Genomic DNA, 143,291 nt, shown 5'->3' with positions numbered 1-143,291 from the left:
TTTTTTTAAAGTCTTTTGTTATGGTTGGATGGTAGAGAACAAGGATGTATGTAATAGTGGTTTTATTATTTTATCATTATCTTCATTTTATATTTCTTATGTAGTTTTCTTTTTAATATTTGTATTGGAATTAGGAATTCGATCACTTTCATATGATCAGGGAACAATGATAGTTTGATAGCAATCAGGATTTGTTAATTTGTTTCTGGGAACTTTGTCCTACTTAATTTGTGATTGATTAGCTAAAACGCATGATAATTTAATTGTTTTATCATTTCCATTTCTCTATCAATATCTTTATTGAGTGGAGATTCAACATAGCAAGTGCCCATGGATTTGAATATTTAATTATTTATTTATTTGGCATTGAATTAGAAATTTGATCATAAGTTTTTAATATGAGAAAACAAGGGATCTGTTAGACTTCTTTTGCTTGTGCTCCGAAATCAATAGGTGGTACATGAAGATTAAATTAATTAGTTATTAGAGCCATTGCCTCAATCTCATCAAATTTTTATTGCGAGGGTCTTTTTACACGAACAGTTTCTCTACTTCCAACCATTTTACATATATAGTAATCCAAATATACATCTTTACTTTTAGTTTTTTTTTTTTTTTTTCCTGCAACTGTTCCTCATCGTTTTTGTAACTCTGGCAAAGATCATTGGAAGCTGTTTGGCTTGTTGTTGGCTGTAGTTTATGGGCTTCTATTGAGCTTCTTCTCACCTAATTTTTTCCCCCAAAAAAAAAAAAAAAAGAAAAAGGGGTTCAAGTAAGGACGAGGTTTTTTATTGATCAAATCTTCTATGGCATGTATACTAGAATTGTAAACATTAAATAAGATTTATGAATAAATTCTATTGTATTTAAATTGATTAAATCTCTATGTCTCATCAATGTAATTAATAACTCAATTTTTTGTATATTGAACATGTATTTAGTTCTGGTCAGTCAACAAATATCAGATAGTTTGGGGGTAAGAAATTTAACAATTCAAAACTAACCTATTTATCTATGCCTAGTTCTTTTTTTAAAAAATAATAATAATAATAATATTAAAAAGACCTATGTCCGACAATTACCTATAAAACAAGTTTCGATTGCTCTATTGTTATATAGCAAGTATTTTATTATAGCAGAATATTGAACATTCAAATTCAAATAATGTTTAAACTTGTAAAGGTAAGCATTTTTAATTTTTAAATGGGAATATTTTAGAAACTTCGTAAAAAAAAAAAAAAAATTTCTGTCCATAGAGAAAATATTGCAGTGTAAAAAGAATGCCCCATTTTATTTTTATTATCGTTATTTGGCGAAAATATCTTCAATTTTTTGCAGATTAGATATTTCTTCTGAAGGCCTAACGTCCTTTAGGCTTGGACTTTACTGGGCCAGCGGGCTTGGCGTGTTTGTTTGGGGTTCACAGGGTCCAGCCGAGGGCTAGGTACTCCGGGCCTGCTGATATGAGGGCCTCTGTCCACGGTCCAGGGGGTCAATAAAAGTTGACTTCGTGTTTTTTGGGTCAAGGTGTGTGCTGAGAATCGAAAAATAGACCAGGAAAGGAAATCTATGGTGTTGGTTGTTTTGAGTGAAGCAGGGCTGATCGCCATTATGATTTGGAGAAACCTCTGGCTCCTGAGCATCTCAGTGAACTAGAAGAAACATTGTAGATATTTCTAAAAGCTGATTGTTTGATTCATAATTACTCTCTTTTTTTATTTTTTATTTTTTATTTTATTATTATTACTTTAAGTTCTGGCAATGGATTCTTAATTACTCTCAATTTGGTGCCCCAGAGACTATTTGGAAGAGCATTCCCGCAGATGAAATACTTTCCCAACTGAGCTAATGGTGAACAACTCCGTCCTTATGCCCCAATAGAATAGTACCTACACTTATTAAAAGTTAATTAATTTGTGCCATATTATATTTTAATCTTCACAATTTTTATTTTTTTTAAAAAAATAAATTGCTTTCTTCTGTTTTATGTCTGATAATAACCCTCTAATCATTTTTGGTCTTTTTCAGGTATTTTAATAAGTTTACCTCAAAAACTTTTTATGTTCACTGATATCATATACTCCTTTTGTCATCAAATTAAAAATGTATAGAAAGTTGGATAACATCTGTAAAAATATATTTTCAGAAAAATGTCAAGAATTTGTGAGAAAGATTATAATCGATCGATAGTAACAATAAAGAGAATCATGCACACAGGAAGCACAGTATATAAATGATATGGTTTTTAATATTAGATTGTGATGATCACATGATGATTAATGAAATCACATAAGAGGGTTCGAAAAGTTCTATGCAATATTTTCAATCTTTGCGTCCAATATGTTATGACTTTCGCTTTATGATGACTAAACTTGTATAGGATAAAAAATTAACAGTTTCATAGGTCAGATTCCAACTACACTTGAAAATTTCATACAACTGCAATAATTTAACAGTTTCAGCAGTCAAATTTCAGCTTCACTTGCAAGCCTCACACAACTAGAATATTTGGATCTTTCATGTAATAGAATAATATATTACTCTTCAAGGTACGTTTTTCTTTTTAAACTATTTAAAAATAAATAAAGTTTGCAAAAGCATAATTGTTGAATACTAATTGTTGTAGCTTTGTCAATATAGCACAATTCAACAAGTTTGAAGTAATTATTTTTAATTTCTAGCAGCAACTGCTATAAATGTTTGCTCTATTTTCATTTAATATAATACGTACTTGTAGATTTTGTCAGAAGCATTAGAGTTTATAATTAGCCAAAATATAATAGGACTCAGCACATACTTATATAGCACAAGGAAAGCTCTACAAGCAGAGAATTTAGAAATTAACTGTCACAAGCATATAGCTAAATACTCTGTTTAACATAGTCGGTTGTTAAGTTATACATGTTTAATTAATATAATTGGTTGTTAAGTTATACATGTTTGTGTTGTTAGCTTGTAAAGCCAAATATAAATGTGGGTGTGGCACTGTTAAGTAAACATCCAAAAGTTAAAACATGTATACAAAGGATTTCTGTTTGTTGCTCTCTTGTTTACCATTTTCTCTTCAACTACCTATGATATTCAGCAAGCGTTTTGGTAGGAAATAATGGACCTTTTTATTTTATTTTATTATTTTTTTTTTGGGGGTAGCAAATAGGTCATTACAAATTAACGGATCATAAGATCAGGATAATGGATATGCAGCAGATGAAAAAAATAGTGAAAGCCTTTGAGAAATTTGAAAAGTGCTCTAGCAGTGACGGTGGAATTACTGGAAATTGAATTCCCAACAGTTTCTGTAACTTAACTTGTTGGTCAAGTCATAAGTCAAGTCCCACCGATAACTCACGCTGTTAGACCAACTTCTGTAACTTGTTGTCAAGTTTGATTAGATACCCTTAAAAAAAATTTAAAAAAAAAAAAAAAAGCAATCAAATTAGAGAAGTCTAATACACTTTTTGACATCAAATTTAAATGGCATGAAAATTTATCAAAGACTTGATAAAATCACCAATACAAATTTATCATGATCGACGGAGAGACGGGAGAGTCAAGCACTAGCCCAGAGGACGGGATAATAAAGCTACCAATTGTGAATTGTATTCAAGATTTGACAATTTTATCATTCTCATTTGAGAGAATTCGGATCATCTATTTGTAGAATAGAATCAGCTTCTTTTTTTTTTTTTTTTTCCTATAAATATTTAAATAGGAAGGACGGGATAATAAAGCTACCAATTGTGAATTGTATTCAAGATTTGACAATTTTTATCATTTTCATTTGATAGAATTCGGATCATCTATTTGTAGAATAGAATCAGCTTTTTTTTTTTTTCCCTATAAATATTTAAATAGGAATAGTATCAATTGAATGCTTTTATTTTTTTTATATATTCTTTTAATTTCTTTAAATATTGTTATTATAATTCTGACAAATAGCTAATTTTTTTTTTCCATTCTTTTTTTTTTTTTATGGTGAAATTAATCAGACTTCATTAAGAAATAAAAGAGAACTTATCTCGCCTTAAAAGAATATAAGCCTCCTGTTACATATATATATATATATATATATATTTGGTAAATGTATTGTGTTGGTTATTTCCTATGGAGTAAGATTTCATATTGTACTGATAATTTGATTGCCTTAAACATTTTTTCTGTCTGCTTGGAATAGCCGACATAATAATCAGCACTAGTGATAACTGATAACCCCCAGTGATTGAATCAGTCCTCGAACTAAAAAAAACCTCATTTCCCAATTTAACATATATGTCCAAATTAGAAAAAAGAAAATTAGCATTTCTTTAATTATGTAATTAATATTAACTTATTTGTGAAGAAATCGGTGAACGTAAACAAAGTGGTTTGTGAAATAATTACAACACCAATATTCTTTATTAGTGAAGAAATATTTGGCGATCCATCACAATCAGTAGGAATTATAGATAGTCTTCCTCCATATAAAGCGAAAAACTTTCCATTATCTTATAAATAGTAGATAATCAACCACTCTTTTCCACATGCACTCGTCACCTACCTTCCCCTTCTTCACGCCAAGCCAAAAAGCCTCGTTTTTTTCTTGACTTTTTAGTCCAATAACGTTCCTACAAATAAAGCAAATATAACCAAAAAAAAAGAAAAAGGACGTCACCCATCTGGTAGACTAGGTCCAATTACTAGTTGTCACTGTCTAAGTGCAAGCAATTGTGATGATCATATTATCAGTGATAGATAATTCTTGGCTTTCATGTAATACGGTGCCCAACACACAGTAGGGAATGTAGCCCATGTTACCATTCTTGTATATACATGTATAATGCTTTCTCAGAAGATGTTGAAAAGCATCACCTACAAAAATCACTACTCTCTCATATTTTACTTGATCATCAGCTCTTGTTGTTGCTGTGAAGTCCAGCTGCACCACCACTGCACCGACAGTGTGAAGACTGCTCAGCCACCATTGTTGACAATGGTTGCTGCAATTAACACCGAAAAATAATTTACTCAACAATTGTGGGCACCTATCAGAAGAAGTTGAAAATGGTAGCCATGCAACCGACTTAGTAAGGTTATAAATAGGCCCGTTGCATGCATATTCAAGCCAAGTAGAGCAAACTCAATATCATCCCAAGTGAGGAGTATTGAGACTAAACTCCGAGAGAGAGAGTGTTTAAGTTCCAGAGAGAGCTTGAGAGAAGAGTGAGCAATTCCAGAGAGAATTTGACAGTGTAGAGAGAGGTTCCATATGAGAATCCTCCACGAGAGAAGTTTTTATTTTGTATTCTATTTCAAGAGAGTAATAGAATTCTTTTTATTTTTCTTCTCATATTTCTTCTCTAAAGTGGTCAGAGAACCACAACAGTTGCACCTATGTTTCATGTTCTTCCAATATCTCAGCCGTTTCCTCTTCACCAATGAGATGCCTCTTTGACCAGCGCATTGCTTTGCTCCAATTCACACAAGAGTTTGCATTTCAGAAATCCAACTTCAGCAATTATTATTATGCCTATTCTATGTATAAAAATAATTCCTATGATGATGGCATTTATGACTCTTATCTGAAGATGGAGCTTTGGAAGGCGGAAAATGATTGCTGTTCGTGGGATGGTGTTACGTGTGACTCAGAAACAGGATAAGTTGTAGGCTTGGACTTATCCAACAGCTGGCTTGAAGGACCTTTGCATCCTAACAGCAGCCTGTTTATGTTGCATCAACTTCGAGAGATCAACCTTTCCTTCAACAACTTCAGTTTCGACGGGATTCCATCCGAGTCCGACTGGCTTATGAGGTTAACACATCTCAATCTCTCTTTCTCTTTATTTTCTGAGAATATTCCATCTGAAATCTCATTCCTCACCAATTTGGTCTCCCTTGATCTCTCTTCTTGTGAGAGATATGATGCGGCGAGTTTATTGCTTCACCTGCACCAAGTTAATCTTTCATCATCTATACCTGAATCCTTGGTAAATTTATCTTCCTTGACATCTCTTGGTCTTGATGGATGCAATTTACAAGGCAAGTTTCCAAAGAGCATATTTCAGCTTCCAAAGTTACAAAGCATTAATGTGGCTTGTAATAATGTTCTCACTGAACCTGCAAAGAAACAAATTTAGTGGGAACATACCCGAGCAGATATTTGCATATGGAAGAATGAAGAATATGATGAAAGTACTGGAACTTAGTCACAACCAGTTACAAGGAAAAGTTCCACAGTCTCTTATCAATTGTGGTAAGTTACAAGCTCTAAATCTTGGGCACAACCAGTTAAGTGACACATTCCCTTTTTGGTTACAAACTTTGCTAGAGCTGCAAGTTCTTGTGCTGCGGTCCAATAAATTTTTCGTTCCTATATGGCATCCTCAAACATTTTTTGGCTTTGTAAAGTTGGGCATTATAGATCTTTCTTTCAATGATTTCAATGGAAATTTACCATCAGAATACTTTAGAAATTGGGGTGGCATGATGAAAGATCTTGATGGAAATAAGTTGGACATTATATGTAGTGCTGCGTTAAAGGAAAAGTCCAATTATTCTATGACGTATATGTTGGAATCATATATACAGCAGAAACCTGATCGATATTTAATAAAGCATATGATAAATTATGTCATTATCCATTAATTTTACTAACCTTTATGCGCAGGACCTTCCAAACTATTCTCTAGTGATAGATCTGCGGGTGGGTGCACCTGATCACAAAAGAAACAAAAAGGTTAATCTGAAAAAACCCTGAAACTCACAATTTCTGTTTTTCTATCAAAGTGTTTTTAATTTTCTACTAAGATTCTCAATCGCTAGAAAATAATACATAAAACCTATTTTTTGGAGGCTAATAAGCAGTGTATTTATACACTGCTAACCCTAATCCTCCTAGGGTTTCATAACACCTTGGGCCCACTTAATGGGCTTTTTCTTATATCTTAATAATCAATTAAATGGACTCTATCATTTAATGAGCTAGTTTGGATATCCCACGATCCATTATTAATGAAGGCTCCTGATCATGGATTAGCTTGCTTCAAAAGCATAAATCCAACAATCTCTCACTTGCTCTGAGCAAGCTTGAGACTTTGATCGCATCCAGTGCTACTCTACTAAAAACCTAGATGTGAACTCCAAGATTAATAATGTTTATATTAAATGTATTTTTCCTTTGTAAAATATCAATAATTAATTGATAATAATTTCTGTTAATTAATTAATTATTTATTTTCCTGATTTATCCAATGACTTTCACTATCCGAGTACCGAAACATGTCAAAAGGATATTTCATACAAATTCTATTTTGTATATTTCATAAATACTTAGTAATCAAAGAACCATAATTCCCAAATCATCAAGATATTGGCCATTCAAAATAGACCTCACTTATTGATAATTCAAAGTATCATAGTCACTCAATTACCTATTTATAATATACTTAGGAGTAAGAAAAATAGCATATCCAATATTGCCTGAAATTTAATTCCTTTTACCAAAATTTATCCTTAATTAAATCTCTTTCGATCCTCTCAGAATGACTATAATTCATTCCAATATTTTATAATAATCAAGACAAATTATTTCATAAAATATTGCAGTCTAAACAAAATGCCCAGCTTTATTTAACAACTGGGAGGCAATTCATTAATTATGAGAACCTATGATCATGTCTTCTATAGACTTATCCATATGATCACATACTGCATAATTAATCTAAACCTTATACATAAAATATTGTGTGCAAAAAATAACTTAATATTATTGAATCAGAAAATGAAACCACAACTTGTCTTGCTCCAAGAGCACAAATGTAATTAACTCCCACTTACTTTAAAGTAAGCATGGGACCCTCTTAAGACCCATACAATTTACATGCTTTTCAAACACACATTCAGGAAGAGTCTTAGTAAAAGGATCTGCTAGGTTCTCCTCAAATGCTATTTTAGTAACCATTGTATCTCCTCTTTCAATGAAATCACGGATCAAGTGGTACTTTCTTAATATATGTTTCTGCTTTTTGTGAGACCTGAGTTCTCTGGATTGTGCTATGGCCCCATTATTATCACAGTAAAGGGTAATGGGCCGATCTGCACATGGTATCACATGAAGATCCAAAAGGAATTTCTTAAGCCATACAGTTTCCTTTGCAGCTTCAGATGCAGCCACATATTCAGCTTCAGTTGTGGAGTCAGTAACACAAGTTTGTTTAACACTTCTCCAACAAATGGCTCCTCCATTTAGAGTAAACACATATCCTAATATTGACTTACTAGAATCAATATCCCCTTGAAAATCAGAATCCGTATAACCAAGGGTTTCAAGACTCTCACTAGAATACACCAACATATAATCCTTTGTTCTCTTTAGATACTTAAGTATATGCGTCACTGCAGTTCAGTGTTCTACTCTGAGATCTTATTGGTACCGGCTTACTACTCCCACTGCATAGTAGATATCTGGCCTGGTACATAGCATGGCATTCATGAGACTATCAACAGCCAAAGCATAAGGTTGCTTACTCATGAGTTCTTTCTCTTCGAGAGTTTTTGGTGATTGCTCCTTAGAAAGATGAATTCCATGTCTAAAGGGTAGAAGTCCCCTTTTGGAATTTTCCATGCCAAACCTGGCCACTATTTTATCAATGTAGGAAGCTTGGGATAGAGTTAACACCTTATTCTTTCGGTCTCATAAAAGTTTGATTCTTAGAATATAGTTAGCTTCACCCAAATCCTTCATATCAAACTGCTCTTTCAAGTAACTCTTTACGTCTGACAACACTTTCACACTGTTTCCAATTAACAGAATGTCATCTACGTAAAGAGCAAGAAAGATTACCACTATACCTTAAATCTTTTTATACACACATGGTTCATCTGGGCTTTTTTCAAAACCATATGATTTGATAACTTAATCAAACCTGATGTTCCATAACCTGAATGCTTGCTTAAGTCCATATATTAACTTATGCAACTTGCAAACCATGTACTCTTGACCTTTTTCTATGAACCGTTCTAGTTGCTGCATATAGATGTTCTCCTCCAGCTCTCCATTTAGAAAAGTTGTTTTGATATCCATTTGCCAAATCTCATAATCGAGAGCTGCTGCTACAGTTAAGAAAATCCGAATAGATTTAAGCATGGCTACTGGAGAAAAGATTTCATAATAATCTATACCCTTTTCTGGGTATAACATTTTGCCACCAATCTAGCTTTGAAGGTTTCAACATTCCCAACTGGTCCTCTCTTTCTCTTGTAAATCCATTTACACCCAATTTGTTTTACCCTTTAGGTGCTTCTACAAGAGACCAGACTGAGTTAGAATCCATAGATTCCATCTCACGGTCCATGGCCTTTCTCCACTCTTGCATGTGGTAGGGTCATCATCAAGATTATCCAGAATGACTTGATAAGTCTCTCCTAACAAGGCATACCTTGCAGGTTTACGTATCATTCTCCCACTACGAGTTTGCTGCACTGGTTGTTGTACATGTATAGGGGGATCACCAACCTCTTCATTATGATCTTGTTCTTGAGTTTCTTGAATTTGGTCCTGAGCTGTTTCCTGTGTTTGTTCACCTTCGGGTACAATTTGTATACTTTCCCCTCTTTGAACATCAATAGCAAATAGGGGTGGAAGACAAGGAGTTTCTGGTGGATCTCTAACTGAGTCAATCTCTTCCAGAACCACTTTACTCTTAGGATTAAAATTTTTCATATAATCCTCTTCTAAGAAAGTGGCATGAGTACTTACTATCATTTTCTTTTCTTTTGGATTATAAAATATTCCACCTCTCGTTTCCTTAGGGTAGCCAGTAAACATACATAATTCCGTATGAGATTCCCATTTTTGAGATTTCTGTGCTAAGACATGTACCGGGGCACCCCAAATCCGAATATGGTTTAAACTGGGTTTGTGCCCTTTCCATAATTCTGTGGATGTCTTTGAAACATATTTAGATAGAACTAAGTTGAGTATGTATGCAGCTGTTTCTAAGGCATATTGTCAGGACCCGTCCAAAGTTCCCCACCGGAACCCTAGACAAGCCCTGATCCCAGGGAAAACCCTACCGGACCCTTCTGTGGAAGATCCGGCAGAACCTCCCCTAAGGGATGGACTTACCACAAAATTTCCTGCACTGAAAACACACTTCTATAATTGTTCCCTTATTCCTCCCACAGTACGACGAACTGGTTCCACAAATTTCAGCACTCCAAAAAAAAAAAAAAATAAAATAAAAATACAGTAATCCAGTGCAATACAAATACATAAGTGTCCCATACAGTATACAGAGCTTTATGAAGTACTACAAAATATAGAATACAGCAAAAGTGAAAGAAATATTACAACTGCAGTAAAAAAAGAACAAGGTACTGCGCGAACAAATACAGCGAGGAAGATCAAGTCCGCTCCGAGTGAACACCGACAACCTGGTACCTAGAGGAACGGAATTTAAGAGTGTGAGATGCTAATCATCTCAGTGAGCGACCCTACTACTCTACACTATCATACCACGGTAATAGGTATATAAATAATAATTAGTTGGAAATAATAATGTCTCTCAAAACCCTTACAATTCTCTCAGTTGGAAAGGTTCCCCTTTTAAAACATTTTCACAAAACCCTTTATTCATATTTCCCGAAAACCAAGACATCAATTAAATACCAGAAGCGGTAACAATTATATTTTTCATTAACATTTTATTTTTAAAACACAGTTCTGAAAATCATTTGATGCACCCACTATATACCAGTGGCGCCAACAGTACCCAGCGTCCCAAGGTACCGCCAGACATGAGGTTATAGAAAGAAACCGGCATACGGTCGCGTGGCGTCCCACTGCGCCGCTGCTAACCTGGTGTCCCGGCCAAAGGGGGGTGGCCGCCCTCTCCGATGGCATCCACAGGACACCCTCATAATATCAACCGCGCGCTACTCACACCCACCTGCGCGCTAATCATATCCGTGTGCACAATATCCATATCACATATACCATATCACATAATCAGAACACTAGTACGTGCACGGTGCATCTAAAAATCATAAAATCCACAATTTAAATTATAAAACAAATTTCACATTTTTCATAAACATAGCGGGCATAATCCATCCGCTTGAACCGGGAAATTCTCCACAATTTCCTTATAATTAATACCATAAATTCCATGATTTTCAAATCCACCAACTCCCAAATCCATCAATTCAAATATCCACATTTTTTCCAAGCATAAATAATTTCTCGAAATATCATAATCAAATCCCATAATATTTTATGGGCATATTTCATAAAAATTGAAATCACCAACATAACCAAATATTTTCCTTGAAATATTTGAAAATCAAATCGTACCCAATTTACCATTAAAACCACACCAATTTCAAAATCCTCAAATCCATAAAATAATTTCACATGGCATACTTTTATAAAATGCACATTTTCTTAAATCCAATAAATTCATAAATAATTCTACAATAAATCCAATAAATATTTGGCACATAGAAATTAAATTCCAAATATTTAATTCACACATAATATATTCATCAATTGAATTCCCCAAATTAATTTGAAGGTGGGTCACTCACCTTGTGCACGTATCTCAATCAAGATCCTCCGCAGGATCGACTCCGCTACTTGCACGTGCACCTAAAACATCCACAGTACCAAAACCACAAATATTAATATTTTATTCGGGTAATCCCCAAATGGGTACCCGGGGAGCGAACACCAAACGATAACTAAAATTTACGAATGATATACCGAATCGAAGCTCGAGTGATGCTAATCACAGATCCGGTCTTAATTTCCGATGATCGTACCCGACGGGGTCGGAATTTTATCGGGAAGCTTTTCGGGTTTCGGCTCCGCAATTCTCCCAAACCGTCGCGAATTGGTGGAAACGGAAGTCGGATTTGGGTTCAGGAGGTCGAACACTGCGGACTGGAGCTGGCCGGAATTTTCAGGGTACTCGCCGGAACAGTACTTTCCGGCGGCCGCCACGTCACCGGCAACCGTCGCCGGAACAGTAATTTCCGACGGTGGCCGTTTGCTGTGAAATTTTGCAGATTTGTAGATCGTGAGGAGAGCAATCCAACGGGACCGACGGTGAGCAAAACGGAGGTCGGACGGCGGAGAAATCACCGTTTGAAGATTTTCGACCCCTCGCCGGAAAACGCTCCGATCCCGGCGCGTCGGTGGTCCGATGGCCGTGATTTTTGGTGGGTAGGCCGGACTTGAGGAGAGGATCAAGGCTGTCAGGCGCATGTACTGTTTATCGGCCGGAATAGTGCCGATTCGCGGTGGCCGGCGGTGGAGGGGAAAAATCGCCGCCAAACTTCGGACGTCCGATCCGGGCGCGTCCGGCGGCCGTTCGCCGTGAAATTTGGAGGTTTTGCCGGAAATGAGGTGGGCAATCTGGCTGGCCGGTGCGTGTACAGTAACTAGGCCGGAAAAACGTGAAAATGGCCGGCGGCCGGCGGGTCCTCTTTCTCTCTTTCTCTCTCCTCTCTCTCTTTCTCTCTCTTCTCTCTCTTTCTCTCTCTTCCCCGAGAGTTTTTCAAAATTAAAACCCTGTGTGACACTGTTCATGCCACGTGGACCACTCAGAAGCTGACACGTGGCATTTCACTGTTCACGACCCAAAAACATTAAAATAATACGGTATCCAGTAAACTTCAAACGTCCATAACTTTTTAACCGGATGTCCGATTTAAGCGTGCCGCTAGTCTATGAACTCGTATCGACGAGTACTTTACAACCATACAAGAGTCAACTCACAATTACATCACAAGAAAAAGTCAACTCTCGGCACCTTTTAGACAGTTTACACTTCAACTTGTTTTGCCCATAACTTTCAAACCGTAGCTCCGTTTTCGACGTGCTACTAGTCTACGAACTCAGGGCGTCATGCACTTCGCCACGGTACCCTGGTCAACTCGAAATTCCCACCGAGTCAAAAAGTCAACTTTGATCCCTTCGGTCAACGGTCAACCTCGGTCAACGTGCACAGATTCCGGTGCGATTCGGGACGGGGTGTTACAGCCTTCCCCCCTTACAAAAATTTCGTCCTCGAAATTTCCGCACGTCACTGGAACAGATACGGGTACTGCTCACGCATCTGTGCTTCGGGTTCCCACGTTGCTTCCTCGACCAAGTGGTTCCGCCATAAGACCTTAACTAGAGGAATAGTCTTGTTGCGTAGCGTGCGTTCCTCGCGATCCAAAATCTGTACTGGCTGCTCCACATACGAAAGATCTTCCCTTATCTCTATATCCGGACTCTCGAGTACGTGCGAAGGGTCTGCAATATACTTCCGTAGCATCGACACATGAAACACGTTGTGTACTCGAGCTAGCTCTTCCGGTAACGCCAACCTATACGCCACCGGGCCAATCCTCTCCGTAACCTCGTAAGGCCCAATATAACGAGGACCCAACTTACCTCGTCGTCCAAAACGTACTACTCCTTTCCATGGAGATAGTTTTAGGAATACCCAATCTCCTACCTCGAATTCCAAATCCTTTCTACGCACATCGGCGTAACTCTTCTGTCTATCTTGGGCAACCTTCAATCGATCCCTAACGATCTTCACCTTGTCCAAGGTCATCCTTAAATACTCAGATCCGACCGCATTAGTTGTTGCAAGGAGCCTCTCTTCTCCTACCTCACTCCAACCCAAAGGTGTCCGACACTGCCTCCCATATAAAGCTTCATACGGGGACATTCCAGTACTCGCTTGATAACTGTTGTTGTAGACAAACTCTATCAGTGGCAGTTGTTCATCCCAGCTACCGCTAAATTGCATAATGCAAGACCTTAGCATGTCTTCTAATGTCTGGATTGTGCGCTCTGCTTGTCCATCAGATTGTGGGTGAAAAGCGGTGCTGTAGTTAAGTCTTGCTCCTAGTGCATCAGCCAACTTCCGCCATAGTCGTGAAGTAAAGCGCGGATCTCGATCGGAGACGATGGCTAACGGTACTCCATGAAGACTTACAATGCGTTGCACGAACAACTGGGCTAACTTCTCGGGCGAAAAACGTTCTCGTACCGGTAGGAAGTGTGCCGACTTGGTGAGACGATCAATGATTACCCAAATGTCGTCGTACCTTCTAGGTGTGGAAGGAAGCTTGAATACGAAGTCCATGTTGAGTTCTTCCCACTTCCACACGGGAATCGGTAAAGGTTGGAGTAGTCCCGAAGGCTTCTGTCTTTCTGCTTTCACTTGTTGACAAATCAAACACTTTGATACAAAGTCTGCCACTTCTCTCTTCATACCAATCCACCAATAATACTTAACAAGCGTCCGATACATCTTGGTACTCCCAGGATGCATCGCATACATCGAGCTATGCGCCTCCTCCAAAATCTCCTTCTTGAGTCCTGGGATATCCGGAACGCAAAGTCGTCCTTTATACACGAGGGCTCCATCCCTCCTTATGGAAAATTCCGGATCAAGACCTTCTTGTACCTTGCCCTTAATTGTCCTCAACTTAGGATCTTCCATTTGGGTCTTTACTATACGATCCACCAACACCGGTCGTACCTGGAAGCTAGCCATGAGAACTCCTGAAGGATGCATATGCATTAACACCCCCATCTTCTTCAACTCCACCATAAGAGGTAGTTGGATGACTTGGATGTGAGCAAGGGATCCAGTAGCCTTCCTACTCAAAGCATCTGCCACTACATTCGCCTTACCCGGGTGATAGTCAATCACACAGTCATAATCCTTTAACAACTCCATCCATCGCCTTTGCCTCATATTTAACTCCTTCTGAGTGAAAATATACTTGAGGCTCTTGTGGTCGGTATAGATTTGGCACGTGGCCCCATACAAGTAGTGCCTCCACTTCTTTAGAGCAAAGACTACCGCCGCCAATTCTAAGTCGTGCGTAGGGTAATTCTGTTCGTGCTGCTTCAATTTCCGAGATGCATACGCTACCACCCTTTGATTCTGCATTAGCACGCAACCCAACCCTTGATGGGATGCATCACAATAAACTTCAAAACCTTCATTCCCATCAGGTAAAGTTAAAACAGGTGCGGATGTCAACTTTTGCTTCAACTCCTGAAAACTCTGTTCACACCTGTCCGTCCAACTAAATTCAACATTCTTTCGGGTCAATCTATGAAGCGGCCCGGCAATCCTTGAAAACCCTTCAATAAAACGACGGTAGTAACCCGCTAATCCAAGAAAACTTCGTACCTCCCTCACAGTGGTAGGGCGCTCCCAACTCAACACTGCCTTTACCTTATCAGGGTCCACATAGATACCTTCTGCCGACACGATATGTCCGAGAAAACCCACTTGATTCAACCAGAATTCACACTTGTCGAATTTAGCATATAGCTGATGCTGCCTTAGAGTTTGGAGCACTCTCTTCAAATGCCTCACGTGCTCTTCTTGGCTCCTTGAATAGATCAGAATGTCATCGATAAATACAATGACAAAATGATCCAAGTACGGACGAAACACCCTATTCATCAAGTCCATGAAAGCTGCTGGGGCATTGGTGAGTCCGAACGACATCACTAGGAATTCATAATGTCCGTACCTCGTCCTAAAGGCAGTCTTAGGAATGTCCGACTCTCGGATCCTTAACTGATGGTATCCCGACCTCAGGTCGATCTTGGAGAACACCTTGGCACCTTGGAGTTGGTCGAATAGATCATCTATCCTTGGCAACGGATAGCGATTAGGAATGGTGACCTTATTAAGTTGTCGGTAGTCTATACACAGCCTTAGACTACCATCCTTTTTCTTTACAAACAAAACTGGGGCTCCCCACGGCGATATACTTGGTCTAATAAACCCCTTATCTACCAAATCTTGCAACTGGACCTTTAGCTCCCTTAACTCCGCTGGAGCCATCCGATACGGTGGTAGAGAAATAGGCACGGTGCCTGGAATCAATTCAATGGGAAAGTCAACTTCCCTTTCCGGAGGCAATCCTGGTAACTCCTTAGGAAACACGTCCGGGAAATCCCTCACAACGGGCATGTCTTCCAACCTGACCCCACTTACTCGGGTATCTATCACATGAGCCAAATACCCCTGGCAACCTTTATTCAGTAGCTTCTTGGCGGTAAGGGTAGATATCAACCTCGGTAAGGGCCTTCCAACTCCTCCACGGAATACTACTTCTGGCAACCCTGGCCTCCTGAATGTAACTTCCTTGCTGAAACAGTCTACAGATGCATGGTTCCTTGCCAACCAATCCATGCCCAAAATTACATCAAGTCCGGACAGATCCAACAGGATCAAGTCCGCCTCCATCACTTGATCTTCGATGTAGAAGAAACATTCCTTGATTAACTGGCTAGGCCACAAGGATTCTCCTGCAGGAGTGGCTATCTCTACTAGACATTCTAAAGAAGTAGGGGTCATACCGACCCGAGTGACGAATTCCTTGGAGATAAATGAATGTGTTGCTCCCGGGTCTATAAGTACTAATGCATCATTACCAAGTATATTCAACGTACCTGCCACGACGTCCGGTGTAGCTAGGGCCTCCTGCTGCGTCATCGCAAACACTCGACCCTGCCCTGTCTGCTGGGGCCTCCGTCCTCTACCCCTGCTCGGTCCAACAGGCTGTGGGACTGATCCCGATGAACCTCCTACTGCATAACTCCCTCGGGAACTCTGACCCTGCGATCCACTGGCCTGATGTGATGGTGGGCTCGCCCCTAACACTCCCGCCTCTCCATAAGGGCAATTTCTCTTAATATGTCCCGCCTGTCCACATTGAAAGCACACACCCTCAAACTGGCAAATCCCATGGTGTGCTCTATTGCAACGTCTGCAGAATGGCTTGGGGCTAAACCCAGAGTGCTGATATGAGCTCGTGCCGCCGCTGATGGAATGGCGCGCTGGTTGGGGCATACGATAGCCGCCTCTCCTCTGAAATCTGCTTCGAGGGCTGAACCCAGCACTGTCTGAGCCTGAACTATGACTCTTCTTAGATGCCCCCTGTCGAGGTACCCCGCTATACGAACCTTCGAACGGTCTGCGCCTCGAGGGTCTGTGTATCTCCGCCTGTCTCTCTAGCTCGAGCGCTGCATCCCTGGCGGACTGATAGGTGGGGTGTACTGACCCAGAAAGGGTGTAGCCGATGCTCTCGTTCAACCCGTCTATGAACCTCACCTTCTTCGCGTGATCGTCGGGAATCAAGTGCATGCAGAACTCTGACAGCTCCCGGAACCTCCTCTCGTACTCTGTCACCGTCATGTTTCCCTGGCGCAGTCCCTCGAACTCTCTCCTTCTCGCCTCACGGTAGGCAGGAGGACAGAACTCAGTAGAGAAGGCAATCTTGAACTGGTCCCACGTATGCCTTCTGCGGGTCTTCTCCATTTGCCACCACTTCCGGGCGTCTCCCTCTAACATGAACCCAGAAATCCTCACCATATCCTCATCGGGGCACTGCATCCCCTCTTCCAAGATTTTCTCCATGCTGGATAGCCACTTCAAGGCTGCAGCTGGACCTTGGCTTCCGTCGAACTCCACGGCTCCTAAACGTCGAGCCTGATCCACGGATCGGTTACTAGAGCTTGAACCTCCTAAGGCTCTAGTTAGCTGAGAGACCAGATCTCTAAGGCTTGATCGACTCCCGGAACTCTCAGCCGAGCGTTCCCGAGTTCTACGTGTGTCCCGCCGACTCATCGTAGTCGATTACTGAAGAAACAAACAAGAGTTTAGAAACAGAGACACTTAAGCACGATTACAAAAGGAAGGAATTTACGGATGGGCTGTACAGCAATGCACAGTCCCTAAGGATTACAAGAACCTATGCTCTGATACCAACTGTCAGGACCCGTCCAAAGTTCCCCACCGGAACCCTAGACAAGCCCTGATCCCAGGGAAAACCCTACCGGACCCTTCTGTGGAAGATCCGGCAGAACCTCCCCTAAGGGATGAACTTACCACAAAATTTCCTGCACTGAAAACACACTTCTATAATTGTTCCCTTATTCCTCCCACAGTACGACGAACTGGTTCCACAAATTTCAGCACTCCAAAAAAAAAAAAAATAAAATAAAAATACAGTAATCCAGTGCAATACAAATACATAAGTGTCCCATACAGTATACAGAGCTTTATGAAGTACTACAAAATATAGAATACAGCAAAAGTGAAAGAAATATTACAACTGCAGTAAAAAAAGAACAAGGTACTGCGCGAACAAATACAGCGAGGAAGATCAAGTCCGCTCCGAGTGAACACCGACAACCTGGTACCTAGAGGAACGGAATTTAAGAGTGTGAGATGCTAATCATCTCAGTGAGCGACCCTACTACTCTACACTATCATACCACGGTAATAGGTATATAAATAATAATTAGTTGGAAATAATAATGTCTCTCAAAACCCTTACAATTCTCTCAGTTGGAAAGGTTCCCCTTTTAAAACATTTTCACAAAACCCTTTATTCATATTTCCCGAAAACCAAGACATCAATTAAATACCAGAAGCGGTAACAATTATATTTTTCATTAACATTTTATTTTTAAAACACAGTTCTGAAAATCATTTGATGCACCCACTATATACCAGTGGCGCCAACAGTACCCAGCGTCCCAAGGTACCGCCAGACATGAGGTTATAGAAAGAAACCGGCATACGGTCGCGTGGCGTCCCACTGCGCCGCTGCTAACCTGGTGTCCCGGCCAAAGGGGGGTGGCCGCCCTCTCCGATGGCATCCACAGGACACCCTCATAATATCAACCGCGCGCTACTCACACCCACCTGCGCGCTAATCATATCCGTGTGCACAATATCCATATCACATATACCATATCACATAATCAGAACACTAGTACGTGCACGGTGCATCTAAAAATCATAAAATCCACAATTTAAATTATAAAACAAATTTCACATTTTTCATAAACATAGCGGGCATAATCCATCCGCTTGAACCGGGAAATTCTCCACAATTTCCTTATAATTAATACCATAAATTCCATGATTTTCAAATCCACCAACTCCCAAATCCATCAATTCAAATATCCACATTTTTTCCAAGCATAAATAATTTCTCGAAATATCATAATCAAATCCCATAATATTTTATGGGCATATTTCATAAAAATTGAAATCACCAACATAACCAAATATTTTCCTTGAAATATTTGAAAATCAAATCGTACCCAATTTACCATTAAAACCACACCAATTTCAAAATCCTCAAATCCATAAAATAATTTCACATGGCATACTTTTATAAAATGCACATTTTCTTAAATCCAATAAATTCATAAATAATTCTACAATAAATCCAATAAATATTTGGCACATAGAAATTAAATTCCAAATATTTAATTCACACATAATATATTCATCAATTGAATTCCCCAAATTAATTTGAAGGTGGGTCATTCACCTTGTGCACGTATCTCAATCAAGATCCTCCGCAGGATCGACTCCGCTACTTGCACGTGCACCTAAAACATCCACAGTACCAAAACCACAAATATTAATATTTTATTCGGGTAATCCCCAAATGGGTACCCGGGGAGCGAACACCAAACGATAACTAAAATTTACGAATGATATACCGAATCGAAGCTCGAGTGATGCTAATCACAGATCCGGTCTTAATTTCCGATGATCGTACCCGACGGGGTCGGAATTTTATCGGGAAGCTTTTCGGGTTTCGGCTCCGCAATTCTCCCAAACCGTCGCGAATTGGTGGAAACGGAAGTCGGATTTGGGTTCAGGAGGTCGAACACTGCGGACTGGAGCTGGCCGGAATTTTCAGGGTACTCGCCGGAACAGTACTTTCCGGCGGCCGCCACGTCACCGGCAACCGTCGCCGGAACAGTAATTTCCGACGGTGGCCGTTTGCTGTGAAATTTTGCAGATTTGTAGATCGTGAGGAGAGCAATCCAACGGGACCGACGGTGAGCAAAACGGAGGTCGGACGGCGGAGAAATCACCGTTTGAAGATTTTCGACCCCTCGCCGGAAAACGCTCCGATCCCGGCGCGTCGGTGGTCCGATGGCCGTGATTTTTGGTGGGTAGGCCGGACTTGAGGAGAGGATCAAGGCTGTCAGGCGCATGTACTGTTTATCGGCCGGAATAGTGCCGATTCGCGGTGGCCGGCGGTGGAGGGGAAAAATCGCCGCCAAACTTCGGACGTCCGATCCGGGCGCGTCCGGCGGCCGTTCGCCGTGAAATTTGGAGGTTTTGCCGGAAATGAGGTGGGCAATCTGGCTGGCCGGTGCGTGTACAGTAACTAGGCCGGAAAAACGTGAAAATGGCCGGCGGCCGGCGGGTCCTCTTTCTCTCTTTCTCTCTCCTCTCTCTCTTTCTCTCTCTTCTCTCTCTTTCTCTCTCTTCCCCGAGAGTTTTTCAAAATTAAAACCCTGTGTGACACTGTTCATGCCACGTGGACCACTCAGAAGCTGACACGTGGCATTTCACTGTTCACGACCCAAAAACATTAAAATAATACGGTATCCAGTAAACTTCAAACGTCCATAACTTTTTAACCGGATGTCCGATTTAAGCGTGCCGCTAGTCTATGAACTCGTATCGACGAGTACTTTACAACCATACAAGAGTCAACTCACAATTACATCACAAGAAAAAGTCAACTCTCGGCACCTTTTAGACAGTTTACACTTCAACTTGTTTTGCCCATAACTTTCAAACCGTAGCTCCGTTTTCGACGTGCTACTAGTCTACGAACTCAGGGCGTCATGCACTTCGCCACGGTACCCTGGTCAACTCGAAATTCCCACCGAGTCAAAAAGTCAACTTTGATCCCTTCGGTCAACGGTCAACCTCGGTCAACGTGCACAGATTCCGGTGCGATTCGGGACGGGGTGTTACACATATCCCCAGAACGATTCAGGTAATGATGAATAAATAAGCATTGACCTCACCATATATAAAAGGGTTCTATTTCTCCTTTCAGAGATTCCATTTTGCTGGGGCATTCTAGGAAATGATAATTGAGAAACTATCCCCTCTTTAGCCAAGTAAGACTTGAACTCTCCAGACAAATATTTACCACCTCGGTCAAACCGAAGCTGCTTGATATGGACACCCAATTGCTTTTCTGCCTCGGCCTTATACTCTCGAAATTGATCAAAAGCTTCAGACTTATGGCACATTAGGTAAACATAACCATATCTTGAGTAGTCATCAGTAAATGTGATGAAATACTCATACCCGCCTCTGGCTTGAACGCTCCTTGGTCCACATACATCAGTATGTACCAATTCTAATTGTATGGTGGCACGATTTTCTTTAGCCTGGAAAGGCCTCTTTGTCATTTTACCTTTTAAACATGATTCACATACTGGTATAGGTTGAAAGATTAAGGAATTTAAAATTTCACTTTTAACCAAATCATGAATTCTGCTAGAATTAATATGACCCAATCGCAAATGCCATAGATAGGTTTCATTTGAAACCTTCCTTTTCTTAGATAAGGGAAGTTACTCTTCATCAGTATTTTCAATGGCATTTATACTATAAGATAAAAGAGTGAAAAAATATAGATCATTCATCAATAATCCAGAACAAATAAAAGTATTATTACTCTTTATTGAAACTGAGGAATTAAACTGCACTGTTAAACCATGTTCAACTAAACAACTAACAGAAACCAAATTCCTCTTAAAATCCGAAACAAATAGACAGTCAGATAAGCATAAAGTTTTATTATTAAAACATAACTCCACCAGTCCTACTGCCATTACGGAGACATATTCCCCATTTCCCAACTTCAAACTTCTTTGTCCTTTATTGAATGGACTGCTTTGTTTAAACTACTGCAAAGAGTAACAAACATGGTTAGTGACTCCTGAATCAATGATCCACTTATCATTGTAATTCTCCACTAGACAAGCCTCAACAACATTTAGACTACCCATACCTGATTTAGGACAATCCTTTTTCCAGTGACCTTTTTGTCCGCACTTGAAGCATTTGCTTTTCGGCTTCTTCATTGCAGCTGGTTTGGTAGTTGGACCTATTCCCTTCTGCTTCTTGTTCTTCTTTCCACCCTTAGGTTTCCCTTTAGGCTTTGAAAAACTTTCAGCATGATAAGCACTTTCTTGCTTCCCGTGAGACTTTTCAGCACTCTCAAGCTCGTGCATCAGTTCAACAGGAGTAAGCTTCAGTTTGTTCATATTATAGTTCATTTTGAACTGACTAAAGTTATTTGGTAGAGATTCCAAGATCATGCCTATCTTCATCTCTTGTTCCAACTTAGCCCCTATCACTTTCGCAGTACTGATATGTGCTATCATCTTTAGACAATGGTCCCACATAGTTCCTCCAGTCATACGAGTATTCATTAATGCCCCTATAGCTGCTTGTCTAGCAGTACTACTACTTTTAGCAAACATCCCATTTAAAGTCAGAATTATTTCTAATACACACTCTAAATTATTAAGTTGCTTCTGCAGATGCTCTGCAACGCTGGCAAGAATATAACAGCAAGCTGTTGTATTTGCCCGTTGCCAATCTGCAAATTGCTTCTTAGTTTCCTCTGAAGCATTAGTAGTGGGCTCCTGGGGTATCGGAATTGTTATAATGAATTTGATTCTCTCAAAATCAAGGACAATGTAGAGATTGGTTTTCCATAGCTTGTAGTTATTTTCATCCAATGGTTTTTGATTCAAAATTGTAGCAAGAGGATTAAAGGATGCCATTTTTTGAAAACTAAAATGCACACATATTAACACGTAATCAACACAACAAACATACAAATATGTAGATCCCTCAAACTGCTTATTATTAATATTTATTGTAACAATAATTTAATTTCCATTACAAATACTTACGTTGGGCAAGACATTTGTAATAAATTAAACTTCGAATATGGTATATTTTAATGTCCTACTAAGTTAGCTCCCAAGAAAGGTGAAGTGGGTCTCAGACTACTTAAAAACCTACCTCCTTAGACAGAGCCTTCTTAGATAACACCAACACACACCACTCAAAATTGATTTAAAAAATTAAAACTTTTTGAACCCGATATGTATAATATACTATCATGTCAACTCCCAGGAAAGATGAGGTGGGTCAAAGACTCCTTAAAAACCTACCTCCTTAGACAGAGCCTTCTCAAATAACACAAACACACATCATTCAAAATTAATTTTAGAAAACCATTGTTTTAATAATCTTTGGGCTTTTAATAACACTGACAGAGCCTCGTTGGGAGGATTATTAATGTCACTAAAATTGAATGTAATAACCATTAAATTAATTTCAAAATTATCTTTAATATCTAAGCATTGTCGACGTTGGGCCGTACAACCTTATTAAAATTTTGAAATTATTTTAGATCCAATCCAATAAAATCCGGTCATGCTTATCCATTGGGGCATCACATAACCATTTTATTATTGGACCTTTAATGAAGCCCGCAGGTTTCTAATTAATTGAATTAATTTTTAACCTTCACCCATTCAATATGTTTCATTAATTAATTAGGGTTTTCCATAATAATATTATCTAGATAAAACAAATATTATTATGCACATGTCTATATCAAATGATGCAATTATATGGCACTACCTATTCTAAATGGCATGTTAAACATATATCACATGTTATATCCATATAATTTAAACAATTATAAACATAGAATAATTAATAGGCCATAATCCATGATTTCCTAGAAAAGAAAATTACAAACCCAATAGGGCTAAGAAGCCCAACTTGATATCTGGCCCGTTATTCTTCTTTTCTTCTGATCTTGCAAGTCTATGGGATGTGGGCTAAGTTTGAATTGGTTTCTAAGGTTTTTAGCCCAAAAACACAAAACCCTAAAATGTCCTCTATTGATCCCGAGCACCAAAACCGCCACCATCTGCCACACAAAACTCGGATCCTTACAAAATTTTACAGGGAGGTAGACAACCATATGAAGAACCATCCCACCAAAAATCATCAAAATTCGACCATGCACGCACACCCACGCATCTGATGAATTAAGGCGCATGAATCCCACTCTCAAACACTTTGGATGGCACGTCTGGGTGCGTGACAGTGTTTTCGACGACCGTTCACCTCCATCAATCCTCCTTCATGTTCTTCAACTGCTTATGGTGTTGGTTTGTCAAGGCGCAGCTCCAATCCTCACGAAAAATATTGAACAGCAATGAGTATGCAGTTTTTTTGGGGTACTTTTACATATTTTTCCAATAAATTCAAATTTACATATAAAAATTCAAATAAAATTGTAGGAAAAATAAATAAATAAATAAATCAAGGAGGAAACCCTAATCTTATGATTAGCCTCCTTGTTACATCCCAAAAAAAATATATAAGCAAAAGTCTACCATGGATTAAGGTCAAAACCAAATCATTCATTCATAATACAAAAAATTATAAATAACATGAATAATAGAATACTAGGTGCCATATATCTAATATACATCACGTATACATGAAAATAAAACTTGTAAAAAAAATTGGATTCGATTTATCACATACCGATTCAATCACGACTCTGATACCAATTGTTGGAATCATATATACAGCGAAAGCCTGATCGAGATTGAATAAAGCATGTGATAAATTATGTCATTATCCATTAATTTTACTAACCTTTATGCGCAGGACCTTCCAAACTATTCTCTAGTGACAGATCTACAAGTGGGCGCACCTGATCACAAAAGAAACAAAAAGGTTAATTTGAAAAAATCCTGAAACTCATAGTTTCTGTTTTTCTCTTAAGATGTTTTTAATTCTCTACTCTCAATCTCTAGAAAACAAGAAGGCTAACCCTAATCCTCCTAGGGTTCATAACACCTTGGACCCACTTAATGGGCTCTTTCTTATATCGTAATAATTAGTTAAATGGGCTCTATCATTTAATGAGCTAGTTTGGGGATCCCACGATCCATTATTAATCAAGGTTCCTGATCATGGATTAGCTTGCTCCAAGAGCATAAATCCAACAGTATAAGTACGCAATGAGCATGATAAATAAAGAAATAGAAATGGAATTCACAGATACCTTGGTGATCTTCATGTCCATTGACCTCTCAAACAACAGATTTGGTGGAGAAATTCCAAGTCGCATAGGAGATCTTCGGTCTCTAATTATGCTCAATTTGTCCAGCAACAATTTCACTGGCAACATCCCATTGTCTCTTGGATACTTGAATCAGCTTGAATCTTTGGATAATTCAAAAAACAAACTCTCGGGTAGAATCCCTTTGCAGTTAACAAATCTCACATTTCTTGAGTGTTTATACCTCTCTTGAAATCAACTCATAGGCCTAATACCACAAGGCAAACAGTTTGATACATTTTCGAATTCATCTTTTGAGGAAAATCCAGGATTATGTGGTCCTCCATTGTCAAAGAAATGTGAAGACATGGACTCGGGAATTCCTTTCCCAAGCGAAAAAGTTGAATCAGAAGAAGAAGGTTTAACTTGGAAAGTAGTGGCAATAATGGGATATAGATGTGGACTAGTGATTGGACTGATCATCGGATATGCAACTCTGTCAAGGAGGTCTAACTGGTTTTGGAGAAGTTTTGTGGCACAAATCATCTACGCCCGCATTGGTGAACCTAGATGGATATGAATGGACCAGAAGATTATTGCTCAAGGTATTTTTCTTTTTTTTCTTTTTACTAAATCTCATTACAAACTTTCTTCTCCTTATTATTATTTTTTCCTTTATGTTGAAGACTAGGGATTTGAAGTCTAGAGTTCTACCACAATATAAATTGTGATTTTTATCATTAGGCTGCCCATGGGGACAAATCATCATGAACTTGCATAGCAAAAGTAGAGCAGTTAGAAACTGTTGGAAGAATAGTTATATGTTTGTATTGGTTGGCTTCCAATTAAAGCTACATAAAACGTGGCGTGTGTAGGGATGTCAATTTGCCCCGCCCATCCCCAAAACCACGGTGCACCGCCCCTAACGGGGCGGTTTTTCTCCGAAAATTCGGGGATGCGGGACGGGTTCGGGGCAAATACCTAAAAACCGAGTCGGGGACGGGGAATAATAAACCCGCCCCGATATATATATATACATTTATTTATTATTTTTTTTATAAAATTTTATTTATGTAAAATCATTTTCTTCTTTTTTTTATTTATTTTTCTAAATATATATTTTATTATAATTGTAAATTTGTTCCTTGATGTATTTTATTATATTTTTATTGCATTGTAGTCATTTTTTTTATATTTTAATCATAAAATAATTTTTTTATATAAATTTTTTAAAAAAAATATCAATTAAAAAACAAAATGAGGAAAATTGTCCCGCCCTGTCCCCACCCCGCAAAATCCCCGATCCCGCCCCGCACCTAAAGAAACGGAGAAAATCGCGGGGATGGGATGTAAAATTTTCCACGGGGACGGAGACGGGATTTTAAAAACCGGTCCCGCCCCGTCCCGTTGACATCCCTAGGCGTGTGTGGCACTGTCAAGTAAATATTTTCAAGTAATGCACAGTATACCGAAAGTCCCCAAAGCAATAACCCAATGGCAAAGTCCACCATTTCCAAGGTAAAGAGTCTGAGTTTGAATTCCCCCACCTGCAATACAAAAAACAAAAATGATAAATAAATAAATAAATGAAAATCTCTTTCTTTTGTCGCTTGTTTATCATGTTCTCTTGCAAACTGAGCAGTTATCCTTTTTCTTCAACTACCATAGTTTTCCACAGGTATTTTATTCGGAATTAGGAGATTTTCCTTTTTTTTTTTTCTTTAATAAATAATTACTAACAAATTACCCTGACAAATTCATAACTTTTTCATGATGGAAATTTATGTTGGGCAGCGACACTCCAGAAAGGATATGCAGCAGATGAAAATGTAGTGAAAGCCTTTCAGAAATTTGGAAAACTGTCCAAGCAGTGAAGGTGGACTTACTGGGAATGGAATTTCCAAAAGTGTCTCGATCTAATTCCCACTAGACACTACTTATATACTGTTAGGCCAATCTTGTTTTCATGAATTAATAAAATCTTTTTTCGGTCAATTTCGTTTCTTTATGTCCCAAAATTATATAATATGGATTATTCAAGTTATATTATGTACATTTAGAATGTGCGGTCAAGTTACTGAAGTTACAAACATCTAATTTTGACATCAAATCAAAATGGCATCAAAAGGCCTTTAAGAAACAGGGCACCCTGAAGTTGGAACCAAACAACTGAAGGGGAATAAAATAAAAGTATTTTTTTTGGTTAATTAGCAAGCAAACAAAATAAACAAGAATCAGAAAAGTTATAAATGGACAAACAATCCTCCATTACGGTATCTTCATCATAGACAAGCTTAAGGATACTTTATTGAGCTGAGTTTCTTAGCTTCAGTAAATATCAAATTATGGAGGTCTTTATTTGCAAATTTCAACTTCTCACTTTCAGGAACATGCAGCGTTAGCCTTCACAACAATGAATAGGCCAATTTTGATGATGCTTTGGACATAACCTTATTACTATTTATTTACAACGTCTATGAATCACAGAGTCAAAAATAGAAATAATACCTATAAAAGCATCTCTAACAAATTTCCTGAAATTTAGTGAGGTAAATTAAACATGAAAATTAACCAAGTTTCTTTAACAAAACTATACCTCACTACTAGATGCTCCAGTTCAGTATTTATATATGGAGAAATAATACTTTAACAAATCACCAACCCCTCCAAGTTAACTTTTTTTTTTTTTTTTTTTTTTTGGGGGCCAGAACCTCATCATCTGTTGCTCTTATTTCTTTGTATCAAAATCTCTGAATGCATAACTCCAACTAAAACGAAATTTTACACTCGAATAAATTCCAGGTCTGTGCTTATCAAGTGGTTATTATACCATAATGATAATAATAATATATAAAACGATGGACTGCTTATGATACCAGATGGACTCTCTTAAAATTATTCTTATATAGTTTCATAATATATAAAAAGTTTTCATAACTGCCTCGAATAACATTTGTTTTTTTTTTTTTTTTAAGCATCCATAATAAATAAATAAAAATTTTAAAAAAATTTTAATTTTTTTTTTTAAGTTTTTTTTTTTAGTATTTAATATGTAAACCTCTCTAAATCAATATTTTAAAGTGGAAAAAATGAGTGAAGTCATCTATACGAGACAAAAAACACTGCTTTTTTCTGATGGAAATCAATCAGTCACACTCTCTTTCACGGTCAAGAGGCACCGCATTCCTTCATTTGGTACACGGCAATCCAAAAACCTCCTCTTTTCTGTTCACAAGTCACAATCTCTGTTTTCCATCGCTCCATTTTTTCCAACATAACAAGTCCTCTCTGCATGTACATACTTCATAACTAATAAGGCTCAAAATATATATATTAAGCCACAACCCAAGCTTTCATCACTCCACCACTAGCTACAATGTCCAATTCACTTTGTATTTTTTAAGTACTAAATGAAGAGCATCAATTTCCAAAATCCGTACTCTTACTCTCAAATTTTACCTTGCTCTTTCGAATATCGCTGTTTTGACGACTATGTCTCATTGGATTCGAATGTGTCTACCACTTCCTCCTTCACCAAGATGCCTTCCTGACCAGAGCACTGTTTTTTAGCAATTCAAACAAGAGTTAGCATTTCAAAAACCCAACTTCAATTATTATTATTATTATACCGATAAATACTATGATGATGATATCTATGACTCTTATCCGAAGATGAAGTTTTGGAATATTAATATTGCAGAAAAGGATTGGTGTTTTCTGGGATGGTGTTACATGCAAGTTGGAAACCAGGACAAGTTGTAAGTCTGGACTTGTCCAACAGCTGGCTTCGAGTGCCTTTGCGTTCTAACAGCAGCCTGTTTAAGTTGCATCAAATTCAAAAGATCAATCTTTCCTTTAACAACAAGAACAGCAAATTTAAGCAAACTAGTATTGTGATGAAACTAAAAGAAATTTAATCAAACTAGTATTACGACGAAACTAGGCTTTTTATATCTCAAAAGGTTAAGACTTCACAAAACTCATCAAGAACATGACACGTTTAAGCAGACTTTACCTACACCAAGTTAATTTTCATCATCCTTACCTGAATCCCTGGCCAAATAATCTTCCTCGACATATCTGTCTCTTAGTGGATGTGATTAACATGGCAAGTTCCCAGAGAATATCTTTCAGCTTCCTAAGTTACAGAGCATTGGTGTGCAAAGTAACTATCTTCTCACTGGATTCCTTCCTCAATTTCCAGCCTAATTCTACTTCTTTCATGGAGTTGTGTCTTGACGTAACAAATTTTTCAGGGAAATTACCATAATCAATTTGTAACCTTTCTCAGCTCAGTTATATATCTTGACCTCTCCATAAACCATTTCAGCCTTAATGAAGTCCTCTGCGCCCCTTTCACCAGGAAACCTCATACGACTTAGAAATTTTATCTCTCTCACATACCAACTTGAGCCGTTAAATTCCAACTAATAATATAAGCAAGCCCAAGGCCCTTTCCATTCATGTAATTAATATGGTCTATCAATAACAAGAAGAAGAAAAAATACTGAACTACCAAAGCTTCAATACTTAGGTATTGGCTCTGCAAGGAAACAACTTTAGTGGGAGCATACCCCCAAGAGATATGTACTGCACATGGAAGGTTGCAGAGTATGATGAGAATACTGGATCTCAGTTACAACCAATTACATGGAAAGGTTCCGCAATCTTTGCTCAACTGCTGTAAGTTGCAAGTTGTAATTCTTGGAAACATTCCCTTTTAGGGTACAAAGTAATTTGACAGAGCTGCAAGTTGAAATCAAATAAATTTTTTGGTCCTATATGGCATCCTGATCAGAAATTTGTTGGTTTTGATAGAATTAAGTCGGACATGATCATAGAAAGGTATTCTTAAATTTGTTCATAAGTTCTGTTATCAAAATTTTTAATAATATATATATATAGATTTTTTTTCTATTGTTCATGTTCAGGGGTAATTTTGTGCTTTTTTTATTTCTTTTTTTTTTTTTTTCTTGATGTACTATTCAAAATTTAAAATGGGGTTAACATTTCTCTGTATAGTTAATTTCATAAATGAAATGGTATGATACATGGTTTGTTCTCGTAGAGTTTCACTTTTTGGTCCTCCATTATATTTTTAGTTCTAGTTTGCTAGGAAAAGTTTTGGAGATCACAAGGCTTGCCAAATAATAACCAAAAAATATCTTAATTTCTTTTTGGCAAAACAAAATGGAATTTTAGAAATTATAATTGAAACTCATCACAAAAATTATATAGCAAAATGGAGAGCTCAGAAAGCAGAGGATTTCGGAACTGTCACAAATATATAGTTGTCTCTTAATTTAGTGAACCATTCAGTTGATGTTAACTACTCATAGTAATGAAAACATGTGGCTTTGCGGAAACTAATGGATTTATTATTTTTTTACCTAAAAAAGAAAAGGAAAAAAAAAAAAAAAAAAAAAAGGGCCTCCCGGTTAGTACTTGGATCAGCATACCTCTAACTCGTCATTAGAGCCCCTTCCACCAGAAGGTAATTGGCAATGTGGCGTGCACCACGAGACATAAATGAGACTTGTCACACTTGAATCCACAACTTCGGACTCGCAAAGTGATGGATGATGACTTCCTTCCATTTGCTTCACCACCTTGGGTGTGGATTTATTATTATTGTTATTTGTTTACAAATAGGTTTTATCATATTATGATAATCACTTTCTTAAATTAACATATGGTCACTCATCTCATGATAGATTCATGTTGGACTAAGAAACATAGAGAAAGGTTATACAGCAGATGAAACGGTAGTGAAAGCCTTTGAGAAAACTTGAAAAGTATCCAAGCATTGAAGATGTACTAACTAGCAATGGATTTCCCTCTTGTTATACTGTTATGCCTCTTTTGTTTTCCTGTACTAATAAATCTTTTTCACTCAACTTAGTTGCTTCCTGTGACAAATATATTCATATATATATATATATATATATATATTTATGTGTGTATAGTAATACCAATAATTCTTAATTCAAGTTGTATTAGATTAGATTCATTTAGAATTTGTGGTCAAGTTACTGAAGTCATACACACCTTTTGTCAACACATTACAGTGCAGTGCATAAGAAAAAGTGAGATCCAAGACATGAAATATAATTATTTTTTTATTTAAAAAAAAAAAAAAAAAACAGGGTATTCTTAACCCAAGAAAAAGAAAAATCCAAAAAAAAAAAAAAAAAAGAGTCTGTTTGGTTAGCAACCCAAAAACATGTGCAAAAAGTTAGATATGTACAAACAATTATGCTTTAAACCACTATTAATCATCTTCACCACCGATGAGGATTCTTTCATAATTAACATGAGGGTTTACATAAAGATCAAATAATGAAAGCATTCATATCCCTTTTTCACATATTGGAGAAATTTCCAGCCCCACATCTCCTTTCTCTGAAAAAGAAACGTGAACCTATGACATTCCTTAGCCTTACTTTTCTAAACCTTGAATACAATCTTAGCCTTAATTTTCTTATCAAAAAAAACACCCGTCTTACTTTTACCATCCTAAAATTCCCTGTAACCTTTTTTTCCCTACTTAAAGCTAATCAATAATGACCTAGGTCAATTTTTATCCTTCAAAGATGACTCTATTCTAACTTTAGTTCCAACATATTCCTATGAGATTAGTCTAATGACAATATTCATACTCCTTCATATGTCAAGTTTTTTAGTTTGAATACAACAATAAAAAATAAAAATAAAAATAAAAAATCTATCAATAACAACCAGTCCTATAGAGAAAACAATAAATAAATTAAAGAAACTCTAAATCCTTATATTACTGAGGTTCCGGTCCTATAGAGAAAACAATAAATAAAAGAAACTCTAAATCCTTCTATTAGTGAGGTTAAACTTGAAATGATTAAAATTATCCACACACACCATAAAGGAGGTTCTATTTTTTTGTCTTTGTTTCTTTGTTTTTGTCTTACCGTAATGAGATTCTATTTTTTGGGTCTCCTTTATTTACTTTTAGATTTGTATTGCTTTGCTTTCCTGTTGTTTCTTTTTCTTTTTTCTTTTTTTAATTTTTTTGCCATAAAAAATTGAAATGCATGATAAAAACAGCTGTGGTGACAGAACAACTACGTGCTGCTGTCACGAAAGCCGTTTTCTCAAAAACCAACAGCCTCTTAGTTGTGTCATTACCGGCTTGGAAGCATTCACTGTGCCTCCTTGCGAGCAGAATTTTGTGATTCAGCCATGACCCTCATTGTATTCCCTTTAATATTTATGACCCAAGAATTTGGGATAATCTTAACATAAAATCTAGAGACTTCTTAGTAGTACATGGTCCTATGTATATAAGAGATCTTTCATTAAAAAAGGGTCCTAAATACGAATTTCTAGATGTTTCTCATCAAATTGTTGCCCTCATTGTTTATCACATGGTGAGAAATGTGATAGACCATGGCTATTGTACTCCAAGGATCTTGGAGTTTTCTGTTTTTGCTGCAAGTTATTGGAAAAAGGTCCACAAACAGGAAGTCGATTCCTAAATGAAGGATTTAGTGATTAGCAACATCTTAGTGCCAGGCTAAAGGAACGTGAAATCAACAGTGAATATGTAAACTACATTTATGTTCTAGATTGGAGAAAATTAAAAGAATTGATTAAGTGTTCATGAACAAATTAGAAAAGAGAGACAACATTGGAACGAAGTATTGCAAAGAATAATTTATATATGTAGTGCAACATCTAGCTAAAAACAAGAGACAACATTGGAACGAAGTACTGCAAAGAATAATTTATATATGTGGTGCAACATCTAGCTAGAAACAATTTGGCATATCGTGGAATGAATGACAGGCCTTTTGAGGACAGCAATGGGAACTTTTGGGACTAATTGAAATGAAAGCAGAGTGGAATCCCGTAATGAAGGAACATTTGCGACGTATTTAAAATAATGGATTCATTATCATTATCTTGGGCTAATTACTTCTTTGGCTTCTGAAATCAAAAATAAAATTATTAAGAAAATCAAAGAAGCAAAATATTTTTCCATGGTACTTGATTTTACTCGTAATGCAAGTCACCAAGAATAAATGTCTTTGCTATTAAGATGTGTAGATATTTATGATTATCCAATTAAAATGGAAGAATACTCTGTAGAATTTTAGAACCAGATGATACAATAGGACAAGGACAAGGATATGATAACTGGTGTAAAAGCATCTCCAATGCTATTCATTTTTTCATTACAATGCCAAAAAGTAGCATAGTTCTCTTTGTGTGCTCCAATGAAACATTGCATAAAATGCTAATTGCATTTTTTATCCAAATTTGACATTAAAAATGCAATTGAGAGCGTTAACTACTATACTTGATTTAACCACAAAATTAACTAAAGCCAGAAGTACAAAATCGGACTATTTCAACTCACGATTTAAAATATTGAATATTTAGGTAGCTTATCAAACTTATAAGCAAGAAGTGGATCCCAGTTCAAAAGAAATAGCTTTTCTCGTATTGGACTCCACTATAATAAAATCTATGGATCCATACCATTAAATAATCGAATTTTTAATTTGTTTTGATTGTTAAAATAAAGAAATGAGATCCACTCCAAAAAAATTTTAATAAATAAAATAAAATATATCTTTATCGATGCTATTTTTTATTATATAGCATTGGAAAGGTACGCCAAAATTTAGCATTGGCATTTACCATTGAAGTAGGTATGCCACTGCCAAAATTTGGAAATATCAAGGTAAAATACACCCTTTTGGCAAATTATAACATATGAGCATCTTTTTGATTCTCTAAGGTCAAATAACAAATTTAACCAACGTCATTTTTTGTGTTAAATTTGAAAATTTCAAATTTTATCATTCATCTGCTTTTATAAAGTATGTGGGTCCTGTATCATTTAATGAATTTGTTAATATTATTTTTGTTTTTAATTGGAAAAAAGTAATTAAAAGTAGGTAATTTAAAATTTGGTATATTATTTTTGAACATTTACCATTGGAACTTAAATGCAAAATTTGACATCTGTATTGATATTTATTATTACAAAACTCATATCAATGCCAAATAATAGAAATGACAATGTTAAAATGATATTTATCATTGAAAATGGTAAACTTCTAAGGTATTAAAAAAAAAAAGAACTACTAAATATAATCCTGAAGAATTCTATAAACTATATGGATGTCATAGTCTAGATTTAGCAGGTTGTGATATGGCAAACAGCAAACTGTTGTGCTAAAACCAAAAGTTTTTTTTTTTTTTTTTTTTTGAAGTTATAGAAGGTCTTTATAATTAATTTTCTAATTCTAAAATTTTGAAAGAACACGTTAAAACAGATGTGAAGCCAAATCAGCCACACTAAAGGAAAGTCACGTTATCGTTGTACCTTTTTCTTGTATGGTATATAAAAAAAAAAAGAAAATTGATATGTTTTTTTCACTAAAAAAAATTGAAATGTTATATTTTTGTTATATAATGATTTTATAATCAATGATTAGTAAAATTATTTTATTAATATTTGTTATATATTTGTGTTCCAAATGAAAGAGAATTATAAAATAAAAATAATAATAAAATGGCATTCTTTTTAATTTTGTAGAGCGCCCTCTAAATCTAAGGACCAGTCAACGAACAAAAGTACCAAATGCCGATGATGTCATAGTCCATCATACATATGAATTAAAAAAAAACATGATAATAACAAATCGCTGCCATACCCAAAAACATTTCCATTTGGATGGTCCCTCTCATCTGGATGTAAGGATCCAATAAATCAATTATATGACAGAAACAAAAGGATATTTTTGCCAAAAAGAAAAAACAAAAGGGCATAATGATAATAAAAGATATATTAGAAAAGTTAGTCCACGTTCCATCCAAAGAATAAATAAAATATAGAGAAATGTAATCGGGATTCTTTTTTCAGTACTACTTTTAGAATTTCTTTTTTTTTTTTTAATGAATTACTAATATTAGAAATTTTATATATTATTATAGTAGGCATTGGAATGGACCAAATTTCCTAACATAAAAAATTGCGCATTAAAGAAGTCTGGTATTACACAACTTAGAAGTCTATCCCATGGAACAGCCCCAGTAATAAAAAAAATTATTATTTTTTAGAACAATAAATTTGCATGATGTAAAATTTGGATCTGATCCCTATGACACTAATAAGAGACTTTTAAAAAAATGAAAAAAAAAAAAAAAAACTATTATAGATTTTATCGCTATTTAATTTTCGTCACCAAAATTCTGTCGCAAAATCACTGGGTCCTTCTACTAGCTCTATATCCATTAGGAAAGCTTCTTGGTCATAAACCGTCGCCATTTGAAGAACAAAAAATTTGAGATAAATTTTGGTTCTGCTGGTGGAATTTTGTGGCTAAACTTTCTGTTTTTTTTTGGTGTGTGCGTATGTGTAGTGTATTCTTCTAATGATGCAAGAAAATTGAATTTTTTTTGAAAAAAAAGAAAAATTTAGAATTAGTATTGCAATAGTTGTACATTTATTATTGTTAGTCCATTCTTGCGACCATACACATATGTGTATAACATTTCGACCATTTCACCAGCTTAAAAAGTACATAAATCATACATATATATACATATAATATGGAATATGTTATGGTACAGACAGTTCATATAAACACTCCATCTATATATACACTCTACGTATTGATTTTTGAAATTTTTTTGAACTTGAAAACATGAATTAATTTTTATTTTATTTTTAATCAAGATTTTGAACGAAACTTCATATATGGATGAATAGGGATACTGTTCGTAGGGACAATGCAAACTAAAAGTTATAAGATCCATAACCAGCGTTTAAGTGAAGCAGCAGGAAAATGTATCTAAAAAGATTTCCTTTGTGTTTTGGGGAATTTGACTATGTTTTTGTAAATGAAGCAACATATTCACTTACCTAACTAACTCTCAAAAAAATAAAATAAACTTAATAATTAATAAGTCATTCACCATCCATATTTTAGGACACAAAAGAACCAGGACCAGCAAAAAGTATCAAGTATTGTCTCAAAAAATAAAAATAAATATCATTAAACGTGGCACAAATAAAGAAATATAGAGTATTTTCCAAATTATTGCCTAATTTGATTTTATTTCATTATTTAATCATTTCTGGATCATAACACTCTAATTATCTTTTTATTTAAGACCCACGATAATTCTCGTCAATTTTATTTTTTTAAAGGTTAAGAATAATTATTAACAGATATATCATCGGAAATATGAGATTCTTATGCCTTTTTTTTTTTTTTTTTTTTGAGATTCTTATACTTTGAAAATACATTTTGGGATGTTATATATTTATATTTCTAGAAGCTGGGATCCGGATCCTATGTACCATTATATTGTGAGATTCTGTAACTCTTTATTGAGTGGAAGCTTATGTTAAACGTTTAAAGAATTAAAATATTTATTTTCATACTTTTAATTTAAAATAAATAAATAAATAAGCTAGCTCAACTATTTTTTGGGTGGAAAAAAGCTAGCTTTATTTAGTATTTCTTTAGGAACCCAACAAAATGAGGAATACCCTTTGTTTTTTTCAAAAATACAAACAATTAATCGTCCATTAAAGGACCCACCTGTCCATTTATCTGAGGGTCCTTTCTCGTAAGCTTTATCCATCATCAAAGCATCTACTTTTTATGTTATTTACGTTAGTCTAGCTGTCATGAATTTTACCCCAAAAAATAAAAAAAATAAAAACTAGTCTAGCTCTTCATGACGAGAAAATCTTGCATAAGACGGTGGTACCAGATTCATTGGTACCATCCCAAATCATTGTATGTCATGTATAAAATTTTTGGCACATTATTATACCATCTCAATTAATTTTTAAAATTTTTTTTTTAAAAGTAAATATTTTCACGTGCCCCTTTTTTCTTTTCTTGGCTTCTCCTCCCACCGCCGCGCCGCCCCCCCCCCCCCCCCCCCCCCCCCCCCCCCTTCTCGTCTCTCTCCTTTCTTGGATTAGGATTTTTGGCTTCTAATTTCTGGCTCTTTCATCTCCATTATGAACAAGAGCTTGAAGATGAACATCTAATCCCAAAATGCTAAACATGCTGTCATTATATTTTTCTTCTTTTCTTCTTATAAAACACAGTTCATAACCATTAAAAACCCAAACTCGACTTATGATACTTCTCCTACAAATTTCGAACGCGGCTCCACATCTATTGTCAATGGCTTGTTCATCACACAGCATTGAAATCTATCAAGTGATTGTTTGTAATGTTTAGATCAGCGATTATGATCACTGAAGTATTTGGTCCAATGACAATGGCATAGAAATAGAGGGTTAGTTTTTCTAACTTAAATTTAAAGAAAATGGAGAAGTCACGAACCATGGATAGCCCTATCATGGAAGAATACATAGCCCTAGAAAGAAGAAAAGGGGCACATGTAACAGGATTTCTTTTTCAAAATGCAAAAATTGAAAAAAAAAAATTTATTGGAATGGTAAATTGATGTGGCAAATTTTTTACCCATGACATATGATGACTTGAATGACTTGGGAGTGGTACCAGCCGATCTGGTGCACAGTGAAAAATAGCACTCTCTCTTCGTCAACATCACCAAAAGCAAAACAAGTAGAACCACATATCTTCATTTTCCACCTAAGTCTAATTATATATTTAGTCTAATTAACACATTAACTTGGATATTACATTTGGCGAGATTAAAATTGTTTTTTATTAAGACTAAACCTAAATTTGAACCACTGCACTCCCAAATAAAAAAATAAAAATAATAATAATAATAATAACAATTATTGGACATTGATCAACCTCATGATGCACCTCTTACTCTATACATAAAAGTGAACCAAATATATTTCATTTTTTGCTTTTTGTTTTTCTAAAACAAAAAAAAAGAGAATTTACCAAATGGGCCCTGATTATCCTTTTTTTTTTTTTCCTTTTAACTTTATTTAATTAAAATTTTGTAATTTCTATTTTATTCTTTATAAAGTATAAGTATAAAAGTAAATATTGCAAGTCCCAAATACTAATATAAAATTGTAATTTCAATTACACATCTTAATCATGTTTCAGTAAATAAAAGCAAAAAAATCACAAGATATGCCTCTCTAATTAAGAATATTATACTTATAATAATATGGCTCAAAAGAAATTTAACAACACTAAACTCATTATAAGTAGAAGAAAGAGAATTTCATCCAAATTAAGATTTAAATTTTGAACCTTAAAATGTATTTTTTTAAAGTTCTACGACCGGTCAAATATAAAAATTCCAAATAAATTTTTAATTTAAAATTCATCAAATCAATGAAAAAATTTTGTTAAAATAAGCACCAATCTCACACCATAACAGATGCACCATCAATTTAACAATGCATCTATTATTATACAAAATCAGCACGCACTATACTAGAGCTGATCGATACAAACAATGTTATTTAAACTTTAAATTTAAAATTCACCAAATCAATAAAAAAACAATCTTATTTAAACATCACAAACTAAAAGGAAAAGGAAACCGAAAGCAGCCGATTACAACAATTCTGCTGCTTCAATCACAGAGTGCTTATTATGGTCAAAAGTCAAAACACATAAACCTAATAATACAATTATATATAAAACCCCACAGTTTTAATTAAACAAATGAAAAACTGACACGTTTACATAATTAGATTCGAATCTCGTCCAAAGCGGCCTTGAGATTCATCCTGCAGCGTTGCTGAAGATCCACGTACTCTCTATAATTAATGGCTCTGTATATCGGAGCTCCGCCTTCTCTTTCGATCAGCTCCGGCGACGGGGAAACAAGCGTATCAAAAGAAGGTCCATGCAATGAGGCTATGGATATCCTTTCTTCTTCTTTGTTCACTCTTGCTTGATGCATCACACTCTTGTACTTTCCGTTTGTCAGAATCTAATTCACCCAAATTTGAAAAAAAAAAAAAAATTGCTTTATATAATAATATTGTAATATTCCTCTACATAGGGTGAGAGCCAAATTGTAGCATGGGGAATGACCCCCCTTCCCCATAAAAGTTTGTCTTTTATTCTTTTTCCTTTTGGTTATGAATCATAGTTTGGAGAGACAATATAATATTCCCTATATCATCTATGATTCATTTGTTTCTTTGGGCCCCATTTTATGCTTTTTGAAACTTTTATTCATGCTAATAAGTCACTTCTTAATTTTATTTTTTCTAAAATATTACTTTACTTTTAATAGTTTGTAATTTATAATCTCTTATCCTAATCTAAGCAAACTACATTTCTAACACTCTATTCAATCTAAAATAAAAATAAACATATCAAACACACAAGAAAATTATGTAACTATTGCAATGTTGTTTTTTTTTTTTTTTTAAAAAAAAGTAAATAGCAAACATATGTATGAACTCTTTGTATTTTACTTACAAATATTGAATATTTATAACTATTATTAATTTTTTTATAAAATTCCAATTGTGTATATTTTATTTTATTACAGTTTTCATAAAAGTATATTTTGGAGATTAGAAATAATGAAGGGTCTATTTCGATAAATACAATATATTTTTTTAATGATTTACTCAATAAATAAATTTTTTTTGAAATGTGTATAATTTTTTTTGGCTAAATCGATATATGATTGAGTTGAAATATTTCCTAATTATTGTATATATTTTATTTTAATAAATTTAAACAATACCTTTTTTTTTTTTTAAAGAATTCACTACTGAATATTTTACTTTTTTTTTTTTTTCACTATTGCCCCACTACGAGCATCCATATCATTGGCCACCTAGGTTTGCTAAGTAGTGTATAGATATTGCGAGGAAAGTCGTCCATAGTTATTAAATTATAAAAATTATACAAATTGATATAAAAGTTATTCAAATTGAATAACTATAAATATATTTTTTTTAATTTCTTGTAATATTTTTTTATAATACATATCAAATATATACCATAATTTACGCATCTGACGTTAGGCATCCAAAGTTAGATAATATATTAGCTGATAATATACGCCATAGAAAAAATGCTAAATATGTATACCTGCATCTGGTCAGCAAGGATGACGAAGAAAGCTTTGGGAACAGAAGTAACAGAGACCCATTTGCCATTATGTTCTACTTGAAGACCACTGACGTCATTATCTGCAAGAATGGTTATAAGGCACTGATCTGTATGATGTGAGAGACCCATTGCGAGTTCAGGTTGTGGGCATGGTGGATAGTAGTTGGTCAGCAAGAACTGTACCCCTCGATCCAAATTCAAAGCCTTGTGAATATAGTTTTCGTCTAATCCCAAGCTCTCTGATATGGCTTTTATCAGCTCTGCTGCTACTTCTCTGGTTTTCTTGCTGTACTCCATCGCAACCTCGCTTAAAAAAGAGAAAAAATTGAAAAAAAATAAAATATATTTAATGAAAATGTAAGAAGAAAAAGAAAGAAAAAAAAAATGTGAATGCTAAAAAACACAACAGATCTCACATCAGACAGCATACTACCAGTAGAAACGTCTTAATTTATTTTTTTAACAAAATTAATATATATAGAGTACCTGAAGCCTTCGGGCTTATTGAGAGTGTGAAAATCAGGATGAACTCTCATCTTGATGAAATCTCTCCAGAGACGGACTTTCTCGGATCCGACATTGTAACTGGTGCCGTACTTCATCTGAGCTCGGTCTGCACCGTGGTTGGTTTCAATGTTGCTCTTCTCTTCCTCGGTGAGGTTGAAAAATTTGAAATAAGCATCAACCATGGCTTGCATCAGGCTCTCCGGCACTCCATGATTGATCACCTAATTAAATATGATCAACCATTCATATATATATATATATATATATATCAACATTTTTGCAACAGCAAGTCATGAATATGTAAAACAGTTCAAATTTAAGCAAAAGATGGTTCATATATGGTGATAGTTACCGTGAAGCAGCCCCATTCCTGACAAACTTTGCGGAGGTCTTGGATAATTTTGGAGCGGTGGCCAGGAGAAGAAGAGGTGAGGAGGGAGAAATCAATAGTGGGAACTGTGTATTGAGGGTCATTAGGATCGGCCGGTTGGTATGGATCTTCAGTGAAAGAGTAATCGGAAGGGAGGGAAGTGAGAGTAGCAGATTCGGCGAGGGTTTTTGCACTGGTTATTATGGGTGGCTGTGTTGCCGCTCGGTCTGAGACTACCGGCTGGACTAGCACAGAAGATGTCGGTGCCATGGATTATGAATGACCAAAAGATAGTAGGAGTGAGTACAAAAGGCTTTTCGATGAGATCTTAACGTTATGAAAATGTTTGACATATATGTATATCTACACAAAAGTAAGACTCATATTAATCATCAAGTCAATGGTTTTAATACAAGCACTTTTACTGTTAGACATTTAAAATTAATAATAGACTAAAATTCTATTTGATAAAATAAATATTATAAAAATTAATATAATCATAAATAAATTTTTTAATTTTATTTTTTAAAATAATCTAATAATTAAAAAATGATTTGAAAAAAATTAGTCTGATGAAGAACTGTGTGAACGGTTGAATCGATGGCTTCATTTCAACTGCATCTAATTTGATAAAAACTTGATTATATATATATATAGTAGATTTATATCTTAATAATAAAACTATAAAAGAAATTTTAACAACTAATCAGTTTGTTCAATAGATAAAATTTAAAAATATATTTATAATTTATCAAATTCTTATAATATTTATTTTTTTAAATAAAATTTTAATATATTATAAAATTCATTTAAAACTATTAACTTGATTTTTAAATCATTTTCTTAAAAATGATTAAAAAAACTAAAAAAGAAGATGCATTGGATAGGAAATGGATCATATATGTATATGTATTTATAGAAGAGTATTGATTGTCACGTGAAGGAACTGAATCCTAGGCCTTTATCTTTGTTTTTTTTTTGGTAATGGATTTGACTCCTAGGCTCTAATGATTATCACCGACAGCACATAACGTTGACAACTTTGTCACTATGAATTCATGTACATGTATAATAATGATTTGGTTTTCATTTAATTATTTTAGTACTACTGCAACAAGCAATGTAAATATATATATATTTACCAAAAAAAAGAAAAAAAGCAATATATATATATATATGTATTTAATATCATTTTGTAAAGTATGTGCATGATGCAGGTGCAAAAAGTCTATAATTGATAGAATATTTTGTTATACCAAAATATATTATATAAACATGAGAGATCCATGGGTGTACATGTCTATATATATATATATATATATATCTTTATTTATGTGTGTGTGTGGAATGATATGCAAGCAAATCAAATAAAAAATGTTACGCACGCACAACATTACATGGATTTTTGATGTTTTAACAATGCAAAAGAAAGATATGGGTTTTTTTTTTCAGCTTTAAAAAAAAAAAGAAAAAAAAAAGAAAAGAAAGATATGGTTTCAGTTGTATGGCTTATCTTCTTTCCAAAACTCTTAAAAGATACAAAAGCTCTACCAAGATAAAAGTATTGTCCAAGACTTTTAGAAGCCAAGGGAAAGTTTCAATATTTGAATCTATTTGCAGTAAAACTTAGTGCCATTTAGAATAGGTGATTAATTTATTCATAAGATTACGGGTACAACTTATTTTTAATATTTTGGATAGTGATTAATTTGACTTAATCTTTTGTTTACTAATTTATTCATAAGAATATTATATAAATTTATCAGTTATAAAATTTCACAACAAAATATTAGTAAACAATTAAAGCAGTGCACTTTAATTAATTTGGTGTTGGATATATACTACATTACTACTATATAACAAGTATAATTGAAAACCACAATACAAAAACACATAATATATATATGGAAGAAATATAATTCTTCAGAATAGTTTTTTTTTTCTTTTTTTCTTTAATGTGAAATAGATATTCAATGAATATTCACCGTACACATATGACCAAAAAGAAAAATCAAAAGCAAAAGATTCCTAAATGATAGTGGAGGACCGACACTGTTGGTCCATGTGGGTCAATAGCATGTTTGAATTGGGAGAAAGAGAAAAAAAAAAAAAAAGTTATTTTTATTTTAGCTAGCTTAATTTTCCACTAAAATTGAGAAGAGGAGGGAAAAAAAATTAAGAAAATGAGTTTAACGAAACTTATATTCCAAAACTACCCTAATTAATATTTGATTGAGATATTGTGTGTAGAGGATATATCTGTAAATTAAATAAACTGCATTAATTATTCCTTTATCATTTATGTTTCTTTTTCATCAATAATTATTCAAATAACAATTATTATAAGAACTATCATACCCTTTGTTTACCTTTTTTTTCCTCATTAAGTTTGTCCTTTCTTTATTTTTGACCATTGACGACCCGAAGCTTTAGCAAAGCTAGTTTAGCATTTCAACCCCTAATCTTTGTACGTATCATGAATACCCCCCACACTTTGTGAACATTGGCACCAGCAGGATAAACCTTTTAACTCTATTGGGTTTTACCGTTAAATGACGTGTAGTGCACACACATTTCTTCGCTTTTATGAGACCTCAAATCTACCTTTCGGGGAAAAAAAAATTTAACTTCACTTACATCCTTCAAAATTTATCCTTATTTTAAATCATACTTAGAAGTTTGAAACAATTTAAGAATACCTCTCACCATTAGTAATTTTCATCAAATTTAATTGAAGAAAGGTTAAAAAGTAATTAAACATTATTAAAAAGGGAAAAATTATATATAAAATAAAAAATAACATGTTTTAATTAATTAACAAAAACTTATTTTATAAAATAAATGAAAAAAAAAAAAACGTTGGGACCGTTCCACTTCTTCTTCTTCTTCTTCTTCTTCTCACCAATATAAATATAAAAATATATATAATAAATAACAGAACACATTTTACAAAAATAATTAAAATTTTTCTTTTCTATTTTAGAGATACTTTTACTCTCTAAATTATGCCCAAATTATTATTTTTATTTTAAAAAAATTAGATTAGCATTTTTATAATAATCTATGGAATTTTCTTTCTTTACATATTCAAAAAATTTTATTGGTTTTTATTTATTTATTTTTTGGAATATTTATTATATGTAAAAAAAATTATTTTTATTTTTGAAAAATTACATTTGCATTATTTTACTAACTTATTGAAAAATAATAATATTTATTTTTATTATTTTTTACTTTGAAGTTTTTACAATTTACAGTTTGTTTCCGTTTAATATTTAACATAAAGACCAACGATACAAATCTATCTCAATGGGCTTTATTTGGGTGAATTCATCTAATGGCTAAAGCTTTGCAATTTGCCCCTTTAAAAACCAACCTCAATGGGCTTAACCAAATCTACCAAATACGGGCTTTAAAATAAACCCATCATATTTGAAAATTAACCATGGAAAGCCAGATCCTTCAGTAAAACACCATTTTCCATTAATATAATATTATATATAATTAAATTTAAATAAGGTCTATTTAATTTTATTAAATTAAAATCTACTTTTTGATAACCATTTAATTCTTATGTAAATGAATTCTTATGTAAATGAAGATGTGAACTTTAATTTAATAAAATAAAATGTACTTAGAAACTGATTGGTATTATACGATCCATTGTCCACAATCACTAATTAAAAACGTCTTAATTCTCACTCTTTTTACTTCTTTCTTCCTCTAATTGTCCATAGACACTCCTGTAGTTTTGTCAAGCCCCAAAAAAGTTTGCTGAAATCTGCTGGCCTAGGCCTATCTTGCTCCTGCACATCCCAGTGACCCTTATCAATCTCAAATTCCCACCAATATTGGTTTCTCTATTCTCACCTCTCCTAATAAAAGCCATATCAGCTGTGCATCGTACCCGACCTGTCTTATAAGGACAATGACCGGTTTATGCAGGTCAAACACGCTTCCCGATTCTTGCTCAGAGCTTCAACGCTCTTTGAAAAGTTCATTCAAAACACATTTCCAGGGCTGTTTCTCTTTTCTGACTTTCCTGTTCCATAGGGGACCCTTCAATTTTTTTTTTTTTTGAAAATGGAGCACTGAGAGTTTCACTGAAATGGCTTTTTGGGACATGCCAATGTAATAGCCGAACATACCAAGACTCCATCATAATTTCTAAATTCGCAGGCGTGATAGTCGATCAGGTTTTTTTGTTTTGTTTTTTTTGTTTTTTCCTGTTAAGGTACTATCCTGAATGATGGCTTTTTGCAGGTGATGGGCCTCTTTGTCTATCTACAAACTCTTTGCAGCTTGCATTAATGGAAAATGGGTCTCTGTTACTTCTATTTCTCCACTCCTAAAGCTTTCTTGCAGTGACCGAATGCAGGTATATAATATTCATTTATACATAGATCTCGAATCTTTGGATTCTCTTCATATATACATATTTATAGATATATATATATATATATATATTTAATTGATATAAAATATTATTTGTTGAAATTTTGATGATTGTGACCGATGGTAAATACAAAAGCGTGATGCATGAAGCTAAAGTGAACAAATAAATAAAAGGGTGACAATATATATATATATATATATATGTAAATGTTGTTCGCTGGTGATAAGTCCAGACCAAACTTTTGAAAAATATATATGAACTAGTCACATAAAATGACATATGTTATTTACGAAAATGATAATAACCAAAATAAAGACTATTCGTTATAAAATAAAACCATTGGAAAATGAGGGTCATTTTTTTTTCTTGGGTCGTAATCAGGATCATTTTGTTAAAACCAAAGATCTTTCGATATATTTATTTTACTATTGTTCAATAATCCAATACTCGAAAAGTCAAAATAAGATATTCAACCAAAAAAAAAAATATAATAATAAATAAAGTCAAATTATGAAATTTTTTTTTTTTTTTTGATAAATTCATTGGCTAAAACCAAAACCCATGCACCATATCTTCTGCTCCAATAAGGAAGAATGCCATGGCATGCCTTCCAAAAGGGAAAAAAAAAAAAAAAAAAAAAACTTACATTTTTCTAGAAAAAAAAGTATAATACTAATAAAAAATTTTATTTCCATGTTATAACCATGTATGTATATAATACTTTTCAAATAAGATGCATATGAACATGTCAGTTAGACAAATAATTGCAAAAGAGGTAGGAAAAAACTTATTTGTGACCATTATTATTATTATTTTTTGATAAAATATTTGTAACCATTAGAAAGTGATATAATAATTTTTTTATAATTGAATTCTCAACAATTATTTTATAGCGATTATATATTTTACTTTAATATCACGTAAGTCTGAAAAAAGTTCAATTTATGTTATGGATGTGATTAATTAATTATTGGCACGGTGCAATTGTTACCTGCATGTAAGAGAGACCATTATTGTTTTCCTTAGCTACGAAGCAAATTTTAAGTGGTCCCAAGACTATCTAATCTCCTCTTACAAAGCTTTATTACATCGTATGGATCCCATATAATTTTGTAAAAAGAGATTATAGTTTAAGGACTATTTAATTTTTCTCACCATATATTATTATACAAACTATTTAAAGAAAAGAAAAACTACCTTCCAAGAATTTTAAAGTTAAATGCCAAATATTTTTATAATAAAAAAATGCAAATAAAATATCTCTTCTTATGCTTAAAACAATGTGGATAAATAAAATACATAAATATGATATGTCATGATATGTATTGTAACAGGGATTATGGGATAAAAAATAAATCCATGACAATTATTTTTTAACTTAGATACGAAGCAAATTTTAAGTGGCCACTTAGTTTCAGATCTAGCGCCGCCCAATTAAGTAATGAATTCAGGTACATCTAAAATTCAATTTTAGAGACAGGAATTGAAGCTGGATCCGAAAAGCATGAATTCAATATAAAACCATTAAACAAATGTCTCATACATTAAAAAAAGGTTTTCACGACCAAAACGCAGAATGAAATAATTAAAGCAGGTGAACAAACACAATATTTGCTGCTTTAATTATTATAACCAATAAAATAACACAAAAATCATGACCCACACCCACTTTTCAGACAACAAAAACGCCAGCATTATAACAATTAGATTAGAATTTGGTCCAAAGCACACTTAAGGTCCATCCTGCTGCGATGCTGAAGTTCCACATATTCTCTATACTTGATGGATCTATACAACGGTGCTTTCCCTTCTCTCTCGACCAGCACCGGCGATGGAGTTACAAGGGTTTCAAATGAAGGTCCATGCAGTGAGGCTAACGATATTCTTTTTGCTTCTTTGTTTACTCTTCCTCTATGCATAGCGCTCTTATATTTTCCATTCGTCACAATCTGATAATAATAATTTCCATGTCCACAAAATAATAGCAAAATTATATTAAAGAAATACAAAAATGTCTTAAGAGATAAAAAATATTAATTTGCTTTTTAATATTTATAACCACTACTACTCATCAAGAATAAAACTTATAAGAGATTATTGTATTTAATTTTTTAAAGTACAAACTTAATGTGAAAAAATTAAAAAATATATTATTTGTTATCATCTGTAAATCATTAATGAAATCGATATATCATTTAACAATTTAAATAGCTATTTAAAATGAGATTTATTTTTTTCGAATTACAATTTTAAAATAAAAATTCATTGCATAATTAAATTCAACCAAGAAAGTAATGAGTAATACCTATGTAAGCAATGATCCATGATTACCACCACTGTTAACAAATAATAAGATTAAAAAGGATTACTTTTTAAGTATGATTAAATTTCTACAAGACTATATGAGTTTCATTGACGATGGGCAAATAATATTTTTTATAATTAGTAATTTACCTGCATCTGGTCAGCAAGGATAACGAGAAAAGTTTTAGGAGTGGAGGTGACAGTGACCCACTTGTGATTGTGAAGGACTTGAAGGCCACTAACATCATTGTCGGTGAGAATGGTAATGAGGCACTGATCCGTATGATGAGAAAGACCCATTGCGAGTTCGGGTTGTGGGCATGGTGGATAGTAGTTTGCTAGCAAGAACTGAACGCCACTATCCAAATCCAATGCCTTGTATATGTAGTTTGGATCTAATCCTAAGCTCTCTGATATTGCTTCTACCAGTTCAGTTGCTATTTCTCTTGTTTTTTTGCTATATTTCATTGCAACCTCACTGCATGCATATATAGCCATACAAGTAGCATAAACCAAAAAATTAGAGTTTCAGCTTAATTAGATGGTAATGAAAGTGGAAAAGAGTACGCATGGATATCTATATATATGTATTTATATACCTGTAGCCATCGTTTTCATTGAGAGTGGGGAAATCGGGATGCAGTCTGAGCTTGATGAAATCTCTCCAGAGTCGAACTTTTTCCGACCTGGCGTTATAACTGGTTCCGTACCTGATCTGGGTTGGATCGGCTTCATACTTCTTAGCAATGTTGTGTTTTTCCTCCTCTGTTAAATTGAAAAATCTATCAGCAGCTTCGATCATAGCCTGCTTCAGGCTCTCTGTCACTCCATGGTTCGTCACCTGATTAAGCAATATCAGTAAGATTTTCATATTTGTATATAAGTTTCATTATGTGTAGTCGGTCTCTACTTGGTGTTGCCTGGCTTTTCCTGGAGTCTGCATCCCATTAGCGGGATATAGAAGTCCATTGTAAGTTGGACAACCACGCTTAGTAAAATAAAATTATTAGTCTCGCTCACAAAAATTTTTAGCGTATGAAAATACAATAAGCACCTTTAATTAATACTTTAACACGTTTAACTCTTTGTTTTTTTCCTTTTAATGAATAACACCGTGCCATTTATGTTGGAACATTTTTCCAACATATCATAATATTGGAAAAAGCATGACATGTATGCTAATTCAAAAACCTCATGTTGTATGTATGTACCAAGAAGCAGCCCCAGTCGCGGCAAATATTGGCAAGTTCATGTAGCATTTTTGAGCGCTGATCAGGAGAATCAGAGGTGAGGAGGGAGAAATCAATGGTGGGGAGTTGAAATTCAGGATCATTTGGATCTGCCAGCTCATAAGAATCTTCAGAGAAATAGTATGCAGAAGGAATTGCAGAGGTGAGGCTAGCTGATTCAGCTAGCATTTTGGCGCTAATTATTTTTGGTGGCTCAGCAGGGATTGAGTTTGAGGGCGGGATAACCAAAGATACTGTTGGGACCTCCATGGATAAAAGACAGAAGATCAACAAGGGAGAGAGGGATAGAGAAAATTTTTTTTGCTAAACTGAGAATCTAGTAAATCTCTCAGGCGTGTCTAGAGATTGTGTGGACATGACATGTTACAGAAAGAGGTTGTTATTCATAGATCTGATTTCCTACGTGATTTAATTCCTTCTCTGAAGTATTTAAAGTAAAAAGGTAAAGAAATGGAACTTTCTGCATTTTAGGAGTGAACAATATTAATGTTGACCAAAGATGACCAATTATATATCTATGAGAAATTATATATAATCTATGAGGAGGGGGGAAAAATAAAAAAAGGTCTTTCCACTTCGAAAGGTTCTATTAATTTGTTTTATGTTAACTTCATTTAAAATAATTAATATTATTCCAAACTTTATATTTATTAGTTAAATTAATTAGCAAGTAATATGTACTCAACCTTTTATATGCGTTTTCTTTTTATTCTAAAAACTCATTGCAAAGAGTATACAGATCAGTTATTGACTTTTTTATTTTATTTTATTTTATGTTATATATATATATATATATATATATATATATATATCCGGGTGCCATAGTTTACTTGGTACATGCATGATCCATACATTTTCCCAAAAAAAAAAAAAAAAAAAATTATAGACGTGCTTCGGCCACCAACTCTTTATAAAAAGGATAATAGTTATACTCTTTATTATTATTAATAATTATTATTCTTTATTATTAATAATAATTATTATTATCATTTGAATGGAATGATGATAGTATATTTTTTTATTTTTTCATTAAAAGGGATGTGGTATTTTTTTTTCTTTTTTTCTTTTTTTGGTTACCCAAATTGAAGATTGAACTTTGAACTAGAAAATGTTTTTTCAACAGTACAATAATTAAACCAAGCTTATGAGTAGAATAATGATGGTATATATGGTTGGCTACTTATGGAATTTTAAACTCATCATAATCAACTAAAAGGCATATGTCTATTCAAAAAACTAGATGGTATATGTGCAAACACTAGAAAATAAAATATATATGTGAAATAACTAAAATAGAGAGTATATGTGCAATGATTAAGAAATGAAGGATATATGGAAAAAAAAACTCAATCAGTGTGTGATTTACCTTTACATATAAACACTTTTTCTTTTTCTTTTTTTTCTTTTTTCCTTTCTGCGTGAGGGTCAATGTGTCCTACATATTTCATTAATCAATGTCACCTTTGTATTTCGTGAAAATGTCAAATTGATTATATCATATTACAATATATTATATTCGAAAAGATTTTTTGTTATGATTAATTTATTATTGTCATGTGAGTACATTTTGTAAGTTTGATTTAAACATTGTCAAATGCATTGTTTTCAATGTCGAAGAGATTTGTTGAGCTGAAATTGAAATTGTGAGTTCTAGCCTCTAGGTGATGCTTTAATTTTTTGAATTGTGGGTGTAGCATTGACGTGCTCTCCAAAATACAGGGCTTTCATATAATTAAATATAAACTAATTAAATATAAACCTATAGAATCAATATATATTACAAATTATGTACAAGTTGTCAAGATTTGCTTTTACTTTTTTAATCGTTATATTACCTACCCTATAAAATATAAATATTCCTGGGTAGTGATCGGTCAGAGAATCAAACTTGAGATTTTTTTATTTGGGCGTGATCAACATTTTGCTGGGATCAACTTGATATTCGGACTCTAATTTAATTAATCATTATTATTACAAACGTTTTATTTTTGCAAGAAAGCTAAAAAAATTATTCAACCAAAAAAGGAAGTGTATACGTATCATTCAGAATCAAATCTATATATATATATATAAAAGCAATATTCCTTTCCAGTAGATATTTAATATCATTATTATTAAAAATTTTAGATCAATCATGCATGTCTATAGTAAATACTTATAATGATTTTCAACATCGGTATTTTTTTATTTTTTTTTATTTTTTTTGGGTACATTAATATCAATTTATATATATATGAATGTGTGTTCAAAATTCCAACCATCATAAGTACATCTTTCTCCAAAAAAATTTTATCTTTCCCATCTTATATTGGTCAACAAATGTTTGTGTCATAGCCAGGCACCAAATGCCATTTAGTTCAAACAAACATGATTTCTCTTTTGTTTTTTTTTTTTTTTTTTTTGGTTTTTTTTTTCCATTTTTTAGTTTTATTTTAATAGTCTTATTCATCTCTCATATAATACAAAAATCAATATTCAATATGAAGCCTAATCTTCAAAGCTTTCATATATTAAGTATTGTTTTTCATGTAAGTTGAGATGGGTAAGAATATTAAAACAAAAAATAAAAAATAATAATAAAAAAAGAAATTGAAAAGGAAAAATAAAAGAGAAATTATGGTTTTTTTTTATTTTTTGGCCTTTTAAATGGCATTCGGTGCCTAATATAAAATGGACATTAGGTTAAAATGAACTACTTTCTCCAATATATATTATATTATATTTACGGGCAACTTTGTTTCCTTTATCATTGTTGACAGATAAATAATCATCATTACAGCACCAGTATCACGTTCAATTGTCATTAATTAGAAGTATCTTTTTCAGTAGTTTAGTAACATCACAAATTGATTTGTACAATGAATATAACTATTTTAGTTTATTTTGTACATTTGTATATTCAGAAATTTTCAGTTAAGGATTTCTCATACAAAAAACCGTTAGAATTTCCCTTCTTATTTTTTATAATTCTTTTCAATTTCTAAAAGTTGAGATTTATAAATATATTTAAAATTTATATAAATTCTAATTGAATTCATTTTACCTTTTAAAAAAAATTTAAGTGTCTTATTAGATTTACATAAATTTCAAATTATTGTGAAGCAATATAAGGTTTAATAATGAAGGTTCAAATAGAAAAATTTAGGATGTTTTGATAGAAAACTAACGAATATATACTTTTTTTTAAAAATTTTTTGGCGGGAATTAATTTTCAATATATACTTGTGACTTGTATATATTATGATATCAAAATAAGTATTTTGAATTGCTTTTTCTTCATTCCCATTGTCAATCAATCACTTTTAGCTCTATTGATGAAGACAACCATGAATATCTAATCTTCACCAACATGGATTAATCAATCAAAATCTTATAATATTACTGTCCGACTGAGAAAGTATATGATGTAATCCAATGAATCATTTTTGTCTCCATCATTCATGCCATGATTTTAATCATGACATACCTTGTTAATCTCGTCATTTCAAGGAGAGCTAATTAATTAAGTATAACAATACCTGCAGATTTTTATGGATCATGGATATTTCTATGCCCAAATGGAAGTCATAAACTCATAATAAGACCGAAGGGTTACTAGGATTGTGAATGCTAGAGCTTAGAAGTGAAAAAATTTAGGAAAGAAAAAATGACGTTCAGGAAGTTATCAAATGTATAGTTTTTTCTTCATATCAATATATTAGCCTGGCTCATATTTATGAAACAAAAGCAATAAACTGTATATATATATATATATGTTCATAGATTCCATAATTCCTTGCCAGCTGCTGGTCATTGATCTTGTCAAAGATAATATATATTATAAATAATACTATTGTTTATCAACCCACTGCTGAATTATTAACCTACTTCTGAGTTCCTTTTCGCACCTGAGCAATGTGAAAACAATATTCTTTACCTGTATCAAGGATCTTAAGTACTATCCCTTTCGACGAAATTCAGATTTAATTAATATTTGTTATGTGTCTGCTGTTTCATTATATATGTATATATATATATATATATATATATATTGTTGGTATTGAGTTTGATTGAATTGGAGAGAAGAGCCATTTGTCTATTCGTTTAATAATTTAATAATTCACAACCGTGTACGCAGGGTCATGCATGATGATGAAATTACAACCACCATTGTTTGACTAATTAATCAACCATGTTCATGGTGGTTGATCAAATATTGCTAGCCAGATATAAAATGGAAACAAAATATAGAGACAAAAAGATAATACATAAACGTCAAACAAAAATGAAGATAGAAAATCTCTATCAATAAAAAGTTTGGAATCCACTAAGATAGAGCTTGGCGGGGGAACCCATACAGGTCGAGTGAGCCTTATGGTTTGGTTGCTTAGCTTTCAGTTGCCTTAAAGATTTCAGGCTCATAAATGAGATATTTGCATTAGATAGCTATTTAGTAGGGGTACATTGATTAGCCCACGAAAGAGATGTTTTGGGGCTGTTCGAGGTTGAGAGGAAAGAAAGCAATTGGAGGTGAAGCAACTCCACTCTCATCTAAGCCCACAAGCACTTTTGCAATAAGAAAGTATGTTTTTCATTCACCATCCACTTTAGTCGATAGAGACAACTACTATCGGATTTAATTGAGCCAGCCTTATGAGACGCCTTAGTGCAACTTAGGTAGTACTTCAGCTGTAAGTAAAAAAATGAGATAGAAAATTTCTATAGATAAATTGATATATTTACCAAAAAATCCTAGATTTTTTTTTTTGTTTTTCATAATTATCTATACTTGTTCTTTTTTATTGTTTACAATAATTTCTCATTGCATTACTTTTCTTGTTTTTATCATTGACAATAATTTTAAAATTTTGCCCCTCCATACTCTTCTTCTTTTTTATTAATTATTGTTTACTTTTAATAATCATAAGTGTAAATGCGAATAACTTACTAATTGAATTAATTTTATTTTAACATATACTTAATTTTTTAACATTTATTAATATAGATCTAACTTGAATTTAATTATCTTTGTAATTTTTATATTATTATATCATGGTGTAATATTATCTATTAAATTGACAATCAATATCGGTTGAGATTAAAAAATAAGTACAATCAAGAATGAAAAAAAAAATAATAATAATACCTAGAGGAGCCCTTACGAAAAAATAAAGATATTATTTATCAATTTAAAGAGTTAAGCCAATCATAGGATTCATAACTTATAAGTGGACAATATTGGGAGAGAAAAAAAAAAAAAACAGTAAATCATATATAATTTGAATCATGACAAGAAAAGATGATGACCGATTTAAGGAATGAATTAATGAGCATGGACATGATTTTAGGTGAATCAAAAATCAACAATTGCAATTTTTTTAATATTAAAAAACTGACTAGCAATTTCTATAAAAGAGCTTTTATAAATGATAAAACAACGTTTTTATATAGTGGAATATATAAACTTTTTGCTGAGAGCATGCACTGAAATTCTAAAATAGACTCATAAAGGAAAAAAAAAAAAAAAAAAAAAAAAACTAAACACTGAAAATAAGAAATAGGTGAGGTAAAAAAAAAGGGCAATTAAACTGTTGAAAACCTCACTATAGGGATCAGAATGCAATATTCGATTCCTTCGGGGCTTAAACTGCAAAAAGAGTACCGAAGAAGTTTTTTTGAAAATAACCGCCGACTCCGTTGCGCGAAAATAAAGCTTCCTGTAATCCCTTCCCGCTTCCAAAATCCGAACATCTTTTTTTCTTCGACCTCATAAATTTCCGAGTACATTTACGTAAATTCAAATAATTCCGATGGCAGATTCCAACATCTTCAGTGTCCGGATAGTCTCCATCGACTACTACATGGCGCCGCCGATCCCGGGCCTCGATGTCTCTTACAGTGGCTTCCATGGTACGAAGCTTAGACTTCCCCAATCGATGCCATTTTGACGGTCTTTTTGAACTCGCTTCTGACTGAATTTCTTTATTGTTTGAATTATTATTATTATTTTTTCGGTCTCTGCAGTCACATAGAGGGTTTAGGGTTTAGTCTTCATGATTGGAATTTGGTAGTTCATTTTCTTCAAAAAAATGCGTGAATGCTAAACTGGCTTAATTTTCTGAGAAATTAAACATGGTGTGTCGGTGTTTATATATGAATTTTTTTTTCTTAAAATTCTTCTTTTTTTTTTTTGAAATGTTATATAGGTGGAATGGTGAATGAGGTTCCGGTTATAAGGGTATACGGGTCGACTCCAGCGGGTCAGAAAACTTGCTTGCACATTCACCAAGTAAGTTTATTTCTAGTTGTTTAGTATTTTGTCGAGAAATTCGAACAATTATATAGAATTTTCAAGAATAAGATTATTTTAAGTAGTTTGTTGTGTGGTTCTGTTTCTATGGCAGGTCTTACCATATTTGTATGTGCCATGTTCCGATATTCCAATTCAACCTAACCAAGAAGGTACACAGAATTTTATAAAAAGCAATTTGCAGAAAAAGAAAAGAAATTTTTTTTGAGATAGATGTTTGAGTTAGGAGGATTTGGGGGGACTTTTACTTGGTTAAAATTGTAAATTTATTTGTTTTTACTGTTGTGTCACTACATTTCTCTAACGGATATAGTATGTGACTTAACTGTAATGTTGTTAATTGGCCAAGGTATGTAAATGATTGAAACCCATTGTAATATCCTTGTGTTAGCTCCTTTCATCAATGTTATTTCAGTCTTTTAGGTGCAAATTTCTTTTCTTGAAAAATTTTGGTTGATGGATGAAATACTTTGTTGGCTTTATTTTGTTCTTTATTCCATAGGTGGTTCATACACACATGACATATCTCTAGCTATGGAGAAAGCTTTGAAGGTATGCTTCATTGTGGATGATTAGGTTCTTTACATAGATTCGGTGTTTAATCACTTAGTTATTAGTATGAATTGTACTCGAGCTATGTGTGTTTAGCACTATGGTTAAAACCTTACAGCTTAAGAGTAATTTGAAGCGGCAACATGTCCATGGCTGCAGCCTTGTCCGAGCAAAGAAATTTTACGGTTACCATTCATCAGAGGAGCTGTTTGTGAAGATTTACTTGTATCCTAATATTCTCTCTTTGTGAAGATATACTTGTATCCTAACATTCTCTCTCTCTCTCTCTCTCTCTCTCTCTCTCTCTCTCTCTCTCCTGTGACTTGAGGAATATGTTGCTGGACACCTTGACAAGAATTTAAGCTATTACCCACATGATGTCACTCGTGCTGCCAATCTTCTTCTGGTTTGGTTCTCAAACATCTCATTCTTTTTCTTTAATAATTTTTTGTTGAGTTTTTATTTTATTTTTATTTATTTTTTTAACTTTTCATATATGTTATATATATTTGAAGTTTTCTTTGTTAATAAATGAATATCACAAAGCAATACTTGCTTTTCAGGGTGGAGCAGTTCTTGATAAATGTCTACAGCCTCATGAATCGCACATTCCTTTCATTCTCCAATTTATGGTAAATAGTCATTCTATTATGTTTTTATTTTGTGCATGTGTGTGTTATTTTGGATGAATTTTCAATTAATGTAACTTACTTGATTTGCGTCAATATGATCTGAGCTCCTCCTGTTGGTAGATTGACTACAACTTGTATGGGATGAGTCACCTGCATCTGTCTAAGATGAAGTTCCGTCATCCAGTACCAGATGCTTTTTCCCCAAGGAAATTCTTTAATGGACAATCTTGCACGGCTGCTGATTTCCAGGTCAATCCCATCTCTTGTTTATAGTGGATTCTTTGATGGGCCTTATCACTATTTTTGCTTTTTATCATTGTTTTTGTAATGCATTAAATGCATCTTTGATATTTTCTTTTTTGATTTTTGTATTAGGCAGATTTAAGTGATGGTTCATCTTCTGGTTTACCAGTTTGGATATCTTCCACCATTCCTGCTAATTGGTTGTGGCCTTCTCCAAGTGAATTTGATGCATCATCAAATTTTGGTGTTAACTGTGCCACACGTCAAAGTGTTTGTCAGCTTGAAGGGGATGCTACTGTGGATGGTTTGTTTAGCTTCCAAGTTATGGCACAGATTTGGTGCATCTTTGCTATAATTCTGTAATTTTTTCTTTAAAAGTAATTACTATTTATGGTTTTGCAGAGATTCTTAACCAGCAGTTTAAAATGTATACATCCCTATCTCAAACCCATTCAGATGTTAAAATGGTTCAGTCACTTGTACCAATTTGGGAGGTTTGCTGTCAATACATTCATTTGCTATTGTACAATTATTAGTTTTTAACTTTCACTTCTTTTGACTGATTGTTCTTTTTTATATCTTTTGTGAGCTATTAGGAGGAGTATGAAAGGTCAGGAATGCATGAGATGGCAATATCTTCTGATCCTAGCAAACCACCACCAGGAGATGTCTTAAAAACTTTCTCGCTTGGTTTAGAATTTGAGAATAAACTTATTGAGTTACAAAGTGAACCAGAAAGTTCATTGTATTTAACTCCATCAGAGAAAGATTTGAAGTATATGCAGAGTGTGTCATCTTCAGTGGATCAAAGAAATATGCTTGGACTTCGAAGAGATAGTCCTAAATGCAAAGATAGTGAGCATTCAGAGTGTTCTAAAGAACGAGAAGTAATTCAGTGTTTGTCACCAGACTCACGGCATGCTTCTAAATGTGAAGAGGATGGTACGGTACCTACTAAAGAGATGGATGCATGTGCCAAACTATCACTGGATGCATCTCAAATGATTGAGACATTAGAAATGAAGGTTCTGTGATTATAAATTTATATTTCTTTCATTATTTATAAATTTGTCCTCCCCTTTTGACTTCGATTACCTGTAGTTAGTTGATGTTTGTTTGATTTAAATTTGTCAATTGTTTCGGTTGTATGTTGAAAACTTTGTTCTTTATGGTGTTTGTGAACATGTAATTTTTTATTGATGGCTCATGTGTGAAGAATTTGAAATTTTGCTAGGGTTGTAAGAGTGAGCACAATGCTGCCTTCTGTTGTTTGTACTCTTATGCTATTTGGTTAGAATAGGTTCTCCAAATATACTCATGCCTATGGTCCACTTGCTTTTCAGGATGCAAAAGAAACCCTGGGTCTTCTAAGGTGGCTTGCCTCTTCTGAGGCTGCTGATGATATAAATTCTGATGATGAGCTTGTTCGTGAAACCATTCTAAGTCCTTTGTTGCCTGCAACAACCATTGAAAAAGTGTTGGAGAAAGCTAATATGGACCTTGAGAGTGAGTCCCAAAAGGAATGTCAGGACATACTTGATTCAATTGATGATTTAATTAACTTTGAGGACTTGAAGGAAGAATCATATCCCTCTAACCAAAATCATTCTCCTAACGCCTCATCTGAGAAAATGATTCCCCAAGTAGATGGTGCTGGAGATGACATACCCTTAACTCCTTGTGCTGGAACAACTGGAAATTCTTCTGAAATGGAATTGGAGACTAAATTTGGTAGGACTTCTGGACACCGATTGTCAAAGGATGCTGGAACAAGCTTTAATCATAAGCGCAAAAGGAAAAAAGTATTATGGGGTTCTTTACCTTTGTCTGCCCAAGAGTTGATGAATGACAGAGAAGCTGTCAGTTTTTGTGGTGACACTAAGGACGTTGTTAGTAGAAGTTCCTTCTCTGAAAAGGCAGTGGGAAAGGATGAAGATGCTTCAATGAAAGATGCAAATACTGATGTTTGTGATATAAAGGACACTACTACATTGATTGGTTGCTCTGTGAGAGACTTAATGAGGAGAAAGCGGTTCTACAAAGTTGAGGCAGTTGAATGTGGCTCTCAGGGGGTTAATAATGATATTTTGGAGGGGGAACAAAAAGAAGATGTAAATATTTGCCCAAGACACTTAGATTTTAAGAGGCTTCATGTTGGTGAGCTTGATGGGAGGACAAATGAGTCTTTTGACAACAGTCTATCATTATCTGACAAGCAGTTTGTCGTTAAAACTGATTTGGGCTGTGCACCATGTGGTAAATTTGAATGTTTGTCTAGCAGTGGCAACTCATTAGATGCTAGTGCGTTAGGCAATGGAAAATTTAATTCTTTTATGAGCAATAATGATGATGGCATAAGAGACATCACCCAGTCTTGGCTTTCTACTTCAAGCTGTTTGCAAAGTGCTATGGAGTTTGAAATGTCTTGTAAAGATGGTGATATAAAAAGCAGTCTTGAAGGCCAACCTTCTAGAGGATGGATACATGAATTGTCTACGGAGAAACCTGCAGGCATCAATGCCACTGCTGAAATGATTGTTTTTAATGATGGACAAAGCCAGGGAGGGGAAGCATCCATGGTCTGCAAATCTGATACAGAAGATAAGAACTTAATTATGTTGGCCTTCTGCAAGGAACCCCCTATAGCAGATTGGACAGATAGAACATCTGAAATATCTGTTGGTCATACAAGCTCAGGTTTTTACAATTTTGTCTTTGATTTTTGGTTTTGGCAATGATTTTGTCTTTCAGTGTCTGCGTCTGCAAATAATTGCTGACTGAACAAATTTTTCTTTATTCAAGGGAGAAGTTTGCATGATTTTCTCCCATATTTTGTGGGAAGTGCCCAAGAAGAGAAAGAAATCCAGAACAAGTGCATGAGAGCTAGCAATTCTAGTTCTCATCAAGAAGCTGTTCTTGGTGTCCCTACTCACTATCAGAATGATGGCTCTCACTTGTATTTGTTGACACCTGCAATTTCACCTCCTTCTGCAGGGAATGTAAAGAGATGGCTGTCAAGTGATGGCAAAGGTATTAGCCAGAATTTCTAGTGTTTAACCTTTTGCTCTCAGGAATTTCTAATCGCTATGCTTGGCATGTGGGCTTCTAGGTACCTCTGCAGAAGGCAATGTAGCATTATCAGAACCTTCATCTCAGAAAGGTTAAACATTTAAATGCTTTCCTCTGGCAGGATAAAATTTGCATTTGAAAAAATTAGAAACTTCTTATCGAGGAATTGTAAATCATTGCAGGATCCTTTAGCAGTGTTGCTCACTCACAAAGTCCATTGCTTGATGATGGTGAGAAGTCATCGCCTGAATATGATTCTACAGTTCATGTGCAGCATAATATGGTGCAAGGTTCACAAGATAACTGCGAAAAAGTTGATGAAGATAACTGCGAAAAAGTTGATGCAGTAATCAACCCTTTCTATAATGAAGTGACTGAAACACTGCAGGGAGAAGGAAATGATGCAAAAGCTAAAGCATCTTCTTATTTCTCAGAAGACATATCTCAGATTTCAGGGCCAGATGGGAGATCAAAACCTACTCCTCTTAGTCAAATTGGATTTCGGGACCCTGCAAGTATTGGTGGTGGGCAGCAGCTGACATCGTTAAGTATAGAGGTATATGAAATTTTAAATAAGTTATGATATTGTTTCTTAGTGCTTTTGATATTTTCTGTTTGATGCAGGAACTTATGTTCTTAATTTATTATTTAAAAATTTAGTGCATTGAAATGTAACTCCACTGGTGATCTTGTTATCCTTTTATGCTCTACTTTCTGAAATTATTATTATTATGATTATATATGGGAATTCTTTTGCATCTACTTCTTTTATGAGAAGGTGGCTAGTATTATTTGTGCTTCAAATTTATTGGGAAAAAAATTATGTGCATGAGTTTTCGTGTCCAATTTGATGTCACTTGTTCCTTGAATACTTATCTTTTAATTGTTTAAGTTTCAAGGTTTTTGAAAAATTAACTGTCTCAAATAGTTGGGTGCATTTTGGATTTGATCTGAACTTGAATGCAACATTGGGCAATAGGTTCAAGCAGAGTCAAGAGGAGGTCTCCAACCTGATCCTCGAATTGATGCCGTCAATATTATAGCTCTTGCGATTCAGAATGATTCTGATTCTATTGTAGAAGTTTATGTGCTTCTGCGTAGTAAATCTGAAAGTTGTCAAAGGTAGGATTATTATCATGTAATGCACTTTCTTTTTCTGATTGTAATGGATGTAATGCCACAACCTATCAGAACTAAATCTTATAATTAATGGATAACAAGGAGAACCTTGAAAAATATTTTAAATTATAATTATTAGCAGCTTTAGCTTGCTTTGAATCATTTGTGGAGAGTGGAGATTATAATGCTACTTTTGATCTTTATCTTTTTCTATTGCAGGAGTCTTGATGGAATTTCTGGCTCTAACATGTTGATTTTTTACGAAGAGAAGTGCTTATTCGATCACTTCAGGAAAATCATATGTTCAGTTGACCCAGATATTTTAATGGGTTGGGATATTCAAGGTGGTTCTCTTGGGTTTTTGGCAGAAAGGGCTTCGCATCTTGGCTTAGGTTTACTTAATAATATATCCCGGACACCATCTGAAACCAAGATGGCTGCTGGAGATTCAGAAATACCTGAAAAGGGCTTGTTAGATAATATATTTCCTGAGTCAGTTATTGCTGATTCTGTTATGATAGAAGATACAATAATCGAGGATGAATGGGGGCGAACCCATGCCAGTGGTATCCATGTTGGTGGTAGAATTGTCCTTAACATCTGGCGACTGATGCGTGGTGAAATTAAGCTCAATATTTACACCATTGAAGCTGTTGCTCATGCTGTGTTAAGACGAAAAATTCCTTATATTCATCATAAAGTACTGACAAGATGGTTTTCTAGTGGTCCCGGACAAGCAAGATATCGATGCATTGAGTACTTGAAAGAGAGAGCGAAATTGAACCTTGAGATAATGAATCAACTTGATATGGTATGACAGACTACTGATTGTAGCATTGTCTGTTCATATAGGTTTGCATGCTTCATTAAGTAGTATTGTGTTTCATGCAATATCTGAAAGATTGATTTTTGGTTGCAAGCGTATATTGGCTGAATGATGTCCTTATAACCTGTACTTTGGTTGCTATAAGCCAATAATCACTTCTACCATTACTTTTTCCTCTTCTTTTATTTATTTATTTGTTTTTTCCTTCGGTCAATTAATATAGTGTACATGAACTCTCAATTTCTCTATCTCTGTCTGTCATATGAATTATATCGTCCGTATGCCTCTGCAGATAAACCGAACATCAGAACTTGCACGTGTGTTTGGCATCGACTTTTTTTCAGTTCTTTCCCGAGGTTCACAATACCGTGTTGAGTCTATGTACCTGAGATTGGCACATACTCAGAACTATCTTGCTATTTCCCCTGGGAATCAACAGGTCTATACTGAATCACTCATTTTCCTAAATGATATGTGATGGTGTGTGCTATCATATTGTTGCTTTTCCAGCTTGTATAATTTCCTTTCTGTGTTATATCAAAATTGCTAGAATACATGGCTTTTGCACAACATTGGAGAATTATAACTCTTAAGCTTATTCAATTTTTGTTTATTTGGCATCTTTTGATTCAAAATCTCTTCTGAGTTTTTAGTTTTAATACTTGGCCATTTAGTATTTGGCTGCTTGAGAATATTTAGTCTGATTGTATCTATGTTTATATTTTAGATCTTTCTTTGTGCTTCTGGCTTTTGAATATGCATAATATGCTTCATTGATGTTGACTGGTAGTCTCAGAATATATATCAACTTTATCTTGGTAGTGTCATTGTCGACCAATTTAGTGCCTATGTACAATGCATATTTCATTTAATATATATCGTATTCCTTTTCCTTATATTAATTTCCATCTGTTAGGAGCATTGAGAAGGCAGTTTTATATGTTTTATTTGAATGCCACTTGGCCATTACACTCAATTTATTCATTTAATATCTTGTTCATTCTGCATTTTCACTTTTGTCCTTAACAAATTGTTCAGAATTTCTGGTCAGTATAAAAATTAAAGATCTTTAATGCCTAAAGAACATTGCCTGCTTATAGTTATCTTTGACTTGTCAAGTATGAATGTGTTTACTTAATTAATGCACTAATAAATCTTGTGAATGGTTAGATAACAACTCAAACTTATATTACGTAGGTTGCTTCTCAACCTGCAATGGAGTGCTTGCCTCTTGTGATGGAACCAGAGTCTGGTTTCTATGCAGATCCTGTAGTTGTTTTGGATTTTCAGTCTCTTTATCCATCAATGATAATTGCATATAACCTTTGCTATTCTACATGCCTTGGGAAAGTTATACCTTCAAAGCCAAATACACTTGGGATTAGTTCATTTTCACCAGATCCACGTGTTCTGCTGGACTTAAAAGATCAAATATTGCTTACTCCAAATGGCGTTATGTATGTACCATCAAAGGTAATTCTTCCAAATTGTCTTTCTTTAAATATTTCTTCATCCACCCACCTTATTATATTTTAAACATCTAATGGATAGAATATTCCAAGTATTGGCCTCCTTAAAAGAGGGCATCACCTAGCATTTTAAGCATGTAATTTGTCAAAGGCTTTGAAGACAGCACGTTTGGTTGATCTGAACAAACATGCTGGTACTGGCTAAATAATCTACTGTATTAGTTGATTTGGATTTTTAAACTTGTTCAAAGAAATTGTAGTTTAAATCTCACACATTTAGTGAATAATGACCGAGTAACTATTAATATATTTCAATAGTTGCATTTTTCTTATTCTGTTTTCTTTGGGCATTGAAGAATCTAGCACATAATTAGGGGGAAAAGGATCAGGCTTCCTTTCTGTTAGTTTCTTTTCTTTATTGGGAATTTTGCATTAGGGTGTGCAGCTACTACCATGTTCTACAGAGGTGGAAGTAAATCCTGTTGCATAGATCATTGAGTGTCTAGAAGAACTCACATAGAGGAATTAAATCCTGTACAAGTAGATCAAGCAGAGGATGCTCATTTCCCCTTCCCCAAGGCCCAATAAATGAATGAACTATATGAACGAACCCAATAAATTTTCTATACCTCAAAAATCTTAAATCAATTCAATGCCACAACCTCCTTGTTCAACATATTTCTTATGTGAGAATATGCATGCATAACACAATAGGGATAGAGAGAGACAGAGGCAGAGACAAATCTAATACTGTTCATGATGTCATACAGGTTCGTAAAGGTGTACTTCCCCGCTTGTTGGAGGAAATATTATCCACTAGAATAATGGTGAAACAAGCAATGAAAAAGCTGTCTCCTTCGCAGCAAGTTCTTCTTAAGGTATGCCTATTCTAGAATTGCACTTGCTCTGGTTCTTTTGTAATGTTGTTGGTACATGCAGTGTCGAGGTAGGTTCGTGTATGGTTCTATCTGAATTACTGCTTTTAGAATGCAGTAGCATCATTTAAAATGTTGTGATTTTTGTGTGGACAGTGTCATCCAACTATATAAAGGCTTCATCATTAAATTTTACTATGTGTAATATTTTGTTTCAGATATTCAATGCCAGACAGCTTGCTTTGAAGTTGATAGCAAATGTAACATATGGCTATACAGCCGCTGGATTTAGTGGCCGCATGCCTTGTGCAGAGCTGGCAGACAGTATTGTTCAGTGTGGTCGTAGTACATTGGAAAAGGCTATTTCATATGTAAATGCACAGGAAAGATGGAAGGCTAAAGTTATTTATGGTGACACTGACAGGTATGCATTTTTATTTCTGGTAATAAAGTAATAAATAGGGTAAACTATAGTTGTCAACATTAAGTGGTCATTATTGTTTTCCCTTTTCATTTGTTTGTCATTCTTCATGTTTTCTGTTCAAATGTTAATTATAGGTTGTCGTGTTAGTGCATATGAAATTGAAAATCAGTTTACTTCAAAGTTGAGCTCTTGTCTGTTGTGATTGATATCACCTTTTTCTCATTCTCCCCATGTGTTTGAGATTTGATGGATAAAATGGCTTCATTTTATGCAGCATGTTTGTCCTCCTAAAGGGACGTAATGTTGAAGATTCATTCCGAATTGGGCATGAGATTGCATCAGAAATCACTGCAATGAATCCAAATCCAGTTGTTTTGAAAATGGAGAAAGTTTATCACCCATGCTTCCTCCTTACTAAGAAGCGATATGTTGGTTACAGTTATGAAAAGCCTAAACAAAGTAAACCTGTTTTTGATGCAAAAGGTATTGAGACAGTTCGTAGAGATACATGTGGTGCTGTTGCCAAAACAATGGAGCAGTCATTAAGACTTTTTTTTGAACATCAGGACATTTCTGAGGTACAAGTACATGCACCAATGCTTCTTCTTTGTGCATTGCATATGATAATTCACTGAAACATGTTTTTTTTCATTAATGAAACTGGAAAAAAAAAAAAAAAAAAAAAAAAAGAAAGAAAGAAGAAGAAGAAGAAGAAAAGTCATACTCATATTGCATTGTTCTGGCGTCTCTTTTTCATGGATAATTTTTATGATCTGGGTGATCGCCTTCGTCTATTGTTTTCAGGTTAAGGCATATTTGCAGCGCCAGTGGAAGCGGATCCTATCGGGAAGGATTTCTCTTCAGGATTTTGTTTTTGCAAAGGAGGTTCGCCTGGGCACCTACAGTACAAGGGCTACTTCATCACTCCCACCAGCTGCAATTGTGGCCACTAAAGCGATGAGAATTGATCCAAGGGCAGAACCACGTTATGCGGAACGAGTGCCTTATGTTGTAATCCATGGAGAACCTGGGGCTCGCCTGGTTGATATGGTTGTGGATCCACTGGAACTCTTGGCTATTGGTTCACCCTATAGATTAAATGATATATATTACATTAACAAGCAGATAATCCCAGCTTTACAGCGGGTGTTTGGGCTTGTTGGAGCTGACTTGAACAAGTGGTTTTTGGAGATGCCCCGCCCAATACGGGAGGCCTTTGCGAAGCGACCCTTTAATGCTACAAATCCACACCGAACCCGAATTGATTTTTATTATCTCTCAAAACATTGTATCTTATGTGGTGAGTTGGTCCAGGCATCATCCCACCTTTGCATTGAATGTTCCCGAAACAGAGCTGCTGCTGCAACAGCTATTGTTGGAAGAACTTCAAAACTGGAAAGAGAGATGCAACACCTTGCTGCTGTAAGTACCGTGACCAATCTTCATCAATTATCATTTTCGTTATGTTTGCTTTAGCACATCATTGCCTTATTTGTTTTCTCTTTGTTTTTCTTCACCAGACTTCTCATGGCTAACAGTCCAATTAAACGAGTCTCTATCTTTCTCTATCTCATATGACTTTTGTGCTTTGTTATGATATTGGTCTGAAAATTATAAGATGGCATGCAGATATGTAGACATTGTGGAGGAGGGGACTGGATTCTGGAAAGTGGTGTGAAATGCACTTCCCTTGCATGCTCAGTGTTTTACGAGAGGTGCAAGGTTCAGAAAGAATTACGAGGTCTTGCTTCTGTTGCTACGGAAAGTGGTTTCTACCCAAAATGCATGGTCGAATGGTTTTAAACTTGCTTTACACTTGCACATGAGATGACGGATGCTTCATGCTTTTGGCTGCTGGACTGCACTGCACATACACAGCTCCTCGGTCATGTATATACATATATATGTATATATATATATATATATATGTATATATATATATATATATATATATATTTTTTTTTTTTATCATCAAATATCTAAAAAAAGAATTTTTTTTTTTTTTTTTTTTGGTTGGCGCCCAACCAACAATGTTGTATATAAATTTATAATATTATCTTTATCTGAATTTTATGTAATTATATGTATGTCTCTCATAACTCTGAAAATTCAAAAGTTAATATAAATTTCCAATCATATTTGGAATATTGCTGATTGTCGAACTGTAATTTTCACATATTGTAGTTCAAATGGTAGTGTGAATGCTATATCTAATTCAACCTTTTTTCAGCAAAAAATAAAAAAATAAAAAAAATAAATCAACCTTTTTTGATCATATCATGTATTATATTTATGTGTTTAACATGCCATATCTTAGGCCGGTTTCGTGACTTACCATCTCACGGGCCTAAATCAAAAGTACCAACTCCAAAGTGTACAAGGTAAACAAAAGGGGCCCACAAAATTTGTCCAAGAACGAAGGCCCGCTATCACCATGTCGATTGACCATTTTCTACTCAGATGCCCCGAAGGGTTTAAGCTGTGTCCTGTAGCTCCCTCCCTCCATCATCTTTATGGAGGTTTTAGCTCCGCCATAGTCTCTCTCTCTCTCACTTTCCATTCTAATGGCGCAAACCCCATTTTCTCTCCTCCTCCTCAGACGTCTCTCTCTCCCAGCCTCCTCAAACCCTAAATCTTTTCCTTCTGTCTTTCACCTCCTCACCACCACGACCACTAAACGATTCTACTCCACTTCCCCAACACCAACTTCTTTTTCTTCTTCTTCCTCAGACACAAAACCCCAATCGTCCCTCTCTGCCCGCTTGAGCTTCGTCTTCGATCAAATCGATGCCATAGAGAAAGAACGCTCACAGAAGGACGAAACGCTCCAGCGAATCCGAGCTTGGCGCGAATCCAAGAAGGCCCAGCAGCAGCCGGACTCAGGGTTAGGTTTTGCCACTGATGCTACTGCTAAGGATTTGGATTCCAATTACACCACTTCGGCTTCGGCCATGGCTGATGCTAAGTCGAAACCGGTTGCCGAGTCTGATAGGAGGATGTTTGGGGTGAAGAATGAGGTGGAATTGGTGCATCCATGGCCGGAGTGGATCGAATTGATGGAAAGGTTAGTGCAGCAGAACTACTTCGATCACCGGAGGAAGGACGAGGACAAAATGGTCCAAGAATTGGGCTTTGATGCTGCCGTAGGTGCTACTACGGTTTCTGATGCCAGTGGTTTGGATTTTAAGGATTTTAAAACTGTTCAGACTGCCTGCCTCAATTTCGGAAAGGACCGTTTCGATATTATGAGGTTTGTGCTTTAAGTTTTTGCAATGATGGGGGTGGTGGTGATGTCATATTGATAGCTAGTGTTTTCTGTGGATGGTTCGCATGTAATTTATTTATGGTTTTTCTTTTTAAAAAAATGTTCGGAAATTTATGTTCAATAGTTGTCCTTAGTTAGATGGGTTGAATTATTGATTTTCCATTTCAGAGATGTGGGTAACATTGTTGCAAGTATTACCAATTTGTCTGAGTGCTGAGAGAATAATTTCAGGTCCTTATCGAGACAGGATATTCAAATCTTGGTGGGTTTTGGATGTGCAAGTGCTGACAAGAAGGTGGTTTTCTCTGCAAAATTGTTAAGGAAGCATGTTCACCTTGATGAAGGAGATGTGAGTTCTTGCTTCTTAATTGGTTACTGGTACTCATTACTTCAATTTGAATGGCCATAGATGGCTATTGATTATGAGTCCATTTTTTTTATTTTTATTTTATTTTATTTTTAATGGTGACTATTCATTCATGTGTCAGGTTTGTAGTACCTGCAGTTTGAGGAATTCCTGTGAGAGAGCATATTTGATAACTAACAAAGAGGATGAGGCACGAACTATAGATATTATGCGTGTTTTATTAGCTTACGGTTTTGATCCGAGTGATGAATCAGTCAATAAGTCTGTTCTGAAACAAAAATCTGTGAAGACTGTAGTCCGCAAGTTGCTTCATGAAGTTGTCAAGTTGAGTTCTGTACCAATAGATCCAAATCTTCCACCTCCTGTAATTAAAAAGCCTCCTCCGAAAGTGAAGCAGCCTCCTCCCCCTCCGAAGAAACGAGTTGGACGTGATGATATTGAGATGAAGAAGGGGGATTGGCTATGCCCTAAGTATGTTCTTCCTTTCTATCAGCTTTGTTTGATTATGGGATTTATCTTTCTTTTGTGATTATAATGAGCTGGAAAATTGCAGGGAATGCGTATGAGTTTTGTCTTACATTTTCTTTAGAAAACTATTTGTTTACTTAAATTCACTCCTTTAGCTTTCAGTATTATGGAATGACACTTTTGTACATCGTTCCCCTTTCTCTTTCTTCTGGTCTTCCAGAAATCTTCTTGTCTAGAAACCTATATAACCTGCTTGATACCAGTCTGATGACTTTTTTACCTCTTTGCTTTCATTGACATAATATGTACTCTTGGCTGACCAAGAGCTACCTTATTTAATTTTATTTCAGCTACTAATATTTTTCCTTTAATTTTCTTTGAATTTGGTTATCAGGTGTGACTTCATGAATTTTGCAAAGAACACTGTGTGCCTGCAATGTGATGCCAAACGTCCAAAGAGACAGCTGCTTCCAGGGGAATGGGAATGCCCCCAGTAAGATTCCACTCCCATGTTACTTTCTAGAATTCCCCCTTTTCTTGCTTATTTTCCTCTTTCGTTTTTTTTTTTTTCCTTTTTTTTTTAAAGTCCAAAGTACCCATTTTGAACTCTCTCTCTCTGTCTATATATATATATATATAGACATATTAATTATTCTCTATTGTTGGCTTCATTCTGGCAGGTGCAACTTCTTAAACTATAGGAGAAATACAGAATGTTTTCATTGTGAATGCAAGCGCCCACCTGATGAATTCATGGAAAACAAAATACAAGAAAAGCGACATGCTCCTATGATGAGGTTGGAGAGGGTGGCTAACCAGACAGATTTTTCTAATGCATGGAATTTTGACTTTGATGACAATGAATCAGACGGGGCAGATGTTGCTGCTTTTGAGTATGCAGATTCCTCAAAGGGAGAAAGTTCTCCTTTAGATAACCATGCTCAAGGAAATCTTGGGAGACCCGGATACGAATATAGTAAAGGTAGCAGGGTGCAGAGCGTTCATGATGAAGAATTTTCTGATACTGAATCTGGTAGACCTGGTACGGGATTTGATGATTTTGATGATGAAGAAGATGATATTGACAGCTATGAGCTAGACACTAGCAATAGAAATTCAGCATATAAGGTTTCTTCAATTGATTTTTCTGACTTAGAAGATGCTGAAAGCCATGACACTAATTTGCTTGCTCATCATAGAACAAAAACCCCATTTTACAGTAAGCAATCTAAGTCGACGCGTCAAAGGGCAGCATTCTCTGGCTCTGATGATGATGAACTTGATTTTGATTCTAACAAGGAACTTCCAGCGCACCCCAAATGGAAGTCCAGTCATGTTGCTGACCAAGGACCAAGAGGTAGAAATAGAGGTCGCACTGGTCCTTCTAAAGGATTAAGTTTTGGTTCTGATGATGAAGTTGGACTCTACTCTGATGTGGATGGTGATTCAGATGAGGATTTCAGATCCAAGAGAGGTAAGACTAATAAATTGGGTTCAGGGAGAAGGGATTTTGGCAGGAGAGGAACTTCTGATGTTGAAGATGATTTGTTTTCTGGTTCAGAATCAGAGAATGATGATAGGCATTCTCATAGAAATAAAATTAGAGGGAACAAAGCAGAATTCAGTAAAAGAGGTAACAATTCAAAAGGTCTTGGAAATCATAGCTTCACCAGGGAGACCAAATCCCGACCAAATGGGATGAAGGGTGGTGGAAGGAACTCTTTTGATGAAGATTATGATGGATTCTCACAAGGGCACCGTGGCAATAAGGGAGACAATTCTAAAGGTTTTGGCAATCGTAGCTTCCGCAGGGAGACAAATTCAAGACCAAATGGAATGAAGGGTGGTAGAAGGAACTCATTTGATGATGATGATTCTGATGGATTCTCACAGGGGCACCGTGGCAATAGAGGATTTAGAGGAGACCGTGATGCGCCGAGAATAATCAACAAAGGTGGTAATATGCAGAAGTTTAAGGGGCCTAGAAGAGAAGGATTTCAAGGTGCTAGGCACAAGGATTATGACAGAGACATGGATAGAGATTTTGGTGAGTTTAGAAACAGTAGACGCATTATTGAGAGATAGATCCGAGCCACTGTAATTTCACTATTTATTGATTCTTTTATACTACAAATGATGGCGAAAGATCCATAAAAATGAATACTGTCTATCGAGGTCAGAAAAGGAAGCCCCGGATAAACACAATGTACCAAGTTTGTAAAGAGATAAAGTTGTTCTCTGCTCAGTTTTTACCTTTTGGAAAAATGTTATAACTAGTTTTCTTGTTAATATATGGAACTAGGAAAAAAAAAAAAAAGAAGAGAAATTACGGCTGGTATATTTCCATATTATATGTCGCTCGGCTAAAAAACTTTTAAACTTTTTGAGGAGTAATAAACTGTATGAATATATACATATTGTACCGAATTAAATTAAATGACCCAATTTTTTTCATAGAACGCATGCCGCGGTGTACATCTCTTCGTTGCAAACTTGCGTAGTAAAGTATTTTATATTGCTAAAAGAAAATGTGGATGCTTCCTGTTTTGAGTTTTATAATAAAAATGGTATCTTGACAATTAGAATGGAATTCTACTTTTGTTGAAACCTGAATCATTCAATATAAATGTTTTCTGTTTTCTTGATGTGTATTGTTTTATATAATCTTTTATCTTATAAATAAACAATAAAAATGACAAAGTAGATAGTTTTAATAGCTGTGTATTTTTAGAAGCACCAATATCTCAATCTATGAACTGAATTCGAACTTTATCAACCAAAAAAAGAAAAAAAAAATTCAAAAAAATAATAATAAGTGTTTTAATATATTTATATTTTCTCGTAAATCACAAATTCCGAACACAATAACTGTGAAAAGGAAACGAGCCATGTTAAAATTTGAAGAAATATCATTTTAGTAGCAGTTATCACATGCATTTCAAAGGGAAACCGCTATAAATTTCAAGTATTTACAAAAAGCGCATCAGACCAAAGGACCTAACTGAAATTTGAGAAAATACAGGGTCCGTTTTAAAATTTTCTTCTCATCCAATATTTTCAAATCGAATCCGGTGGAATCACCCGTATGGAACCCAAAGAAGAACCATGAACATAAACCGTAAAGACCCCCAGTCGGGAACACGTGTACGGTGATTAAGATGAAAGAATACAAAATCCACCATCTTCCCTCCTTGACCTCATCTTCCACACACACGCTCTGCGTAAAACAAAACCACAAAAGATCTCTCATTGGTTCTCAGGCCCCCACCTCCTTTATATTCAAGTTTCGCGGCAACGCCTCTCAGTCCTCCCCCACTCTTTCTCTGAAACCACTTCGCTTTCTCTCTCTTTCTTTTTCTTTCTCTCTCTCTCACAGACTTTGAACCATTTTCTGTCTCTCCCTCTCTCTCTCTTTCTCTGTCTCTCTCTGTTTCTCTCTCTAATGGTTCAATTTCGATTCCGATAACCCTACGGCCGGTAAGCTTCTCCGATCTATGATTTTAGGGTTTTGAAGTTCAAAGTGTTTTTGATTCTGCGATTTGCTTTTTTTCTTTTATAAATTTTAAATTTTTTGTTTTGGAGGAATTTTTTTTTTTTTTTTTGGGTAAAAATTGTTTCTTGGACAGGTATTTTGTCTTTTTTAACTGATTGCATTTGGTTTTTTTGTGATGGATTTTTGAGTTTGGGGCTTTTATTTTGGGTTGGCGATCCTTTGCGATTCGCTACGATCGCAAATGTGACAGTGATTGTAGTTTGGTTTCCTATATGTGCCAAAACACTTTGTCAAATTTGAATTCTGGTTTCCGTTTCGGTTTGGCTAAGACTTGCTTTCATTTATTCCTTTTTAAACTGGAAGATGCGAAGGGCTTAATTTTTTAATTTACCTATGAGATTTCCTTTTAGAAAATAATAGAAAAGTAAGTACTGCAACTTGTAAACTGAGACCAATCTGTTGGAGAGAGAAAAGGTTCTGTATGATGTCACCATGTGCTTTGTTGACCTGTAGCCATGAGCTTTATTGTTCAGTCTTTGAGGCGATAGATAATTAGACATTGCTGCTATAGATTTTTCTGCTATATGAGTGGCGTTTAGATGATTGTATAAGTTATGAAACTTTGTCATTTCATGAAGTTTTAATTTCCGGACATGCGTGTAGAACATGTTATGTTGTCAATTGTTTTACACTTATGGTGTGATTGCTGTAGCTGTAGTTGGCATTATTGTACTGGTGTTTAGTCAGAGTTTAAAATCTGATGTGTTTCGGATAGGTATAGCGTTTTCAATGGCTCCAACAAGAAAATCTAGAAGTGTGAACAGGCGTTTTTCAAATTTAAATGAAGTATCTCAAGAAAAAGATGCGGGAAACTCTAGTAAAAACAAGCAACGGGTAAGTCATGGTTTATTTGAATATTTTTTTATTAATTTATTTTTTGCAAATACATATTTGAAGCCTGATTTCTTGCTTGCTGCAACTCGTTGGATAGAAGAGGAAATTGTCTGATAAGTTGGGATCTCAGTGGAGCAAGGAAGAGCTTGAGCGGTTTTATGAAGGTTACAGGAAGTATGGGAAAGACTGGAAGAAGGTTCATTATTATTATTAGCTCTTTTTCTGATTCAGTTTTTCTTTTCTGAATTCCGCTCATAATCATTTAGGTGTGCTATTATTTGATTATCAGCTTTCAGTCAATGTAGGGCAGAGTTGTAAAAGTTTTTTCAGCAGATATGCTTGCAGTTTTCTTTGCCCCATTTCCCTCAATCATGAAAGTGTGATACCTTTTAGTTTCATGTTTTCATGAATCAAATTTATGTTCTGTGTGTTTTCTTCTTAAGTTTTATATTTTATTTTTCTGTGGATTTCCAGGTTGCTGCTACAGTGCGTAACAGAAGTACTGAAATGGTGGAGGCTCTTTATAATATGAACCGGGTATGTATGGTCCATCTATGCTTGCTGAATAACTATAATAAAATAAAAACCTATTGTAGGGTGGACTTATAGCAGTTTTAATATATAAGTATTGTTAATCTAAATATTCTTTTGATTGTCAGGCATACTTATCATTGCCAGAGGGAACAGCTTCTGTGGTTGGCCTGATAGCAATGATGACCGATCACTATAATGTTCTGGTGAGATTGGATATAGATTTGAGATTGTGTCTGAATCTTGTTGTTCTTGTTTTCATTTTGCTTTTGTAGCAATGGAATATCATTTTAAATAGTTCAGACTTTATTTCTATGCGTTTAAATTCTTCATGGAATATAGTCTTACTTAATGTCGTGATATAAACTAACAGGAAGAGACCGAAAGTGAACGAGAGAGCAATGATGCGTCGGGTGTTTCTCGGAAGTCTCAAAAACGCAAGCGTGGGAAGGATCATCTTATCACCTCCAAAGATCCTTTCCAGTCTCATTCAGTTGCTTCAGCTGATGGTTGCCTATCTTTGTTGAAAAAGAAACACTTTGATGGTAAAATACCTTGATTTTGGTGTAGCTTATTATGGGACTCTTGCTGCTGTTTCATCAATATTGCGTTATTATTTTGTTATGTTACTCTTGTAATAAAATCATCTTAAGCTTGAGTTCTGCTGCATGATTTCAAAATCATATCAGGTAACCAGCCTCGTGCTGTGGGGAAGAGGACACCTCGTTTTCCTGTTTCATATTCACATAGGAAGGATTATATGGAAAATTATATTTCGCCAATTAAAAGGGGCCGAAAATTGGAGAATGAAAACGATGATGAAGTTGCACATGTGGCAGCATTGGCTTTGGCTGAGGCTTCACAAAGAGGTGGTTCCCCCCAAGTCTCCCAGACACCATACAGACGAACAGAACCTATTAAATCCTCTCCGGTTCAGAGCTGGGAAAGAATGGTATTTAACTTTTCCTTATGTTCATCCACTACTTTTGTTGCGTTTCCTGATTCAGAAATGAAAGGATCTATTTGATATTTTTTTCTTTTTTTTTGGTCTAGCGCCCACAAAGAGAGACAGCTCGTGTCAAGGTTCATGGTAGCTCCATGGATGAAGACTGGCTTGAAGGTAGTATAGGAAGCAGGGGAGCTGAAAATGGAGATTATGCCAAAGATTCCAGCTCCTTGTTGGATATGGAAGGTGTAGGTACAGTTGAAGTTCACCGAAAGGGAAAGAAGTTTTATAGAAAGAAAGAGAAGGTTGAAGACATGGAAAATGATCAGTTTGATGATGGTGGAGAAGCATGTAGTGGCACTGATGAAGGACTAAACATCAATGCTGTAAAGGGACAAGTTGAAGTAGAAGTTTCAAATTCAAATGCTGAGCGATTTTCTCCACGTGGTCAAAAGAAGAGGAGCAAAGAACTTTTCTTTGGAGGTACTTTTATCATTAATGCTCACTAGTTTTTAAGTTGATTATGCTATTGAGTTTTTTTTATTAGGTTCCATTTTCAGTTGTTTCTTGCAAAATGACTTCGTACATTAGAAAATGCTTTTATTGACACTGACATGTTTTCATCCAAGTTTGCTGTTTTTTGACTTGGACAAGTGGATACATTTTTTTTTCCCCCTCTACTTTTTGGTAAGCAAACCATTAATGTGTGACTTTTAGTGGTCAGAGAGCAATTGATTGGTTGGGAGTTTCAAGAGACCTCTTGATAAACTTTTTGGAATTGCTAGAGAAAGATTGATTAATTATTTTTAAAAAAACAGGAATGTTTAGTAACCTGCAAACTGACCTCCAATGGATGTAACTGGTCATTGGAGAATGATGAATGGTGGCAGTGGAACACATGAGGTCATTCTGGAAAGTGACAGGCTTCTCCAAAAGTATAACATGTTGGGTGTAATTTTTCAGTGACCAAAAAATGTTTTCCACTGGCTGAATTTCCAATTCACTTCAGATAAAAAATAATAAATAAATAAATAAAACCCTCCACGAATCAATAAAAGGAAAGATTTAAAAAAGGGCAAACTGCACTATAAGTGTTGGTGGTAAATGATATCTCTCAATATATTCCCTTTTCAATCTCTTGTACCTTTAGCATCATGCGCCATTTCGCTTTACCATGCAGATATTGATTTGCTGTCAGTTATTTGGATTGTGCTTTGCTTCAGTTATTAAGAGATTAGCTAGCTTCTTTGGCCCTCATGTAACAAAATGCATTCATTTTGCAACTTATTCTTCATGCAGATGAAAGCTCTGCCTTGGATGCTTTGCAAACATTGGCTGATATGTCTCTAATGATGCCAATATCCACTATGGAATCTGGTAAGCATGTCTGGTTGACCATGCCCTTTACTTGGGATAGAGAGGGACAGTGTGTCTCTCTCCCTCCCTCCTTCCTTCTTCCTAATGTTACTCTCCATGGTTGTTGCAGTTTGAATTCAGACTACATGATCATTTTTATGAATTTAACATTTTTAGAAGATGCTGAAGAAAAATGAATCAGATGAATTCTTAAAATTAAATGTTTGCTTCAGCATTGGATTAATGGTCAATTTTTTTTTTTAATTTTTTAGTAAAATTTTGTTGCATTCAGAATCATCTGTCCAGTTGAAGGAAGAAAGAACAACTCTTGATATAGAAGATAAATGTAGTGTACCTGAAGCCACATCTACAAGCCAAGTTAGAAACAGAAATAAACTTGCAGGTTCAAAACAGAAAGTACCTCATGCAATTTCCGGCGTTGAGAATACTACTTCCAAAAAATCTAAACTTGGAAGGGACTCAACAAGTGATATTAATACGATCTCTGAGGCAGAACAACAGCCTCAGTCTACCACCAAAGCATGGAAAAGGAAGCGCAAGTCCTTGGTACCTGAGGTAAACATATTCATGCCTTATCTGGTATAAAAATTCTTTATCTTCCAGATCTCTTTCTCTTTATCTGATGAAATTGATGATCGATTATGGGTTGATTTGATGGTGAAAGCCAATTCTTCCTCAATCCAAGCTTGGAACAGACTCAACAACTAATATCAATACCATCTTTGAAGCAGAGCAACAGCCTCAGTCTACAGCCAAAGCATGGAAAAGGAAGCGGAAGTCCTTGGTATGAAATATAATTATAAACACGTTCCTTCTTTTAGTTTGTATAAAAAATAATTTATTTTCTAACTCTTGTTCTCTTTCTATCTCATTGATTGATGTTCTATTTGTGAATTGATTTTATGACAAAAACCAATTCCTTTTTATAATACAGGTATCAAGTTCTGAAGCCCATTTGGATTCTCACACGAGTGAACCTTCAAAGACAGAGGTACATGGGTCATTTTGGTTACAATTACTCCTTTTTGTTTGGTCTTTTTGAAAAAATGTTTTGTACATCATATCCTAGAACTGATGATCTGTGATAATTTTTTCAGTCTGTGCATATAGTTTTGTTAGTTCTCTCTCTCTCTGAGGGGATGGGGCTATGCCACAATATGGGAAGCACAGAAACCTTTGCAATATAATTCTGTTACAAATATATTACTGTTTCTGAATAATTAGTATATGAACCATGGTTCCATGGATTTGCAAACCAAGTGATCTGATCACAAATTGTTAAGGGACAGCTTACTTGGTGGATTGCAATTATATTTTTTTGAAAAAAAAGAAAAAAGAATAAAGAATATTAATGTTTTTACAGCTCACTTTCTGGATTGCAATTATAACCACCCCCCCCCCCCCCAAAAAAAAAAAAAAAAAAAAAAAAAAAAGTTAATGTTTTCGCAGTCAGTAAAAGAAAAAAAGAAGAATATCAATCTTGCTAACCTTTATATATCAAGGAACATTTCACTTTTAGGTCACAAATTTTACGGGGCAGCTCACTTTGTGGATTGCAATTACCAAATAATAAACAAATAAACCCTCTATCTTGCTCACCTTTATATTCAATTTTGGATTTGCGGATATTTGGAATTACCAGTTGTGTTGATGACCGTTGTTATTTATACCAATCATATCTAGTAGAAGCTAATCACTAAAAGGTTTTCCATGGAATAATCAATGAGAAATCTTATCCACTATTTATTTCATTTTCTACTGAAACATTCAAGTCTTAAGTTTGAAATACCTACTTAATTAGAAATTTATCCAGTTTTCACAGACACACATTATGGTATAGAAATATGTGAAAGTTCTCTATATATTTTGGTAGTATAGGTTAAAATTTATCTTGCTAGAAAAGTTTCCATATGCATATTCATAAATTTGTGTATGCTGACAGAAGTCAAAATGAGTCTGCTATAATGCATTTATGCTTTTCAGTTGGACTAAAACAAGTGAAGGAAATTGATGATTGAATATTTCTTCACTTCCATCCATGTGCTGTAGGTATTTTGTGAAGAAGAGAATAAACCAGTTGTTAAAGGGAAACGTACTGGACAAAACACCACTCCATCAAAACAATGGAAATCAGTCAAATCACCAGAAGGATCTTTGAGTAGTGATTATAGAAGAACTGGAAGTGATCAAGTCGTATCAACTTCTCAAGTTCCTTCGGCGAGCCAAGTTAACTTACCAACTAAAAGAAGAAGTAGGCGTAAAATGGATCTACCCCGAGCATTGTCCCCCAAAGAAATGATTTTTGCAGATTTATTAAAAGAGCAGCTTAATAAATGCTCCAATTCAGTAAAGGTAAATCGCAACTGTTTTCTTCTTGAAGTCCTATTTTATCTAAGTTTAGAATTGAATGATGTAATTATTATTTAATTTGTAGGAAAAGCTGTCTCGTTGCCTGTTGTCTAATATGGTACGTAGATGGTGCACTTTTGAGTGGTTTTATAGTGCAATAGATTACCCTTGGTTCGCTAAGAGGGAATTTGAGGAGTACCTAAATCATGTTGGATTGGGACACATCCCAAGGCTAACACGTGTTGAGTGGGGTGTCATAAGAAGGTACATCTTTCATCTACAGTTTTATGCTTCTAGAATCTGATGCTATAAAAACTTGTTTGAGAATATTGGAAATGTCAACAAAATATGTGACATCACAGTTGTTAATGCAGTTCCCTTGGCAAACCTCGGAGGTTTTCTGAACATTTTCTTCGTGAAGAAAGGGAGAAACTTAAACAATATCGGGACTCTGTTAGAAAACATTACTCTGAACTTCGTATGGGCATTAGGGAAGGACTCCCCACAGATTTGGCAAGACCTTTATCGGTTGGACAACGAGTAATTGCACTTCATCCCAAAACCAGAGAAGTTCATGATGGGAGTGTGCTTACAGTTGACCATGACAAGTGCAGGGTTCAGTTTGATCGTCCTGAGATAGGAGTTGAATTGATCATGGTAGCCCCTTTTTTTTTTTTTTTTTTTTTTTTTTTTAACTTGTCCTCGTGTTGAATTTTGCATATGTTAGTGTTTCTTCTAGATTGTCCTCATGTTGCATTTTGTATTTATGTTAATGTCTTATGTATGGAACATTTTGTTTCTATATCAGGGGCAAATTATGATGTGAGGAGAGGAAGGAAGAGAGAGGGGGGGGGAGATAATTTTGTTCTGCTGAGAGATAGTAAAAGTTAAACTTTTAGAAAACTTTAGTAATTTCTTAGTTTTGCAGTGACTCTCAATTTTGCAAAACTCATTCACCTATGACACCTATAGTTAAGCCAAATACTTAAGATGATTCCACAGGACATTGAGATCTTGAACTTTTCCTTCAAATGGTGAAGCAGCATTTACTGTACATAATGCTATGCTAGGCCATATAAATAATTTTAATAGTCTTTTGGTGATGCTTTAAGTGAGTTGCTTTACTATCAGAAGATGTAAATAGAGCTAATTTGACTGGTGCCGGAGGTGAATTTGCTTCAAGTGAATTCTTCTTTCATCCAACCAAATAGTCTTGCTGCGCTCATTGAATCATAATGTTAATGTCAGAACTATTTGTCTCTTTTGGAATAATTAGAGAAAATTTCCATGACAGGATGTTGATTGCATGCCTTTAAATCCATTGGAAAATATGCCAGAGGCTCTTAGGAGACAGAACATTTCGGCTGAAAATTTCTCTCTGGCATCGAAGGAGCTACAAATGAATGGAAATCTGAATTTTGGAGGGTCTATGATGTTTGCTTCAGGTGGACATCTGGAGAAAGCACCTAGCCCTATGAATGCCTTTGTAAAGCATGGAAAGGTCAGCATCCCTACTAAGTAAAAAACTCATTTCATTTTTGTTAACTCAATACTTTGCTCAGCTTATCAAAATCCCCATTTTCTTTTCCTCTTCTTCTTCGTTTTTATTATTATTATTATTTTTTTATGGAAAGAAAATTTTCTTGTTCTTGTTCTTGTTCTTCTTTATTATTATTATTATTATTATTCATGGAAAGAAAAAGTTAATTCTTTTTTGGTATTGTTATTATTATTAATTTTTTTTCTTTATGGAAAGAAAATGTTCTTTGTATTTTATGAATATTTGATTGCAAACTTCCAAGGTAGATGATATTATGAATGCATGGAAATAATGTTTGGAAAACTAGATTCGGTGGTAGAACAGTGAAATTTGAGAAATGGGTACTTTGATATGTTTTGGAATTCATACAAGACCTACTTTTTCACTAAAACATAGCACAAGGTTGCTTGAACACCTTATGACTAAAACTCTTATACTGTCTCATGTAGGAATCTCAACTCCATTTTTATTACATTTTTTTCATAGGCATTTTGAGCCAATGAATTTTGCATTTTTCTCTCTAAGAGGTATGGTAGATATAAACATATTATAAACTGAGGTTCCTTTTGTATCAAATAACATTTCTTTTTAGTTCTATTTTAACCCTTTTTTATTTATTTATTTATTTTAGATCTATTCTTGATTTTTCTCTCATGATGATTTAGATAGTTCATCTAAATTGAGTTGTTTTTTAGAGGTTAAAAGAACTAAATTGGGAACCTACATGCATTTTTAAGTTGGCCTTGCATAGGTTGGAAAACTAAAAATGAATTTTGAAAAGAATAATTGCAATGTTGAAGTGTCTTTTCTTTGCATGATTAACATTCTTTACAATCATATCAGAAACGCTGATGTAACTGCATCTTATGATGATGTTTTTAGTAATGTTGTTTTTAGGGTTTCTTACTGCCATAGAGTATTTACAAAAGGATGCTAGTGATACTAAATTGCTATTAAAAAAATGCCATATAGGGGGATTCAACCCATGACATTTCACAACTGAAAGCAGCTGCTGATTTTGGTATTGCACAACAAGCAGCCCGCAGTCAAGGTCAGCCTTGTATACTGGCAAATAATCAAGCGAGGGAAGCTGATATTCGAGCTCTTTCTGAGCTGGCTCGTGCTCTTGATAAAAAGGTTATTAAATTTAGTATCCATGCGTTAAAATTTATTTTCATCAAAATGGAGATTGGACTTTCTGGTGCTTTATTTTTTTATGCATTTGGTGGGACACAGTAATATTGGGTTGTATGTGCTCATCCTTTCTGACGCCTGGATCTGTAATGTTAGTTTTTTCTTACTAATCACTGTTTATGAATTTCTGCATTATCCTGCTCTATGATCTTTAAGTAATGTACTCACCCTATGACTGTGTGTCAAGATGATAGTCTAAAGTTCTTTTATTCTGACTAATAGGAAGCATTGTTGATGGAGCTTAACAACACAAATAATGACATACTGGAAAGCCAGAATAATGGAGACAGCTTTCTAAAGAATTCTGAACCTTTTAAAAAGGATTACGCCACGGTACTTGTACAGCTAAAGGAAGCCAGTGGCCAGGCATGTGGCTTCCGTGATTTTCATATCATGCTTTACATCTGCTTTTAGTTACATTTTCCGCTGACCTTGGAACAAAGTTTGACTGATTGCTCTCATTTGCAGGTTTCTTCAGCTTTGCTTCATTTGAGGCAACGTAATACGTATCCAGGAAATCCCTTGCTTCCTTGGTTGAAGCATCCTGCCTACTCCACTATCCATGGTGGCCTCCCAAGTCCTTTTGATGGTTTTTCTCTTTCTCAAGACTCAGCATCTGGTGTAGAAATTGTCAGAGTATCAAGACTCGAAGCGCATAGATATGTAGATGTAGCCATTCAGGTATAGAGGCCCTTTATGCTTTGCTGTCCTGTATGTTTGACAGGCTGTGGATTTCTTTAGTATATTAGTTGTCATACACCAAAAGAGTTCGTATAGAATTAGGTATACTAAAATTTTGGGCCTGTAGGATAGAGTAATGGTAGGGCCACCTTTTTTTCTTTTTCGTTGAAAGACTATGGCAACCAAATTTGTGATACAAAATGATGTGGCAGCTTGTTAATGGTTGACAAATTAATATAGCGCGAAATTTTGGAAAGTGAACCCAATAAGATAATGCCGCATCATTTGATATTTAAAATTTGGTACTCAAATTTGATTACTCTAGATTTATTCTTTTATCATATAGAGAATCTATCATATTACAGGGTGCACTGCTAGTTCCTTCAGGGGAGTTTTAGTAGTTGCACAATAATTCAAAAACAAATTGTCCATCATAGTTGTGCAATTGTCTGAAAATATAAGCAGTTTATCCTCTTTTCTTTTCTTTCCTTTTTATTTTATTTGTTTGTTTTGGCAATGGATCTGATAAATTCTAAGCGATATGACTACAGGCATTTTTAACAAGAAAGGAAGGAGAAGATCCTTTTCTAAGGATTCGAGAGGCCCTAGATTCTATTGACAGCAAGCCACTGGCTCCCGACTCCAGAGTATTAGTGAGTAGGTCTCAAGAGCAGGCCAATGGCAATATGGCTCATCAAAATCAATTAAGTTCCTGTACAGCGGAGACCACACTTACTAGTGATTCACCAAGGTCAAATTTTCATACTGATTCTGATAAAAACGAGGCAGTGATCCCTTCAGAGCTTATTACTTCAATTCTTGCTACTGTGTTCATGATGAAGGTAACTTGTGGATTGCATCTCGGTACAAGTGAAATTGAGAAGCTTGTCTTTTACATATTTATGATTATGTGATAAATATGTGAATGCTTGGGATGGTTGATTCTAGGTTTTCTCTTAGGTCTGTATGTGCAGATCGTTGTTTTTCAAGCTTTCTTTAATACTTCTATACTAAAATTTACTTTTTTGGTATAGTAGTCAAAGAAGACCACGTCTATCTTTTTATGCTGAACATTTTTCCGTCTGTGCTTTACAGACTTGTAGCGAACGACAGTGTCCTCCAGGTGATGTGGCACAGATGTTAGAGTCAGCAGTTACAAGCTTGCATCCATGCTGTCCTCAAAATCTTCCTCTCTACAGAGAAATCCAGATGTGTATGGGAATACTGAAGACCAAGATGTTAGCGCTTGTACCAACCTGAGTCTGATGCTTCCAGCTTGATCTCAAAGCTATTATAAACCAAAAGCATTACTCATAAGCTATTGGATGATGGAATTTTGAGATTGAGCATGATTGTTACTCGATTGTTTCGGTAATGCCTGTGGCTCGTAGTAGATTCATGTAAATATATGATAATGGGACATTGGTCACGATCTCGGTCCCACTTCTCTCGCGGTTAAAGTTATTTTTGTCTTCCAGTAAGCAGATATATCGGCTGTTAAAACTGTTGCAGAGGTAATTGTAATTTTAAGCTGCCATATAATAATCTGGTTTAGATTTGAGTATGTTCACGTCAAATTAATAACAGAGAGAAGATAATTTTCTGATCTTGAACTAGTGTACATGAAACCGTGACGATCAAAATTAGTCATTGCAAATATTGTTTAAAATGAGGGATACCAATTTTCTTTCACCTTTTATTTTACACTGCCTACCTTCGAAATGAATGCTGCTTTGAGATTTTAAAGTCGCTAGTCATCAATATGCAAAGGTAAAATTCTCAAGGTCAATTTGAATCAGCACCAATTGAAAATACATAAACGAAACCAGTAGGGCTGGGCAAAACCCGATCCAAACCGACCAACCCGTCCGAACCGAACTATTTGGGTCGGTTTGGGTTGGTTTTTAACTGTTAAACGGGTCGGTTCGGTTAGGGTTACGGGTGGGTAGAAAATTTACCCAACCCAAACCGAACCGACCCATAATAATCCAAAGGTGAAGGTTTAGTCATGAAATATGCATGAGGTCCAAACTGGTCCAAACCAAAAATACAAAAAATTGGGCTGAAAGTGAAGCTCATCATAAGGCCCAAACCGGCCTAAACCAAAAATAAAAAAATTTGGGCCGAAGCCCATCAGAAAGCCCAACCCAGCCCAACCTGTGAATCCAACCCAAACCGAAAAATATTCATTCGGTTCGGTTCGGTTTGGGTTGAATGTAACGGTCGATTCGGTTCGGTTTTATACCCAATCCAAACTGAACCAGTCGGTTCGGTTTAAAAAAGATCATAAAACCGAACTGAACCAAACCGAACCCACCCCTAGAAACCAGCTCCATATATTCCTTCATATGGAAAATACATAAAGGTATCCGAAATTTGAGGTAACATAAATTTTAAGCATTCCCCTCGTTATGATTCATCCAAACTCATTGAAGATCATTAAGGAACGAGGACTTCCAATATCATAATATTGACAGATACCAATTTTCTTTCACCTTTTAATTTTACACTGCCTACCTTCGAAATGAATACTGCTTTGAGATTTTAAAGTCGCTAGTCAATATGCAAAGGTAAAATTCCCAAGGTCAATTTGAATCAGCACCAATTATAAATACATAAACGAAACCAGCTTCATATATTCCTTCATATGGAAAATACATACATACATACATACATACAGGTATCCGAAATTTGAGGTAACATAAATTTTAAGCATTCCCCTCGTTATGATTCATCCAAACTCATTGAGGATCATTAAGGAACGAGGACTTCCAACATCATAATATTGACAAGCCATCTAAATTTAAAGACGCATAAACATCCAAATCTAAATCACAAATTTCTATGACATACAGTGGTAAAACGAAAGCCAAAATCAGCAACAGAATATTCAACTTACAATCCACTTTCTTATGTAAATGCTCACCAACAGCGTGGGGTATCACATATAGTTATGCCTTTTTTACTTTTTTCTTTTTTCTTTGATTTTTTTTTTTTCTTTTTCTTTTTCCCTCATTCTGTTAGCACTAGACAGTAGATAAAACGGATTTGCAGCTGTGCTATCAACAAGGTGGAGTTGATAATAATCATGTTAAAAATGAATCCTCACAATTTACAGATTTTTTTCTCTTTGTAATTTCTATTCTAGAAAAGGAGTAGCGCATAGAAGTACAACTTCCAATGAAGATTTGGACATACGAGGCCATTGAGCTTGCAGTGGGAGAGGATAGCTTGAGAGATAACAAGCATTGAGGCAACCAATTGCTCTTTGCAGTTCCTACCACCAAAGACCTCCTTCAGTGGAAATGGTCGCCTATATAGATAAACTAACCTAACAAAAACCTGAAGACATCACTCAATGAAATAATCCCTTCTACACGCTTGCTTCCAGCCTCTACGATCACAAGTCTCCGAATTCCTGAAAGACAGAAACAACAAAACAAGTGAAATCATGTCTAAGAAATAAAACCTTGAGCATTGTAAGGAAGAGAACCATTTGAATTATATGAAAACATCGACAGAAATGCAGATGATTAATAGCAATATACCTGGATTTGCCAAGCGCTCCATCACTTTATGCAGAGGATCAGAACCCAAACACATCTGACATCTCTGGCCATTGAAGTACCCATATGGAGAATTTGCATCCTGTCCCAGTTGCAGTGCCTACAATAGTAGAATAGACAAGCGAGGCACAGTGAGTTCTAAGAGGTGAAGAAGGTAAGACAAACCTATCAAAACAATAACATGCCTGGCAAGCACCTAATTCTGTTCAAAGTACTTAAAAAAAGTTCTGCCTTACTAAATTTACGAAATTATACAATATTCCTTGTTGGTTTTCTACAAACAAGCTTGGATGCTTATTATTCCCTAGGATATTCCCCATCAGAAGGTTTGGACTAGGTAATTCTCATGTTTCAAATGAAAACTCCTGAACTTGTTTATTCATGCAACAATAACGAATTTTTGACATGGATGGAACTCTTTTAGGTTTACCAGTTCTATATATCCTATTATAGCCATAGAGGACTTCAACACTGCCAACATGCATAAAACACAATAAAAATGAAGAAAGATGTCCCAATTAAGCAACATTAAGCAATTACCTGATGAATACTCATTTCATCAAGGGAAATCCGTGTATAAGCTTTGTCTTTTGCCAAAGCAGTGATATCACTGTTAGAATTATAATAAACACAATCCACAGAAGGTTGAGAAACATGAATCTAGCACTATATGATCAATAAATAACAGTGAAGATATATATTTTAAATAAATACATATATATATATATAGCAATACCTTCGTGAATAAATATCCAGCAATGAGTCATTGTCATCCACAATGGGTATTGAACTAACTCCAGCTGCAAAACAAAAAAGCAATATAAGCCGAGTAGAAGCCATATTTTGGTTATAAGTGAAAACAGCTTGTAGAGGCAAAGTGACATATAAACTAAATGGTATGATTAGAGAAGTTAAACACAGGAATCCGATAGTTTCAAGTAACTTGATAAAGGATAACACATCTTTATCCATCAAATTTCATCTATCTATTAGTAGATCAATTAGTCATAATCACTACTACTCTGCAACAGAGGGTTCTTTGTAACTTAGGAAATGGTATTATTAGCGCACATCAGCATGAAAACTAATAGGGTAGTAAGAAAACTCGGGGGGCGGGGGGAAGGGAAATGAAAAGAAAAGACATATATTACATGAATGGCTAGAAACAACAGGAAGTATGAAAGAACCAAGAATAAATAAATACACATACCACCAATTAACACTTGAAATTTCATAGCTTTTATTCCAAGAACATAAAAGCCAAAAATAAGAAGCAGAAAGAAAAGGAATAGAAGAATATCACCTTGAACTAACAAAGAAAGGGCGGCACTAAGAGAGGCATTTGGTCTCAACATGGCAAGTGGTCGTCCATTTGACTCCCCAATTTTTGGAACCCATGTACCCAATGGAATTGCACAAATAGGTTGTTGAAGAACGGGCAAGGAACTAGAAGAATGTCTAAAATGCCTACATATACCTGAAATTTTTTTTTCCCTTTGAATTAGCAGAAATCATTTTACTTTAACCAATAAACCAGGTAAAAACTTACATCTTAGTATGCCAGACAAGGAAGCAATATGTAGAAGCTGTGGAAATGAACCATCCTGAGAAGAAGAATAGATAATGGGAACTGTAGCAACCTTGTGTTGCAAAATTTGCGAAGCAACTTTTTCGAGAGAATCATAAGGCCCAGCCTGCACATTATATGAGCAGAAATCATATGATGACATAGCACTACACTTTTGGCTTCGGATTACCCAAGTATTGTCATAAATCAGACGCATAAACAACTGCATAACAATAATCACCCAAGATAGCTTATTGAAGAAGACTTAGAATTCAACAAAGAAACTTAATGGCAGGTCAACTAGAAAGAAAGGCATGCAACGGGCTGGAAAGAGTCAAGTTTGCACCAGAGTTGCTATAATCACAGTGATGAAACTCTGAAAAACTCAAATTGTATGCCTACCATTAAATGTAGCACAACAGAACCACACTGATTATGTATTTGATAAAAAATAAAATAAATAAATAAATAAAATAAAATAAAATAAAACCCTATTACTAGAATGTGTACAGGACCTCTCTCCAGTTGATTTCAACCAATATCAAGTGCTTCTCCAACAAAAAAAGTTCACTTGTCAAGAACCATGAACTATACATAGTTTTGAGTTTTGACCCACTAGATACTCTTCAATAGAACATAGTTATCATGAAAAAGTCCATCGTAATGTTTTCGGGAAACAAAATTTGTTGAATCAGTGACCACAATCACAAAATTACTATTCAGCATCCAGAATACAAATTAAGGGAAGACAAAAATAAAATGATTTTACTAAAAGGACATAAAGATTATAGCAAGCTTTAATGAATCTGAACTAAATGAATGAGCATGTTTTGTCTGCATCCATATGAGCTAAAATATGCAGGCAAATGATTTAAACTGCCATGCTTCCCAGATTGTTCAAAAGGCAATACTAATATAATTGTAGAAGAGAGAACTTATAATTGTAGAAGAGAGAACTTATCTTTTATGCTATTATATTTACAAACAGCATCCCAGGAAGCACTTACATGGATAAGCTGTTGAGGATAAGATCTCCGATTTCCAAGGTGCAATTTCACCTTTTTCCAAGCTGCTATAGTATGTGTTTCAAGTTCTTCCTCTGTCAAGTTTGATCCATGATTCCCGAGCTGGATTAGAAGATCATGTATGTTAACTGAATGAAGTTGCATATTAACATGCATTTGTTATGTGAATTTAGAGGATAGGACAAGATAAAAGGAAATAGGAAAGCAAGATAGCATCTAGATAAATTTCCATATAGTCAACACACTAAAAGGAAAGAAAGCTGACCAATAAAACTAGTGACAAATAAAAAACTGATATGCAAACATGAGATTTCATGAGCTATGAACATTTAGATTGTGCAACCAATTTAAAGTACAAAGAATTTAACAGCTACGTGAAAGTACATGGCACAATGGAAGGCTAAAATAGGGGCTAGCAGTAAGTTTAAGCTTCACTTAGGATTTTCACATGCATGAATTATCTTAAGATTACAAATGTCACACCTTGGATACTCACAGGCTGAGCTGGTATATATCTTCTAACTCATTAAGCTTTAGAAAGGTTGTTATCCTTGTCTTCTATTTTTCAATGTTTTTTAACCTTTTTCTTAATCTGTATCCCATGCATTTTATGATAAACATCAAGGATATGTGCCCCAAAACGTTACAATACAATATAGCAAACTGCACTGTAGACATACCTCTTTCAAAATCAGGATAAAGTCTAACACACTAAGAACGCCAACAAATTGGCCCTTGCAAGTATCCCAAAGAGGAGCCACAGGAATACCCTGAAAGTAACTTATATTAGAAAAGACATACAACTGAGCTAATTGTCAGCTAGCACTAAAAAACATATATATTTAATATATAATACACCAAACACAAAACACCAGAACACGTCAAGCTCCTCCCTCCCTCTGACCAACACTTGTGTTTTTGTACACAGAATAAATTAACCTGTTCATATAGGATATGGAATGCTTGCTTCACAGGTAAATTGATATCCAAGGCAATCACCTGCAAAGTTAGAACAACAATGAGCTTTGCCACATTTTAGTGGTAAGGTCTAATTAATTACCATATGGCTCCTGGCGAAGGGTTAAAGCATTCAAACCTTGCCTGACTCAGGAAGCAACTCGTAAGCAATATGAGTGGACAAGAACGCAGATATACGATGTCGAGAGACCTCTAGATCAGCCCCTGATATTCTTGGAATTGCTTCCTGCAAAATACCACCTGACAAGATGACGACCTAATTTGTAAAGCAATATAACATACAGAAAGTACTAGAATTGATTATTAAGCATAATAACTTCTCTTAATCAACTCCTATGAGTTTTTGCTCCAACCTTTGCACTACATGTGCATAATAAACCCAAGGCAGATCAGCAACAAAGTACCATCATCAATTCCCCTAGCCAACCCACATATCTCCGAGTGCTTTAATTTTTTTTTTTTTTTTTTCCATGTGCAATCAAGTCATTTCAATCTTTCATTCATAACCATATTGTACTCACATATTCAAATCTACCATTCTTTCTTAGTTAGTTGTTGAAATTGGAGGCCTGCCCCTCTCACCAACTAATCAAGATAACTGATGACACTGATACCTCTTATATTATTCATTCTAGCTACGCAAATAATAGTGGACATACAATCTAAACAACTGTCTAAGAAAACTCTTGTTCAATTGACATCATCTAAACTAGTGTGAGTTTAATAGATCTCTCTCTTTCACAGGTTAACATAGCTTCCTTAAAACCATCAAGAAATGGCAAATCATAAGTCCTTTCACAAAGATGGTCAACACCATGACACATGGAGAGTAATAATGGTACTAAAATGAGACGATGGAAAAATAAGGATGAGCAGCCAAAGAAAAAGACTAATTGAAAATTGGGAAGAAACAAAAACCTTACCGCAGGCATGGCGACATCATTATCTACTTCCATGTTGGATCTACCAGGTGCTTCGGGAGTAAAATTGGGTATGCTGGGTTCGTTATTTATAAGGATAGTGTTAACAACGCCGTATGTCCCACTTACAAAAGGCTGGTGCTCATCATGCTTCCATTCTCCATCAACAAAAAACTTATACTGCATTACATATAAAACGAGATATCAGCATGCTAGCATCATATCAAAAGATCTCTAACATCAAATGCGCGATATAAGCATATCTAGCTCTTAAGTGAAATAGAAAGCTTCCACGCAGGCCATGGAGGGGTAACGACGTATTCTGGAGATAAGACCTTCACAAGTAGGGCTAAGTTAAGCAATGACAAACATGAGAGTTTGTTAACCTGATGATATCCCGGAGATAAGCTCCAAACAACTTGAAATACTGTTGGGCATCCCTCCATAGGAGACATTGGAATATGCTCTGACCACCTGTGCAAATTAACAATCAGTCTGAACCCAAATCACATATCCATTATAAGAATCTAAAGTGAGACTCTGCACTGAACTTCAGATGCAAAACCATGATTATACACGAGAATTTGGATCCAGTTAGCAGCATTTAATTCAAAATTTTTATAATTTTTTCTCTCACCTTGTAAAAGAACCACTGAGAAGCACCGTTCTTCCCCCATAAGGCCACATAAACCTTGTCGGAATTAAAACCGACCCCGAAAGTCCACAATTTTCATGTCCTGTTTCCGAACCAGAACCGTACATTTCCTACCAAATTATATATCAGAATACCAAAAACTGGAACGCGAATATCAAAACCTCCCCGCACTTAATTATCTGGTAGGACAATTCCTCTACAGCAGTTTAACACAAAATTCACAATCTCTTTCTGAATCACACTTCAGTTTAACATAAAATTCACAATCTCCTTCTGAATCACACTTCAAGACCAAGACCCTTTTTTTTTTTTCTTTTTTTTTTCCCCCCTTCTTTAAGAATACCTCTTTTCCTTAATAGGGATCTTAACTCAGTTTCTTTAACGGGGATCCTCCACAACTGAGTAGAGGACCCCTTAAGGCTTAGACATGCAGAGCCACCCTAATCAAAAATCCCGAACCCAACCCAAGAATTTTTTTTTTTTTTTTCCAGCAAAAACACCTAGTTTCCCAAATCACAACCTTCAATGCAAAATCACTGAAAATTTCATAACCGCATCGGAATCCTCTCTATGCACAAACCAAGAATCTAAATCCTTCAAATTCCCACACCTTTTTCAGATCAATATCTCACCCTGCAAAGTCAACAAATCAAACGGACCACAACATAGTAACCCAAAACCATTAGGATTCCAGCCAAAAAAAAGTCGCGAAATTTTCACCCAACTCGAGCTCTGATCTGACCCAAATGGATGTTTTTCGGACCGAATCAAATCCAAAAAGGTTCTGAATTTTTTTAAGAAAACGCAATGGGATACAGTGGTAGTGGCGTAAATTTACATGGGATTTATGGGCGAAAAGCTATCCAAACAGAAAGAGAAGAAAAAAAACCTAATCATGCTGAGAGAGCTGAGAAGGGTGTTTGTGGCATTGTTGGATCTTCCAAAGCGCCGTGGCCTCTCAGTGAAGAATCTGATGAACACACCAATAAAACAAAAATAAAGTGTAAAAGAAAACAAAGAGGGGCGAATTATTATTACACTTATATATGTCAGCAAAACAAAATATATTTATTTAATAATATATACATTTTTTAAATTTCACCCAAAAAAAATATATATATATAGGTGGCATTTCTAATTTTCTGCATCGTATCGTTTCAATCCTGTTTGTTTTTTAAACAGATTGTTTCAATTCTTTGTGATTAAATTATGCCAACATGATTTGGATTCTTTTCATATATACCACTTAAATCTTATTGAATTATGTTTTGTTGCAGCATCTGCCTTTTATAAGTTAAAAATATAGAAATATAGTCAATTAAATTATTGATGGAGTGATATGTGTATCTAATTATATTAAGTTTTTATTTAATTATATTTTTAAAATTTGTTTATCAAGCTAATGTAATCAAATTGAAATTATAAGATAATCGTTGTTATTAAAACTATTTATAAAATATATTTTTATTTTAGTAAATAAATACTTAAAATTAGTTCAAATTCGATGAGAAAAAAAAAAGATTAATCCCTATTAAATTTGTTAAATAAAACTCATATGAAAGGAAAAAATAATAATGAGAGTTAAACCCGATTCCAGTAATTGAATTTAAGTTTTCTTTGGATTTAGAAGTTAAAAGGTTAATGATTTTGTTGTGTGTGTGATTGATATGATTGGGCCCAAAAACGGCTATTAGTTGTGGTAAGCAATTTAACTCGTTAGGCCTGACCATGTTCAATCATGCTTTATGTTACTTTTTTTTCTTTTTCTTTTTTCCTTCAAAAAATACTTAGAATAAATATCTGAATGTCATTTCCATGGTTAAACCAGTAAACTTGTTTTTGGGTTTGTAGAGGTTGTGATTTTCCATATGATGCACTATGAAAAGAGAAAGAAAGAAAGAGAGAGTGATTTATCAGAAGAAAGAGTGCAATAGGATCACCATATTTATACAATTTCCATTTTATAATCGGTTAGATACTATGCATTCAAATCTTACAAATTAATGGTAAAACTAAGTTTATTGTTATGTAAAAGTAAAAACAAATAACTAATGATTACTATTGCTACCATCAACTATCTAATATCTAGGTTCATATATATAAAATATATGTATATATATATATATGTAATTTCTATTAAAAATAAATATGTCAATTAATTATAGTTCACATTAATCTAAAACATCATTTTTTTGTAAAGATTGGTTTTCAACTAGTATCAAAACTGTAAAGTCATATTGGTTTTCAACTAGTATCAAAGCTGTAAAGTCATAATTATGTAGGTATAAGGGAAAACGATATTTTGGCCACTTGGTAGAAATTTGCAATAGATCTGGTATATGAATATAAAAGCCAAAAGCAAAATATACAAGGAAAAATTAGTATTTAAGCATTTAAGAAGTAATTTCAATCATTTTCAATTGATTTTCCTGTCCTGGTTTCGCGGACTGAATGAGAGGGTTTATTTAAGGTGGGGAAAGTAGGATACCCTTTTTTCACACAATGGTTGAATAAATTGTATTTTTGGGTAATGGAAAGTCAATTAGGTGTGAAAGTGAGCGAGTGAGAGAGAGAGAGAGAGAGAGAGAGAGAGATATTCAGTAAGGTTGATTATATATGCCCAAATGTCAATGCCTTCCAAGTAATATGGTCTGCTGGTTAGAGGACAAGGAAGAGACCTTGATTAAGCCACCCTCTTAATATGAGGATTCCTATCTAATGATTTAGACTTCAAAAAAATACTTTCCCAAGTTATGTCTCTTCCACAATCATTAGTGAAAGCATTTCTCATTCTCCTTTTTTTTTCACTTCTATTTTTATAAAATTCCTTTCTATTTATGATCATTTTGACACACAATATTTAATCAATTTCACCTATACAATATTACATATGAAAATTATATTTTATTATTGATTTGATTGTGCTTTATGGTTACTAATTAAGTGCAACATAAGCTGAATAAGCTTTGATTTTGTGTAGCATCAAAATAATTTATATATATGGATACTATAAAATAATGGTTGAATATTGGATTAAAATGAATTATTAAATTATTTATATCACAATATATATATATATATAATTTTTCCTTTTCATTGTTTATGCAACGATGCCTTTCATTTTAGACCAGTTTTCTTAGAAGCATTAATGTCGTAGTACAAAATATTGGAGAACAAAATTGATGTGATTGAAAAAAAAAAAAAAAAAAGAACAAAAAAATCTACTGGGAAGTAATAATAACTTGCTTAAACTTTTTATACAAGTGTGAAAAGATAGGTTCATATTATAAAACAAAAATAATAGTCTGGGAGCATACTTATGAGACAACTACATCAAATTTCGATGGTGAAAAATGCAATTGGAGGATTCTAACCAATCAAACTAGCTAAATTATTCAATGTGAAACCCCTCCACCCCCCTCCCCACCGCCAAAAAAAAAAAGTTAGAATATTCATAATAACAATATATCACCAAACTTTGTATCTTTTAGCCACAAGGCCCACAGGTCCTAATGCTAGAAAAAGGATTTTGTCGTTGTTTGGTAGTTTTGCCGAAAAGCTTTTATGAATTCAGTAAAATAACCATTAATATTTATTCTTACTCTAATTATTTTTTGTTTTCTTTAAACAAAATGTTGTAGTTGTCACTTTATGATTAATTTTGTAAAAAGATTAAAAAAAAGCTGAGAAAGACGACACATTTTGCCAGCCACTTTTGTGCTCACTTGTTGATAGTTTGATAAATTGATGCAAACGACATGGCGTAGTTTAAAGCAGAATGCCTGAACGACGTCGGTTTGGGCCACCAGCGAAAGTTGAGCTGAACGTTATTTACGGCATGTCACGGCCTCACTGTTTGTATAGCTATCAATCAGCTTATGAGCTCGAGACCATCTTTCGCAGTTGGCAAGAGAAAAAGTGTCTCTCTTATTATTATTATTATTATTATTTTTGGTTGTGGGGGTTGGTTTTATAGTCTATATTAGCGCAAATTAATCCATAATTAACAAAAGATAAAATCGAAAAAGTAGTAAAAATCTTTGGAGAGCATCTGAGTTGGGGATTTTTCTGAGCCGCCATGGCCGATTTTCAGACCTCTACTCACAGAGCCAAGTGGATCTTTACTCCTCAACAATTGGTAAATTTTTTCCCTGCTATTTTATTTATTTTTTCATTTTTCCTTTTTTTTTTTTTTAATTTTTAATTTCATTTCTAGGTTTACATTTGGTTGCCGGTAGTTTGGCACCAAAAAAAAAAAAAAAAAAAAAAAAAAAAAACAAAACAAAAAAAAAAAAAGAAGGAAGGAAACGAAAATTTTGCATGCTTTATCTTTTGGCTTCTGAGCTTTGAAGTGCTGTTTACGAATACGAATAAGAATAATCCAAATAGATGTTTAAAGATCCTCCATTTTGAGAGACAATTCAATGCTAACCAACTGCTGTATATTTCAATTTCATTGATTTTTTTTTTATTTTTTTATATATATATTACTGTTGAGCTACTAAGGAAAATGCAGAGAACAGACATAATAATAATAATAATAATAATAATGGTATTGGCATCAAGTTCATTTTTAATTTTCTGAAGTGGGTTGTAAATGGTTGATTTTAAGTTTTTTTTTTTTTGTGGTCGGGGTGGGGATGTCTATTCTGATCGTATATTAAACTCTTTTTGATTGAAACTTGTAACAACAGAAAGGAAATCTAAAAGAGAGAACTTGGAGTTGAAGTTAATTTTTCATACTATGGGTGTTTGAGTTGGAATACTCAGTATGCTTTTTATTTTCTTCTTTTCTTGCCAAGGGCATGGATAAGAGGGAGAGAAAGTAAATGTATTAGTCATTACTATATTATTCTGATATTTCATTGAGGTAAAAGATTTTGTTGTCTTTTCAGAGAGTTTTTCTTGGTTTTCTTTTCATGTCATAATGGACTGCAACTTGACTGTGCAGTTGTCTTTGGTGATATATGAGGGAGTTCCCAAATGTAATATTATTTATTTTGGTTTTTATTTTATTTTGTGTTCTAATACCGCACTTCTTCTCCGGTATAGGTTGATAAGTATGAAGCTGCTAATCAGACAGCAATACAAACATTAGAGAAGGTATGCTTTAAAGTATAGGTTCTTGTAGATATATTACATAATACAGTCTTCAGATCTTTCCTCTTGCAGATTTTCCCTTCTTTTTTTTTTTTTCCCCCCTTCCCTTGAGTATTCATTACTGGAGTTTGGCTAGAATCATTGCTTATTTCTTCTAACAAACAAGTTTTTGTGAAGTATGGATCAACACTAATGGAAGTAGATGCCGATGGATCATTTTCTTACCCTGAACCTCAAGTTAATGCAAATGGTAAATGAGTTTCTAATTGTGTTTCTTTTTAATAGAATTTATTTCAGGATTTCATGATTGGTTTCATTTCCTTTTCTTTTTTTTCTTTTTATTGGGGTGTCAGCTGACAAACATTCCCGTCCAAAGCCCCTTAGTATTGAGGAAGAGCAATTTATGCGAGTATTTTATGAAAATAAACTTCAAGAAGTGTGTAACAACTTTCATTTCCCTCATAAAATTCAGGTATGAGGTTTAACAAATCTGATAAATATCAAATTTAGTTTTTTGATGCCAACCTTATAAAAATTGGTTTCTTGTTTTTCAGGCAACAGCTCTAATATATTTCAAAAGGTTTTATTTGGTATGGTCGGTAATGCAACATCATCCCAAAAATATAATGTAAGGTTTATTTTTATCCATTTCTTATACATTTGCCAATGCATGAGAAACATATCCTAGAAATGCTTGATTTTAGCAGTATATCAAAATAGAAAAGAAATTTGTAAATATTACTACACAATAGTTTGACTTGGTAGAAAATTGGAGCATCATTTGGTTGGTTTGAGGTTCCTTTTATCTGTGACAAAGTACTTTTTGTATCTTTCTTCTCCAAGTACAATGTGCTTTCTTATATTTGCAGTTTCCTTATTTTTAATTTGACATGATATGGTCTTTCTGACTCATTTCTTCTCACTTTCGAAGATTTAAGATATACATTTTTTTCCCCCCTTCAATGAGATGATTTTTATTCAATTCAAAAAATTGAATTCTGCACAGGTTGACCTGCATATATGCAGCTTGTAAGATAGAAGAAAATCACGTGTCAGCTGAGGAGCTTGGTAAGGGGATCTCGCAGGACCATCAAATGATACTCAATTATGAGATGATAATTTATCAGGCATGGATGTGCCTAACATGTCATTATTTTCTCTATCTTGTTTTTGCTTTTGTTCCATTGAGCCAATATTCCTTTGTTTTGCAGAGTTTAGAATTTGATCTTATTGTTTATGCACCATATCGTTCTGTTGAAGGTTTCATCAGTGTAATGGAGGTAAGTTTTATACACTTCGCTTGCTTTCCATTTGTTGCAAGCTTCTGTTCTTCTTTTCTTTAGGTACAATTCTGAAATAATTCCTTTGGCTTAGTGAAACAGCGACAATTATTTTTTTTCCTTTCTCCTTTTTTTTTTTTTTTTTTTGGGAATTTAATTGGTGATTGTGGTGGTTCCCTAGGAGTTTTGCGGAGAAAATGATCATCTTCCAGTGCTACAGGTTAATGTCGGTGCTATTCCTAATTATTGATAAGAAGATTTCTTATTTTATTTACACTCAAATTTATTTCCTGCATCACGTTGATCTTATAAATACCTAGTTGCCTGTCACATGCAAGGTATTTGTCCATTATGCTATTTCTAAATTCTAAAGTAATACCAGAAAATCTTTTAATTGTTACTGATATTGTATTTTGGACATTTGTTAGTCTTTTATAAGCTTCATCTGGTGTCTTCTTGATAGGTTGATTGTCTTGTTTATGCTATTTTCTAGAATTTGCATGAAGCTGCGAAAATGGAGGTTGATAAGATCATGCTTACAGATGCACCACTTCTTTTTCCTCCAGGGCAGGTAATTCTGCATACTTCACTGTTAAAACTTTGGATGCATGAGAGTGTTTAGTGTTTCTAGTTCCTTTTAAATGTAGAAAATTACTTGATTGTTAAGATAATAGAGGGTTATAATCAGAGGAGGAGAGAATTTATAAATATATTGAGTTTCTGCGTAAATTTCTAGTTTTTTTATACCAGGTTATACTGTGTGCACTATAAACTTTTCTAATGATATAACTGTACCCTAAACTATCAAAAATATATTTGGAACTGAATTGATGAGTTCTTCTAAGTAAATACAATAACTTAGCTGTTTAGTTTTAAGTATTAGAATAGGGGTGGAGATTGGATATGATACTTTATATTGAGATATTGACACCTGAAAAGAAAAAAAAATTAGAGGGAGGGGGGGAGAGAGAGAGAGCTTTGCTCCTATGAACGTGAGCTTGCAAGTTAGTCCTGAGTTACTTCTTTCGATGGTCTTGATTATTGTGTAATCTTTCTGTCTGTTTGCTCATTTTAAAGTACTATCATTGTTTACATGCCCTCTTTTGATTTGATTTATAGTTAGCATTGGCTGCTTTGCGTAGTTCAAATGAGGTGCACAGAGTTGTTGACTTTGAGAGGTATTAAGTTCCCTTGTAAAGATTTACTGAGCTTATACTAAAAATTGGTTTTCTATTTTTCTTACTTTCTTTTGCGGGCTGCCTAATGTCTGAAACATTTAATTTGGAAGCTGGGGCAGGAGAGTTACTGTTAGCCTGTTTTGGTTAGTATTTAAAACTTTCTACTCTATATTGTAATTTCAGATATTTGATGAGCATTCTCTCTCGTCAAAATTCTACCGATAGCATATCAAAGCTTGTCCAATCTCTAAATGAAATAGATTCTTGGGTATGAACTATCTTACATCTAAGAAAAACTTTGATTCAAACTTACTCTAACTAGCAGCACTGCAAACACCGTATGTTCCCAACTACCTCATTTTCAATTTAGTCGGTTAATCTTCTCTTCTTTGTGGCTTTATATACATAGGTAAGGAGTTATAAATTCCCGTCAGAGAAGGATCTGAAGCACATCAATCGGAAACTGAAATCTTGCTGGGGAATCAGCTCACATGACGAGTAGCTTCTTTGCTCTTGGCATAGTTATCCATTCTTATTTTACTGCCCTTTTCTTCTTTATGAACCGATGTTTTGATCATTTGTCAGGAGTAAGAAACGTGAGAAGAAATCTAAGCACAAGTCAAAAAAAAGTTCAAATGAAGCAGAAAACATGCCATAGACTAACCAAACGGTATATGCTATATTTCTTTCAATTGAACATGTACTTTTGGGTTTTCTTCAGTTTTGTTTGGCCTGTAGGTCCAAAAGTTATGCTTCTTTCTTGGCATCTCTCTCTAATCCTATTTTTGCCTAAATCTCTTGATAAATTTCTGGCAGACTGCAACTGGTGTCTGGATAATTTTGGAGAACTGAAAAAGTAATTTCCGGCTGTGAGACTCTTTTCTCCAGTCTCGGTCAAATGTACCTTAAGTGAGAGAAGATAAATATTTTCAAGAAATATCCTGTAGAATATGTTACAAAAATGAGAAATTTGATATGTATTCTCTCATAACTTCTTTCCTCTCAATTTTTTCTTTTAATTTTATTTTGGTTTTCTGTCCTTATATTGCTCTTGATTTAACAACTCAAAGGGTGTATTCAATTTAGAATTTGAAAGATTTTAAAAGTTTTTAAAAATTTAAAGGTATTCGGTTTAGATTTTGAAGGAGTCCATACAAGTCTAATAATATTTAATTGATTTTGATGGATTTTATAAAAGTCAATTAAAATCTAGGTATATGCAATAAAGATTTTGTAGAATTTTTTTAAAATTTAATAGTATTCAAAAAGTTTTTAATTTTAAAAGATTTTAAAAAATAATAGATTTTAATGAATTTGAAAGGATTTTAACAGTGAAATTGTGAAATTCAGCTTTAAATTCAAAAATTTCGTTGGATTTTTATAAAATATTTATAGAATCTATAGAATTACATAAAAATCCATTAAATTTTTTAAAATTTATAATTCATTTTAAATTTATCAAATTTTAAATTGAATATATCTCCTTTAGTGTTTACATTTTGAAGGCGGCTTGAAGGACTTATCATTTTGAGGCAATTTTTGAACATTTCCAGAGAAAAGAATAGGATTTTCTACTTACTGTTTGCTTCTAAAAATTGATGGGTAGATGGAATCATGAGAAATGAGTTAAATGCATAATTTAAACAATTAAAAAGTCAAAATAAATATGCATATACATATGGACTAACGGTAATGCCCATCGTTGGTGTCAAGGGTAACAATACATATTTAAAACAAATATAAATATAAATAAAATAAATAAGATGACAAAATGATAAGGTTTCACAATTTTCTAGCAATTTTTGATGTGTTTCATTTTCAAAAAAATTTTGTTTAGACGAATTATTTTTCAAAACGTAAGATAAATTTCCATATCAAGCTAAAAATAGTGTCCTAATTTTCTGAAAATAATATGAACGTCGAATTAATATGCTATTTTATATCTTTTTAATATATATTTTTTTATTACAAATCTATTTTAAAATTCAATTTTTTTTTTTATCCTTTATTATTTGAATTTATAAAACTATTCATTTTGTCTGTTTTTTTAATTCTTTAATACACATTTTTGACGAATTATTGTTTTTTTTTTAAAAATTATATTGTGAAAAAAAAAAAGATTATATATATATATATATTATATTTTAAAACAAAATTTTTTTGTTTTTCATCTCCCGGCCAATGAAATTTTAAGAAAAACGACAGGCGGGCGAGCAAGTACAATCTTTTTGCGGTTTCCACTTAAACCCTTTTTGGGGGTTTTTGTTTGGTCTGAACAAGTTAGCAAGTTTGGTTCTGGATGTTTATCTGAGACCGAGCGAGCTCCTCAAAACCCACTGTGGTGTGGGGAAGGAAGAGGGAAACAAGAATCATCAATGGCGTGCCTACTCTCACTCGGTTTTTATGTTCCTCCCTCTGCTCCACAACATACCTTCTTTAAGGTAAGAAACAACGCTTTCGTTCCTCAGTTTTCTTCCTAAACCCCTCGTTTGGTTGCCGAGAAAAATTTCCCCAAATACCCAATTTCCTAATCCACATAAAACAGACGGAATATCCATTAAATAATTGAATATCCAGTCTTTCTTCCCTTAACAACAAAAGGGGAAGAAGAAAAGCTTCTGAATTGTTTTCAGCTAAATGTGCCTTCTCCTTCTTTTGTAAAATATATAGTCTTTTAATTGTCAATTGTGTTTTCCTTTGTTGAAATGAAAATAGAAAGGAAGAAGAAGATGGTGTGCTGATGAGGGTTCCTTATGTAGTTTTCAGTTCAATGAAAATTTCCCCCTAGTTCTTTACTTCTAAAATTATGTTCTGAAATAGGAAACACGCTGTTCATAGTACTGTTCGGAACAATTATTTTGGAAATTCAAGTTTAAATGTATCAATTCTGTGTTTCTATGGGTTTGCCAGGTAATGCAGAAGACTTCTTGAAATAGATTATTGTTGATCATCTAGTTATTCTATCTCTGACTAATGACTCATAAATTTGCTGCTAATAACATGATTGTAGTCGTTCTTTGTGGATTAATAGGGGCTGGCGTATTGGTTTATGTAGTGTACTTAGTTTTATATGCTCCCCATTTAGGCTGCTCTGAAGCTTGTTGAGATATTAATTTAGAGAAGTGTTAAAAAATGTGTGCTCAGGTTATTTTTGTTTTAAAATATTCTTCTAGTTTATGTTGCCTGCCTAGCATATATTGCAATGGACCATTTTATGTGTATGACCTTTTATGCTCATTTTGTGTTTGGACTTGTTTCCCAGGAGACATATCCTATGAAATCGGTTCTGGGTGGCCTTTCAAACCAACCAATTCACAGAACAGGTTTTCTTCTTTGCTCTTTTGTTTCTCAGTTACTATCTATCTGCTTAATTCTGAATGGTAAATCTTCTAGTTTGGTCAGGTATAATACTCTGTTATTCGAACTTTGTGGTGTCTGTAATGTTCAAAACATTGTTATATGTGAGTGTGTAACTAGTATAGTTGGCTGATTTAAACCATAGAAGAAGAAGAAAAGTAAAAATAAAGAGCTTTAAATGAACCTAAGATATTTTAGGGTTAAGAGGGCAGAAAGAGAACAGGCTCTTCTAAATTAATATGTTCTTTTGCTTACCAAAAGCTTTACTGTTTTAGTGATTGGCTGCTTATCAGTAGACCACTCGTTCCACCAATAATATCTGGCTGAGATTGTGTTTGAACTGCCTGAGAGGCTAAGACCTTTAGCTTCGAAACCATATTTTGGGAGTCCAACTTCAACCCTTGAAACTTCAGCATGGGTTTACAAATTAGATTTCTTCAAAGTTCATGGAAGCTCAAACTTTTGTTGATTATGAGTTTCAATAGAATATAAGTTAAATGTGAAGGGAAAGAAAAATTTTATCATAGAAAGTAACTTGAGAGAGTGTTATAAATGTAATTTTTTCTTAGTTTTTGGAACATAAAGTCGTTGTTGATGATATCTTCCAACAGGATACAAGTTAATGTGAAGGGAAAGGAAAATTCACATAAAAAGGAATAACTGAAATATGTAATTGTTGTGCTGTTCTTATAAATCTCATTTTCATATTCCGACTATTATATATCTGATGTACATTATGTAGGACATCGGGTCATTCACCCAAACCGGACCTCAAGCAGCCTTGTTTAAGCTGACACTATTAATTGCATTTGCAGCCACAAAGCTTTCTATCTCCTGCACCATACATAGGGCCATATCATCCTTGAACCAGAGTTATTGGCAGCTTTCGACACCCTCAAGAAGTCATTGTGAAATTGTATGCTGTCATATGAATGTAGATCCTTGTACCCACATGATCATTGCTGGTTATTGGGTGGGACCTGATATTGACGATGGATGGGGATACGTTGAAGCTTTTATCAATCCAATTACTTGATTCTTTTTGGGTGATATTTTTGTTATTTGCTTGCTATTTGGTAGATATCAAATCTAGAAAATTTAGGCAATGATTCATAGCTCACCATAGCGCTGCATTTCTTTGTAAAAAGAAAAACAAAGAAGTTACAAATGAGAATTTGCAAAAAGAAATAAATACAAAATGGATGACATTGCAACGAAAAAATAAAACGTGAGGGGTATTTTTTATATATGGCTTTAAAAGTACTTAAGGCAATTTTGTGTAAAACTGATCAATTAAACGCAGGGAGTAAAAGTGAGGGGTAAAACTTCCCATAAAAAATGTGAATTCGATTCAAATTTCAATAATTGTTTAATTACATATGCAATGATGTATCAGCTTATGCTCGCATAGTCCTTCATTTACACATAACTTGAAAAAACTACTAAATTGCCCATCTTTTACCATAAACTTATCAATGTCCTCTCTTTATTTGAATCACATTTGCTATGATAACTTATTACATCTGCTTGTAGCTTGATTACCTACTGGAGAATTACTAAGTCAGGGACTAATATCCAAGATGGTAAAGAAGCTCAAGCCCTTTTGGTAGCCAAGAGAAAAGTGAAGAAAAAACTTGTCAGAACTTTCATTTAGGAAAACTTCATTTTCTGCAGTGGTTGCATAAAGATAATTGTGGTGATACAGAATAAAAACAAAATATGAGATATATAATTCCTGCCTTCTTTTCTTCCATCCCAAACAACAAAAATGTCATTCCTACCAAACATAAGGTCAGTTTTAGTACTAATTTAATTAGTATGTTTATGCACATTGTCATAGCAGGCTAATGCGTACATAGCCATATATAGTTCCGTGTGCATAGACTAAGTTCGTTCCATCGGGGTTGTAAGACAAATCATATTTAACAAGAATATCAATGCAGAAGATTGACAATATGTCTCGGAAAGCATTGTAAACTACCCAAAAAAAATTAAATTACTTAAAGTTAAACTGCTTCAATCACACGGACAGCCCATGAGGCTCTTGCTCTTTGTCCTGGAAAAAGGGTGCACAGTATGCGATGGAATCGCTATTTGGATAAAATTAAGTGCCATACACTGTTGCCAAAGTCCCTGCTAGCACTTACTGCCAATTATATGAAGCTCGATGCCGCAATTCCATGGTCGGAAAGCGAAGGAACCCATACAAGCAGCTTTTATATAGATATATACAATGTCATTTTATCAAGAAGACAGCACTGCTCATAGTACTGCAATGGTATGGTTGGTCCCATGCTTTTTGACATTTTCAAAATCATTCCATCTCATGAAAACCTTCATATATGGTACTGTAATTTGTTTTGTCCAAGAATACACTTTGAGTTATTCATAAGTATTTTAATTTCCATCAAGAGCTAGCCTTATCAGCCGCATAGTGCATTGATGGTACATTTATAGTTTAGTCTACTGCTTTTGAGATTCTTAATCAGTAACTATTCTGCATATATATCAAGAAACCAATATCATATGTATTATATACTAAATTGTTATAACCCGTTATGTTTCAGGGATTTTAGTTTTTAGGTCTTCGGATTAATATCTTATTTTTCTATATGACAATATTCTCTATTCCCCTCTTTCTCTCACATTTTTGTCCACTTTAGTGCCGGGATTTTTAGTGCTTGATTCCTGTATTGAGCACCTTATAGTTCATCAAATTAGAGAGAGAGAGAGAGAGAGAGAGAGAGAGAGAGAGAGAGGGAATAATAGCTATAGGATGGTTGAGAAGTGGTCCCGGAAAGACCTTATAGAAACCCTAGGTTGCATGTTAAAACCCCAACCCTGACAAGTTCTAATTAATTTTATTAATTATTAGGGTTTTGCAATCAACTTTTTATCGGAAGTTTACCCCAATCCATAAGGCATACATAGTAAAATAAAAGCATGCCTGAGATTTCATTGGATTTTCACGGTAAATCATATAGTGGTCCCTGGTTCTAGGGTTAAGCAAAACAATAAACCTAGTACAACGAATCTTTACCCTACTTTTGAATTAATACTATTTTGAGGCATAAATTTACCTCCTATAGTATATATGTGTGTGTATATATTGGTGCCGAGGACAAAACCTCTTTTTAGGTAAAACCAAGAGTGAAAATTCCAGCTGATAAGGGAAGAGCAGCTACTATATGTAATGCTCTATCTGTTCTTCGCAAATCATCCATAATATCATAAAATTTATTTAGAGTTTTTTGTATTTGTCAGCTATTGGTAATAAAAAGATCAAAGACTAGATGATGCTACCTAATAGAGGAAAGTGGGGGCTAGCTGTTGCTTAAAAAATTAATTAAGAATGTGAACTACACAATTTCTTCCATATTCTTGATATAAATATAGCTAGATTTGATGCTCTACAAGTCCATTGATATAATGATATTTACTTATGATTGGGAAATTTTACTCTATACGTGGTAATGACACTACATTCATATGGTATACTTTATGGTTAATATACAACTAGAATATATATGGGATATAAGCATACAATATATGCTGGTTTCAATTTTATACATATATACTATTTGCTTAAGAAATCTAATTGAGATTATATTCAAGAATAAATATAATTACATAGTGATAATTCTTGATCAGTATAATTAAGCAGATCATAAATATTGGACTTTCCTATGATTTGAAAAACGTGTGTTCTTATGACCAAGAACTACCCCCCTTTATCTTTGACCCCAATCTTTACCTTTCTTTTCATACTACTACTTCTCTCCAAGCTGCAATATATATTCACAGTCAGGCCTCAAAACTGTTCAAGATTTAAAGGGAATAATCACAATAATCAAGCATCAGCTATTCCTTTGAATTATATAGTTTGAACAATACTTATATTCAGAGACAGAAAATTAAGGGGGGAAAAAAAAAAGCTGCAGATTCAAAGGATAAAGAAAATGGAAAATTAATTTACGCCTTGCTTTTTATATAAAATTAATCCCAATATTAAATTTTGGAGCTCTCATTTATAATATACACGTGAAACCTAATTAGTTATACAAGATGAATATTACAACAACTTTTCTATGATTATACAAATTAATTAAAAGCTCCTCCCTCGTCCACCAAAAAATTTAAAAAAAAAAAGAAAAAAAAAAGATAAAAAGTAAAACGTGATTTATGGGAAGAAAGCAAAGAGATCAGATTAATTTTACCTTCTTCAGATTACAAATGGTCAGTTCAAAGACGAAATCAAATCCAATACAAATTGAACACTAATTAATCAAGAGGATTTGATCTTAAGAGAGTTATCAGTTATACCCGTGTCGAAAATTTCGGAACCTTACGAAGCTGGAGTTGGGATTTGATCGGATTGCTGATCTGCTTGGTGGCCATTTTTATAGTTTGGAACTTGATCTTCAACTTTGTTGTTGTCTTGGTGATCTCGAGAAGAAGTAGTAGTAGAATTAGCTAATTTGTTTTGGTTAGCTTTCTCTCTTTCAGCTTCCCTATGTCTATGTAAATACCGAAGAATAAGCTCAGCATAGTCATCAAACCCTAGAGCACCCAAAGCCCAACAGATGTCGTCCCCGTTCACGGTCTTTCGATTCTCTTTGTGACACTTGTCAGATGCCTCTCCAGTCACAAAGCTTATGAACTCTGTTGCACATTCTTGGATTGTTTCTTTTGCTTCCTTTGAGATTTTTGCACTTGGGGGAAGTATTTGCTTCATTATCCGTCCCACGTTGGCTATTGGAAGCAGCCGATCTTGCTCATCAACCATATCTATAAAACAAAAATATATCAACGATTGAATATGATAAAAACAAACTTTGATGGATCCCCTCAAACACAGACACGTTGCGCCTCTCTGAATTTTATTTCATCGATATAGCTTACTCAAGCTATATATATGCATGTATGAATGTATGTATGCGTGTATGGATATAAAGATACATGCGCATTATATTTATACATGCATATGTAACATATCATGTGTATGTCTATCATATATGCGCGTGGCATTGTTAAAGTAAAAAATGTAAATGTTACGAGACGTTAGAATGGTCATTATTACATAATGTGGATAAATAATAACTTAAACTTGATGGTATTATAAAGCAGACATCACGAGATTTCATATTCAATTTTTAATATGAAATTGAAAAGATAAAAAAAAAAAAGTTAACTACATTTCGATAATTTTAACTTTTAGAGTTTTGCAATTTAAATCTTTAGGATTTCATCAACTTAACAATTTGAGTTTTTTATTTTTTGAGTTTATTGTAATTTAAATTTCTTTTTTCACTTTTGACTAATATAGTTTAACAACCGACTTACATGAGTGATACTAAAATTAGAAGATATTAAAGTGTAAAATTTTTCAGCTAATTCTAAACATTTACATTTTCAATATCTTTAAGATTGAAAATACCAACCTCTTTTTTAATGAAAATTTCTAAAAATAATTTTAGTATTTTGTATTTTAGTATCTTTTAATTTAATATCAACCACATAAAACAGCCATTAAACCATATAATCAAAAGTTAAATGATACCACAATTATAATAAATTGAAAAATAAAAAATCTAAATTAATGAATCAAAAAATAGAAAAACTAAATTATAAAATCCTGAAAGTTAAAAGATACAAAAATACAATTAACTCAAAAAACAAGATTAGATGAAAGAAATATACATAATTTTGAAGACATTGAGACCTCCTACAGTAATTAAGAACATAAATAAACATTTATAAAGACAATAATAGCAAATCAACCACAAAGATAAATAAATAAAAGCCAAGAAAATATTGAATTGCATTCTTTTTTGCTAGAACAAGAGTAATCGCTGACCATGAATGATTTTAAAGTAAAGAACTCATCTTTGCTGAAGTCACACAAGCCAAATTAGTAAAGGCCTTTAAAATCTATACCAATTAAGAGTAACCTGATTTGGGGAATTTAGTAGCTAGATAGGCTCTACTTTGAAGACGACGAATAGGGTTTCAATTTGAATAATTTTTTAAACCCTAGAAAGACTAAAAATCCATTTGAAATGGTCCCCCCGCCAACCCCAACTTCCACTGATCATGTAATCTGCAGTAACCTCTAATTATATATGCTTTCAATAAATCTATATTTATGTTAAAATATTCAAGTAAGTTGTACTAACTAGTTTTGAATGAGTGGACGGCATTTGTGCACGTTTCATGTTTGGGATGGGATCCAAAACCAAAACCAAAAACAAAAACCACAGTTCCTAAAAAGAACTGATTATTATTGACCTTATTGGTTAGATTAGCTCATACATTAGGTTTAATTATGGTTGTCACTGTATTTGACGGCAAGACAGTTCTCTTTCTATTTCATTTTATGAATTCAAGTATGTTAGGTTTTGGTCGATATATCGTACTATTATGTGCTACTTTTCTATTAACTTTTTGTTTTCATATATATTATATTAATAAGACCTAACTATCCCATATGGTATAATTTCTTTAAATTTAGAGAGCTAACTCATTCGTTAAAATTAATGTCAACCAGATTAATTTTTAGCATCGTGTATTTTATAAATAAATAGTTGTCATTATGATACTGATCAAGAAAATAAAGTACTATTTTGAATTCTAGGCGTGCCACCATCAATTTACATGTTTTTATGTACATGGTATGGAGATGTTCAAGGATGTATATGTATATATTATTTATGACCATAGACTATAATCAATGAAAAAATGCAGTATAGAGAATATATAATTTATTTATTCACAAACCTAACTAACTAGATTAAAAATTTGAACTACGGATTAACAACCGTCCATAAACACGACCCTACTTTACTATTAATTTATTTCTATTTTAGTAATTAATTTCAGAATTAATGCTAATGCCTAACCAAAGTAGTTAAAGGTGGCAGAAGAGGATAATTCTTTTATTCCATTAATATGTGCAGACTTTGCGGCCTCATGACAATCAAAACATGGAGTGTGCACTTTGATTAAATCAATATTTATCATATTATTCCGAACTAAACCAGAATACAGTGTAGTTAAAATGATTAGTTTCCTTTCTTCTTAATTCATTGTGTGTTTGAGAGATTTCTTTAATAAAGCTACCTTAATTAGTTTGTCATTAATTTTTTTTTTTTGGCTAACTAAACCATTAATTCTTGGTGTATATGTTATGTATAGCCTTATTTACTATATAACTTACGCACCGTTTTTCCATTATATTGTTTGAAACTAGAAAAATACCTTCTTTAAAAAAAAAAAAGGAACTAGAAAAATACGTATATGCTCATATATATATATATATATAGGTAAATGTGTATGTCGATATATCTATTGATTCTCTCCCAATTGGTTGAACCGTAGGTATGCTAAAGTTCTTTGGTTCAAATTCAGGATGATCCTGTGCTAAGGAAAAAAATAGAAGAAGCATTATATATGTATCAATAAACATATAAACATCTAATTAAGGAACTAATACAAAAGGTTAAGTATATATGTCATCCATATAATGATGATATTACAGTCGACTAATATCCAAGCATACAACACAAATTAATATTTTATGTTAATAAGCTCAGTTGTGCCTAGACAATTTTGTCAATTAATACATATGTGATGCGATCGTTAGGCAAATTGATTAATTAAATAATTACATATATACATATATATATATATATATATATATATATATATATATATATACACGTATAACTCACTATTAAGTGAAAGAATCCTTCTGGGTCATTTCAAATGGTGCCTTAAGCATTGGTCAGTGGCATTTGTTTAATATTATAAGGTTCGCTTGCAACCAGTTTTAGAAAGTATTTTCTGACATATTATAATATAAAGTTCGTACAAAGGTTCTTTTATTGAACAATATAGGGTTTTGGAACTTTATATTTAGCTTTTTATAGTCATTAAAGTAAATGTATTAAACAATTGCCTATGGGGCACTGCTTCCATAACAAGGATCATGAAAAAAAAATCAAAGATATTTGGAATTCTTTTGAGGACCTTAGGAGAGAATAATACAATGCTTCCTCTTTTTTGTAGGCCATGACCAACTTTGTTGAGATTCTCTTCTCTTGCTTCCTTTTTTAACCCTTACTCTCTGAATAAGCATCTGATCTATTTTCTGTGTTATGACCCAAAAAAACAAATTCTATTTTCTTTGTGAAAATATCTCATATTCAAAGAGAAGATATTACTATTTTATAGCTAGGATTTCCCTACTTTGACAATCAGAAACAAAATTACATTTACCTTCTAAGTGGGTTTCTCATCTTAAATGGAAAATCTAAACTTTTCTTGAATAGCAGTATTTTTTTTTTTTTTTAAATCATTAAGGTTATTTGAATCCAAGATTTTAGGTATGAAAAAGTGAGGATATTATTAAGCCAAAACATAAATCAATAAATTCACTAATATAAAAAAATAAATTTAAAATTTAAAAATTAAAAAAAAAAAGAAAAAGAAAAACCAAATTAAAGGTACTAGCTATTTTTATGCCAAAAGATTTTTAATTGTCAGCTGAAGCCTTTATTGATTATCCTAGAGGACAAAAAACTAACATTCATTAAGCTAATTACTTAATGTTTCTCTCTAATTTATGATAGATGTAGGGAGCATCCAAACAATTTTGACGCTTAAAAAAATTGAAAAAATCTATCATTTTAAGCAAAAATAAATCACACTTATCAAATACAGTAAACTTGTATCATCTTCAGCATGCATTTTCAACTTTTATTGATTAATGCCTTCTGGAGGACATTATCTTCCAAAATCATTGAAAATGGTAAGATCACAGAAAACATTATCTTCCAAAATCATGGAAAAGGGTAAGATCACAGAAAGAATCTCCCTGTAGTCTCTTTAAATAGATTCAAAAATTATCAGTAAAAAAACAAAAAAAAAAAAAATGAAACAAAAACAAATGCAAAGCCCTTCAAGTTTCAAGCCGCGAAGCCCAAGAGATTTATGATGAAAGCTACAATGACAACGAGTTGTGGATTTGATCAGGCTGGGCATGCGTTGGAGTGATATGACCCACAAAGAGATCCAATTGGAGCTGGGTTGAAGTTCACTTTGAGGCCCATATATCGATCTAGTACAATATAAGCTACACTGGTTTGACAACATGGTTTCTTTAATACAATGTGAAAAATATTGTAAGATAGAAAACCAAAAAAAGTGTAACATTAACTCTCCAGATCTTTGACATTTATAACAGAGAAAACTAGCTCAGAAGAACGATGAGTCTCACATTTATGCAGGAAAAAAAAAAAAATGGTTACAAAATGATTATAAACCACAATTATGATTTAGTTCTTCTAAACACTTTTCTGTCTGATATCTATGAGATAAGTAGCTTCAAAGGAAATGAGTATCATAATCTGATTATATAGCTCTTGGAGGTTTCTCCAACAATGCAGAAAAGTAAACCTCATCCTTGGACTTTGGAGAAGTAACCCATTTATGTTTCTTGTATCTGAATTGCAGAAACATGTACATGAAATCGTCCAAATCTTTTCTATTACAGAAGAACCTGTCAATCCACAAGAACCCACCTGGCCTCAGAATTCTATCCCAATCAAACAAAATGAAATCCAGCAACTGCAAGTCAATCCAGCCATCCAAGAACCCAGCGGTGTGAATCAAGTCCATTGTGTTATCAAAGAAAGGTAAGCGTTGGTTCAATGCCACATATAAAGGAACCAAACCTCTAAGTGCAATCATCTCATTGAATGGAGCTCCAAGGTTTAAAGCAGTTGAGATAATTGTTACATTCAATTCTCTCATCCTTGCTGCAAATGTCCCTGTACCTATTCCACAATCCAACCCGATTCGAATCTCCCCTGGCTTGATTTTTAAAAAGTCGCTGATCAGGAAATCTATAGGAAGTGAGCTATTAGTAACCCATTTAAGCTTTTCCTTCTCCATTTCAAAACAACCAGAGCATTTGGAATAGCCCCTCTTGGGGTTTTTGCTCGATAAGCACTGAAAGTTTCTGCATTGATAATTTCCCCACCTCACATTTCTATCATCTGGCAACTTCCATAGAGACTCATTGATGGGGTATGGTTTCTGATAGACCTTTGATGCCCTTGTCAAGCACCGTCTTCGAGGCAAAGGATCGCAGCCACTAAGCATCAGCTTCTGAGCCACGTTCCAATCATCTTCACAATAAGAACCAATGTCATAGTCCATGTACTCTTCCAATTCTTTCTTATACAAAACACAAGCATGTCCAATTGTGTTGTATATCCTCTCTGTTCCATATATGTTGACCTTCCCAACCCTGTTCTCTTTTGGGGTTATATACTTTCGAATCTCTTCGATCACGAAGGTATTGATCAAAGGTTCCTCCTTCATCGTCGAGTTTCGAATTCCTTCCAAACGAGGTAGCCTAACCTGTCTAAGAGCAATATGAGCACTATAAAGAGGCCTAATTACCTCTTCCTCAAGATATTTCTTGTACTCCAATTTTGTGATGTTAGTTTTATCCAAGATCTCTTTGTTCTTTTCCAATTTTTGCACTGTCAACTCGAGCTTATCTTGTAAATTTTCCAATCTATTTAGCACTTCCCCAACTCGATCTTGCAATGCTATTATGTCAAACCCCTCATATACATTCTTCACACCATAAAAATGTCTACAGATTTCTTCATTGTGCAAGAAAAACCCAGCATTGTAGAACCTAAAGAGGCTGGACATGCTAACAATTATAACAAGGCCTCCAAATACAATCTGAAGCCAACCCATTACCCTACTTGGTCTACATTTTGAAAAGCATAACCTTCCCATCCTTGTAGACCACTCTCTTCCAATTCAATGTCAATTGTGTTCTCTCTTAGCTCAAATTTTCAACCTAGTCAAAATTCAATCCTTAGATATTGTCAATGAATAACAGAATTTAGAAATAAAGATTAATGTAGTTGTTATCATACTGGAAAGAAATATATAATGATCCTCTGTTTGGTTGTTCAGAAAGTGTGTGAAAGCAGAAAGTTTTGAATCTTAGATTCTGTATAATAGCGGCTCAAATGGTAGTAAAATCCAAACTATTTGACTTCGACCGCACCTTTTTTTTCCCCCTTTTTTTTTTTTTTTTTTCCAATGCAAAAGAAGCCAAAACATATTAAGATTCAGAAACTTCCATTTCCCCTTTCTTTTTCCCAGTGTAACTTCCAGCAACCAAACAGAATTCAGTAAAAAAAATGTATGAAGTTAAGCGCAAAATAAATAATTAAAGATTCATAAAAAGCAATCTAAATTAGACATACCCTCATAAAGAATCTCCAAAAGCACGCATGAAACTGAATCCAAATTGTTCTTCCTTGGCAGAATATTGACAAGTACTTGAAATTGTCTTCCACCCAAAAGAATAAAGACTATCACAAAAGAACTTCACAAATACTTTATTTAAAGTCCAATCTGATACACATCCCAATCAAACTTTTCAAGCTGGAAGTTCGTAATCCTTAAGCTTAATATTTGCATTATAATATTCAAACAAATTTACGTAAATTCTTATCAGTCATTAATTAAAAAATATTTTAATTTCTTTGCTTCTGATCAAGAGGCTACGAAGTGTGAAGCACGAATCTCAATGAAAAATCAAACAATTTAAACGGTAATTTGAAAAGATTTTTATGCGTTTAATATTTTTGGAGGGCGTTGACTCCGAGAATCTGAAGCTAATATCGCGGTGACCTGCTGACTTTTCTTACCGTTACTTCAAGGATATGTTTTAACCCGACAACCCATTTGAATTTCACAATTCGGGTCAAAAAATACTCGGGTCTTGGGGGCCCAGCAATTTATGATGGAGAGCTGACAATGCACATTCGATCCCTGACGTTTACGGTCGACCGGCACGGTGGCACAATAAAATAGATTTTTTTTTTTTTCGGGGCAAAAATAAATATTGATATAAATATATTTTATTTATCAAAAAATATATATAAATATATTTTAATTGATAACAAATAGCAGAATTGAAAGTTTTGTCATAAAAATAGTCATAGAAAACATACATGCTAAACTCTTAAATTTGAAATTCAAAATGTATATCTAATAGTATCCCACTACTAATATTAATAAATAGTAAAATTTATTCTTGGTCTATCTGCTACATTAAATTCATGTTAATTGGAGTTTACTACTTAAAATCTAAAGAAATACTTACCTTACCGTACCTTGTATTTGGAACATAAAATACGAACAAGAAAGAAAGAGACAATTCTAACCTGTTATTTTTTTCAAAAAATTAAAAATTCTAAAATATTTTTATTTATATAAATATAATACTATTTTATATGTTAAAATAATTAAAATAAAAGTACTCTATTTTTTGTTAGTTAGGATTTTAAAATTTCAAACACAACTTTAAACAAATTTTTTCTAAGTTTTTTTTTTTTTTTTTTTCCTTTTCAACATTGTTAGAGTGAAAACACGTAAACAATTCAAGTAAATAAAAAGGATGATAAAAGACTTCGACTTTAACCAAGATGGTAAGGGAACCTCTACGCTTCCAATCTCTTTTGAATTCTCCCAAAAAAAAAAAAAAAAAAAAAAAAAGATATTTGTACTTTTTACAGCACATTTATATGATACGTGAATTGTGAATGTAAATGAACTAAACATGTTTGATTATTCTGTGGGCTGTATTAAGCATTTAACTTTACCCATCCACTCCCAACTTTCTTCTTCTGTTCTTTTAATATACTATTTTTGTATAATTAAAATAAAAAGGAAACGAAAAATCTGCAATCTTGCATTGAAAAGCGACACATAGATGCTGTTCTTAAACTACTGAAATACAAAGACAAATCAATCCCATTTTGTTCGACAACTTTAATACTGCTCGCATCGCATAATGCTAAAATATTCATCATTAGTTTTTCTCTTTTTTACTTTTTATTTTTCTTTTTAGTTTGCAGGCTTAGCTATAGACATTTGACACAAACACACAATCTTGATTTTTGCGCAATAACATATTCTACTCACCTTCGTTGCCCTGAGAGACTAATCTTTACAATCCAATAAAAGCATAGAAAAATAAATGGAACTATAAGCTTGGAAATAGTGGAATAAGCTTTTGGCTGCTCACATTTTTTTTTTTTTTTTTACCCACTAAGTATAATTAAACATTTTTCTATAATGTATACACCATCTTGTTTTTCTACCTTTTCTTTTAAAATCTTTAAAAAAAAAAAAAGGTACACTTTTTTTCCTTTTATTATTTTGTCTGGATCATATATTTGTTTTTCTGTAGTGCTTGTCAATTTTGTATTAAACATGTGTATTTGTACTAACCATACCATATCTCTACCAATACCTTAATCTATCCCTAAAACTCTCTTTAAATAATAGTTAAGCCCAATAATATAGATAAATAATGTTGCAAGTAGCAATTTATTTATTAAAAACATATATTAAATAATATTTCATAAAAAATTTGGTGAACAATTCAATCACTCTAGTGTTATTAAATTTAGATTAACAAGTTTGTACGATTGCATGTTATTGAAATGAGATAAATTTTATTTGGTAGCCTAATTTCAGTAACTTGTGCAGTTGAGTTTGCATATATTTGATTCCTTGTCTTCAAATTATAAAACGTGTAAATAAAAAATCTATTATTAAAGTATATGAGAAAGAAACAATTTTCAATTTTCAGCTAGTATCTATTTATTGTTTCTATTTAAAAAATGCATAACAAGAAATAAATGGAAAGGGAAGTAATGCTATACCACTAGTTCTGTTTTTAATAGATTAGAAAAAAATGAAAAAAAAAATATATATATATATATATAATATAAAAAAAGCAGTAACTTTTCAACATTTTTTTTCTCATTCTTTGAAATGCGTTCTCTTCAAAGTATAACATATAAAATAATTAACTAAAAGCATAAATTGTGAATTTGTTTGTATGTGCTGTAAAATAATGTTTTGTAAAACACAATTACATAATACATACTACCTAATTTTCTAAAGTCGTCTAATTTTAGTATTTGCTTTTTATGGGTTTTGAATCTTGTTGTATATGGTCTCTCTATGTGCCTTCTTCTTGTACTAAGCACTTGTAAAACATAAGACGCTACTTTCGGTCGCTCGCTCTCTAAGCAATTTTCAACAAATAAATGGAAACAAAGCAAAAGGTATATAGACATATGAATTCACCAGTGTTGAGGTTTGCCTTAATATGATGAAATGGTTGTTAGTTATCGAGTTGTTGACAGTGAAACATGAACCTGTTAACACATAAAAAAAATATGTTTTATTATACTGATTAAACATTATAACTTGTTGTTCATATTACTCATTATTATTTTCTTATATATAATATTTTAATTTATCTATTTAATATTTAATTTTGTAAATATAATTATTTTCTTTATATTATTAAACATTAATTAAATATAATTTTGTATTGATTATTTTGATTTTAATTTTTTATTTTAAAATAAATTTTATAATTGAGTTTTTTAACAAGTTATATGTATGATAAAAATTAAATTTAATAGATTGTGTTTAAATTTAAAAGATCTTTTTTATGGTTAGTTATCTAATAGTGTAGTTTATAGAATAGATTATTTTTACAAAGAATGTGACTTGAACATGGATGCTCTAGAGAAACATGGAAGTCAAGTCTCAAATCTCTTGATAGCCTCAAGGTTTAATCCACAACTCTTTTTAGTTTCTCTTACTCCTTTTAGTTTCTCTTCAGTTTTCTAGTTTTGCTAGATAAAAAAACAATTATTTATTGTTCTAATTATTTTGTTTTAAAAATTTTTATTCATAAGACATTAAAAAATCCGTCAGGATTCTTTTGCTCATTGTTGAAGTTAAATTTTTTTGCACCTCAATTTCATTTTATTTTATTTTCTTTAAATTGAAGCTTAACTGGCATATTTTCTTTCCTTTAAATTGAAGATGGCCCTCCAGCATCTTCAAATTGTTTTATCATACTCGGTCTACATTTTGAAAAGCATAACCTTCGCATGTTGTAGAAGCTCTCTGCTAATTCAATGTCAGTTTTCTCTCTTTGCTCAAATTTTCAACCTAGTCAAAAATCGTTTCTTAGAGATTGTCACTAAATAACTGAATTTGGAGATTAAGATTAATGTAATTATTGTCATAATAAATATCTGTATACAATAATCCCCTGTTTTGTTGCTCAGAAAGTGTGAGAAAGTAGAAAGCTTTGAATCTTAGATTCTGTATTGTAGCAGCTCAAGTGGTAGGTAGTAAAATCCATATCATTTGAAGTCCATTGCTCCTTTCCTTTTCCTTTTTTTTTATTTTTATTTTTATTTTTATTTAAATTAAAAGAAGCCAAAGCGAAGGATTCTGAAACTTCCATTTTCCTTTCCTTTTTACCGGTTTAATTCCCAGCAACCAAGCAAAATGCAATAACATAATGTATGAAGTTAAGCGTACAATAAATTACTATGGATTCATAGTAGAGTATTCCAAATTAGACATACCCTCAGAAAGAATCTCCAAAAGAATGCATGAAACTAAATCCAAATCGCTCCTTCTTAAGCACAATTTTATCATACACTTTCGATTCGTTTTCTATCTAAAAAACAAAGGCTATCACACACACAGACACTCATTATATGTGTATGTATATATATATATATATATATAAAGTAATTTTATGATACAGTTCATCTGTATATAGACTTACATCAAAAATAATATTTTTAAAAAAAAAATATTGATTTTATTTTATGTATGTAATAGTAAAACCGATATTATTTTTTAAAAAATATTGACTATGATACAATCCGCATCGTAACTTCACTATATATAAATATATATATATTTAAAATCCAAAATAATACACAGCCTAATCAAACTTTTGAAGCTGGAAGTCCGTAACCCTCAAACTTAATACTTGCATTACTATATTCAAATAAATTTATGTAAACTCTTATAAATCATTAATTAAAATATTCTTCTGATCAAGAGGCTAAGTACGAGGCACGAATCCGAATTAAAAAACCAAAAAAATAAAATAAAATAAAAGAATTGATAAGACTTCATTTGTTTCATATATTTTGGAGGGCGTTGACCCCGATAGCCTGGAGCTCATATCGGGGTGACCCGCTGACAGTTCATAACGTTACTGCTATACATTCAAGCTATACAAGCATATGTTTTAACCCGGTAACCCTTTTTAGAATGGGACACTTCGGGTCAGAGAATACTCGGGTCTTGGGCCCAACAACTGATGGTAGAAGATAGATAGATAGGCGACAAACAGTCCATCCGTGACGACTTACGGTTGACTAGCACCATATGGGCTATGCCATGTGGCAGAGTTGGACCTAACTCGGCAATGTGGTAGAACCTTAATGCTGTCAACCCAAGAGTAAATTTATTGAATTGGGATGAATGGCTTTTTGCTTTATGAAATAACCCAAAAAAAGATTTAAAAAAAAAATAAAAAACCTTGTTAATAATACTCTAAGATCTAGAAATTTTACATATAAACATTTTCTTCCCTAAATAATTATATGTATAAATGTAAGGAGATACTCTTTTTCATTACTTCCACACCAAAAACAATTAAAAACATAGTTACCTTAACTTGTATTTGGAACATAAATTAAGTTAAAATAATAAAAATAAAAATTCTCTATTTGTTGTTATTACGGATTTTGAATTTGAGATATAACTAAGTATTTTCTCCTAAATTACTTTATTATAATGAAAATATATTGGTATACATTCAAATGGATAAATGAGTTGGTAAAGGATTTCAATTTTAACTATGAAAATAAGGAAACTTATGTCCTTCCAACATTTTTTAAATTATAAAAAAAAAAAAAAGGATTTGTATTTTTTGCAGCACATTTATGTGATATGGGAATTGTGAATGTAAATGAATTAAACATATTTGATTATTTTGTTGGCTGTCTTAAGCATTTGATTTTTACCATTCACTCTGTTCTTTTAATATACCATTTATGTATAATTAAAATAAAAAGGAAACAAAACATCTGCAATATTGCATTGAAAAGCGACAAATACATGCTGTTCTCAAACTACAGAAATACAAAGACAAGATCGATTCTAATTGGTTGGACTACTTTAATATTGGTCGCATTGTGTAATGGTAAAATATTCATCATTAGTTTTTCTTTTCTTTTTTTTCTTTTTTTTTTCTTTTTTTTTTTTGTTTTTTGGGTTTTGCTTTCTTTTTCTTTTTTGTTTGCAGACTTAGCCATATAGACATTTGACACAAATACACAATTTTGAGTTTTGATCAATAACATATTATACTCACCTTCATTACCCTGATAGACTTATCTTTACAATCCAATAAAAAGCAAAGAAAAATAAATAAAACTATAAGCATGGAAACGGTGGAATAAGACTTTGGATGCTCGCATTTTCTCCTCTCTTTTTTTCCCACTAATTATAAGTAACCTTTCTTTATAACTACATAATGTATATAACAACTTGTTTTGTACTAAACATGTGTATTTGTACCAATCATATTATCTCTACCGGTACCTTCATCTATCCATAAAACTCACTCTATTTAAATAATAGTTAAGCCTTATAATTTTGATAAGTAATATAACAAGTGCCAAATTCTTTATAAACAACATTTATCAAATGATATTTGATAAACAAATTTAATGAATAATTTGATCACTTTAGTATTATTGAATTTAGATTAACAAATAAGCACAATTCCATCTTATTGAAACGAGATCAATTTTATTTGGCAGCCTAATTTCCATAATATGTGCAGTTGAGTTTGAATATATTTGATTCAGTGTCTCAAATTACAGCTAGTATATATTTATTGTTTATACTAGTTTATGAAATGCATAAAAAGAAATAGATGGAAACTGACGCAGTACTACATTAGTAGTATTATTTTTAACAGATTAAAAAATAATAATAATAATAATAATAAATATATATATATATATATATATATATATATATAAAAGAAGTAATTTTTCAACATTTTTGTTCTCATTCTTTGATATACATTCTCTTCAAAGTTATAGCATGTAAAATAATAAACACTAAAAGCATAAATTGTGAATTTGTTTGTATGTGTTGCAAAAAAAATATTTTGTAAAACACAATTACGTAATAGATACTACCTAATTTGTTGAAGTCCTCCAATTTTAATATTTGCTCTTTATGGGTTTTGAATCTTATTGTATATGGTCTCTCTATGTGCCTTCTGCTTGTACTAAACACTTGTAAGACATAAGACGCTACTTTCGGTCGCTCGCTCTATATGCAATTTTTTTTTTTTTTTTTTTGGTTTTTTGCAAAACGCGCTGATTTTTCTTATTTTTCTCTGCCTTTCTTCTCTCTATTCAGCCCCGTAAATTCACCTTTTTCTACACCCCATGAAGGCTGATAAACTCTGCTAAACCAACAAGGTAATCTTTCTTTCCCTATCTCGCACTGTTTTTATGTACTTTGTTTTCTTTAGTTTCGATGTGCTTCATCATCAAATGGTTGGTAATAGATGTAAATGGAAGCATAACATGAAAACCCATTTACCCAGGTTACATCTCTCACGTGGGTTTTTGACATTTCGAGCTCTTTCCATGGAGGTAAGTCGAATATCGAATCTCGTTTTCCTCTTTTACTTTTCTGCATACTATTTTAACGTTCTTAAAGGCAAGTTTCTGCATTGTTGATGGTGTTTTTCATTGCGTTTATATTTCTATCCCTGTGGTTTCACATCATAATTTCGTGTATACTTTGGATTCTGAATGTCTGACTTGGGTTCTGTTAGTATGTTATCGTTAGTGTCTTATATTAGCTTTCAGTGTTCGATACGTTTGACTATGGTTAAAATTTTCTTTTAGTTTTCAATGGCGTCTTTATAGATGGTTAATGGCACTGTTATTGCACCTTAGAGCATAATGGAACTTCGTTGATTATCTTGTTTCAACTTTGGTGGTCTTTGATATTCTCCCCCGTTTTGCCTTTTAGAGATATCTGGTATCTCAATTTTGTTAGTCATCAATCATATGCTTCGAATTGGAGTTATATTTTTCTGTAAATAGATTGTTAATGGGTTTTAGGTTAACATTCATTTTATGATCAGGATATTAAGATTCTAGATTACAAAATCAGTGGTCGTAGATTAGAGATCAGTTTCAAATTCTCCTCAAAAGAGAGATCTTTTCCTCTAGGTTCTCACTTATGATTTGGGATTTTTTATTGGTAGAAGTATCTCTGGTTACTGTTCATAAACAGATGATAATTTTGACCGTAAATGTTTGATGGGGTGCTAAAATTGAATTTAGGGATTGAGAAATATTGCCGTTGTATATTAATTGTTTCTATATACACACGACAGAACATATTCTTGAAGCTTGAAAATTCAACCATTCCCCATATGCGATGACCCTTTTGCTCATCTTTTGAGATGATTTGGTCATTTCGGGACTTCATTAGGTTACTTGTGGCATAAATTATAAAAGCCACCATAATCAATTAATTATTGATCGGTTTTTTCTTTGTTACAAATTTATCATTTGCACGGTCTGTATTCTTGTTTGTTAGTTTCCAATTTAGGTGACTTGCAGACAGTCCGGTTCATTATACTTTTGGCATTTATTTACTTGAGCATCTTCATACTGAAATCTTTTCTTTTTACTTTGTACTCCTAAATGTTTCTCTTTGATTGCTCTCATGATTCTTAGCCTATATCTTTTGGTAGGTGGAAACGGTGGAGCTGGATTGCAATGGCAATTGCACTAGGGAAACATCTATAGAACATTTATTTTCTCCAGATTCTTCTGAAATAAACAATATTTTTGGAGATTCACTGGTGAATCCCCGGATTGGTGATAAGTTCCAGGTCAACATACCTTCAATAATATCTGAATCTGAGCATCTGAAGCTGTTGACTAACCCTAATTATTCTGAAATTTTTGATGTTTCCCATCCCTTTTTAATGGGTTTGCCCATCCCAATAATGTGGATCCATGAAGAAGCGAATAACATTGAAGACAAAGGGTTAGCATCACCAAAAATCTCTGATGATGCAGTTAATGTGAGTGAGTCAGATGCTAGAAATGGTAAAAAGAATTGTATTAAGCTAAAGAAGAAAAGTTTGGAACATAATGTTGAACCCTTCCAATATGGGTTGGAACATGGAAGAGAGTCTAGACAAGGAAGGTTTGAAGCAATGTTGACTGGTAAAAGGAACTTTGATCATATGCAAAGCAAAAGTGGTTATCCTGTTCCTGGTTTATCAAGTCACTCTTGGAGTGATGCTGAAGTGGATAGTTTTCTCCTTGGTTTATATATATTTGGGAAGAACTTTTTTCAGATACAGAGATTTATGGAGACTAAAGACATGGGAAAAATACTGTCATTTTACTATGGGAAGTTTTATAGGTCTCATGCACATCGGAGGTGGTCAGACTGCCGAAAGATTAAAAGAAGGAAATATGTAACTGGACGGAAAATTTTTACTGGATGGAGGCAACAAGAATTGTTATCTCGTCTGTTTCCTCATGTCCCAGAGGAAGTTCAAAATACTTTGTTGGAGGTATATCATCGTTCACTGCTCAATTAATAGGACAAGTATGCAAAAATTTCTAGACTAGATTTGTTTGGTCGGTATAAATGTTGCATATATGTGGTCATATCTTGTTGGTATTAAACTTATCACCAATTTTCTCTCTGTTATTGAATGAGTTAAAAAGGAAACTTGTCATCTGTTTGCAATGTATGCTAAAGTGAACTTACTTATTGTCACACAACGGTAAATGCATATGTTATTATTTTGTACTCCCCCAGGTGCATCACTCCAATAACAATTGAGTTCCCTTCTTGCTTCAAATACTATTTGTACACCTTTTTATTCTCCATATTTATATTTGATTTAATTTTACAAGTTATATCTGAAAATGAAACTTCCATATATTTTCCATATATTTAAGGAGAAGTCTTAACTCTTAACAATGAAGTTATGGAAATCTTAACTCTTTATCAAGACTTTCAGCTTGGTATCCTATGATTTTACAATGTCCACCTCTATGGAATTTTATAAAATCTATTAAATAAACAATATAAGGATGTTTTATCCAATTGACTCATACAAATTTAGTTAGAGATTTGTTGCAAAAGTATCTCCCCCAAATTGTAATTACTGAAGTTAGGCCCTGTCTTGTGGGTTTCTTAGCAGACCTGACATGTATTGACAGTAACTGTTATGTCTCATTCCTCACTCCAACCTATTTGCAGGGATACAAATCATTTTCAGAAGGAAGTACTTCACTAGAAGAATATGTCACCTTTGTAAAGTCTATTGTTGGCATTCAATTACTTGTGGAAGCTGTAGCTATTGGTAAAGGGAAAGAAGATCTCACAGGCTTTGCGCTGGAGCCTGCGAAGATCAATCATGATATTCCAGTATGTCCCAAATTGCCTACTGGTCAAGCTTGTTCTTCTCTTACATCCAATGACATAGTGCAGTATTTGACCGGAGGGTTTCGATTAAGCAAAGCTCGATGTAATGATATCTTCTGGGAAGCTGTGTGGCCCCGTTTACTTGCAAAAGGATGGCACTCTGAGCAACCTAAAAATCTCGGCTACATAAGTTCTAAACATTACCTAGTGTTTCTTATACCAGGTATAAAGAAGTTCTCTAGAACAAAGCTTGTAAAGGGAGACCACTACTTTGATTCTGTTAGTGATGTCTTGAACAAAGTGGCATCTGAACCAAATCTTCTTGAGCTAGATTCTGAAGAATCTCCTGCTGGAATTCGGAATGAAGAAGATGCATTGGCTCCAGAAGTGATGTCGGATCAGGATGAGCTATCTGATCGTCAACGCCATTGCTACCTGAAACCCCGAGTTTCTACTGGTGGTCAGAGCCATGTGAAGTTCACTATTGTTGATACCAGTTTGGTTTATGGTGGAAAGTCATCAAGCATAAGGGAACTAAGGCATTCACCTGTTGATTTCAAAATTATTTCCAAAGAAACCAATTATTCAGGAAAAATTGAAGAGGATGCTTCTGAGGATGAGCTGACCGAACATGAGACTTTTGAAAAACTATTCCATTTGGAAAAGGCCAAGCACAATAAGAGGGTATCTGATGGTGATGATTCAGATTGTATGAGGTTTACTGTTGTTGATACCAGTCTAGTCCATGGAGGAAAATCACCAAAATTGAGACAATTGAGATATTTACCTACAGCAGTTCAAAGCACATCTGAGTTGACTGGCCGCTTGAGAAAAACTCAAGGGAACTCCTTTATGGATTCAGTGGGCAGGCATGGGCCAGATGCTATTGATGTTCCATTAAATGGTAAAAGGAAAAATTTTAAAACCAACTGGCATAAGGATACACGTGATGGTGATGGTACAAAGACAATAGCCACCAACTCAGATACTGCTAAGAAAATGGTGAATAGTCACCAGGATCAAAATGCCATGATGGCTGATGAGAAGCATTCAGAGAAGACCATATTGCACCAATTCAGTCGGAGAGCAAAATCTGGCCATCCAAGTTATATAGGTCCTCTCGTCAAACGGAGAAGATTAACTGCTTGTGCAAAGGCAGAGACTAGCCACCTAACTGAAAATTGCTCTCGAGGTTTGGGATCAAAACGAATGGAAATCCATGAGACAGTTAACTCACCCAATGCAAGCACGAATGTCATCTCTTCTGGTCCTCAAGAGAAGGGATCATCAATTACTTCTGTCACTGAAGACAGTCCAGAAAAGAAGAGCAGTTTTGGAATTCTTGGTGGGAATTGTGTTGTTGGGCACCTGTCCCAAGAGATAAATGAGAAACATCAAACCCAGGTCTCATCTAACCTGAACCTACCAGAGGGTCTTCCGGACTCCAGAAACAGTGAAGTGTTAACTATGGAAGAGGATGGCGGCCGGGTTATAAATATGGATAGTTCATGTTGTCATAGTGAAATGAAGAAACCTGTTCCTGGGACATTGAGGATCTCTACCGATATTGGTAGCTCAGAGCAAGACATGAACCATAGGAGGCAAAGCACACGAAACCGACCATTGACCATTAGAGCATTAGAATCTCTTGAAAATGGATTCTTAAATGTCCAGAGGCGGGCAAAAAGCACAGAAGGTCAAAAACGAGAAAATCCATTTTCTAACCCATCCCGCAAGGCCCGCAGTAGGGTCAAAATTACTTCAAATCATAGTGATGCCGTTACTGGGCCTCCAGTGTTAAAGGAAGACAAAGACGTAAAGGTAGCTTGCAATGTCAACAAAGAGATCGTTAGCAAAACACTGGATAAAACTGAAGGAAAGTGGCTTGGGGATTTCCAAAGCTTCTTATCATCTTAAGTTTTGTGATTTTCATGGATAATTAGTCTTGATAAAGAGCAGAATTTTCTTGGTCAGCTTGAAAATTGGGGTTTGTCTGGGACAAACTGAGGATGCTAGTCATTCAGTTTCTAATGGGGCTAGAAATGTAAAAATAGTAATACTTGGAGCACAAGCAAATGCCAATCGTCCATTCACATCAGATTGAGGCCATTTTAACTTTCTGAATTCTGTTGAGCAGAACAGGTGTTCAGCAGCACCTTGTTGTGACTTTTATTTTTATATATACAGCGACAAAAGGCTTACAGGGAAAGCTGAGGAAGCACCAATGTTCAGTTCCAAATGAGCTATGGGAGATTATTTTGAGGGTTTTGTGCTAATCAAGTTTCTTTAACTATCTAGTTACTAGTTAATGATTTTCTGTAATTAATACAGTTTTCGTGATGAATCCTTCTTCTCTCCGTTCCATAAAATCTCAATATTTTTGTAATGAATCAGAACTTTATTAATTTTATGTTATATTCTGATAGCTGTCTTATCTCTTATGCTTTGAAGAAACAATTCAGTCAATAATTTCAGGTTCATTTCGATGTTACTTCGTGTTTGCTTCCTCGTTTTACAGTTTTGTGAGGAGTCTCTCGTTGTGCCACTGCTGTTCCATATGAGTTGGCTTGTATAGCCAGCCCTTCAGCCATCAAATGGCATATCATTATCATCTAAAGGGTCTAATTTGCAGTTCAATTGTTCATCCCGGCATCAACTTAGAATGGAAATATTGGCTACCCATATTCTTGCATAACATTGATTTTATGACTTCTCTCTCTCTCTCTCTCTCTCTCTCTCTCTCTGGGTGAATTTATGACTTTTCTCTCTTATAAAATACATTTAGAAGGCGTTTGATATACGTCTTTTAGAACATGATATTTTGCTTTAGTGGTCAATTTACCTTTTAATGCACAATATCATGTTTAACTAACTCGAAAGATACTGTGAATGATAAACACAATGCAACGCTTTATTATTATTGTTATTATTATTATTATTATTTTGGTAAGCCACAATGCAAGGCTTTATTTATCAACTAGCGTGGAAAATGATAAACCAATTTTATTAATTTGTATTTGGTTTTATTTAAATATTTATAGATTTGCTTATTTATAATTAAGTTATATTAAATTCTCAATTAATAAAATAATTACACGTTGTTTATCACGTTAGTTGGTAAATAGAGTTAGTGGCCATGGCCAGACTTGGCAATTCATGTTCATGGGTCATGTTCATGTCAACCCGTTTAATAATCGTGTCAAAAATGCCTAACCCGAATACAACCCATTTATTAATCGTGTCAGGTACCTAAAACACTAATCCAACCCATTTATAAATAGATCAACACGACACGACCTGTTTAACACGATTACTTTAATGGGTCGTGTTGACCTATTAATCTGTTAACCTGAAATTGATCTGTTAATCTGAAAATTAACATATTAACTTGAAAATTAACCTATTCATTTTATTAAAGATTTATTTTTTATCTTTAAAAAATTAATGATAGAAAATTGTTTTTATAAAGTTTTTAATTTATAATATTTTTTAGTTATTAAATATTATATATGGATAAAATTATAATTTAAATGAGTTGTAATAGGTATATAATCATGTCGGGTTAAAATTGACACGTTTAATAAATGGATCATAACAGATCAATTTCGAGTTAAATAGGTCAACCCGAAAATGACACGATTAATAATCGTGTTAAACAGGTTAATCCGATTATGATCCAAACCCATTTATAATAAATCCAAACCTATTTATTCTGTATCATTTTTGAATCATATCATTGTGTCATAACCTAGATTGTCACCTCTAGCCATGGCATCACTGAACATATTGGCTAGAGAAGATTTGCTCTGGGCATTGCCAACTTGGGTTAAAATTATTATCATTATTGTTATTGTTTTTCTTTTTTTCTTTTTTTAATTATTACTTTGATAATGGCAGAACATAAACATAGTATAACGATAATTATTACTTTGTGAACAAACCCTTAAAGCATGTTCAATAAAAATATGGATTGTGAAAATTAATATAGTATATAAGTAATATAAATATTGCTTTGAAAAATAATACTGTCCAACGGCAATATTTATAATGAATGTTAATCCATATGGTTTAGATATTGTACAATTGAATATATATTTTTAAAAGTTTTGTTAGACATTATAAGTTTTTTTTTTTTTTTAATAAGTACAATTTATAAAAAAAAAAAAAAAAGAAAAAAAAAGAAAAAAAAGAAAGAGGATAAAAAAACGAATACCAAGCTCTATCAGGTAGTTAGCTACATCCGCCCAGTCTCACTATTCCAGTTTGGAATCCAATAACCCAAAATTGGGCCTTCGTAGTCTCGAAAATGGGGAATTTGGCCCAATACCCCCATAGGACCGAGCTTCATGAATTTTGCCCCCTCAATTCATTTCTTTTTTTATCTACCCCTTAATATCCCTTATAACCCTCAAATAAAAAACAATTACTTACATATCCTTTTATTTATTTTAAAATATAAAAAAAAACACTTGGTGAGCGCAAAAACCCATGGCGTGAGAACCAGAGGCCGTATCATCGAGACCATTTTGTGGAGATCGCGGCTTTTCAGTCAGCCGCCGGCGCGGTACTGTGTGATCTAGTGCAGAGAAAGTTGAAGATTGAAGAAGATGGCATGGAGGCAAATGCTCTTCAAGGGGAGCCCAATTTCTCAACCCCTTTCACCAACTGGGTTCGCTAGATTCTTCTCCAAGCCATCCCCTTATGCAGGTTAGTGATTTTTTTGTCCTGGGTTTAGTAACCCATAAAAAGATTTTCTTACTTTCTGTTCGGTTCCCAGAGCAAGAAAAGAGAATTGATAAAGAAGAAAATTTTTCTGGGTTCTTGTGAATTTTGTGATTTGAACTTTGTAAAAAAATTGTCGATAGAAAGAGAGATCCAAGTAGCTGTTTTTGGCTGCTGAGTTAGAATCGAAATGGGTAAAATTGAATTTTATGTGTAAATCCAGGATTTACAGAGTGAGAAACTTGGCTGGTATTGAAGTTAATAGATTCACAGATAGGAAACATAGAGGAAAAAATGATGAATAAGGTTGATTATGCTTAGTTTCCCGCATTGTTTGGTTGGTGAGAAAGATGGGGAATAAAGGAAAAGGAAATATTGGTTTATAATTTATTTATCATTATTTGAGAAACTTATCTATACCAAGCTGATTACTGAATGCTGAATAACTCTTTAAGTTGGAAAAAGAAACATGGTTTTTGTTTCAACGTTATTATAGCATTGAAAAACCGTGTTCACTCTTGTCTGGTTGCTAAATGACTGATAAAGATGAAGAAAAGCAGAATTTGATGTTCTCTGTTTTGGTGATTTTACTTTTAGTGACTGGGAATTAATCCTACAAATCATGTTTTATGTTGGCTCAAGTGAGCAAGATTCATGCTTCCTGATGAGTGATGTACTTGAGCATGAAAGTTTATATGAAATAAAATTTGTTAGAATTAGATTAGATTACTGTGAAAGTGTTATAGTCAGTAGGAGATCTAAAGTTGTTGCTTTTGTTGCAGTGAAAGTTGGAATTCCAGAATTTTTAAATGGAATAGGCAAAGGGGTGGAATCCCATGCGGCTAAGCTTGAAACCGAGGTGGGCGACTTCCAGAAACTGCTTGTCACTCGAACGCTCAGGCTAAAGAAACTTGGCATCCCTTGCAAACAGGTATTTCCTAAATCTTTATCTACTATATATGCACATACTTGAAGCCCTCTGCCTTTTGGGTATATTATAATTCTTTCAGTATATCCGTCAATACATTTGATAGTATTGCAGATCAGAAAATTTGGTTATAGATTGCTTGCTTAAATCTAAGTGAAAGATTTCATGAAAAGTAGGGTGATTAATTTATGTTTATGGTTTCTTAAACTCTTCTAACGAAGAAAGTTTAGGGATGCTTAAAGGAAACTCTGACTATCCGGGAATGGTTAATTTATCTTTTAGTTTGGCAATGGTACTGCAACTTGAAATCACCCTAGTTCTGGAGTTTTGTTCTTTGTTCTGTTCCAATGGTTGCAAATATTTTTGTTTTACTAGGCAAAAGTGAAAATGTTTCAGGAAGACAGCATGCAGAATTGCTTTGAAAGCTGTCATTTATATCATACTGGTAGAAAGAAAAGATGTTATTTAACGAAAATGTTTACCAAAATTGAAATGCAGTGTCGGAGTATGTGTTGCTTTATATTTGGTAATGATATAAACTTTCTAAATACTGACTCAAATGAGTTTAGGCTTCTTCCCTAAGTGATGTAATATTTTCTTGTCTTGTTGTACTGACTTTTGCTTCTGAAATACTATAGGCCTTGTCTTCTTCTTCATTTCTCTATCTAAGAAGAAAGAGTTAAAAGTAGTGCATATATTTTTTGTTCTGCTACTTGTTAAATTTGTTGGTGAAAGGCGTAATGAAAGTTGCGGTTTTCTTTAGGATTAAGTTCTTTGGGACTTAGCTTCATTTGATGGTTTGAAGAGATTAGATTACTTATATCTGAATATGATTTTTGTTTTTCAGAGGAAGCTGATATTGACACACGCCCACAAGTATAGGCTGGGACTATGGAGGCCTCGAGCGGTACCAATGAAATCCTAACTAGTTTAGGACTAGCTTGCTTATTGAGAATGTATCAAATGTCACATTACAGGTGGAACCATGCAGGTTTTACTTTTGTTTCTTAGTAAAGATGTCATTGCAGAGTGATGTAGGAAACATGCAGAATTTGATGTCATCTGGTGTTCAACGTTCACAATCCCTTGATAAGCCCATTATCATTGTGAAGTTTCGAATTATTTTGATATCCTTCTGGTTCAAATTAATTTGTTTAATTATCAACTTTATCCCGGATAACCAAATAATAGGATAAATGAGTTTTAATTAGTTCAACTTAGTTTAAAAAACAAGTAAGAAGTTGAATTAGTAATGAATATTCATCCAGCAATAATGTTTACAGTAGTAGCAGAGGCATAGACTATGCAATAGAATTCTCCGTTATTGTATTCTGCTGTTTCTGCTACATGAAGAAATAGCTCTTTAAAAACTCGTTACAACCTCAAACTTGGTACTCTGTTCTGTAAGCCAAATTCAGCTCTCTCTGTTTGTGTCTCGAAACATAATACTCATCTAAATGGTAGTCGAACTCGAGACCTTATGTCTAAGATAAATGGAAGAATTCAGAGCTCCTTATCATGCTCAAAGCCAAACAAGTTGCTTTCATCTATAAAATAAAAGCGAAAATCATATAGTAAACTAAGAAGCAACATAGGCATAGTATCTTCAAACTTAATCGGCCTCAAAACTCCAACTGAATGGAGTTGGCTGAATACACAATTGGTTTTAAAGACTGCCATAATGCCAGTGACAACTGATGTACATGCTTGGAGTCTTAGGCACTTCAACATTCTCATCATATCTTCTGATGTATACAAATTCTACAATGGACCCAATAGAGGTACCTATAAGATAAAACATAAGGTAACTTCTGGTTAGAACTCACAAAATCCATGTTAGCAATAGCTGCAGACAGTTTATATGAGAACTCGACCGGTATAGAGAAAACATACGTGGGTAGAGAGGAGCAAGGTCCAGATGGGTTGTTATGGGTACAAAACTTGCTTCATGCCATCGAAAACCACTACATTGCTCCCTGGTTTGTAGTTCGTTTACACTGCAATCACATCTGGAGCAAGTTCCCGAATTCATAAAAAGCCTATTACAATGTATCGTGTAGTCACAAAGATTATAACATGAAAACTATTCTCAAGCTTGCGAACAAAAAACATAGGAGAAAGTACTTGAAACAGGTCATACTCATGAACAGATACACAAAAGGATGACAGAACATTTGGTTGCTAATTCATGCCTGCCAGTGCTACGTGTGGTGACAATATGTATGAGATTGGTTCCCCATACAGCCTGATCGAAAGATGAATTCATATTGCCCACTGGAGTAATTATAAAAGAATACAACAAAAATAAAGGAAAAAGATCGATGGGCAAATCGTACATGAATCCATATGGTTTTACAATTTTGAAGATGAACACAGGAAACTGCATCACATCATACACGAGAACCCAAGATACCTGAAAGTTAGAAAACAAATATACCAATACAGTTATCTTCACCTTGTAAAGTTACCCTAAAACAAGAGACATAACCCCAATAAGCAGAGGTATCTTTACCTTGTAAAATTATCACAAAGCAGAAGATAATGGTAACAGCCATCGCAATCAGGTTGATATTGGGTGATGATACACGTCACCTCCAATTGTAGCACCAATAGTTGGCGCTAAAGATGTTAGAGCTAAAGATGCGTCCAAAGCTGGGGAGCATTCTAGTGGCCCTCCAGATTCTAATTTCAGGGTATGCAATTGTTACTTGCACGCAAATTTGTATTTCATATGTTGTACTAATATATGTTGACTTATGTTTTGGATATTGATATTGATTAGCTTGCTTGCTTGGAGGCAAAAGTTGATGAATTAAATAAAGAGATGGTAGCGTTAAGGAAGATGCTTAGTTCTGTTATTGACCAACAAAAGCATCAGGTATCATTTAGACAACTTAGTATACTTTACTTTAGTGCTTCAGCATTATTAAATTACATATTGTAATTCAGCAATTACAATTTTTCCAGAGGGCATTTGTAGTTTCTCGACAGTTTCGTCGGTAATTTCCCGAGGGTGAACAGTCATCAATTTTTTGCAAACTTTGATACACTTTTATGAAATTTTTTGATTTTCTCTCCTTAGTACAATTATAGAATCCATGTTTTGCATGTTTTTTCATTCAACACACCTTAGGGGCCTTGTGGGGTAAAAAAAATTGGCAAAACAATACGTACTGTACATCCTCGGGAAATTACCGACGAAACTATCGGTAATTTTTCCAGGGGGCATTTGTAGTTTCCCGACAGTTTCGTCGGTAATTTCCCGAGGGTGAACAGTTAGCTTATTTTTTGCAAACTTTGATACACTTTTATGAAAGTTTTTGATTTTCTCTCCTTAGTACAATTATAGAATCCATGTTTAGCATGTTTTTTCATTCAACACACCTTAGGGGCCTTGTGGGGTAAAAACAATTGGCAAAACAATACGTACTGTACATCCTCGGGAAATTACCGATGAAACTGTCGGTAATTTTTCCAGGGGGCATTTGTAGTTTCCCGACAGTTTCGTCGGTAATTTCCCGAGGGTGAACAGTTAGCTTATTTTTTGCAAACTTTGATACACTTTTATGAAATTTTTTTATTTTCTCTCCTTAGTACAATTATAGAATCCATGTTTTGCATGTTTTTTTCATTCAACACACCTTAGGGGCCTTGTGGGGTAAAAAAAATTGGCAAAACAATACGAACTGTACATCCTCGGGAAATTACCGACGAAACTGTCGGTAATTTTTCCAGGGGGCATTTGTAGTTTCCCGACAGTTTCGTCGGTAATTTCCCGAGGGTGAACAGTTAGCTTATTTTTTGCAAACTTTGATACACTTTTATAAAATTGTTTGATTTTCTCTCCTTAGTACAATTATAGAATCCATGTTTAGCATGTTTTTTTATTCAACACACCTTAAGGGCCTTGTGGGGTAAAAAAAATTGGCAAAACAATACGTACTGTACATCCTCGGGAAATTACCGACAAAACGGTCGGTAATTTTTCCAGGGGGCATTTGTAGTTTCCCGACGGTTTCGTCGGTAATTTCCCGAGGGTGAACAGTCATCAATTTTTTGCAAACTTTGATACACTTTTATGAATTTTTTTGATTTTCTCTCCTTAGTACAATTATAGAATCCATGTTTTGCATGTTTTTTCATTCAACACACCTTAGGGGCCTTGTGGGGTAAAAAAAATTGGTAAAACAATACGTACTGTACATCCTCGGGAAATTACCGACGAAACTGTCGGTAATTTTTCCAGGGGGCATTTGTAGTTTCCCGACGGTTTCGTCGGTAATTTCCCGAGGGTGAACAGTTAGCTTATTTTTTGCAAACTTTGATACACTTTTATGAAATTTTTTGATTTTCTCTCCTTAGTACAATTATAGAATCCATGTTTTGCATGTTTTTTCATTCAACACACCTTAGGGGCCTTGTGGGGTAAAAAAAATTGGCAAAACAATACGTACTGTACATCCTCGGGAAATTACCGACGAAACTATCGGTAATTTTTCCAGGGGGCATTTGTAGTTTCCCGACAGTTTCGTCGGTAATTTCCCGAGGGTGAACAGTTAGCTTATTTTTTGCAAACTTTGATACACTTTTATGAAATGTTTTGATTTTCTCTCCTTAGTACAATTATAGAATCCATGTTTAGCATGTTTTTTCATTCAACACACCTTAGGGGCCTTGTGGGGTAAAACAAATTGGCAAAACAATACGTACTGTACATCCTCGGGAAATTACCGACAAAACGGTCGGTAATTTTTCCAGGGGGCATTTGTAGTTTCCCGACGGTTTCGTCGGTAATTTCCCGAGGGTGAACAGTCATCAATTTTTTGCAAACTTTGATACACTTTTATGAAATTTTTTGATTTTCTCTCCTTAGTACAATTATAGAATCCATGTTTTGCATGTTTTTTCATTCAACACACCTTAGGGGCCTTGTGGGGTAAAAAAAATTGGCAAAACAATACGTACTGTACATCCTCGGGAAATTACCGACGAAACTGTCGGTAATTTTTCCAGGGGGCATTTGTAGTTTCCCGACGGTTTCGTCGGTAATTTCCCGAGGGTGAACAGTTAGCTTATTTTTTGCAAACTTTGATACACTTTTATGAAATTTTTTGATTTTCTCTCCTTAGTACAATTATAGAATCCATGTTTTGCATGCTTTTTCATTCAACACACCTTAGGGGCCTTGTGGGGTAAAAAAAATTGGCAAAATAATACGTACTGTACACCCTCGGGAAATTACCGACGAAACTGTCGGTAATTTTTCCAGAGGGCATTTGTAGTTGCCCGACAGTTTCGTCGGTAATTTACCGAGGGTGAACAGTTAGCTTATTTTTTGCAAACTTTGATACACTTTTATCAAATTTTGGGATTTTCTCTCCTTAGTACAATTATAGAATCCATGTTTTGCATGTTTTTTCATTCAACACACCTTAGGGGCCTTGTGGGGTCCAAAAAATTGGCAAAATATGCCGCACTGTACACCCTCGGGAATTACCGACGAAACTGTCGGTAATTTTTCCAGAGGGCATTCGTAGTTTCCCGACGATTTCGTCGGGAATTACCGAGGGTGAACAGTATACTTATTTTTTTGCAAACTTTGATACACTGTTATGAAATTTTATGATTTTCTCTCCTTAGTATAATTATAGAATCCATGTTTTGCATGTTTTTTCATTCAACACACATTAGGGGCCTTGTGGGGTCCAAAAAATTGGCAAAATATGCCGTACTGTACACCATCGGGAATTACCGACGAAACTGTCGGTAATTTTTCCAGAGGGTATTTGTAGTTTACCGAAGATTTCCTCGGGAATTATCGATGGTGAACAGTTATTGACAAGAGAATCATGTACAAAAACTAAAAACAAAATCTGAATATGGAAGAAATTGGATCCTTTCACAAATATGGAAGTTTCCTTTTTTTTTTTTCTTTTTTGTTTATTACATTTTGGTATCTTTTTTTCTACAAAAATCCAGCTGAACACAACTCTATAATTCCTATGTTCCAATATTATGTATAAGATTCGAAACATATTGGATACAAAGTCCTACAAGGTAGCAGACACGGCAAGACTTTGCTGGCATACCTCATGCTGAACCAGAATCCTGATATCCCAAACAAAAATATATAAAAGAAAGAAAAAATTTGTGAAAAATTAAGTGAAAATTCAAACTCCAATGCCTGTTATCAACTGGCCCAGCGTGAAGGATTCTTTTCACATATACCAGGTTAGGCCATCTGCCTCTGTGCTAATAAGCCTTTGCAATTCAAATTTTTTTATGATGCTGAAGAATGATGCCTAAAATTCACACAGCAGCATGCATCTCTAGCCGTCTTCGTGCTAAGATTTTAAAATTTGTTCAGAATGCTTTGAAGCAACCTGTGTGTCCACCGTTCTTGTGTCATGCTTTCTCTTGCTTCGTCTCTTTGATCTAGATGTGCGGGTCTTTGTAGGATGCTTTACAGCATGCTCTTGGATGCCCAACACTACATTTTCATTGGTAGGGAGTTCAGGAGGGGCATCAGGCCATGGTGTGCGTTTTGATGGTACATTGACCTCCAGAGGAGGATCAATTATCCATCTGTAAAGAGACCACACTAATGTCAAATGCATGTGCATAGGAAGAGATTCTGCTAAATGAATTTTAATTAAATAGGCAATTGACTGTCATGATTTTTGTGTGTCAATGATATATATTGAAATTTAGATGGCTTGATGAGGGGTGGGGGGAAAAAAAGCATTTCCATATGACAAAATTATTGACTAAAGGTAAAGATTTGTTGAACCAAAGTAAAATAAAAAGAAGCATGCTACATAAAATCATAGTACAATTATATAAGTCAATTGTTTAAAGGATTGTAGTCAAATTGCAAGTAAGAAAGCCCTTGGGAATGAGGTCAGAGGACTGAACAGAAATACATTGAAATGCCACACCAATACCACTTGACCACTTGAAACAATGCAATGACATTCACTTGAAAAGAGAAGTTGAGCATCATTGTCACATTCACAGGTAGGTTACTAATTTTAAGTTCTACCCATGTGTGATATTCAAAATCACAATTTCACAGCCACAATTTTATGCTTTGAAAATAAATTAGAGACGCATAGTACTTAGAAATTGAAGGATATAACAGCAAAAAGTTTAACATGACAAGATTATTACAAAACATTTCTACCAATTGTATATGATCATTGGCACTGTTGACTCCATCTATGCTTCAAATTTTTTAAACAACCATGACAGCTTTCAGAATGCAAAAACCATATGCACTATAAAATGGAAAATGGATTGGAGACACAATAGGAAAGAAGATATGGTACCTGTAGGGCCAAACCATAACCGCCATTCACATCTTGCTCGAAATAAAGTAACTGGAAAATAAAGCAATTAGATTATAAATTTAATGTCACACCAGCAACACAAAAGAAAATGCAGATGCAGAGAGAGAGAGAGAGAGAGAGTTCATAGTCATCAAACATGGTATATAAACAATTTAAATGCAAAAATATGAAATATACATACCTTAAATTTGCTTTGTGCATTTGAAGTAACTCTTTCTACAATACCACACTCGGCTTGTTGCTCGCTGATCGTAACACCAAAGAAATGAGCATTTTGCTTATCCACCTGCAACAAAACAAAATCAACCAAACGGAAAATTCCAGAAAGAATGAAAGTCCATGATAACAAACATGAAAGCACCTTTCCACTAACTGATGACAGAATGGAATGTATCCCTACTTGGCTGTACTCCATCCAGCATCATATCATCATACATATCTCTCAGCAAGAAATGCCTACCACCACCGTTATTTAAAAAAAAAAAAACCAGAACACAACTTTCATAATTTCTCTTTCACAATTTCTCCCAAAAAAAAAAAAATTCCCAACACCACTAACAGAAAATCAAAATTAGAGCTGTTGCCTACCTGTTGCTTCTGCTTCTGCTCCTAGGGCTCTCTAAAATCCTGCAGTTTTCTCTCTGAGTCGCCTCTTCACCATCTCCTTCAAAACGCGCAGTCTCCACGCTTACAATCCGGCCGATTCATGAAAGGAAACAGAGGGCTCCTAAGGTCTGGTTATGGATAAAGAGATGGAGGGGAAAAGTCGAAGAAAGGAAAGAAAAAAACATATAAAAAAAAAAACACATAAGGGTATTTTGGGATTTTAAAAGATTGGAGGGGTAGATCAAAAAAGAAATGAATTGAGGGGGCAAAATTCATGAAGCTCGGTCCTATAGGGGTATTGGGCCAAATTCCCCTCTGGAAAATCATGCTTAGTGGGCCCACTATGCTTGTTCATAAGAAGTGAGAGAAATTTTTTTTTTAAAATAGAGAATTTTTGATTTATTCATCATTTTTTTTTCCCCCTGAAATACTTATCATAACTTTCCATTTTTAACTTCCAAGATTAAACACTAAGTATAACTTCCAATTTATAATAATAATAATAATAATAAAAGTCTTCCAATTATAACTTTACAATTTGAAACTGAATTGGTCTTCTTCTTTTTTTAAGTTTATAAATAATTAAAATATTTAACAAACTTAAACTATCATTAATTAATATTGATAGCGATAAAATACCTAACATTAATAAGTGATCAAACCATGTAATTAAATGGAAAAATAGAAAACTAAAAATAAAAATGTTGCTTGTCGTCCCCTCTTATCCATCAAAAAATAAAACAAACTATATGCTAAACCTTTGATCCATCCAAAATCTTTGATTCAAGGACTAAAATTTGCAGTTTAATTTGGAGGCCACTGCAATAATTGGGTGAAAGACCTGAATTGGAAATTAACCGAATATAGTGTGGCCCATAAAAATAAAACTATTTGTATTTCAAAATTGCCATAACAATATGTAGAGGGTAACTAACTCTCTTTCTGCGGAACCCACAGTTTGAAACAAGCATGTATCCGAGGATTTGTCCATTTTAAACTACAAATTACCTAATCTCAACAAGTAAAAAACAAAAGCAAAATGTGCAAGAAAAAAGTTTATAACGAAAAGAGAAAACCAAAAAAGAACCAAATAAAGATGAAATTATATTTCACAGCTTGCTGCAACCATGTGACACATGCTATGTTTGATATGGGTCGGAAAGCTATTTTGATGGCCTCACTTTTTTGGATACATTACAAAACCCAAACTTTATTCGATTGTCAATAACTGTATTTGTTTGGCGCCTAAAAATTAAATAAACTTTTATTTATATAGTGACATAAGAACGAAATATACAAAAATGAATTGATTCAGCAAAATAAAGTTTATAGGGGGCAAAAAAAAAAAAAAAAAAAGAAAGGGTAAAGATTTTGATTTCGAATTTATTGGAATACTATGGAAAAAAGAATTCTGAGATTTCAGCATCAATCAATCAAGTAGTTTTTCAATTTTTTTTTTTTTTTCTCTCTTTGTGAACAGAAATTTGAAAATTGCCACGAAATTTCAAAGAGGGAAAGAAAAGAAATCTGCTGGGTGCTTGTTAATCAAGTGATTGACAACTATTATGTCAATGGCTCCATAAGCAACCTCATTTGGGACCCATCTCCTTAATCACACCTCTTTGGTACCCTGTCAATTTTGGTATGTCTCTAAATTCTTTTAAGTTATTATTATTATCATCATTATTTTTACTTTAAAATAAAAAAATTTCAAAGAAACTACTATTTTGTTGATAAGTATTTTTCATTGTCCTTGATTGAGCATAAACCAATGGGTAATTCAATGTTGATTGTGTAAGTCTCTTTCTTTTTGTCTGCATGCGATTTCTTTACACCATTAATTCCTTTTTTTTTCTCTTTTTTCTTTTTCAAATCATGATATTATTAAAATATTTATAGTCTCAGAAGTGGGCAATGAGTTATATACATATATATACAGACACATACACTGAAACTTCATAGAGGGAATATTATAAAGCATAGCAACTTGATGATGGTCATTAACATAAAATAATATATGGTTCTGGGTTTGACTATACAGGACCTGTGAAGACCTTTTTTCTCTTTTGAAGACACCCATTTTCTAATTCATCCCATCTCCAGACAACAGAATCTTGTGTTTTGTATTGAAAGTAGCTTTTCTAAAATTGCGATAAAGCCAGAAATATAATCCTTTTATGCTATGAGGATAGGAAAAAATAATTTAAAAAAGCAGCTCACACTAGGTACCAGATTGTAAAAGTGGTTAATACGTGGAGTTATATCTGTAAATCCCACCAACTAAGGCTCATGTTTTTAGATTTTGTCTCCCCCTTGAGTTTTGATGGTGACATAACTCGAACTCATTTTGCTTTCTTGTTGAAGGAGTGTTAATTTTGGTAAAAGTAGTGTTAGTGTGTTAATGTTTAGATATGGTTTTTTATAGTGATATAATTTAGTGACAAAGTTATTATTTTTTAAACAAAAATTTAGATTTGAATCCATCTACCAAGTAAAAATTTAAGGAAAAAAAAAAGTTGACATCTAGATAATATCAATATTTCATTACTTTAGACAAATATTAGAGATCAAATTTATAATTTAATTATCTTAAATAGAGAAAACTGTGTATATGCTGTTTATATTATATATTTTCAAATTCATTGAATGAAATAATCCTAATATTAGCATAAAAATAAAAGTAGATATGCGACCATTTTTTTGATGATGCATATGCATGCACATGATACAGATCATCTTTTAGTACGCATTATAATCACTTTGTATCGTTTAAAAGTAAATTTTATGTATTCTGATGATGCTGCTTTTATAGGTAATGAATTTTATTAATGATTATATAGACCCTCACCTTAGGTTGTTACTTTCCAATGGCTAATGATTGACGAATCCTTTTTCTTTTGGTGAATTTACCCTTCCAACTTTTCACTTGAATTATTGATGAGGATCAATCTTGACACCAGAGAAAGTATAGAAAGGGATTTAAAAATCACCAAATTTAAAGTTTTTATTTTAATTAATGAAATGGGAATTTGTAGTCTATCAGATAAGCACTACATACAATATATTGGTAGCATACGTCATGTATATTTAAAATTCGCATTTTCAATTTAAAATAATCGACAGTAGATTATTATTATTATTATTATTATTTTCTTTCTAAACATGATTACGGTTGCCTTTTTAAGACATTCTAATAACAAATTTTACTGTTTCTGTATAATAATGCTAAGTTTGAATTATCCACATTTGGGATTTTTTTTTTTTAAAAAAAAACCACCACGATTACTTAGAAAAGTAAGAAATATAACTTAACTAGGGCGCACTAATCCAAAAATCAAACAGGCAATTTTTTTATTTTTTTTTTTCTGAAAAAAAATCAAACTGACATGTTCCTTGTTGTTTCATTTCTCTGATATCTTTTACACATGTAAATGAGCTTACTGTGTGTGTTAGTTTCTTCAAATACTAAATGACTAACATATTACAAAATTTTCTTTTTTTGGTAAGTGATCTTGTAAGGACAAATATGTCCTCCTAAATTAATCAAAGTCTACATAATAATAATAATTAGTTTTTTTTTTGGGAAAAGAAACCTATACATAATATTTGTTGTTTTTTATTACAATAATTTTCTTGCTCAACTATTTTTTTCATTTTATTAATTATGGAAGAGAGTCCTTAAGCTTTTACCTAGGATTTGAGGATTACCATTATGGTCATTATCAATTGACCTATCCCAAATGAAGTCTAATCGACTGTTAATTTGAGTAAAATTTTATAACAATAAAGATTAATTATAATACAATAGATACCTAATTGCACCACTAATTAATTTTACTGAAAATTTAAATCTTTATCAGTAGCCCATGCTTCAATTCATTATCAAGTTACACCAACTTAATTTTCGTCTCCTTTTTTCTTTTTTCTTTCTATCATTCATTATCTAACTTTTTAAGTTATGAATTTTTTTTTTGGTTTTTAATTTTTTTTTTGGGATAAATCTCAGAGGTAACTTTTAGCATCAGGACCAAGACCTAGGGGTTATCACGGGTGTTTTTGAAGATTTATTGTTAAAATTTAAGAAATGCATTCATATATTTATATGATAAGCCAATAGTACTACTTTATAAAATCTAAATTAACTTATATATAATATATCTATATCTATATATATGTACGCAATAAGGCTCTTATATATATATATATATATATATTTATCCAAAAAAAACAAAAAAAAAAGGAGGCTCTTATATATATGTACATAACCAATAGTAGGTATATATATATATATATTTTTTGAATAATTCATCTAATGTATAAATTATTCAAAATTTTTTTTTTCATGATTCGAGCTCATACACTTATAGATACAAATAAAAATACACTACCACACTACCATTGAAGCTATCCGCTTTGTACTACCACACTACCATTGAAGCTATCCGCTTTGTCATAGGCATACTTAGCAATGCAAAATTTGTTATATCAGGGACAGAAACATGATGTTACTTTAGAAAAAAGAAATATATATATATATTTATATATATATATATATTTGAATAGGAATGGCAATATGCACGACGCAAGTGGCTAATTAAGGCAGCTATATACATTTTATTTGCTAGGACCCTATTAGTAGGTGGGACGTAACGTATTGCAGTTGCATTGTTTATCCTTGTATGTATAGTTTTTTTATTTTTATTTATTTTTCTTTTTCTTTTATGAGAACAGTCCTTGTTTAGCTTTAAATATATATATATATATATATATTTATATAGTTTTGGTATTGTTATGAGAAGGACTGCGAGGGATAATCTTCGTGCCTGTATGTGGACAGCCATCTATAATTATCATATTAACTTAATTTAATAGATATGAATGATTATCCTTTTTAATTCTTCTTTATGATTTTATCGTTATATCAAATCTCTCTCTCTATATATATATATATTTAAATAAAAAATTTCAAAATTAAAGAAAGAAAAAGAAAAAGAAATATCATTTATGTAGTGTGTGTTAAGGAAAATAAAGATAGAGAAAGAAAAACATAATATGTTTAATTCTGAAATACAAATATCACTTTGTTGATTACTAGTTAATTATTTAAGTATCACATTTAATGTGAAAAGTAAGTTAAACCAAGAACCAAAATCCATTTTCACATAAACAAATAAAAAAAAACTTGAAAATAGCGTTACATATGTATGTATATACATATATATATATATATATATATATAGATATAAATTCTTCGGCAGTCGAGAATATTGAATATGTTTTCAATTTTGTTTTAGTATGGGTACAAATAATTAGAATATTGTTGGAGTTCATAGTACTAGTCATGTATATATGAGAAATATATCATAGGCATTTGGCTTTCAGAAAAAGCAGTCAAAAGCTGATTTATCATCACGGTGTCGAAAACACACCATATACGCATGCATTATGCATATATAACAACAAAAAATTGCTGAATTTTTTCTTGTTTTTAGAATTACTATATGATCAGTTACAGTACTAGTACTCTTTGGTACGTAACATAGAAAATTACAAAACAACTGTTTCTAGCCCTATATCTATGTCATCGTTAATTAATCTACGCCATCAAATCTTTTCACCACTAAATAATGTGACATGATATCAGTGATTGACAAAAAATTAAATTTTAAATTTATAAAAAATGAATCCAATAACATTATTCCATATAATTTGGTAACTCTGTTATTATTATTATTTTTTTACTACAGCAAGGGCAGCAAATTAAATTAAGGGTCACACAGAAGCAGTTTGAAAGATATTAAAGGAACATGCAACTGTCCCACCGTTGGGATACACACACAAACACACACACACACACACACACACACACACACACACACATATATATATATATATATATAGCTTATATATTGCGATACTTGCAGATACAATTCACATGTGATATATATATATATATATATATATATATACCCCGTGCACAAGCAATATAGACTATAGAGAATAAGCTTATATATATGTATGTTCTATAATATATATGTTACACTAATTTAATTACTTTGAAAGCATGCTAGGCAATAACAGGTCATCCTTTCAGTCATAAAAAGTGATTGTATGTTAAAAAACTCGGTTTTTAATTTTTTTAAAAATTAAAAATGTAAAACAATTTAAAAATAAATGTTGAAACAAATGAAAATTTGAAAACATTCTAGATATACCCAAAAAAATATATATATATATATATATTAATCTACGTAAAATTAAACAAGGTCTTAGATCATTAATGGATAATTTTATCACTTTTCTTGCCAAAACTATTTGATAATTGCATAAATACACCTTAAACCAGCAATGTTTCAGAGTCTTTAGTTTCATGTTCACTGGTTAACTAATAATTGATCAATAATAACAAAGATCATTCAAATTAAATAGTCATTTCATTCTTTAATTTTGTGGGACTATTTATGTTGAAGTTTGTAAATTGGAGAGATTGAAGAAAGATTTGGTTAAGTAGAATGGGAATGGGAGGTGCCTGCGATTAGTCTATTTCAAATGTAGTTGTAACTTAGCTGTATTGGGTTTGAGTTTTTAATAAATCTCTTTAATTAGGATTTAAGATTAAAAGAGTAATACTAGAGCACTTGACTCACGAATATGATGGCTCTCTTGGACCCTCAAATAATAAAAAAAATAATAATCATAATTAGGAATATTGGTTTATTAATCTATCACAATTAATATTCAAAAACATAAAACTTATCAATATTTTAATTAATGACCGTCGATGACATGTCAGCCTCTTGTCATTCAAAGAACCGGCTTTTTAATAGGACCAAAAATTGACCCCACAAAATAGAGTAAATATCAAGAATGCCCTTCCACAGTGTTTTTGACAGTCTGGGATTTTACACTCTCCCAAGTCCAGGTGGACGAGTACACGTGAATAGAAGAATTTTTGTATTCATGTTGGGTCATTTTCGAAAAGGATTTTCCATCAGTGTCCCGCCCGTGATGAGTGAGGGCAATTTCGTCATTTGTGGGTTCACGGCGGATAAATGTAATGTCGGAAATACCCAAATGCGAATCTCGTGGTTTTTACTTCTTTTTTATTTTTATTTTTTTTTTGGATTTTAATTTTTTCAATTAAAAAAAGCAAACTTTTATATTTTATCTTTTGGGAATTAT

The 143,291-nt window shown here is 33.7% G+C and overlaps 12 protein-coding genes across 19 annotated transcripts; 6 read left to right on the top strand and 6 right to left on the bottom strand.

Annotated features, from left to right (window-relative positions):
• Positions 1-38,411: 38,411 nt before the first annotated feature.
• LOC107411892 (2-oxoglutarate-dependent dioxygenase 19) lies at positions 38,412-41,248 on the bottom strand. Its single transcript, XM_016019562.4, has 4 exons — positions 40,870-41,248; positions 40,497-40,738; positions 39,990-40,317; positions 38,412-38,868 (listed from the first exon to the last, which is right to left on the bottom strand). Exons 1-4 carry the CDS (start codon positions 41,155-41,157, stop codon positions 38,623-38,625), a joined length of 1,104 nt encoding a protein of 367 aa, XP_015875048.1. The 5' UTR covers positions 41,158-41,248; the 3' UTR covers positions 38,412-38,622.
• A 5,555-nt stretch (positions 41,249-46,803) lies between these two features.
• Positions 46,804-49,338, bottom strand: LOC107411860 (2-oxoglutarate-dependent dioxygenase 19). 2 transcript variants are annotated; one of them, XM_060812333.1, is made up of 5 exons: positions 48,799-49,337; positions 48,187-48,428; positions 47,738-48,065; positions 47,589-47,619; positions 47,097-47,232 (listed from the first exon to the last, which is right to left on the bottom strand). In XM_060812333.1, exons 1-4 carry the CDS (start codon positions 49,084-49,086, stop codon positions 47,611-47,613), a joined length of 867 nt encoding a protein of 288 aa, XP_060668316.1. In that variant the 5' UTR covers positions 49,087-49,337; the 3' UTR covers positions 47,097-47,232; positions 47,589-47,610. The 2 variants fall into 2 exon arrangements, with proteins under 2 accessions (XP_015875012.3, XP_060668316.1); XM_016019526.4 differs by lacking the exon at positions 47,589-47,619 and having other exon boundaries at positions 46,804-47,232; positions 48,799-49,338.
• Positions 49,339-54,502: 5,164 nt separating this feature from the next.
• On the top strand, positions 54,503-70,689 carry LOC107411931 (DNA polymerase zeta catalytic subunit). Its single transcript, XM_048467828.2, is given in 29 exon segments — positions 54,503-54,726; positions 55,023-55,105; positions 55,221-55,278; positions 55,629-55,678; positions 55,797-55,903; positions 56,042-56,084; positions 56,242-56,310; positions 56,431-56,559; positions 56,686-56,857; positions 56,956-57,047; positions 57,150-57,578; positions 57,897-59,250; positions 59,356-59,583; positions 59,663-59,713; positions 59,805-60,178; positions 60,602-60,744; positions 60,961-61,552; positions 61,860-62,006; positions 62,765-63,040; positions 63,807-63,914; positions 64,130-64,335; positions 64,610-64,913; positions 65,140-65,757; positions 65,965-66,123; positions 66,855-67,585; positions 67,832-67,949; positions 68,089-68,438; positions 68,830-68,928; positions 69,116-70,689. Coding segments are annotated over 29 exon segments (8,595 nt in total). The 5' UTR covers positions 54,503-54,626; the 3' UTR covers positions 70,521-70,689.
• Positions 70,690-71,623: 934 nt separating this feature from the next.
• On the top strand, positions 71,624-83,139 carry LOC107411922 (protein ALWAYS EARLY 2). Of its 3 annotated transcripts, none has more exons than XM_016019598.4 (21): positions 71,624-71,912; positions 72,704-72,822; positions 72,923-73,018; positions 73,297-73,359; positions 73,482-73,559; positions 73,727-73,898; positions 74,043-74,305; positions 74,407-74,782; positions 75,599-75,676; positions 75,948-76,231; positions 76,341-76,460; positions 76,611-76,667; positions 77,726-78,028; positions 78,111-78,289; positions 78,400-78,682; positions 79,320-79,526; positions 80,538-80,702; positions 80,982-81,125; positions 81,228-81,440; positions 81,992-82,282; positions 82,536-83,139. In XM_016019598.4, exons 2-21 carry the CDS (start codon positions 72,718-72,720, stop codon positions 82,698-82,700), a joined length of 3,642 nt encoding a protein of 1,213 aa, XP_015875084.3. In that variant the 5' UTR covers positions 71,624-71,912; positions 72,704-72,717; the 3' UTR covers positions 82,701-83,139. The 3 variants fall into 3 exon arrangements, with proteins under 3 accessions (XP_015875084.3, XP_015875085.3, XP_015875083.3); XM_016019599.4 differs by having other exon boundaries at positions 71,626-71,912; positions 72,920-73,018; positions 80,982-81,092; XM_016019597.4 differs by having other exon boundaries at positions 71,626-71,912; positions 72,920-73,018.
• Positions 83,140-84,268: 1,129 nt separating this feature from the next.
• Positions 84,269-91,191, bottom strand: LOC107411923 (sucrose nonfermenting 4-like protein). 2 transcript variants are annotated; one of them, XM_016019603.4, is made up of 14 exons: positions 91,041-91,191; positions 90,134-90,784; positions 89,883-89,970; positions 89,500-89,676; positions 88,695-88,802; positions 88,538-88,597; positions 88,279-88,368; positions 87,581-87,700; positions 86,556-86,700; positions 86,310-86,483; positions 85,743-85,806; positions 85,547-85,616; positions 84,989-85,106; positions 84,269-84,858 (listed from the first exon to the last, which is right to left on the bottom strand). In XM_016019603.4, exons 2-14 carry the CDS (start codon positions 90,256-90,258, stop codon positions 84,767-84,769), a joined length of 1,431 nt encoding a protein of 476 aa, XP_015875089.2. In that variant the 5' UTR covers positions 90,259-90,784; positions 91,041-91,191; the 3' UTR covers positions 84,269-84,766. The 2 variants fall into 2 exon arrangements, with proteins under 2 accessions (XP_015875089.2, XP_015875088.2); XM_016019602.4 differs by having other exon boundaries at positions 90,134-91,169.
• Positions 91,192-94,008: 2,817 nt separating this feature from the next.
• On the top strand, positions 94,009-98,750 carry LOC107411879 (cyclin-H1-1). 3 transcript variants are annotated; one of them, XM_016019550.4, is made up of 14 exons: positions 94,009-94,289; positions 95,204-95,254; positions 95,418-95,501; positions 95,605-95,723; positions 95,806-95,879; positions 96,258-96,378; positions 96,463-96,531; positions 96,713-96,751; positions 97,025-97,102; positions 97,651-97,709; positions 97,893-97,977; positions 98,119-98,207; positions 98,295-98,379; positions 98,526-98,750. In XM_016019550.4, exons 3-13 carry the CDS (start codon positions 95,444-95,446, stop codon positions 98,365-98,367), a joined length of 864 nt encoding a protein of 287 aa, XP_015875036.2. In that variant the 5' UTR covers positions 94,009-94,289; positions 95,204-95,254; positions 95,418-95,443; the 3' UTR covers positions 98,368-98,379; positions 98,526-98,750. The 3 variants fall into 3 exon arrangements, with proteins under 3 accessions (XP_015875036.2, XP_048324924.1, XP_015875034.2); XM_016019548.4 differs by having other exon boundaries at positions 94,011-94,289; positions 95,429-95,501; XM_048468967.2 differs by lacking the exon at positions 96,713-96,751 and having other exon boundaries at positions 94,010-94,289; positions 95,429-95,501.
• A 1,189-nt stretch (positions 98,751-99,939) lies between these two features.
• On the top strand, positions 99,940-102,116 carry LOC107411881 (uncharacterized). Its single transcript, XM_016019551.4, has 3 exons — positions 99,940-100,150; positions 100,972-101,032; positions 101,882-102,116. Exons 1-3 carry the CDS (start codon positions 100,085-100,087, stop codon positions 102,100-102,102), a joined length of 348 nt encoding a protein of 115 aa, XP_015875037.3. The 5' UTR covers positions 99,940-100,084; the 3' UTR covers positions 102,103-102,116.
• Positions 102,117-104,475: 2,359 nt separating this feature from the next.
• On the bottom strand, positions 104,476-105,934 carry LOC107411905 (nuclear transcription factor Y subunit B-4). Its single transcript, XM_016019579.4, has 2 exons — positions 105,390-105,934; positions 104,476-104,851 (listed from the first exon to the last, which is right to left on the bottom strand). Exon 1 carries the CDS (start codon positions 105,850-105,852, stop codon positions 105,412-105,414), a length of 441 nt encoding a protein of 146 aa, XP_015875065.1. The 5' UTR covers positions 105,853-105,934; the 3' UTR covers positions 104,476-104,851; positions 105,390-105,411.
• A 4,425-nt stretch (positions 105,935-110,359) lies between these two features.
• LOC107411909 (probable methyltransferase At1g29790) lies at positions 110,360-112,540 on the bottom strand. Its single transcript, XM_016019584.4, has 2 exons — positions 112,364-112,540; positions 110,360-111,948 (listed from the first exon to the last, which is right to left on the bottom strand). The coding sequence occupies exon 2, from the start codon at positions 111,882-111,884 to the stop codon at positions 110,478-110,480; it is 1,407 nt and encodes a 468-aa protein (XP_015875070.3). The 5' UTR covers positions 111,885-111,948; positions 112,364-112,540; the 3' UTR covers positions 110,360-110,477.
• A 6,783-nt stretch (positions 112,541-119,323) lies between these two features.
• On the top strand, positions 119,324-124,929 carry LOC107411936 (uncharacterized). Of its 2 annotated transcripts, XM_048468447.2 has the most exons (4): positions 119,324-119,509; positions 119,638-119,686; positions 120,805-121,641; positions 122,340-124,929. In XM_048468447.2, the coding sequence occupies exons 2-4, from the start codon at positions 119,681-119,683 to the stop codon at positions 124,419-124,421; spliced, it is 2,925 nt and encodes a 974-aa protein (XP_048324404.2). In that variant the 5' UTR covers positions 119,324-119,509; positions 119,638-119,680; the 3' UTR covers positions 124,422-124,929. The 2 variants fall into 2 exon arrangements, with proteins under 2 accessions (XP_048324404.2, XP_015875108.3); XM_016019622.4 differs by lacking the exons at positions 119,324-119,509; positions 119,638-119,686 and adding an exon at positions 119,720-120,080.
• Positions 124,930-126,871: 1,942 nt separating this feature from the next.
• On the top strand, positions 126,872-130,165 carry LOC132799757 (uncharacterized). The gene is made up of 3 exons (XM_060812279.1): positions 126,872-127,211; positions 128,009-128,157; positions 129,002-130,165. The coding sequence occupies exons 1-3, from the start codon at positions 127,112-127,114 to the stop codon at positions 129,077-129,079; spliced, it is 327 nt and encodes a 108-aa protein (XP_060668262.1). The 5' UTR covers positions 126,872-127,111; the 3' UTR covers positions 129,080-130,165.
• A 3,992-nt stretch (positions 130,166-134,157) lies between these two features.
• LOC132799762 (chaperone protein dnaJ 15-like) lies at positions 134,158-136,416 on the bottom strand. The gene is made up of 4 exons (XM_060812292.1): positions 136,092-136,416; positions 135,685-135,959; positions 135,483-135,533; positions 134,158-134,739 (listed from the first exon to the last, which is right to left on the bottom strand). Exons 2-4 carry the CDS (start codon positions 135,916-135,918, stop codon positions 134,728-134,730), a joined length of 297 nt encoding a protein of 98 aa, XP_060668275.1. The 5' UTR covers positions 135,919-135,959; positions 136,092-136,416; the 3' UTR covers positions 134,158-134,727.
• Positions 136,417-143,291: the final 6,875 nt, after the last annotated feature.

Source organism: Ziziphus jujuba, chromosome 10 (genome assembly GCF_031755915.1).
Source record: "Ziziphus jujuba cultivar Dongzao chromosome 10, ASM3175591v1".
Lineage (NCBI taxonomy): Eukaryota > Viridiplantae > Streptophyta > Magnoliopsida > Rosales > Rhamnaceae > Ziziphus > Ziziphus jujuba.
The sequence above is the reverse complement of the archived record's forward strand: the minus strand, read 5'-3'. Positions and strand labels throughout refer to the sequence as shown.

Coding starts and splice junctions, on each gene's coding strand:
- LOC107411860 (XM_016019526.4), bottom strand. CDS start 49,086: ATGGAGGTCCCAACAGTATCTTTGGTTATCCCGCCCTCAAACTCAATC. Junction 48,429..48,798: donor GCGACTGGGGCTGCTTCTTG/GTACATACATAC, acceptor TTGCTTAATCAG/GTGACGAACCATGGAGTGAC. Junction 47,233..47,737: donor TCCTTGCTGACCAGATGCAG/GTAAATTACTAA, acceptor TATTATTATCAG/ATTGTGACGAATGGAAAATA.
- LOC107411909 (XM_016019584.4), bottom strand. CDS start 111,884: ATGGGAAGGTTATGCTTTTCAAAATGTAGACCAAGTAGGGTAATGGGT.
- LOC107411879 (XM_016019548.4), top strand. CDS start 94,230: ATGGCCGATTTTCAGACCTCTACTCACAGAGCCAAGTGGATCTTTACT. Junction 95,724..95,805: donor ATTTCCCTCATAAAATTCAG/GTATGAGGTTTA, acceptor CTTGTTTTTCAG/GCAACAGCTCTAATATATTT. Junction 96,532..96,712: donor GTTTCATCAGTGTAATGGAG/GTAAGTTTTATA, acceptor GTGGTTCCCTAG/GAGTTTTGCGGAGAAAATGA.
- LOC107411936 (XM_048468447.2), top strand. Junction 121,642..122,339: donor TTCAAAATACTTTGTTGGAG/GTATATCATCGT, acceptor ACCTATTTGCAG/GGATACAAATCATTTTCAGA.
- LOC107411922 (XM_016019597.4), top strand. CDS start 72,718: ATGGCTCCAACAAGAAAATCTAGAAGTGTGAACAGGCGTTTTTCAAAT. Junction 73,899..74,042: donor GAAAAAGAAACACTTTGATG/GTAAAATACCTT, acceptor AAATCATATCAG/GTAACCAGCCTCGTGCTGTG. Junction 74,306..74,406: donor TTCAGAGCTGGGAAAGAATG/GTATTTAACTTT, acceptor TTTTTGGTCTAG/CGCCCACAAAGAGAGACAGC.
- LOC107411905 (XM_016019579.4), bottom strand. CDS start 105,852: ATGGTTGATGAGCAAGATCGGCTGCTTCCAATAGCCAACGTGGGACGG.
- LOC107411923 (XM_016019603.4), bottom strand. CDS start 90,258: ATGTACGGTTCTGGTTCGGAAACAGGACATGAAAATTGTGGACTTTCG. Junction 85,617..85,742: donor CTGGATATTTATTCACGAAG/GTATTGCTATAT, acceptor TAATTCTAACAG/TGATATCACTGCTTTGGCAA. Junction 84,859..84,988: donor GGAGCGCTTGGCAAATCCAG/GTATATTGCTAT, acceptor TCTGTCTTTCAG/GAATTCGGAGACTTGTGATC.
- LOC107411881 (XM_016019551.4), top strand. CDS start 100,085: ATGGCGTGCCTACTCTCACTCGGTTTTTATGTTCCTCCCTCTGCTCCA. Junction 100,151..100,971: donor CACAACATACCTTCTTTAAG/GTAAGAAACAAC, acceptor CTTGTTTCCCAG/GAGACATATCCTATGAAATC. Junction 101,033..101,881: donor CCAACCAATTCACAGAACAG/GTTTTCTTCTTT, acceptor TTGCATTTGCAG/CCACAAAGCTTTCTATCTCC.
- LOC132799762 (XM_060812292.1), bottom strand. CDS start 135,918: ATGGAGTACAGCCAAGTAGGGATACATTCCATTCTGTCATCAGTTAGT. Junction 135,534..135,684: donor ATGCACAAAGCAAATTTAAG/GTATGTATATTT, acceptor TTTATTTTCCAG/TTACTTTATTTCGAGCAAGA.
- LOC107411892 (XM_016019562.4), bottom strand. CDS start 41,157: ATGGCACCGACATCTTCTGTGCTAGTCCAGCCGGTAGTCTCAGACCGA. Junction 40,739..40,869: donor AGGAATGGGGCTGCTTCACG/GTAACTATCACC, acceptor ATATTTAATTAG/GTGATCAATCATGGAGTGCC. Junction 38,869..39,989: donor TCCTTGCTGACCAGATGCAG/GTATACATATTT, acceptor TGGGTGAATTAG/ATTCTGACAAACGGAAAGTA.
- LOC132799757 (XM_060812279.1), top strand. CDS start 127,112: ATGGCATGGAGGCAAATGCTCTTCAAGGGGAGCCCAATTTCTCAACCC. Junction 127,212..128,008: donor CAAGCCATCCCCTTATGCAG/GTTAGTGATTTT, acceptor CTTTTGTTGCAG/TGAAAGTTGGAATTCCAGAA. Junction 128,158..129,001: donor TTGGCATCCCTTGCAAACAG/GTATTTCCTAAA, acceptor TTTGTTTTTCAG/AGGAAGCTGATATTGACACA.